Below are 144,179 nucleotides of genomic sequence, written 5' to 3'. Positions count from 1 at the left end.
TATGAAAACAAACAATGAACAAACAAATAATCACCACCCTTACCTCTGAATCTTCTATAGGGACAAGGTGTTGGTATAGGTAATCACATAAAAAAATGTGTAAATATTAAGCTAGATTACCTCATATTGGTATACTGAGTTTTGTTTTATTATTTTTAAATACTGGGAAATTTTCTAAATTCTTTCTGATTTCTACAATGACTCAGTCAGGAGTTTCTTATATTTTTCATATCTTTTCTTGTTGTTGAATCATAGTCTTGCTCCATTGTAATTAGATAAACATTAGGGAATAAGAGCAAACAAAATCCTGAAAGCACACATTTTCTACATCATTATGCATCTTCAAAGTCTCTAGTAAGAATTTCTATGACTTTTTTTCCCCTAATTAGGTCAATTTCTTTAATTTTATCTAATCAAAATATTTATGGTTTGAATATTTTCAAATATGTGAATGTTTTCCTCTGAAGAGTATGAGTGTCGACTGCATGAATAATACAGATTGACTTATTTCGCATTTTTCTGACAAGGTTAAGAAAATGGAAGACTGGCTGGTTGTAAGCTAAGTTAATCTTGTGTCTTAATTTTGTTTCCTTTATTACTTATTGAGAAGTGATTTGAATTAGGAAAACAAGTGAGCAGACAAATAGTTCCTCAAATTTTCATGTGACACCGTGAGAATCCGAACTTCCCAATGTAATTACTACTTTCAACTGTCATATGCTTGTTTTCTTTATTGTGTTATTGGTTGCGACCAGTTCTACTGATTACTCACTATGTGAATATTAAATTAAGGACCTTGAAATAGATTAGAGGGATGATTTCAAACTATAAGTTCCATGAAGGTTTTTGAGGAAAACTTTATCTTCTTGCTTTTGTTGAACGTCAGTGTGCATAAATAACTATACATGAAAGAGGATAGAGCACAGTCTCCTAAATTATTTCCTAAATCCAAAGGAACTTAAACAAAGAAGAGAGTAATTAGATTGTAAGTATTTTCTCTTGATTTTGTTTCATGACTTCACTTGGATTTACAGTGCATTTCCGTCATGGAATGGTTAAACTTAGGACACACACATACACAATTTATACACTTTTTATGGTAAATAGTCTTTTAGAGTTTGGATAAATAAGCCGGTAAAGGCACAAATTTAGAGAATATGTTAATACCATACATATATAAAAATATTATATAGTTCATAAATGAGTACACATATCTATTTATCCATGAAATTTGTATCTTTCAGTGAGATGGCTGAGGAGTCCTATGGTAAAAATCTAGAGATCCAGAAAAGCCAGCGGTATGATTTGGTTTGACAATAAGCACGTAATTCAATCTGAGAATTAGAGAATTCAGTGGAACAGGTCCCCATCTCTCCTGTCTACATTTTATTCCAGCCTCTTTGAGGTGACAGGATTAGTCACGGTGGTACTACAGCATGTGGGTGACCTTGCTATTCTGTTTGTCACTGGCAGCTGCTATGTCACGTTGCAGAATCCAGGTTCAAAATTCTATCCCAGAGTTCTACTCTATGTTAAATTTGGACACCAAGCTTGAGTGGGGGCTCCCTATAGCAAATTATTTAAGTCTGACATATGGTTAATGTATTTGAGAGAATTCCCTAAGAAAACGGATATAAGAGAAAAAAGAAGGGTCAGACAGAATAAAAGATAAGAAAGTTAAAACATACACCTTGCAAAGGACAATGGAGGTTTAATTCCATTAAGATCTCAGAAGAGTACAGAAAACCTTTCTGAATACTTTAGTCAAAGCAACAGATCAGTGACAGCCCAGTGCTACTCATATAAATTTCTCCTCCACGAACTGATCTTAACTGAAAGCAGAGGAAGTTGAGTAGGGAGACTGAGAAGATGATATTGGAATCTCCCTAACCAACAAAGAAGGGTGAGAGATTTCTAGATGTCAGAGAGGCTGTCCTCAGTCTCCCAAAGCTCCTATAAGAAATTGGGTTCTAGAAAGAGGCACGTCCCTGAGAGTCAGAGCTTCCTACACTCTGAGCTCTCCAAGAGTAGCCTACCTTTAACCTTAGCCCACTGAGAAAAGCTATCAGGATTACTTAGGGGTTTGGCTGAATCATGCCCACCTAAACAAGAAAACCACCACTCACAGCCAGAAGGCATTCTTTTCTCTCACACAGTTTTCAAACATGATTACAAACCCCTGGGTCCTTATAAGATAGGTGGCAAAGGAGTATGCACTCTTCCACACTGAAAATTCCACCAATTTTGTTACTTGTAGACTTCTGCCAGTATTTGAAATGGTGACAGTATCTGGAATCCATGCTGTGGAACAATCTATTCCTGTCATACGGTAGCTTTAAAGCAGATTAACTCAAACAGAAAATTCTTAGTGCTCTAGAGGAATATGGCTCAATATATTCACTTCCCTTCTATTTTAATAAAACAAATCAGGTCAAATAAATTGCTTTCTCATCAATGTTAAGCCCCTTTCTCTTTCAAATGCTAGAAAACCAATATTTCCCTGTAGAATCCAATACATTGACTCACAGGCTTTCGTGCTAAGAAATACTTAATAATGTGAATTCTATGGCATTTGAAGTGAACAAATTAAGGTTTCCTTCAGATAGATATCCTAATTGCATAAAAGCAAATTAAACCAATCTTTTCTGTCAGTTCCTGTGAGAACTGGATTCCAGTTGAAAGAGGCTAGTATTCTTTTTCTATCTTAAAACAATTGTTTCTTCCCCCTCTACCTCTTACTCTTCCTTCTACCCATTATACAAAAATTGCTCAAAAATATTGTCTCGCAAGGTCAAAATGAGGAACAGAAGGAGGGAGAACAGGAGCAAGGAAGTCAAGACCGCGAGGGGGGCACCCATTAACTGAGATGGTGGGGCTGATCTATTGGTAGCTCATAAAGGCCAGCTGGACGGGGACTGAAAAAGCATGGGATAAAACCGAACTCTCTGAATATGGTGGACAATGAGAACTGCTGAGAAGCCAAGGACAATTGCACTGGGTTTTGATCCTACTGCATGTACTGGCTTTGTGGGAGCCTAGCCTGTTTGGATGCTCACCTTCCTAGACCTGGATGGAGGGGGGAGGACCTTGGACTTCCCACAGGGCAGGGAACCCTGACTGCTCTTTGGACTGGAGAGGGAGGGGGAAGGGAGTGGGGAGGGGGGAAGGGAGAGGGAAAAGGGAGGCAGGGAGGAGGCGGAATTTTTTTTTTTTAATTTTATTTTTTTTATTGAGAAAAAAAATTTCTGCCTCCTCCCAGCCTCCCACTCCTCCCCCCCTCCCCCCACTCCTCTCCCCGTCCCCCCACTCCTCACCCCCTCCCTCTCAAGTCTGAAGAGCAGTCAGGGTTCCCTGCCCTGTGGAAAGTCCAAAGTCCTCCCCCCTCCGTCCTGGTCTAGGAAGGTGAACCACCAAACTGGCTAGGCTCCCACAAAGCCAGAACATATAGTAGGATCAAAACCCAGTGCCATTGTCCTTGGCTTCTCAGCAGCCCTCATTGTCCGCCATATTCAGAGAGTCCGGTTTTATCCTCTGCTTTTTCAGTCACAGTCCAGCTGGCCTTGGTGAGCTCGCAATAGATCAGCTCCACTGTCTCCGTGGGTGGGTGCACCCCTCTTGTTCCTGACTTCCTTGCTCATCTTCTCCCTCCTTCTGTTCCTCATTGGGACTTTGGGGGCTCAGTCCAGTGCTCCAGTGTGGGTCTCTGTCTCTATCTCCATCCATCGCCAGATGAAGGTTCTATGGTGATATGCAAAATATTCATCAGTATGGCTATAGGATAGGATCATTTCAGGTTCCCTATCTTCAGCTGTGGCAGGAACTAACTGGGGACCTCGCCTTGGGCACCTGGAAGCCCCTCTAGGTCCAAGTCTCTTCCCAACCCTAAGATGGCTCCCTTAATTAAGATATGTGCTTCCCTGCTCCCCTATCCAACCTTCCTTTATCAAAATCATCCCGTTGCCCCAAGTTCTCCCCATCCTACCCTTCTCACTTTTCTCTCCCCATCTCCCCTTATCCCCCTCCCACCCCACCCTTAAGATACCGATTTTTTGCCTGGCAATCTTGTCTACTTCCCCTACCCAGGAGGATAGCTATATGTTTTTCTTTGGGTTCAGCTTCTTATTTAGCTTCTGTAGGATATCAAATTATAGACTCACTGACCTTTATTTATGGCTAGAAACCAATTATGAGTGAGTACATCCCATGATCATTTTTGGGTCTGGGTTACCTCACTCAAGATAGTATTTTCTATTTCCATCCATTTGCATGCAAAATTTGAGAAGTCATTGTTTTTTACCGCTGAGTAGTACTCTAATGTGTATATATTCCACACTTTCTTCATCCATTCTTCCATTGAAGGACATCTAGGTTGTTTCCATTTCTGGCTATTACAAATAATGCTGCTATGAACATAGTTGAACAAATGCCCTTGTCATATGATCGGGCATCTCTTGGGTATATTCCCAAGAGTGGTATTGCTGGGTAGAGGGGTAGGTTGATCCCGAATTTCCTGAGAAACCGAAACACTGCTTTCCAAAGTGGTTGCACAAGTTTGCATTCCCACCAGCAATGGATGAGGGAACCCCTTCCTCCACAACCTTTCCAGCAGAGGCTATCATTGGTGTTTTTGATTTTAGCCAATCTGACAGGTGTAAGATGATATCTCAAAGTTGTTTTGATTTGCATTTCCCTGATTGCTAAGGAGGTTGAGCATGACCTTAAGTGTCTTTTGGCCATTTGAACTTCTTCTGTTGAGAATTCTCTGTTCAGATCAGTGCCCCATTTTTTAATTGGGTTAATTAGCATTTTAAAGTCTAGTTCCTTGATTTCTTTATATATTTTGGAGATCGGACCTTTGTCTGTTGCCGGGTTGGTGAAGATCTTCTCCCAGTCAGTGGGTTGCCTTTTCGTCTTAGTGACAGTGTCCTTTGCTTTACAGAAGCTTTTCAGTATTAGTAGGTCCCATTTATTCAATGTTTCCCTTAATGTCTGTGCTGCTGGGGTTATACATAGGAAGCGATCGCCTGTGCCCATCTGTTGTAGGGTACCTCCCAATTTCTCTTCTATCAGGTTCATTGTGCTCGGACTGATATTGAGGTCTTTGATCCATTTGGACTTGAGTTTTGTGCATGGTGATAGATATGGGTCAATTTTCATTCTTCTACAGGTTGACATCCAGTTGTGCCAGCACCATTTGTTGAAGATGCTTTCTTTCTTCCATTGTATACTTTAGCTCCTTTATCGAAAATGAGGTGTTCATAGGTTTGTGGGTTAAAATCTGGGTCTTCTATACGATTCCATTGGTCGACTTCTCTGTTTTTATGCCAATACCAAGCTGTTTTCAATACTGTAGCTCTGTAATAGAGTTTGAAGTCAGGGATGGTAATGCCTCCAGAAGATCCTTTATTATATAAGACTGTTTTTTGGCCTTCCTGGGTTTTTTGTTTTTCCATATAAAGTTGATTATTGTCCTCTCAAGATCTGTGAAGAAATTTGATGGGACCTTGATGGGGATTGCATTGAATCTATAAATTGCCTTTGGTAGAATTGCCATTTTTACTATGTTGATCCTCCCAATCCAAGAGAAGGGAGATCTTTCCACTTTCTGGTATCCTCTTCAATTTCTTTCTTCAATTCCTTAAAGTTCTTGTCAAATAGATCTTTCACTTCCTTGGTTAGAGTTACCCCAAGGTATTTTATGCTATTTGTGGCTATCGTGAAAAGTGATGCTTCTCTGAGTTCCCTCTCTGCTTCCATATCCTTTGTGTATAGAAAGGCCACTGATTTTTTGGAGTTGATCTTGTATCCTGCCACATTACTAAAGGTGTTGATCAGCTTTAGAAGTTCTTTGGTGGAGTTTTTGGGGTCGCTTATGTACACTATCATATCATCTGCAAATAATGAAAGTTTAACCTCTTCCTTCCCAATTCGAATCCCCTTGATCCCCTTATGTTGTCTTATTGCTATTGCTAAAACTTCAAGCACTATTTTGAAGAGGTATGGAGAGAGTGGACAGCCTTGCCATGTTCCTGATTTTAGTGGGATGGCTTTGAGTTTCCGTTTAGTTTGATGTTAGCTGTTGGTTTGGTGTAAATAGCTTTTATTATATTTAGGTATGACCCTTGTATCCCTAATCTCTCCAAGACTTTTATCATAAAGGGATGTTGAATTTTGTCAAAAGCTTTTTCAGCATCTAATGAAATGATCATAGGTTTTTTTTCTTTCAGTTTATTTATATGCTGGATTACATTGATAGATTTTCATATGTTGAACCATCCCTGCATCTCTGGGTGAAGCCTACTTGATCATAATGGATAATTTTTCTAATGTGTTCTTGGATACGGTTTGCCAGTATTTTGTTGAGTATTTTTTCATCAATGTTCATGAGTGAAATTGGCCTGTAATTCTCTTTCTTGGTTGAGTCTTTGTGTGGTTTGGTATTAGAGTGACTGTAGCTTCATAAAAGGAATTTGGCAATGACTCTTCTGTTTCTATATTGTGAAACACATTAAGGAGTATCGGTATAAGCTCTTCTTGGAAGTTCTGATAGAATTCCGCATTGAAACAATCTGGTCCTGGGCTTTTTTTGGTAGGGAGGTTTTTGATGACAGCTTCTAATTCTTTGCGACTAGCAGGTCTATTTAGATTGTTCACCTGGTCCTGGTTTAACTTTGGTATATGGTATTTATCTAAAAACATGTCCATTTCTTTTACATTTTCCAGTTTTGTGGCATACAGGCTTTTGTAGTAAGATCTAATGATTCTTTGAATTTCCTCTGTGTCTGTGGTTATGTCCCCCTTTTCATTTCTGATCTTATTAATTTGCATATTCTCTCTCTGCCGTTTGATTAGTTTGGATAGGGGTTTATCAATTTTGTTGATTTTCTCTAGGAACCAGCTTTTTGTTTCATTGATTCTTTGGATTGTTTTCTGTGTTTCGATTTTGTTGATTTCTGCCCTCAGTTTGATTATTTCCAATCTTCTACTCCTCCTAGGTGAGTCTGCTTCTTTTTTTTTCTAGAGTTTTCAGGTGGGCTGTTAAGTCTCCAATATGTGCTTTCTCTGTTTTCTTTAAGTGGGCACTTAGTGCTATGAACTTTCCTCTCAGGACTGCTTTCATAGTGTCCCATAAGTTTGAATAGGTTGTTTCTTTATTTTCATTGAATTCAAGGAAGACTTTGATTTCTTTCTTTATTTATTCCTTGATCCAGGTGCAGTTCAGAAGTTGACTGTTCAGTTTCCATGAGTTTGTAGGCTTTCTGGGGGAAGCATTGTTGTTGAATTCTAACTTTAATCCATGGTGGTCTGATAAGATGCAGGAGGTTACGAATATTTTTTTGTAACTGTGTAAGTTAGCTTTGTTACCGAGTATGTGGTCAATTTTCGAGAAGGTTCCATGAGCTGCAGAGAAGAAGGTATATTCTTTCCTATTTGGGTGGTATGTTCTATAGATGTCTGTTAAGTCCATTTGATTCATTACCTCCATTAATTCTCTTATTTCTCTGTTAGGTTTCTGTCTGATTGACCTGTCCATTGGTGAGAGAGGAGTGTTGAAGTCTCCTACTATTAGTGTGTGCCGTTTGATGGCAGCCTTGAGTTTTAGTAATGTTTCTTTTACGTACGTGGGTGCTTTTATATTAGGGGCATAGATATTCAGGATTGAGACTTCATCCTGATGAATTGTTCCTGTTATGAGTATAAAATGTCCCTCTCTATCTTTTCTGATTGATTTAAGTTTTAAGTCAACTTTGTTAGAAATTAGTATGGCCACACCTGCTTGTTTCTTGGGTCCATTTGCTTGATAAGCCTTTTCCCAGCCCTTTACTCTGAGTAGGTGCCTGTCTTGTGGTTGAGGTGTGTTTCTTGTAAACAGCAGAATGTTGGATCCTGTTTCCTTATCCAATCTTTTAGCCTGTGCCTTTTTATAGGTGAGTTGAGTCCATTGACATAAAGTGATATTAATGACCAGTGGTTGTTAACTCCAGTCACTTTTTTATTTTTTTAAAAAATAAAATAAAATAAAAAATTATTGTCTATTAACTATGCCCTTTTCCACCCCACTTCTTTTATTAGACACAGAGCCAGTTGGTTCGTTGCTCATGCCTTAATGAGCAGCATTTAACTCAGCACTCTCTACCCCATGACACGCTGTCTCTCTTCTTTCTTACACACCATGTTCTTACCTTCTGTCCAACAACTGGAGATCTCTGCTCTGTCAATTGCTTCTGTGTCACCTTCCACCTCTGTCACTGGAGTGTCCAGAATTCACTTTTAGGGTCTTTTCTCCACCTTCACTTGCTTCATCGGTGATTACTTGCATTGACACATAACAATTAAATACCACCAAAATGCTAATGACTTGTTATGCTATTTACAATCTGAGCCTCCCACCTGAATGTGAGGCTATAAATCCTATACTTTCCAGATGTTGCCACCTGGGTACATGTTAAGTAACACAAATTAGGTAGAGATAAATAAACATCTTCATTGTAGAAACAAATTAATATACAGTTATGTAGGATACCACAGCCTCCTGAGTATAAGGCATGGCTTCTTTTAAGTTTATTTTCTTTTTTCTCTTCCGTTTCTCTGAATTCTGAGCAGATATTGTAGTGGTGACATTATTGTAGTAGACTGGGGGCATTGAATTTTTGTATAAAAAATCCACTATTTAGTTTACAAAATATTCCAAGGAAAAGAAAACTGGGGTTTAGGGCCTGGGGAATATTGCAGAATTTATCCTTACAGTCATTAAATAAGGGCCAGGATCTGTTATGGGTAATCACACAGCAAGCAAAAATATAAAGAAGCTCTCTTTTCTCATCATTGCACTATGTGAGAGTAGTGGATAGTTAAGGTGGATGGATAGTAAATAAGGAAGGTAAGAATACAGGTAAGTGGTGATAGGGCCTCAGGGAATAATAATACAAGGGTAGATGTGGGTGAAGAGATTATGTGAACAGACAACTAGTAGGCAGCATTGTTTCAGCAAAAGACTAGAAGAAAGAGGAAGGAAGGAGCCCACACTGATTCTAGGCAGTGAGCACAGGCAGGGCGAAGACTGTGAAAGCTTCTTTGTTTGCAAGGCACAGTTTCCACAGTGTCCTCTCAGGTGCTGCCAGCCTTGCTCTGTTCCCCTCTCCTTGACACCTCTTCACTCGTTAGTGCATGCTAAAATAAGAGGTCTTTACAAAAGTACCCAGTGTATTTAGGAGATGATATGATTGTAGGGTGAGTGAAATTATATCATTTACATTCTATAGTCTGTGTTCTTTCTGTATCAAAAGAAATCAATTATTTGTCTTGGTAAGAATGGGGATATGAAATGATAATCCAAGCCATTTTAATGGAAGCATCAATCAAACTCAGTGTGATATTGTTTGTGGGTACACAATGCTGCAGATGAGTCTGGGCACAAACATGCAGGCTCATTTCTACTGCTGAAAGAGAAGCACAGCACAAGATGTTTTCTTGAAGGTAGAACATTTGTCATGCTGTGTTTATGACTACAGAACTGGCACCCAGCTGTGGATTTGGACAGGTTCTTGTTTTCCTTGCTCCTTTCAAGAACAATTTAAATTAACCTAAATCAGAATGTTTCAGTATATTCTTTTTCTCTTGTTACGTGGAGCATGCTATTTTCATCCTATTTATGTCGGACTTGTGTTCTTTGGCAAGTGTCCTTTCAGAGTTTAGGGATCACTGCGCTCACTGCCGTGGAGTATGTGTTGGTTACTTTGGATGGTTTGGAGACTATGGTTGAAAAAAAAAAATAATTACCACATTTGTTTGGTGGAACAAAAAGACTGTAATTGTCTCTCCGAGAAACTCATTTTCTCAGACAAATCATGCATCATAGAAAAGATCGTGCAAGTTTCTTTCCAGGTGGTGTGGTTTGGTATTTCATGCAAAACTGTAGATGAGTTGAACTATGGTCCAGCCAAATAACTTAGGTTGTTGTAACAGAGAATACTTGGAGATATTCTGTCCTATGGAAAATGGGTTAAAACAAAAGAACTGAGTATCTTGTGTGAATCATTCTTTTATTCCTTAAATTTTCAACTTGATTGTTGGAAATTACTTTGGTTAGATCTTTAGTTCCTTACTTATAACAATACAGTATATTATTTCTTAAAGAACATCATGAACACATTGCTATTTAAGTTATTTTTGTATATCTTTTTGAGTTTTGTTAAAAACAACTCTCAAGATGTTCTACTGGTCATTATTAAGATACTTATGAGTTTGGAGTTAAAACCCCAAGTTTTAAAAGAGTTTTACCAAGTTTTTTCTACAGTTTGGTTTCTCAGTATTCTTGAGATTTGTGTTTTCTTTAAGCGAATGGGGACACATGAGTGAATGGCATTCTTATTCTCCAGCAAAAGAAATTTAGCTATTAGAATGCATTTGGCTTAAAAAAACTATTATTAATTTTTCATCTCTAATTGTAGAATTTCTGTGTTGTGATAGAGTGGTTTATATGCATACATGTATTCAAATAACTAAATGAATGCTTATGTCCACACATGTGCACAGTCATTAATGTTTACTGAAGCAAAGTCTACAGTTGAAACTATGAAATTTCACAAAATAGTTGGTTACATATTTATGAAGTTGTCCACTGCTATAAGCAACTGATGGAAGCATGAAACCTATTATTTGGACAAGCAAGATGTAGAAATGCTTAGATATTCATCTGGCATCTTTCTTCATGTTATTACACTTATGATGGATCATTTAGCTTTCCACGTGAAACTGGCAAGCAATGAGCTATATTGGCTAACTTCAACAAATAAAATGGACACATTTATTATATATTATCTTTGTCAGCAATGCTAAAAACAAAACAAAACAGAGCTTTGTTTTCCAAAATATATGCCTCTATTCAGGCAAATAGGTCTGTTTCTTTGTTGTATGTCTTGTCAATTTGAACTTTTGTATAGACATGAGTAGCAGGTAGGGCACCAACATTCATAGATTTAGAGGCACTTGTAGTTCAGTCGCAAGAATACAAGTTTTCTAACCCAGATGCCTCTTTTTTTTCTTATGGAGTAAATTGACAATAGGTGCATGTGTGTTTTCATTCTTGTTTAAAATAGAACTTGATGATTATATTTTAATGAGGCCTAAGCTTCAATGTGTGAACAAGTAATTGCTCATAAACCCTCTTGCAGCCGTATTCATATCAGACTATCCGAGCACTATAACAGCAAAATAAGAACACAATTTTCAACCATTCTTAGTCACTGCATAAATAGAAAGGAAAATGAAATTGCTCATATTACACCTTATAATTATGTCTCTCCTGCTGAGGTATCCCAAAAGGTGCAATTAAAAGATAACTATACAAAAAATAATGGCTTAATTTAATATTAAAATAGACATACAATGATTCTAAGTATTTAGAAAGCAGATTTGTTTCTCAATTTTCCTTCATAGTCACCTACCTGCCCAGTGAATACATAAACTCTTTTTAAGCTAAATTATCATTAATAAAAGGCACTGTCAGATGAAATCACATAGTTTCTGGTCAAATCAAGCATTTAGAGAACTTACAAATTTATGTGGAAATGTGAGAGAATGTGTACATTCTCTCTCTCTCTCTCTCCCTCTCTCTCTCTTTCTTTCCTACTGCTATCTACTTCAAATAATTGCATCCTAGCTTTGGAATATGACAATGAGATAAAATAATAAAATGCACTTAGTTATGCTCCAGACAGAAGTTTTCTATAGCTATTATAATAATTAATGCAATTTTTGGCTTAAAGCAACATTTATTTTGTGGCTTTTTTAATGATTGAAGTTTCAAATGGACTAAAAATATTGACACAGCCATATTCATATTGGAAGGCCTAGCGTCCAGAAGCTTCCTCAATTCATCCCTTGCCTTCAAATCAGCAGTATCATGTTGAATCCTTTACCCATGAGGCATATTTACCACTTTGATGCATTTTAATTTTCTTTTATTTGTTTCTAACAAATATATATATATATATATATATTATTTTATATTTTTATTTCAGGCACTATAACATGAAAAATTTTCCATTCTTCGGTCAAGGGACATTTATGTTGTTTCCATCTTCTGGCTATGACAAACAAGGCTTCTATGAATATAGTTGAGCACATGTCCTTGTGGCAGGATTGAGCATCCTTCGGATATATACCCAAAAGTGGTATTACTGGGTCTTGAGAAAGGTTTTCTAATTTTCTGAGAAATCCCCACACTGACATCCAAAGGGGCTATACCAGCTTGCATTCACACCAGCAATGCAGAGGTGTTCCCTTTACCCCACAACGTCTCCAGCATAAGCTGTCATAAGTATTTTGATCTTGGTCATTCTTACAGATGTAAAATGGAATCTCAGAATTGTTTTGATTTGCATTTCTCTGATGTCTGGGGATGTTGAACATTTCCTTAAGTGTCTTTCAACCATTTTAGATTCTTTGAAAAAAATCAGGTGTTCATAGGTATGTGGATTAATATCTGGGTCTTCAATTCATTTCCGTTGGTCCTCCTCTCTGTTTTAAGCCAATACCAGACCTCCCTCAACTGAAGAATGGATAAGGAAAATGTAGTACATTTATACAATGAAGTACTACACAGAAGAAAAAAATAATAACATCTTTACATTTGCAGGCAAATGGATGGATCTAGAAAACATCATATTGATTGAGGTAACTCAGACCCAGAAAAACAAATACCATATGCACTTACTCATAAGTGGCTTTTAGACATAAAGCAAAGAAAATTCACAATTCACAATCCCAGAGAAACTAGAAAACAATGAGGAACCTAAGAAAAATATACATGAATCTAATCTACATGAGAAGTAGAAAAAGACAAGATCTCCTGAGTAAATTGGGAGCATGGGGACCATAGGAGAGGGTTGAAGGGGAGGGGAGATGAAGAGGGGAGCAGAGAAAAATGTATATAGCTCAATAAAATACCCTGTGTTAATTATACAAATACTTAGCTTCATTCTGGTATTTTTACATATATATATATATATATATATATATATATATATATTAACATAGTAATCCTCTTTCAATTGATGGCTTGATGGCCCTATCTGGTACACCCGGGAGGAGCATGAAAACGCATTCCAAGAACAGTTCCATATTTTTGAAGAAACTGAGGTCATACAATCTGTCTTGTTTTCTTGAAGTTTTCTCACAAGCGCTCACCATCCCCCTTGCTCTTCTTCAGTCTTAGACATGTATACATCACAAGATGTATAGAATTCCTCACAAATCCGTCACCTCCCGCCTTGAGAAATCTCCTTTAGAGCTGTTGATCAGGGAACTCCAAGTGCCGCCTAAAACATTAAAAGTGATTTCAATTGTTAACCTTCCCAAGGTTGATTTTAAGTTCTTACTATTAAAATTACCACACATTTCAGACATAGCATTTGGAAGCTCTGAACTTGATATGTCATAAAAGGCTCTCCCAGAGGTAACCAATAACTCTCTAATTGGATGGAGGGCCCATCCTGCCGAAGAGAAATCACACCTGGTGCTGGAAAGCAAGGCAATTAACAATTGAGTTTGTGAGTCTTAGAGGAGAACCTAACTACTTCCCCATACTAGGCCAGTAAATGTCTAATTGCATTCTAAACTCATCCTTATCTCCATAGATAATTATATCTCTTATCTATTGTCAAAGAAGCTTCTCTATACTACAGGCAAACCCATTACAGAAAACTAAAACAGGTCAAAATCTACGGATCAACTGATTCTATCCCTATATGCCTATTCCAACCGTGATGGATTCTTTTACAACACAATTCCTGCACATAAGGTTTAAAAAAAAATGTCCCAGAAAAAGGGACAGAAAGAATGTATGAACCAGAGGGTGAAGAATTCTGCTCTGAGACTGTATTTTCTATAAATGACAGAGAAGTTTCACCTATGACACCTCAACAGTATGACTTCCTAAATAAGACTTAAACAATGAACCAATACACCTGGTAATATGGGCGGAAGAAACTTCAATGGGGCTCCACCCTTAGACAAGGAGCTACAGGCAGTATTGGAGAGAGGAAATGTGAGTATTTTGCAAGGATGAGCCCCTCTAATTGGTTATCTAATGATGATATATGATTTAAGGACTGAGTACTTGGATATATATATATATATATATGCAACACTAAATGGACTGAACAGGTTGTATTTATTTATTTATGAATATATAGAAAGAGATATATAATCAATATATTTTTATCTATTTCTATATCTATCTTTATATTTAAAATAAAAGGAAAAGACATTTGAGTAGAAAGGAGAGGAGATATGAGATTGGATGGAGGAAATTACTAACTCTCCTTTTTAAAAAAATTTAAAAATATCACTAAAAAGAACATTACCATCCCCTATGGGAATGAGATGAAGAAAGAAGCATAGAAATACTTACAGGACTAAAACTAGTCACTAAATAATATGTGAAGGGAAATTCTAACACTAAGTTTCAGAGCCCAAACAAAATTTGGTTGGGGCAAATATTCAGCTTGCTGGGAAGGAATAATATGGCTGGTCGTAAGATCCAGACCTTGTGAGTAGACTTCCTTCTACTCACAAGATGCAATCAATCTAAAGGGATATGCATTCTGCTATAGGAATATACAAAGAAGAGAGAGTAAGGCCGCACTTGTCACTTGTATGATCTTATATGATATTATATTGAAATTGAATCTCCAAGGTGACAGTGTTAGAAGATGCTGTCCTTGGGAGATGGTTAGCATGCAGATGCAGTGTGTTCCTGAATGAGATTAAACTGTCATCCCTTACAGACACATAAAGAACCCTATATGAAACAGTATCCTACCCAGACACTGAAACCACAGGCACTTTGGTCTGAGATTTCTCACCCTTTAGTACTGAGAAGGCATAAAATATTATTTATAAATTATTCAGCTTAAGGTCTTTTGTTATCACAGGCAGAATAGGCTAAGGCAGTTACTGCTGTTTTTTGGAAGAGAAGTGACTGCTTTAAGCTGTGATGATTTTTGCCTATCAGTAAATATAGGTAAATCATTTACTTGGAATATGATGAAGTATGGAAAAATAATATAAGGAGACTGGAGAATATCATATATTATGAAAAGATCAAAATTTTAAGACAACATGAAAAATTCAGTCTCAATTGGCAGGTAATAAATACATACTAGGATTAGAAACATGTTTAACATTATGGTAAAATGCAAATAAATATTCTTTTTCAGCTGCTTAAAAGAAAAATTCCAGAATTATGAGGCTAAATCTACTGAAATCACTATGTAAACTGTGATAGCAGATATAATTAGTATATAATAAGCTTACCCAAGAGCTCTGTTGATCTTGGAGGCAAAGATGTATTATGTCATTCATTCTTGCATGTCTCATTGTTCACATGCAATATGGTGCTGGTTTATATACATATGAACACATAGAAAAGTACATATAAACACACACATGAGAACATAGGGGGAAGAAGGCTCCACATGAATAAATACTATCCTCAGTTTCTAGATAAATATAATCTGTAAATTACAAAACTGCCCCACCCTTCTATTAAGTATTTAGAAGCAATAGCTCCAGGACAATATGATTCATATGTCTTCAACAGTTGTCCTGGTTCCCACCTTTTTAATAAACTTTATCGCTCTCTGAGTTAAGAACATGAGAGAATGAATGGAAAGGCCAAGATAGGGGATAGACAGAAAGGGAAAGCAAGGAAATAGACATTTTGGCTGAGAGTGTCATTACGGGGCTAGCAAGAAACCTGGCTCTAGGGAAATTCCCAGGAATCCACAAGGATGACCCCAGCTAAGACCTTAAACAGTAAAGGATAGGGTGCCTGAACTGGCTTTCCCCTGTAATCAGATAGATGGCTACCAAAACCGTCATTACAGAACCTTCATCCAGTAACTGATGGAAGCAGATGCAGAGATCCATGGCTAAATACTGGGTCGAGCTCCCAGAGTCCCATCAAAGAGAGGAATGAGCGAGAATATGAGCAAAGAGGTCAAGACCATGATGGGAATCCCCACAGAAACAACTGACCTAAGCTAATGGGAGTTCACTAACCCAGAACAGATAGCAGGGAAACCTGTTTAGGCCCAAATTAGGTCCTTTGTATGTGGATGATAGTTGTGTGTGGCTGGGACAGTCTGTGGTGCCACTGGCAGTAGGACCAGGATTTATCTCTTGTTCTTGAACTAGATTTTTGGAGCCCATTCTCTTTGGAGGAATACCTTACTCAGACTAGATATATGGGGTAGGAACTTTTTTCTGCCTCAAAGTGATGGCAGACTTTATTGACTCTTGATGGGAAGCCTGTGGGGGTGGGGTGGGTGGAAGATGAGGGAGTGAACAAAGGGAGGGAGAGAAAACTGGGATTAGTATGTAAAATGGGAAAAGATTGCTTTTTAAAAAATAAATTAAAATACTTAACATAAACAGAGAACATTGGGAGTCATTATCTAGGAACCCTTCCAGCAATGATTTCACTCTATATGTGGCTGCATTTTTAATTGACTTTTTATTTGTGAGCCATTCGATAATGAAATAAGAAATTACTTTGTAGAGAACAGTGTGTAATTAATATCTGTCTGTAGAGACATGCGAAAATTTTGACTAATAGAGTAATTTCTGCTATGCAGAAAAGAAAATTCAAGCATTGCATCTTATTGTCCGAAGTTTGTTTTTTTTTTTCTTTTCTTTCTTTTTTTTTTTCTAAGACAGGATTACTCTGTGCAACAGCCCTAGCTGTCCTGGAATTAGCTCTTGTAGACCTGGCTGGGTTAAACTCACAGAGATCTGCCGGCCTCTGCCTCAAGAGTGCTGAGATTAAAGGCATGTACCACTACAGCTCACTTCCTCTAAGGGGTCATTAACCAACTTAATGTGTAATAACACACTTGTTTCAGTTTTATACATGTGTACTTGTTGGTAGATTTTCTTTTGAGTCAGTATACACCTTAGAGTTTCTGATAGGTGATTCCGAGTGTATACATAATTGTTGAATTTTGTTTGTCCTAATACCACAACAACATTTTTTTCTTCTTCTCTACAAGAACTGTGACTGTGTTGTAGCACTATCTTCAGCTTTATGGGTGATGTACTACATGACCCTCAGAGGCCATTCATCTGTACTTGAAAGGAATAGGCACCAGAACTCTGAGAGAGAGAGCTGCCAGAACTCATATGACAGTTGTCGTTAAAGTAGAATAACAACAATTATTGAACAATTGTTATGTTCCAATTATTGTTGCTAAAGCACCATATAGTCATTCATTCATTCATTCACTTATACACCTTTTGTTTGATGTAGAAGAAAGAGAAAGCGATCTTGGTAGTATGTATGAGCAGAGCCAAGTTGACATGAATTACATAATAGGCCTCTAGGTGCAGAAACAGGGTATGGAGTAGATAACAAGAACACTTGGGGTTCAACAGTTCAGGGCAGGAAGACTGAGTTTTCTCCATATTGACTATTCAAACACTCCTTTTCCCATGGCCGTTAACCTCTTTTCCCCCCATGATAATAAAATTTCTCCTCAGCAAGAATTTCTTTGTAATTACAAAAGTTAACTAGCAATTGTAGCCAAGGAGAAAGAATTGCCTGTTTAAAGCTTTTCTGAATGGATAGCACCTCTCAGGTACAAGGGGTCAACCGACTCTGATGAGCGACTGTACTGTTCTTATCACCCTTAATTCACACCGAGGCTACCTATTTAGCATGTGTTTGAATTGACTTCAGCATTCTTTAAAGAATTGCCTTTTTACACATGCAGCTATGGGATTTTGAGAAGTGCATTAAACAGGTTTCACCCTCTAAGTGTTGTGACTTTCACACTATCTCATTAAAATAATAGAATTTTAAGAGCCTAAGAAGCCACAAGATCATCATATCAACTTACCTTCATCGTGTTTGAAGAGCTGAAGAAGGTATTTTTTTTTCCTTTTTTTTTTAAAAAAAAAATGATTTTTTTTTATTGAGAAAAGGAGAGAAAAAAACCAACAAGTTTCCACCTCCTCCCAGCCTCCCATTTCCCTCCCCCTCCTCCCACCCTTCTCCCCCTCCTCCCACCCTTCTCCCCCTGCACCCACTCCTCTCCCCCTCCCTCTCTGGTCCAAAGAGCAGTCCGGGTTCCCTGCCCTGTGGTAAGTCCTAGGTCCTCCCCTCTCCGTCCATTCCTAGGAAGGTGAACATCCAAACTGGCTAGGCTCCCACAAAGCCAGCACATTAAGTAGGATCAAAACCCCGTGCCATTGTCCTTGGCGTCTCATCAGCCCTCATTGTTCGCCATGTTCAGAGAGTCCGGTTTTATCCCATGCTTTTTCGGTCACAGTCCAGCTGGCCTTGGTGAGCTCCCAGTAGATCAGCTCCACTGTCTCAGTGGGTGGGTGCACCCCTCGTGGTCCCGACTTCTTTGCTCATGTTCTCCCTCCTTCTGCTCCTCATTGGGACCTTGGGAGCTCCGCCCAGTGCTCCAGTGTGGGTCTCTGTCTCTATCTCCATCCATCACCAGATGAAGGTTCTATGATGATATGCAAGATATTCGTCAGTATTGCTCTAGGATAGGGTCATTTCAGGTTCCCTATCCTCAGCTGCCCAAGGAACTAACTGGGAACCTCAGCTTGGGCACCTGGGAGCCCCTCTAGGGTCAAGTCTCTTGCCCACCCTAAAGTGGCTCCCTTAACTAAGAATTGTGGTTCCGTGCTCTCCTATCCACCCTTCCTTTATCCCAATCCTCCTATTTCCCCAAGCCTCCCCACCTTCCCTTCTACTTTTTCTCTCCCCATCTCCCCTTACCCCCATCCCACCCCACCCACAAGATCCCAATTTACTCCCCGGCAATTTTGTCTACTTCCCTTAGCCAAGAGGATAACTATATGTTTTTCTTTGGGTTCACCTTCTTTCTTAGCTTCTATAGGTTCACCAATTGAAGACTCCGTGACCCTTATTTATGGCTAGAAAACAATTATGAGTGAGTACATCCCATGATCATCTTTTTGGGTCTGGGACACCTCACTCAGGATAGTGTTTTCTATTTCCATCCATTTGCATGGAAAATTCGAGAAGTCATTGTTTTTTACCGCAGCATAGTAATCTAATGTGTATTTATTCCATACTTTCTTCATCCATTCTTCCATTGAAGGGCATCTAGGTTGTTTCCAGGTTCAGGCTATTACAAATAATACTGCTATGAACATAGTTAAACAAATGCTTTTGTCATATGATAGAGCATCTCTTGGGTATATTCCCAGGAGTGGTATTGCTGGGTAGAGGGGTAGGTTGATCCCGAATTTCCTGAGAAATTGAAACACTGACTTCCATAGTGGTTACACAAGATTGCATTCCCACCAGCAATGGATGAGGGTACCCCTTCCTCCACAACCTCTCCAGCAAAGGCTATCCTTGGTGTTTTTGACTTTAGCCATTCTGACAGGTGTAAGATGATATCTCAAAGTTGTTTTGATTTGCATTTCCCTGATTGCTAAGGAGGTTGAGCATGACCTTAAGTGTCTTTTGGCCATTTGAACTTCTTCTGTTGAGAATTCTCTGTTAAGTTCAGTGCCCCATTTTTTAATTGGGTTAATTAGCATTTTACAGTCTAGTTTCTTGAGTTCTCTATATATTTTGGAGATCAGACCTTTGTCTGTTGCGGGGTTGGTGAAGATCTTCTCCCAGTCAGTAGGTTGCCTTTGTGTCTTAGTGACAGTGTCCTTTGATTTACAGAAGCTTCTTAGTTTTAGTAGGTCACATATATTCAATGTTTCCCTTAATGTCTGTGCTGCTGGGGTTATACATAGGAAGCGATCTCCTGTGCCCATCTGTTGTAGGGTATTTCCCACTTTCTCTTCTATCAGGTTCAGTGTGTTCGGGCTGATATTGAGGTCTTTAATCCATTTGGACTTGAGTTTTGTGCATGGTGATAGTTTTGTGCATGGTTTATTTTCATTCTTCTACAAGTTGACATCCAGTTATGCCAGCACCATTTGTTGAAGATGCTTTCTTTCTTCCATTATATACTTTTAACTCCTTTATCGAAAATGAGGTGTTCATAGGTTTGTGGGATAAAATCCGGGTCTTCTCTACTATTCCATTGGTTGACTTCTCTGTTTTTATGCCAGTACCACACTGTTTTCATCACTGTAGCTCTGTAATAGAGTTTGAAGTCAGGGATGGTAATGCCTCCAGAAGATCCTTTATTGTATAGGATTGTTTTGGCAATCCTGGGTTTTTTGTTTTTCCATATAAAGTTGATTATTGTCCTCTCCAGATCTGTGAAGAATTTTGATGGGATCTTGATGGGGATTGCATTGAATCTATAAATTGCCTTTGGTAGAATTGCCATTTTTACTATGTTGATCCTACCAATCCAAGAGCAAGGGAGGTCCATCCATTTTCTGGTATCCTCTTCAATTTCTTTCTTCAATGCCTTAAAGTTCTTGTCAAATAGATCTTTCTCTTCCTTGGTTAGATTTACTCCCAGATATTTTATGCTGTTTGTGGCTATCATGAATGATGAAGCTTCTCTGATTTCCCTCTCTGCTTCCATATCCTTTGTGTATAAGAGGGCGACTGATTTTTGGAGTTGATCTTGTATCTTGCCACATTACTAAAGCTGTTTATCAGCTGTAAAAGTTCTTTGGTGGAGATTTGGGGGTCGCTTATGTACACTATCTTATCATCTGCAAATAACGAAAGTTTAACTTCTTCCTTTCCAATTCGAATCCCCTTGATCCCATTGTATTGTCTTATTGCTATTGCTAGAACTTCATTGAAGAGGTATGGTGAGAGTGGACAGCCTTGTCGTGTTCCTGAGTTAAGCAGGATGGCTTTGAGTTTCTCTCCGTTTAATTTGATGTTAGCTGTCGGCTTGCTGTATATAGCTTTTATTATATTTAGGTATGACCCTTGTATCCCTAATCTCTCCAAGACTTTTAACATAAAGGGATGTTGAATAGTGTCAAATGCTTTTTCAGCATCTAATGAAATGATCATATGGTTTTTTTCTTTCAGTTTATTTATATGCTGGATTACATTGATAGATTTTCGTATGTTCAACCAGCCCTGCATCTCAGGAATGAAGCCTACTTGATCATAATGGATAATTTTTCTAATGTGTTCTTGGATACGGTTTGCCAGTATTTTGTTGAGGATTTTTGCGTCGATATTCATGAGTGAGATTGGCCTGTAATTCTCTTTCCTGGTTGAGTCTTTGTGTGGTTTTGGTATCAGAGTAACTGTAGCTTCATAAAAGGAATTAGGTAATGACCCTTCTGATTCTATATTGTGGAATACATTAAAGAGTATAGGTATTAGGTCTTCTTGGAAGTTCTGGTAGAATTCCGCATTGAAACAATCTGGTCATGGGCTTTTTTTGGTAGGGAGGTTTTTGATAACAGCTTCTAATTCTTCGCGTCTGACAGATCTGTTTAGATTGTTCACCTGGTCCTGGTTTAATTTTGGTAAATGGTATTTATCTAAGAAAGAGTCCATTTATTTTACATTTTCCAGTTTTGTGGCATACAGGCTTTTGTAGTAAGATCTAATGACTCTATGAATTTCCTCTGTGTCTGTGGTTATGTCCCTTTTTTCATTTCTGATCTTATTAATTTGCATGTTCTCTCTCTGTCGTTTGATTAGTTTGGATAGGGGTTTATCAATCTTGTTGATTTTCTCCAGGAACCAGCTTTTTGTTTCATTGATTCTTTGGATTGTTTTCTGTGTTTCTATTTTGTTTATTTCAGCCCTCATTTTGATTATTTCCAGTCTTCTACTCCTCCTAGGTGAGTCTGCTTCTTTTTTTTCTAGAGCTTTCAGGTTGGCTGTTAAGTCTCCAATATGTGCTTTCTCTGTTTTCTTTAAGTGGGCACTTAGTGCTATGAACTTTCCTTTTAGCACTGCTTTCATAGTGTCCCAGAAGTTCGAGTATGTTGTTTCTTTATTTTCATTGAATTCAAGGAAGATTTTAATTTCTTTCTTTATTTCTTCCTTAATCCAGGTATGGTTCAGTAGTTGACTGTTCAGTTTCCATGAGTTTGTAGGCTTTCTGGGGGTAGCATTGTTGTTGAATTCTAACTTTAATCCATGGTGATCTGATAAGACACAGGTGGTTTCTAATATTTTTTTGTAACTGTGTAAGTTAGCTTTGCTACCGAGTATGTGGTCAATTTTCGAGAAGGTTCCATGAGCTGCAGAGAAGAAGGTATATTCTTTCCTCTTTGGTGGAATAATCTATAGATGTCTGTTAAGTCCATTTGCTTCATTACCTCCATTAATTCTCTAATTTCTCTGTTAGGTTTCTGTCTGATTGACCTGTCCATTGGTGAGAGAGGAGTGTTGAAGTCTCCTACTATTAGTGTGTGCCTTTTGATGGCAGCCTTGAGTTTTAGCAATGTTTCTTTTATGTACGTGGGTGCTTTTATATTAGGGGCATAGATATTCAGGATTGAGACTTCTTCCTGATGAATTGTTCCTGTTATGATTATAAAATGTCCCTCTCCATCTCTTCTAATTGATTTAAGTTTGAAGTCAACTTTGTTAGAGCTTAGTATGGCCACACCTGCTTGTTCTTAGGTCCATTTGCTTGATAAGCCTTTTCCCAGCCCTTTACTCTGAGTAGGTGCCTGTCTTGTGGTTGAGGTGTGTTTCTTGTAGACAGCAGAATGTTGGATCCTGTTTTCTTTTCCAATCTTTTAGCCTGTGCCTTTTTATAGGTGAGTTGAGCCCATTGACATTAAGTGATATTAATGACCAGTGGTTGTTAACTCCGGTCACTTTTTTAGTAGTAGGGTTTGTGTGTTTCCCTTCTTTGAGTTGTGCTGGTGAAGGGTCTCTAGATGTCTGAGTTATTGTGGTCATTGTTGGACTCCTTGGTTAGTGTTTTTCCTTCTAATATTTTCTGTAAGGCTGGATTTGTGGCTACGTACTGTTTAAATTTGTTTTTATCCTGGAAAATTTTGCTTTCTCCATTTATAGTGAACGAAAACTTGGCTGGATATAGTAGTCTGGGTTTGCATCCATGGTCTCTTAGTTTTTGGAGTACATCTATCCAGGACCTTCTGGCTTTCATGGTTTCCATAGAGAAGTCAGGTGTAAGTCTGATAGGTTTACCTTTATAAGTAACTTGGCCTTTTCCCTTTGCGGCTCTTAATATTCTTTCTTTATTCTGTATATTTTGTGTTTTGATTATTATATGGTGAGGGGATGTTTTTTTTTTGATCCAGCCTATTTCTCCATGGACATCAAGCATGCATATGGTACTAAGACGTACATGCAAGCAAAACATCTGAACACATATAAAAATAAAAAATGGAGCAATAAGAATCATATTCAAATGTGAACCAGATCATGGAACTACCAGATTTAAATTCCAAAGATCATTGCTGCATTTAAATTAAAATCCAAGCCAGTTATTTTGATCTGTAGATCCCCTGAATGTCTTTGTTCACAGAGCTCTCCATTCTATTCTTTGTTTATTAAGCTGTCTTTAGAAAAGTTGCAAACTAGTTGAAAGGAAGAATTGCCTCAGTATTCAAAGAACTGGCAAAATTTGAAATTGCAGTAAATGCTACAGAGAATTAACAGGGACCACATGAGCATTTTCTTGGGGAAAAAAGAGGAAGAAAATTCTTTAAAAAAAATAGCAAACAAGGATAAGAGGAGTCATCACAGGTTTGAGAAACAGGTGAAGGCCAGAGTGTCACGTGATGAGCAGGAGGTTCCTTGAGTGTGAGGTAGAAATGAGGGCTGGGTAAGACCAGGGTGAGAGTCACAAGACATCAGTGGTTTACTTTTTTGTCAGGACCAAAAAAAGGAGGTCAGGAATGCTTATACTTCAGGCAGAATTGTGAAATCAGATGAATATTTTCACACATCAGTGTGCTTGCCAATGAAGGTTTTGTGAAGGTCAGTCAGGGATGCTATTACCAGTTTGGAGATGAGTTTCAGTGAAGTGAGGTGTATAGAAATGTCTATGATGTCAAAGATGGAATTGTAAATAAAAGGTCACAACACAGAGGAAGGCTATTAAGAGACTGTTCAATGTAAATCTATTATTTATCAGTTAATTTCAGGGACAGTAAACTATTAGACAAGTTGTATACACTCAAGTAATTGGCCAACTCATTGTAAATGGGGAAAATAAATTCTTACCATGCTGAGACTTGAATGCCATCTTTTTTTTTTTTTGAGTGGGAATAATTTCTCTTTTTTTATTGAAAAAAGGAAAAAAAAAACAAGTTTCCGCCTCCTCCCAGCCTCCCATTTCCCTCCCCCTCCTCCCACTCTTGTCCCCCTCCTCCCACCCTTCTCCCCCCCAATCCTCTCCCCCTCCCTCTCCAGTCCAAAGAGCAGTCAGGGTTCCCTGCCCTGTGGAAAGTCCAAGGTCCTCCCCCCTTTGTCCATATTTAGGAAGGTGAACATCCAAACTGGTTAGGCTCCCGCAAAGCCAGCACATTAAGTAGGATCATAACCCCCTGCCATTGTCCTTGGCTTCTCATCAGCCCTCATTGTTCGCCATGTTCAGAGAGTCCGGGTTTATCCCATGCCTTTTCAGTCACAGTCCAGCTGGCCATGGTGAGCTCCCAATTGATCAGCTCCACTGTCTCAGTGGGTGGGTGCACCCCTCGTGGTCCCGACTTCTTTGTTCATGTTCTCCCTCCTTCTGCTCCTCATTGGGACCTTGGGAGCTCAGTCCAGTGCTCCAGTGTGGGTCTCTGTCTCTATCTCTATCCATCACCAGATGAAGGTTCTATGGTGATATGCAAGATATTCCTCAGTATTCCTATAGGATAGGGTCATTTCAGGTTCCCTATCCTCAGCTGCCCAAGGAACTAACTGGGGACATCGCCCTGGGCTCTTGCCAACCCTAAGGTGGCTCCCTTAACAAAGAATTGTGCTTCCGTGCTCCCCTATCCAGCCTTCGTTTATCCCAATCATCCTGTTTCCCTAAGTTCCCCCCATGCTTCCCTTCTCACTTTTCTCTCTCCATCTCCCTTTACCCCCATCCCACCCCACCCCCAAGATCTCAATTTTCTCCCCGGCCATTTTGTCTACTTCCCATAGCCAAGAGGATAACTATATGTTTTTCCTTGGGTTCACCTTCTTTCTTAGCTTCTTTAGGTTCACCAATTGTAGACTCCGTGACCCTTATTTATGGCTAGAAAACAATTATGAGTGAGTACATCCCATGTTCATCTTTTTGGGTCTGGGTTACCTCACTTAGTATAGTGTTTTCATTTTCCATCCATTTGCATGCAAAATTCGAGAAGTCATTGTTTTTTACCGCAGCATAGTAATCTAATGTGTATTTATTCCATACTTTCTTCATCCATTCTTCCATTGAAGGGCATCTAGGTTGTTTCCAGGTTCTTGCTATTACAAATAATACTGCTATGAACATAGTTGAACAAATGCTCTTGTCATATGATAGGGCATCTCCTGGGTATATTCCCAGGTGTGGGATAGCTGGGTCCAGGGGTAGGTTGATCCCGAATTTCCTGAGAAACCAAAACACCGATTTCCAAAGTGGTTGCACAAGATTGCATTCCCACCAGCAATGGATGAGGGTACCCCTTCCTCCACAGCCTCTCCAGCAAAGGCTATCATTGGAGTTTTTTATTTTAGCCATTCTGACCGGTGTAAGATGATATCTCAAAGTTGTTTTGATTTGCATTTCCCTGATTGCTAAGGAGGTTGAGCATGACTTTAAGTGTCTTTTGGCCATTTGAACTTCCTCGGCTGAGAATTCTCTGTTCAGTTCAGTGCCCCATTTTTTAATTGGGTTAATTAGCATTTTCAAGTCTAGTTTCCTCAGTTCTCTATATATTTTGGAGATCAGACCTTTGTCTGTTGCGGGGTTGGTGAAGATCCTCTCCAAGTCAGTAGGTTGCCTTTTTGTCTTAATGACAGTGTCCTTTGCTTTACAGAAGCTTCTCTGTTTTAGTACGTCCCATTTATTCAATGTTTCCCTTAATGTCTGTGCTGCTGGGGTTATACATAGGAAGTGATCTCCTGTGCCCATCTGCTGTAGGGTACTTCCCACTTTCTCTTCTATCAGGTTCAATGTGTTCTGACTGATATTGAGGTCCTTAATCCATTTGGACTTGAGTTTTGTGCATGGTGATAGATATGGGTCTATTTTCATTCTTCTACAGGTTGACATCCAGTTATGCCAGCACCATTTGTTGAAGATGCTTTCTTTCTTCCATTGTATACTTTTGGCTCCTTTATCGAAAATGAGGTATTCATAGGTTTGTGGGTTAAAATTCGGGTCTTATATACGATTCCATTGGTCGACTTCTCTGTTTTTATGCCAGTACCACACTGTTTTCATCACTGTAGTTCTGTAATAGAGTTTGAAGTCAGGGATGGTAATGCCTCCAGAAGATCCTTTATTGTATAGGATTGTTTTGGCTATCCTGGGTCTTTTGTTTTTCCATATAACGTTGATTATTGTCCTCTCCAGATCTGTGAAGAATTTTGATGGGACCTTGATGGGGATTGCATTGAATCTATAAATTGCCTTTTGTAGAATTGCCATTTTTACTATGTTGATCCTCCCTATCCAAGAGCAAGGGAGGTCCTTCCATTTTCTGGTTTCCTCCTCAATTTCTTTCTTCAATGCCTTAAAGTTCTTGTCAAATAGATCTTTCACTTCCTTGGTTAGAGTTACCCCAAGCTATTTTATGCTGTTTGTGGCTATCATGAAAGGTGATGCTTCTCTGATTTCCCTCTCTGTTTTGTTATCCTTAGTGTATAGGAAGGCCACTGATATTTTGGAGTTGATCTTGTATCCTGCCACATTAATAAGGTGTTTATCAGCTGTAAAAGTTCTTTGGTGGAGTTTTGGGGGTCGCTTATGTAGACTATCATATCATCTGTAAATAATGAAAGTTTCACTTCTTCCTTTCCAATTCGAATCCCCTTGATCCCACTGTGTTGTCTTATTGCTATTGCTAGAACTTCAAGCACTATATTGAAGAGGTATGGCGGGAGTGGACAGCCTTGTTGTGTTCCTGCGTTTAGTGGGATGGCTTTGAGTTTCTCTCCGTTTAATTTGATGTTAGCTGTCGGCTTGCTCTATATAGCTTTTATTCTATTTAGGTATGACCCTTGTATCCCTAATCTCTCCAATACTTTTATCACCAAGGGATGTTGAATTTTGTCAAATGCTTTTTCAGCATCTAATGAAATGATCATATGGTTTTTTTCTTTCAGTTTATTTATATGATGGATTACATTGATAGATTTTTGTATGTTGAACCAGCCCTGCCTCTCTGAGATGAAGCCTACTTGATCATAATGGATAATTTTTCTGATGTGTTCTTGGATTCGGTTTGCCAGTATTTTGTTGAGGATTTTTGCGTCGATGTTCATCAGTGAGATTGGCCTGTAATTCTGTTTCTTGGTTGAGTCTTTGTTCAGTTTTGGTATCAGAGTAACTGTAGCTTCATAAAAGGAATTTGGTAATGCCTCTTCTGTTTCTATATTGTGAAATACATTAAGGAGTATAGGTATTAGGTCTTCTTGGAAGTTCTAGTAGAATTCTGCATTGAAACCATCTGGTCCTGGGCTTTTTTTGGTAGGGAGGTTTTTGATAACCGCTTCTAATTCTTTGCGACTAACAGGTCTATTTAGAATGTTCATCTGGTCCTGGTTTAACTTTGGTATATGATATTTATCTAAAAAAATGTCCATTTCCTTTACATTTTCCAGTTTTGTGGCATATAGGCTTTTGTAGTAAGATCTAATGATTCTCTGAATTTCCTCTGTGTCTGTGGTTATGTCCCTCTTTTCATTTCTGATCTTATTAATTGCAAATTCTCTCTCTGCCGTTTGATTAATTTGGATAGGGATTTGTCAATCTTGTTGATTTTCTCCAGGAACCATATTTTTATTTCATTGATTCTTTGGATTGTTTTCTGTGTTTCTATTTTGTTTATTTCAGCCCTCAGTTTGATTATTTCCAGTCTTCTACTCCTCCTAGGTGAGTCTGCTTCTTTTTTTTCTAGAGCTTTCAGGTGGGCTGTGAAGTCTCCAATGTGAGCTTTCTCTGTTTCTTTAAGTGGGCACTTAGTGCTATGAACTTTCCTCTTATGACTGCTTTCATAGTGTCCCATATGTCTGAGTATGTTGTTTCTTTATTTTCATTGAATTCCAGGAAGACTTTAATTTCTTTCTTTATTTCTTCCTTAATCCAGGTATGGTTCAGTAGTTGACTGTTCAGTTTCCATGAATTTGTAGGCTTTCTGGGCGTAGCATTGTTGTTGAATTCTAACTTTAATCCATGGTGATCTGATAAGACACAGGTGGTTTCTAATATTTTTTTGTAACTGTGGATGTTTGCTTTGTTACCATCTATGTGGTCGATTTTCGAGAATGTTCCATGAGCTGCAGAGAAGAAGGTATATTCTTTCCTATTTGGGTGGAATATTCTATAGATGTCTGTTAATTCCATTTGATTCATTACCTCCATTAATTCTCTAATTTCTCTGTTAGGTTTCTGTCTGATTGACCTGTCCATTGGTGAGAGAGGAGTTTTGAAGTGTCCTACTATTAGTGTGTGCGGTTTGATGGCTGCCTTGGGTTTCAGCAATGTTTCTTTTATGTATTTGGGTGCTTTCATATTAGGGGCATAGATGTTCAGGATTGGGACTTCATCCTGCTGAACTGTTCCTATTATGAGTATAAAATGCCCCTCTCCATCTCTTCTGATTGATTTAAGTTTGAAGTCAACTTTGTTAGAGCTTAGTATGGCCACACCTGCTTGTTCTTAGGTCCATTTGCTTGATAAGCCTTTACTCAGCCCTTTACTCTGAGTAGGTGTCTGTCTTTGTGGTTGAGGTGTGTTTCTTGTAAACAGCAGAATGTTGGATCCTGTTTTCTTATCCAATCTCTTAGCCTGTGCCTTTTAATAGGTGAGTTGAAGCCATTGACATTAAGTGATATTAATGACCAGTGGTTGTTAACTCCGGTCACTTTTTTAGTCATAGAGTTTGTGTCTTTCCCTTCTTTGAGTTGTGTTGGTGAAGGGTCTCTAGATGTCTGAGTTATTGTGGTCATTGTTGGACTCCTTGGATAGTGATTTTCCTTCTATTACTTTCTGTAAGGCTGGATTTGTGGGTGAGTATTGTTTAAATTTGTTTTTATCCTGGAAAATTTTGTTTTCTCCATTTATAGTGAACGAAAGCTTGGCTGGATATAGTAGTCTGGGCTTGCATCCATGGTCTCTCAGTTTCTGCAGTACATCTATCCAGGACCTTCTGGCTTTCATGGTTTCCATGGAGAAGTCAGGTGTAAGTCTGATAGGTTTACCTTTATAAGTGACTTGGCCTTTTCCTTTGCAGCTCTTAAAATTCTTTCCTTATTCTGTATGCTTTGTGTTTTGATTATTATATGGCGAGGGGATGGTTTTTTTTTTTTTTGATCCAGCCTCTTCGGTGTTCTCCATGCTTCTTGAACCTTCATAGGTACATCTTTCTTCAGGTTGGGAAAGTTTTCTTCTATAATTTTATTAAGTATATTTTCTGGACCGTTGAGCTGCACTTCTCCTTCTTCTACTCCAATTATTCTTAAGTTTGGTCTTTTTATTGTGTCCCATATTTCCTGAATGTTTTGTGATGAGAGTTTGTTGGACTTGCTGTTTTCTTTGATCAGTGCGTTTATTTTCTCTATGTTATCCTCAGAATCTGAGATTCTTTCTTCTATCTCTTCTATTCTGCTGGTTATGCTTGTTTCTGTAGTCTCTATTCGTTTACCTAGATTTTCCATGTCCAGCCGGCCCTCTGTTTGTGTTTTCTTCTTTGCCTCCATTTCAGTTTTCAAGTCATGAACTGTTTCCTTTATCTGCTTGATTGTTTTCCTTGGTTTCCTAGGGTATCATTCACTGATTTACTCAATTCCTCGAACTTTCTGTTATACTTCTCATCCATTTCTATAACAGCATTTTTTACATGCTGTTTAAGGGTGTCAATCACTTTCATGAAGGCAGTATTTTCTACTTCTTGATTAAGGTGTTCATGTCTTCCTGTTGTGAGGTCGCTGGCTTCTGGTGGTTTCGTGTTGTTTTTCAGATTGTTGGGTGAATTCTTGTATTGGCGTCTGCCCATCTCTTCCTCCCAATACACCCCTATGGATCTTCTTTTACAGGATCAGGTCTTTTTGCCCACTGATGTACCTTCCCAGTGATGTCACTCCCCAGTGATGCTTCTCCTGGTGTCCAGATAGGATCTCCTTGCTTGGTTAGCTTGCAAACAAAGGGCCCACCCTGCTTGCTGCAGGCAGGCTATGGGGACAAAGGAGCTGCCGCCCTCTCTTTGCCCTCCCGATTCGGGTTCGGTCCCAGCACCCAAGCAGGCTGAGCTGGGAGGTGCTATGCTGCCAAAGAAGGGAGGGAGGGAGGGAGACAGGCGGTGGGGGGATCTGGGTGTAAGCTGGATGGGATAGGAAGAGAGAGGAGGTATAGGGCAGTATAGCCCCTGTAGGATGGCCAGGATTTGTAGGCGGGCTGAGGTATGTTCCCAGCTGCTGCAGCACTCACTCACCACAATGATGTTTCACTCGGTGCCCAGATGGAAACTCCATGCTGCTTGGTTAGCTCGTGAACAAAGGGCCCACCCTGCTTGCTGCAGGCAGACTATGGGAACAAAGGAGCGGTATTTTTTTTTAAAGCAGATAAAACCCTTCTTAAATGTTCTAGAATGAAGACTAAAACTCTCAAAACTTCCTTAGGCAATGGAACATATTGTTAGAAATAGCCTCTGTTTTAACAGCTCTTTCTCAAGTTAAGCCACATCTATACCAATGTACCTCCCAAGAACTGGAGAAAGGATGGTAGAAAATAAAGTTAATTTGTATGTCAGAAAGTTATAATGGTGGTATAGAAGAGAGGAAAAAAATCTCTAGAACCAGTAAGAAAATAAACCTGAACATCAGTGATTCCAGGAAATCTCAGCGACTATAAATAAATCAAATTTCTATCCATTGAAAATTGCAGACCATCCAAAACAACATTTGCAAAAGCAACTGGAAAAGAGTTTACTTTAAAATAGATAAGAGGGTGAAATTTCACTTCTTACTGTGATCTGATATCTAGAGAATCATAGAATGACAGGCTCTTGGCATCAAAAAGCCCTGTCTGCCAATGTAGTCACGATGCAGGTGAATAAATTTAAGGCGTGTGTGTGAAACAAAAACATTTTTGTTTTTGAGTTATTTTTCTACCAGTACAGGGCTACAGTGGCTGTTCTTTTAGTAAGCAGGGGGACAAGTCAGCCATATTATGTATGATGACCACAAAAATGGAAAAATCTCGCATTATACCACAGAAGTCTTAGATTGTAGTAGATTGTCAGACTCTGCCAAGAACCTGAGAATGGTGTCATGTTTGTCTGTAGGTTTTACTTCTCTAAGTTATTGCCACAAATGACCAACTTTGTCAGGACTATCGTTACGAGTTTTTGTCATTTCCTAAGGGCAGAACAGAGTCCCCATCAGCCTGAAGGAAATTTAAAAAAAAACAAAAACAATTATTTTACATCTCCACCAATCCACCCCTCCCTCTTCTCCTCCCATCTACTTCTCTTCTCATTCCCACCCTCCCTCAAGTTACCCCGCCTCCAATATTGTTCAGAAAGGGGCAGGCTCCCCATGGGCATCAGTGATGCTTGGCAAATCAAGCTGACGTAAGGACCAAGCCTTTCCCCCTATATTTGGGTTAGGCAAGGCAATTCAGCATGGGAATAGGTTCCCAAGCGTCCACAAAAGCACTAGTGACATCCCTATTCCCATTGCCATGAGTCCCGAAAATAGAACAAGCTACACAACTGTCACATATATGCAGACGTCATAAGTTAGTTTCATGCGATCTCCCTGGTTGTTGATTGACACTCTTGGAGTTCCCATGAGCCAAGTTAGCTGTTTCTGTGGGTTTTCTGAAAATGTTCGTGTGCAATATTTTTTTTATTTGGTTTTTCAAGGCAAGGTTTTCCTGTAGCTTTGAAGGCTGTCCTGGAACGAGCTCTTGTAGACCAGTCTGCCTCTACCTCCCAAGTGCTGGGATAAAAGGCGTGTGCCACCACTGTCCAGTTTAAGAGTGTTTTTGTATGACTTATAAGGCACAGAGAAATCCTATTATATGTCTGCAAGGAGTGATGGCCATGGTAAATGCAAAACAATAACAGCAGCAGCAACAAAAACAACCACAACAGCAACCTTAGCAACAATAATAACAATGAAAAGATAACAGTAAGGAAATATCCAGGAGAGCAGTGGTCAATTATTTTAGATCCCAGAGAATTTGTAGGTCAAGGAAGAAGCTCCACTTACACAAAGTTTTTTCCTGTTCTGATGTTTCTTCACATGTAAGAGTGCTCCAAGTGGTAATTGTAGATTTTTAAGAACACTTTTGTGTGATCTTCTTTTGTCAGAACAAAAACTATATGTATGGGTAGTTTAAAACAGAGGCAAAAGGCGTATGCCAGTAGACCCGTTCTTCCTCCTTCCTCAGCACTCAGCTAATATTAGGAACTCATTGTCTGTCACTCCTCCACATAGTGCCCTACAGGGAAGGTCACCAAAACCCATGCAGCGTCCTGTGGTATTTTGACATTACCTGCATCTGGGTCTGTTTGATTCATTATTAGGAAAATCATATGCCTTCAAATATAAATCACCAAATCCTCAAAAATCAGCTCCACTGCTAATTACGCTGATACTTTTGCCTCCATCTGCTCTTCTCCCTTTGTTTCATTTCTTAATGGGTTTTCACAACTCAAATAGAAGTTGGATAGCATTAATGAAGCTGCCTTGGCCATAGAACACACAGTAGAGTGCTGGTGGAAAGCAGATATTAAAAATGGGACGACTATTACAAATTCAAGTATGTCAATCATAGATTTATCCTTGCATAAAATGTAATCAATAGCTTTAAGGATTTCAATACTTCAGATTTAATCTATGTTAAGCAGAATTCATGTTTTCTGAGCAGATTCCCCCATTAATTCTCTTTTATATATTATTCACGGGGAAGATTTTATAATTGCAATGTTTTGAAATTCTCATTCAACTAAGGCCGCTGAGAAAAATGTTATATTCCTTCTTGAAAGTGCTTGACTTTTACAGTAAAATAAAATCTGCTGTTAAGTCTTTTTGTCTAATTAGGCAATTTGTGCAAAAAAAATGGAAACCATAAAAATGTAATACTGTACACTCTGGAAGCGTGTCCACTGCTGGAGTGCTCTAACAGGGATGTGAACACGCTGGCCTGAGAGGTTACACATCTCTGCTCATTCCAGGTTGCAGATTTTCTTCAGACTTTTTTTTTATTCTAATATCATTGTCAACAATATAGAGAATGCTTTTGAGGCTTCTGTGGACTTCCCATGAACTCTGCTCTAGGGTTTAGCTTTGTGAGGTTCTGGCTACAGGATGAACTCATAAATGCCAAATATCAAAACAGAACAAAGAGGCAAGTACTCAAATGGTCACGCACAGCTCTAGGTCAACTCTGGTATGTATACATGTTGTTTATATGTATACATGTTTAGGGCTGATCACTTGGAAGTGATTTACCCATGAGAAAGATAAATGATTTTCCTTATCTTAGCAGACATTAATTGCTGGCAGTATATTCTTAGAGAATTATATGTATTTCATTTAATCCCTACATGAATATTTGTAAATATCAAATTCAACCTATATTTTATGAATTAGGAAATAAAGCTTCCAGAATAAATAAGGAAAGACAAAGCCACGGCATCATTAAAAGTTGCCATGCCCTCCATATCTTTCTATTCCTCTCCACTGAGAATTAGAGTCACTTTGGAGATAGAACCATATGGAAATTTATTTTCATCAAAATCATATATCATGTTGTCATCACCTAAAAGCAAACACTAGACTAACTTGTCATTTGGCAGATATACCAGTTGTAAAAAAAAAAAATCTCTGATAACTGCCAGGGATTGTGCCACTAAGAAAACTACTTCCTGATCTAACTCTTAAAAATGTGGATTCAAGAAGCATATATAGTGTAAAATGATAATATTAAATGAAAATCTTGACACACACATTTATATGCAATTATGATGAATATATATGTACATACACACATATATATGGTTATAAATATATGCCTATACATACATATTTCTTTAACAAATCTTTTTTATCAATTCTTTGAGAATTTCCTACATGTAGCTTGACCATGGTGATTTCTCTTCCTCCTCCTAAGTTCTCCCAGATCCACTCCATCTCTCTTCCCAAACTTCATGTCCTTTTAAATACTGTTTTTAAATAACTCATTGAGGACAAGTTCTACTTGTATTTTCGTTTTCTACCCATTTATTTCCTTTCACGATTTACATATTGTTAGTTATTGTTTTGTCTCTTTACTGGGATCTCTATGCAACAAATAATAAATGCACTCATTCTCATATTGTCAACAAAGGTATTTTACAGTCAGCTTTTGTTTATGAGTAAAGGTCTTAGGAACTATTTTCAGTACTATTTCTCAATTCGCTGTTCAGGGACTAATTCAATATATGGGAATGGATTTTCTGGTTTATTTTACAACCTTGTACCTTTAATTTTTTCACTTAATAAGTTTTCCTTCTAAATGAAATGTTTTAGGTTCCTAAATCTTAACCTTTTTCAAAGTATCTTTCCTGTAGTTTGTAAAGCCAACAGGCCCATTTGCAAAGGAGCCAATTTGTGCAGACACACTGTAAAGCATCCTACATCCCAGCAAGGCAAGGACCTCATCAAGATCTGTCTCACTATCTCAACATAATTTGGGCTAATTTTTTTTCTGCAACATGCTCATATTTCTTTTTTTTTTTTCAGTAAACAAATGAACAGAGAGATCAAATAGTTCTGGTCTACTTTGAAACCCAGGTGGAAATGGCTGAAGTTCAGACTAAACCAGCAGGATACCTAGCAGCTGAGGTTAGGTTCTGAACCAGAGCATCAAAGAGATGGTGGACAGAAAGAATAGAAATTGCAGAGCTTACAGCAATCAATACAACAATATAGCCTTGGTGAGAAGCAGTGGAAACTCCTGTACAGAAAACTATTGGACAGCTGTGCCTAAGAACAATTTAGCCTTGCTTTTAAGAGCTGAATGCTGGCAGTATCCATCCAATACTTTTTCTTTTAGTCAAGATCTAAGTTAGCAAAGTTTAGTAAAGAATTAAGATTTTTTTCCTAACATTATCCAGTATGTCTTGTCTGGAATAATCTTATCAGTATTCCAAACAACTCCTCCTTCTAAAACATGGTTCTAGGCCTAGAGAGATGGTTCAGCCATTAAAAGCTAGGCTCACAACCAAAAATATACAATGCAGCTTAAGAGGGTTCCACTAAAAAAGCTTTCGCCATTCAGCCACATTCTATTATTATGACTTCTAATGCAATGGCCCTGTTTCTCGTGTACCAATATGCTTATATTTTGTATGATTTTGTACTGCTAGCATAATGATCTCTCAATGTGGAAGAATGAAAATTCTCATTAACTTCATAATTGATGAAGGTGAAGCGTCAGATGGGAAAAGGGAAATAAAGAAATCCCATGCTAGCTCCAAATAGGGGAAAATAACGTGTTGTTTATTAAAGGGGAATTCACAGATCACAGTGGGTAACAGGAACAAAATCCACCATCCAGGTGTGGTGAGCGGGGAGCAAGAGAAAGAGAGCAGTCAAACCCACATGATTTTTGGTACCCTAGACTATGCCCAACTTGGACCAGTCTCTCAAAGGCCATTGAATGAAGGAGGTTCCACATTATCTTCCCCTTTTGGCTAAATAAGAGATTTCCAAATCAAATACAAAACTGTATTCAATAAGAACAGATATCAAGTATAAAAATTAGAATTGCAACAAGAATAAACAGTATTAAGCAAGAAACATATGCTAAATGTTTTAATAATTATTTTATCCAAAAAAGTCTAAGTCTTGTATTATGACTAAGTCATAAGTGGAAAGAAACTACGACTATTTAGTCTTTAGCCCCATCAAAAGCCTGAGAAGGGCAATAATATTACTTGAGTAGGCAGGAAGTGCAATCAGGCAGCTTTCAAAATGTGGAGTAGATAACAGAGACAACTGCCTACCTGGGCAATCACCCAAAGTCTCATTTGCAATGTTGGATCAAGCAACTTTGGCTAAGGCTTAGAATAACTGACAGACCATTTTTAGAGGCAGGAAAGAATTTAAAACCTTCTTACCCTGTCCTGGCAAGGTTAGACACTCTCTTTTATTATATCCAGCTTGTCAAGTCCAGACACCATGTATTTTGTCAGTGGTCGAGGCATGGGTAGTTCCTTGTCCAAAGGCCAGTTTTGCCAAGAAGAAAACAAGCTCCAAGTGAAGTGTCTTTGGTGCTCAACATTCTCTTGGTAATAGATCGATGCTGCCAGGAGCAATCATGTCTCACAACACAGAACCCTAAGCTAATTAAATGTCATATTTTACAGTTACCTCAGTTGGTAGAGCATGAGACTCTTAATCTCAGGGTCATTTGTTCAAGCCCCATGTTGGGCACCAGAGGAACGGGAACACATCAAATGGGAGGGAACAAGAATAAAGAAATCCCATACTATCCCAAAATAGGGAATAATAAGGGTTATTTTTTTAAAGGGGTACTCAGAGATCACAATGGGGAACAGGAACAGAATCCAACATCCAGGTGTGGTGAGTGGGGAACAAGAGAGAGAGCTGGTTGACCCATGTGCACTTTGATACCCAAGGCCACACCCAATCTGGTCCAACATCTCAAAGGCCATTGGCTGAAGGAGGTTCCCCATCAGACAAACAACGTTTTCTCTTAAAATGCCCAGGTGGCATTTGAGATAAAATATAAGGATCATATTTTTATCTCATTTGCTCACATTCATATTTTTATACTTTCATGATTAAGAATTGTATTTTGAATAGATGCGATGGAAAAGAAAAGATAATTTGTCAATAGTAACAGCATTCATGTAAATTCTTCGAATTTTAGTTTTTAAATATCTTAGTAATTTGATGGTATAGTTGAGTATAAAAAAGTGAATCAAGACATTTTAAAAATGTCTAATGATGTGTAATTTGATTTTCCCTTTCTATTTCCTTTAGACAAACTCAAAATAACAGAAAATTGAAACTATAATTAAAGTAATTGAAGCATTTCTTTATATTATGATTCAATTGGTCAAGGTTTAGCTTATAAACTTGGGTACTATTTTCTTTTAGATTATTTAACAATTACTTTTTCCTCAAGGAAAGCATGATAAAAAGAACAACAAACAATTGCTTTATCACAGATAGTACTAAACATAAAGTCTGTTCTTTCTTGAGATTTGTTTATAAAACAAAAGTTATATAAAAGTAATAGTGCAGTACAACAGAAATAAAGAATTCAAGCCAAAGAAATGGATATGCAAATCCATATCCACAATATTAAATACTTGTCTCTGAGCTTTCTTGAAATTATCACAACAGGGAAAAGATTTCTTATATGGGATGCAACTTTGGAAAATAAAAATTAAACAGATCATTAGAGAAACATAAGATTTCTCTATAGCAAAAATAATTTTTAAATGTTATCTTTACCCTGTTGAAAATTAAATATTTTCAAACTTTTTAATAGAATTACTTCCCACTATCTTTCTTTAATAAAGAATTAGGTACATATAAAAGATATATTTATTTGTTCCATATTGAATAAAGTAGTCTTAAATTTACACATAGATACATGTGTGTTATATAAGTCAATGTATTTGGATGAGATAAATTTTCTTATTATAACATTTTAGGTGCATAAATCCCTATAATGGCTTAAGAAAAGTCTCAGAATAAACTGACCAACTATTGTTCAGGAGTTTTCTATATATTTTTAGTGATTTCTTCTTGTAGATCAATTTCTAAAAGTTGATTCTTACTTAAATCTTCATTATGTTTTGCTCTGATGAATAGCTGAATGCACTATTTTTCTTTAAACCTAAATGAGTACCATCAACCTATATTTATATAAAATTTGTTATTATGAGATTGTTACTTTTCATGGTGTTGATAATAGCAAAAGAATTTATAAAAAGTATTTTACATATATATTACTATTTTGAGAAGTTGAAAAATATTCATATAATGAAATTTTATGTTTATTAATATTAGCATATGAGAATGATTATATGGAAAAATGACAATTGATAAAGGAAATTTGTTATAATTTCCAATGAAATGTCATTTATATAAATATATGTCTGTGAAAATGCACTTATTGTATTTATTAAATGATGTGGGATTCCCTTCTGTATGCTGTGAATACCATTGGTTAATAAAGAAATTGTGTTGATCCTGCACAGGGAACAAAGGTAGGCAGGGAAAACTAAACTGAATCCTGGGAGAAAGTAGGCAGAGTCAGGTAGAGCCATGCAGCCGCCACTGGAGACAGACGCGGGTAAACCGTGACCTCTTGGTGATGCACAGATTAATGTGTTTGGGTTAAATTAATATGAAAGAGTTAGCCAATAAGAAGCTAGAGCTAATTTAGAGTTATTTAATTAATACAGTTTCTGTGTGATTATTTCAGGGCTAAGCAGCTGGTAACCAACAAGCGGCTCTCTCCCCAAATAATTAAATAATAGCTATTAATGTATTATTATTTATTAAAAATTAGATATCCCAAAATGTTAATGAAGCTGTTGCTGAGTAAAAGGATTTTGAGTAACACTACCTTTCTTCATTTTTATGTTCTGAAGAAAAAATATTTTCTTTCTATAACAATAGAATGCTTTTATATAATCAATGAAATTTCATCGAGCCATAAAGAATGAAATTATAGAGATTGATAATATTAAGTAAAGCCTAATTAATAAAGCTCAGAAATAAATATTCCATATGTTAATTCAGGTCTATCTGAGTGCATGCATTCTGAAAATCATATATATATATATATATATATATGTACATATATATTCACACAAATGCACACCATACATTCACATGCATATATAAAGTAGAAATAAAGCAATCTGGGAAAGGAATTGAATGAGGTAGGAGGCAGGGGGCACTACAAAGTGGTGGCTACTAGGCATGCACGAACGTAAAGTACTTAAATGAAAATGTCTTTAGATATAACATTTATAATTAATTTTCAAGAATGTCATACATGTAGGCAATATGTTTTGGTCATATCCATCCCATTTTCCATTCCAACTTCCCCCCAGAACCCTTTCCCCTACCTGCCCTACAACATATCCCCCTCTAAGCTTTATGTGCCCTCCCCCTGACTAAGTCTGGTTAGTGCTGTCCATATGTGTGTGGAAGTGGGCATCCTCTGGAACATGGACAAAGAAGATTTTTTTACTTATAATCCAAGGAGCAAATTGACTTTGGCAAGTGCTGTGTTTATGATATTTGCAGAATATGGATGTCATATAAGAGAGATAATCTATTTCTCTTGAGAAACCACGAATCATTTTATTTTTTTCAGAGTGAGGAGGAGGGTGGAAAAGGAGTACAGCTAGGGTGAGGGGAGGAGATGAAAGGAGTCTGAGACCAAAGTGGCATAAGCTACAACACGAGCCATTTTGTGACTAAAATGAAGTTTTCACATTACTAAAATCCTTCAAGAGCTTGTACTTCTGCTGGAAGTGGTGACAAGATTAAGATCCTGCATCTGATGAAAAGGAAGATTAAAGACGGCCACAGATGAAACTGAAGCCATGTAGGAGTTCAGAAGCACAGAATAGAAGAGGCACATGGAGCTTGCCAATTGTGAAGAATCTCCAGCAGATCAGAATCTTGCAGTTAGTGGGGAAGTCACCCTCCTCTGTCCTCAATGTTGGGGAGGTGTCAGCTATCAATGACCTGCATTTTGGAATCAGTGTGAACTTGACTGCTTACAGGTTGAGAAACTGGTTGTTTCTGGTGGGTTTTGCAGAAGTTTGTAAAGACATCAATCTGGCATATGGTTCAACAAAGAGGAGAGAACCCATACTTCCATGGGTACACCATCCCCCCAGCTGAGGATCTAAATGGAAGAGAAAGGCAGGAGAAGGGAGAAGGAAAAAGGTTCCATTCTTCCCACCCCTCTGGACTAGAAACATTTTATTCTGCTGCTTCGTTTGTATTCAGTGTTATTCAGTATGCTCTCCCTGGGGTTTGCTAAAACCATAGACCCTGGCCTACATGAAGAAATTCTTGCACACCACACCAGTTGAAGGACGGTGTAAATATGCCTAGAAAAACCTTGATTATATGAATTTGTTATGGTTTGGGGAATACTGATAAACCAGGGGATATGCCAGTAGTTTGGGAGCAGATTGCTATGTATAAGAGCTGTTATTAAACAGGCTCCTATGAGTGACAAAACCCATGAAGTTTTCCCATGAAGGAGTAGACAAATAAATATTGTACATCAGCATGTATAATTATTTCTTTAAAAATGAGTTTTCTGGTGATAAAAGATGAATATCTCTGTTTGATATACAGAACTCCAAAATTATTCCTGTTGTGCTCTGAAAGGTGATTAATCCCTTGGCAAATGGATGCTCTCATGGTTTTGATGAACATTTTTAGAGCATTTATGAGAAAGTACAAAAATTCATATGTAGTGCTAAGACAAAACTTAGAGAGAAAGCGTTTCAACGAATATATTATTGAACACTAATCTCCTTGAATTCTGAACTCATGGTTGTAGCCAGCCTCAGATCACAGATTAATTTTAAATACCTACATCATGTGGACTTGTATAGATCATTTTTCTTGTCATTATCCCATATATAATCACAACTATGGATATAACATACATTATACATTACATACATTATACTATGCCTTTTGAGTAATCTGAAACAAAAAGAAGATGTTAGTTAGTAACATGCAAATGTGTCATTTTTTTCAGGGACTTGAATATCCATGGGTTATTTATGCAGTGGAAGGTGGAGAACCTGGAACTAATCACCAGCAGATATCATGGGATGAAGGTACTGCTAAAATGTTCTAAGGTCGTCATCTCTCAAATGTATAGATAGATAGATAGATAGATAGATAGATAGATAGATAGATAGATATCCTTGATATAAAGTTTTAAGGGACTATCTAAGAATTAGATATAATTATAAGTTTAGCAGCACAGTCAATCATAGATTTGGGAGTAACTCAGTGGACCCCACCACATCCTTCTGAACATTTGGATACTGGTATATCCTAGGGGAGGGCATTCAGAACCTTCAGTGATTTACCCATTGTTGGGTCCATTCTGTTCTAAACCCACATACACAGAAGGTACTGGTTAAACTCAAAGGGTCACAAAAGCAAAAATAAAGGACATGAGAGTGAGAAAAGTGTATAGGGTAGAAGAAAGATAAAGAGAGTAGGAGGTTAGAGTAATAAGACTGTATTATATATGTGCACTAAATTGTCAAATACAAAAGTTTAATAAAGATTATAACGTATCTGACTCTTTCTGTTCAGGAAACCAGACCGTGATGTCACCGCAATCAGTAACATCAACATCAGACACAGGGTTATCTATATTCTCATCCATCCTTTTCACAGACAGGAAAACCTCTGCATATTTGTTCAGTTAAATGTTTCTAGCAAATGACACATGCACTTAACCTCATAGTTAGGGAAGCTAGCTGAAGATCAGAGTAAGGGAAGCAACAGTGAATCAAAGAGGTATCCACAGATTCCGCATGGGAATTTATTGAACATCTTTGATTTTTCTTCCTAAGTAAAGACTAAAGTCTCTTTTGCTTGGACCAAATATGTCAGTATGTCCTGCTATATCTCACTATTGAACATTTGTAGTGTGAGGGGACTGTTTATTGATCTGGAATGCAAGGAAGACCATTATGGGCAGTAAATCTCTCAAAGAAGAGAGAAAACAACAGGAAACGTCTATACACAAACCCTTTGGGATCTTCAGGGAAAGTCGGATCATCCCTGGGTTAGAAAGATAAAGCAGAATCTGAACCAAGAAAGGGGACTTGTGTAACACTTGGCATATCTTTCACCTAACGTTCAAGCAGAGAATTAATAAAAAGTATTTGCAAGGAGCTATAACTGTTTTGCTCATTGGAGAATGTAATGAGGGAGAAAATTGAGTTCTCAAGACTGATAGGGAAAAAAGACTTAGGGAGCAAGCTGCCTTTGTTAGAAAAATGCTTTGTTGATTCCTTGGGAGGAGTCTTGCTGTGGCATGAGGATGACCTGGCATTAGACCTCAGAAATGGCAGGATCCAGTGGAGGTCCAGCACAAGAAAGAAGTGTTCCATGACCCTAGTCACAACTCCCAAATCTGTGTGACGTTAAGTTTGCAAAAATCTTGGTACATTCTCTCTGTCTCTCTCTCTGTCTCTCTCTCTCTGTCTCTCTGTCTCTCTCTCTCTGTCTCTCTGTCTCTCTCTCTGTCTCTCTCTCTGTCTCTCTCTCTGTGTATGTGTGTGCACCTGCGCGCACTGCTCATCAGCAATAAGCTTTTCATAAAGGTTAGTAAAAGATAAAAATAAAATGTTCATGAAACAAAAATAAGATGGTGCCTGAGGACAACTATGAAAATACATACTTTAAAATATACTGTATGAAATTCTGAAAAAAACTATTTTAAAATATAGTTCTGAAAAAAATTTTAAAGACTTTAAAACATGGTCTATCTTAACATAGATGTATCATTTTAGATTTTAATATAATCAAATATTGGGGATTTCAGGTTTGAAGAGATGGCTCTGTGGCTTAAGGTTGCATGTTGCTCTCACAGAGGACCCAAATTTGTTCCATCACCTAAGTCAGGCAGCTACAATTGCCTATAGCTCCAGTTTCATGGATTTGACACCATATTCTTGACTATAAGGCAACTATGCTCACATGTACTTACTCATACACAGACACACACATATCCATAATTTAAAATTAAAACTAAATATTTTCAAAATTGTAATTTAAAAGAATCCACATCCAATACATTAAGAAAATCCCATATTCTTTCTGGTTACAGATGTAACTAAAGTAACAGGGTATAATACACATTGGGAAAATCTAGAGTAAAAAGAAACTGTTTAAAAGTATCAAAGCATTTAATTGTCCCTATTTTATTCCCTAGAAGGCTGCTGCCAGATAATGAATCCACCACATGCTTCCTGGGCACCTACTACGCCAGCACTGTACTAGGTGATACAGATACAGCTGTGGACAGAGACAATGGCAGTGAAGGTATTTTCAAGTTACAGATACTTACATATTAGCATAATTCAAATCATCAGTCCTTAAGTTGTGTACCTCAGGAAACAGAGGAGGAAATTGTGAGCACCCTCAACACTGACTTTTGACTTTTATATTCTGACATCTACTGACTCTTAGAAGTGGGCAGACACCACAAGTTCAAAGTACAGCTTTCAAAAACTGTCCTTTTGCATGCAAAATTCAAGAAGTCCTTGTTTTTTACTGCTGAGTAGTACTCTAATATGTATATATTCCATACTTTCTTCATCCATTCTTCCATTGAAGGGCCTCTAGGTTGTTTCCAGGTTCTGGCTTTTACAAACAATACAAACAACGCTGCTATGGACATAGTAGAGCATATACTTTTGTTGTATGATAAGGCCTCTCTTATCTTGCAAATGGATGGAAATAGAAAACACTATCCTGAGTGAGGTAAGCCAGACCCAAAAAGGGGAACATGGGATGTACTCACTCATATTTGGTTTCTAGCCATAAACAAAGGACATTGAGCCTATAATTAGTGATCCTAGAGAAGCTAAATAAGGAGAACCCAAAGAAAAACATATAGGCATCCTCCTGAATATTAACCTTCATCAGGTGATGAAAGGAGACAGAGACAGAGACCCACATTGGAGCACCAGACAGAAATCTCAAGGTCCAAATCAGGAGCAGAAGGAGAGAGAGCATCAGCAAGGAACTCAGGACCGCGAGGGGTGCACCCACACACTGAGACAATGGGGATGTTCTATTGGGAACTCACCAAGGCCAGCTGGCCTGGGTCTGAAAAAGCCTGGGATAAAACCAGGCTTGCTGAACATAGCGGACAATGAGGACTACTGAGAACTCAAGAACAATGGCAATGGGTTTTTGATCCTACTGCACGTACTGGCTTTGTGGGAGCCTAGGCAGTTTGGATGCTCACCTTACTAGACCTGGATGGAGGCGGGGCGGGGGGGGGGGGGTTCCTTGGACTTCCCACAGGGCAGGGAACCCTGATTGCTCTTTGGGCTGACGAGGGAGGGGAACTAGATTGGGGGAGGGGGAGGGAAATGGGTGGCGGTGGCGGGGAAGAGACAGAAATCTTCAATAAATAAATGAATTTAAAAAAATTAAATTAAAAAAAAACTGTCCTTACTCCAGATGTTAGATGTAAGTGGGAACTCTAGGAATTTTAGTCTGTCTGGGGCTGTTGTCTAGTAGTTTCCTCTAATATTAAAACTTTCCACTTCGGATGGGAACATCTTAATATACAATGTTTAAAGGGAAGTAAAACACAATATCCCAAGTGGTTATGAAATAATGTAGAGAAGCTTGCTAATCTTTTCCCAAGAACCTGAAAGCCAACAGATCCTACACCAGCTCAGGTGGCAACTTGGTCTCCTGGGAGATAAGCATGTAGGACATAAAATATTGAAGTTTTGCTTCATTTCTGAAGTATGAATTCACTTGATTTTTGCAAAGTATCTATCACTACTTAAATTTGTTCTTCCACCTTAGAATCTTTTGACTTCAAGGTTGGTTATGCTTTTATGGATTATTTACCAGTGACTTCTAACTCATGGATTGCAGAGTTTATGTACAGGGTTTAAAAAAGACAACAGTATTAATCCTATAAGGCTGGGAGGGGAGGGCAGATTAGCACAACGCAGTCTCCACTATCTAACGATGGTGGTGTTCTCAGCTGTGTATTCCTTTATTCCTTAAGTACCCTTGTGTGTGCTCTGATCTTCTGGTCAGTTTCCTTATGGATTAGCATATATTATCTGGGGATCAAATGATTCACTTGAAAGATTATAAAAGCTGAGATGTTTTTATGAGCTGTTTCTTAGTCATTGGATAACATTATCTTGCATTCTCCCACTTCCAATCTTATTTCATCTTCTCCCCTATGGAGCTGTTTTAATGAAGAAATCATTGTCTACTTATGTGCTTTGTTTCGCATTCATTGGACAGTGAATGGTACCGAGCAGATACAAGTATGGTTAATATGATAGCTGAAGTCTAGTGATCCATATTTTTGCTTTACCATGGGAAAAGTACCAAATGAATAAATATGATCCAATAAGTACATTTCCTCAGCATAAATCATAGAAAGAATCTAACTAAAACTATTTTGAGTGCACACTGCTAACAATTGTATTCACATCAAAGAGTATGCAAGTTTATTCTTAGCCATAACTTACAATGAGTTTTTGTTAAAGTAATTAATCTCAGGAAGATTCTGCTAGCTTTGGGGAAATTTTATTTCACTGTATGATTTCATGGAACTCTTTGGGACCTTGTGTCAGAGAAAGTAAGAAAACTTAGTTTGAGGAATATACAGAAGCTAGATACAAGTCAGTATCTAGATACAAGTCAGCAAAGCTCTGTTTGGTCTTTGGGCATTCTTGCCATTGGTGTTCCAGTAACGGATTCTAAGGAGAGTCGTAAGAAATTGCAACTTCCACAATCAGTGCCTAAAACCTGATTATTTTTAAAATGAGGGGACTGTTTGGAAATGTTGGAAGGAGTATTTGGTTCACTTGATATGCTTTTTAGCTGAAGTTCATGTTGGGCAGGTGGAATGCTTCTGCAAAGTGCTTTAGAAGCAATCTATTGCTACTCAACTCACCTGTCAACTGATTGTCTTTCTTTCCTCTGGGCCAGTATTTCCTTCTCTTTCCAAATCTTCTGAAAGAAAAGAAAACTAAAGAAGAGAGGACAATGCAAAGAAACTAGGTACATCACTACTATTTTATCTATCTTTCCGTCTTATATACAGTTAAACAAAATGTCCTTATTTTGCTATAAATGGGAAAATATAAACAGACCCACTACAGTGGGTTAGACTGACATATCTCATCAATCACAGAGTCAAATAATGCCCTGCAGATATTGGAATACTTATTATATTATATATAAAGGTGATGAAGTCTGTCACCTTTGTATACTACGCAAATCCTGGAAACTGCATAATAAGTACAGATGAAATAAACAAAAATTAAATGTACAGAATTAATCCAGGAGTAATTATATATAGGTAGATTAATCCATTAATCTAATACATTAAAAATTAAAGTCAGTGAACCATAAGGAAACCCAAGGATTTAAATAACCACTGATTTTATTAATAATACCTTGTCAAATGAGATCTACTGAATAAGATACAGTTTCCGTTCATAATAGGAGCCAGCCTAGCTTTGCCACAGGAAGTATTTTAGATCACTTTCACTTAAAAACATACACACCGTTAGGTGAAGTATCTGCCTTTTTCTTTTCTTATTTCTCTTTTTATCCCCTTATTTTTATGTTTCCCTCCACTTACATCAGTAATTTCTGAGATGTTATTGAATAAGTGACATTAGCACTTACCTAATGCTTAGAATTAAAGTACGTCTCAAAAATATTTGTTTCAGGATCAGAAACTGATGTTTTGATCTTTATCTCTGTGACAGTATCTTTCTAATTCCCGTTTCTGATTTTAATAATGGTAGGTCACTGTTGACAAAACCTCAATTAATAAATCATTGACGACAGAATTCTGAGATGAGGGTCACACACTTATTGTCGTAGTGACTGAGTAGGTAATAACCCTTTCTGATGTTCATTACTGTATTTACTGATAGACTTCTGATTCCTTACAACAGATACTATACTTTTTAAAAAATTTTGTTATTTAATTTTTGATGCACAGTAGTATTTTTGTGGTAGGGAATTTATTTTTTAATTATTTAATTTCCTCTTTTCTTCTTCCTTTCCCCTCTTCTACCCCTTCCTTCTCTTTCTCCCCCCACCTTCCCTCTGCTTTGATTTTTTCCATCATCACTGTCAGTTTTCTTCTTTCTTTTCCTCTCTGCCACCTTAACTTTCTACCTCATCTTTCTTTCCCATCCTTTCTTGCTCATGGTGTCTCTCTGTCTCTCTATAATTATTTGATGAATGTACCAGTCATTACCATCTTGTAGATTGATACTATCTGAGAAGCTGCTCATGCTGGAGATTTGAGACTTTCCTGGGACTAAACCTCAGAGCCAGTTCATGTGTGCCCATCCCTAAGCAGACACTGCTGTTCTCCACCCTCAAGCACTACTAAAAGCTCATGGCTGCTCCCTCCAGTACAAATTGTGAGCACATCCAAACTGCTACCTAAAGTGACACTGGATGTACTCAGCATCCTATCATCTGCTCAGTGCAGTCTCCTTTCACTTCAAGTGCCTGATTGTGGTTCATTGACTCGGCAGGAAGATTTAGCAATTTGTTGCAATGATGATCTGCTTTTAGGCATGCATGGGGGCAGCTCACAATATTTGCCATTGAGTTTTAATCAATGTCGTGGGGAAAAAAATGTTGAACATCTCATATGAAATTGCTGTGATCATCTTTGATAACTACCAGAAAGAGTATAAAATTGCAGAAAATTGTTTTAAAAATATAGTTAAAATGATTTAGCGTTAGTGGCAACCTCACTTTCAACTCTGGCTGTTTCATCATTTACTTAATGTAATCTATGATTTTATCTATTAGCTTAAATTTCTCTTTCAATTTTCTTACTTATGTCAAGATTGCCTGAGAGCCCGGCATCTGGCTTTCATGAAACAACATTTACTCAGCCCTTCTTCCCAGCACCTGGCTATCTGCATACCCAGGTTTGCAGCTCCAAATGGTGATAAATGCTTACTCAAGACAGCCGTTCTGTGCAGTTATTTTATAAGCATTTGGTTTCCATTAAATTAAAAATATTTCAAAATCTTATGCTAGCATTTTAACTAATCATGGATATTTGATTTCTAATAATCATTAAGCTCACAACTTCAAATTTACATAATAATAATTATATCCATAGATTTGTGTTGTTCCCAGCCTTGGGCAGAGAAGCTCCTTATTGCCGTGAGTAGTGGTTAATGCAGAGACTCATAACTGTTCAAAGCTGAGAATAAGGCACTATGTGTGTTCAGTCATAAGTGGAACATCTAGACTAACCTTTGGCCCACAAGGCTTAGGGGAACATGATGGAAGATTAGTCAGAAAGATGGTAAGAGGCAAAGGATGGGGAAAATGATGCTAAATAATGCTGTGTCCTTTGGGCTTAATATGGCTGTTGCACACATGAACTCATAAGAGCTTCAGTACCTGCATAAAACTTGTACAAGATAAGTCAGTTAAAATTTCCAGCACAGAGGGTAGGGGCTCTGGAGGCCCTTAGCTGAAAAGCTATGAAAGTTGTTATCTACTGTGCTTAGGGATAGGCACATGTTTTTAGGAGTGTGACTACTGGTAGATTCTCCAGGCCTCAGTGAATGATTCCTACTCATATACGCATGGACAGAACTACTCAGACTCAGGGAATTTGTAAAATTAAAATGGTTTTAAAAGGAGGACATGAAATTTGAAGTGAGATGAGACAAAGGTCTTGGAGGAAGCTGGATGAATAGAGTTAGGACTAGATATGATCACGATACATTGTATATATGCGTGCAAATTTTAAGGAATAAAAACCAACTGAAAAAATCTTAAGTATCAAAAACCCATTCAAAATCATACAAAAATCTAATGGGGCTAGAAAGCAGTTAAGAGCACTTGCTACTTTTCCAGAGTTTGACTTCGAGCCCCACACAGCAGCTTGTAACCACCTATAAGTCTAGTTCTAGAGGCTCTGATACCATCCCCTAGGCTCTGTAAGCACCAGACACGCATGTGATGCACAAAATACATACATCAAACACCTATCAATGAAAAATTTTATATAAGACTTCAAAAAATTCTATTCCTGTTAAATTCTACTCTATGTTAAAGAGGCTTGCTGCCAAAACTGACAACAGGAGTTGGATCTCCAAACTCCGTATGATGGAAAGATTCCAAAACAACTTCCAAAACAGTGTTCTCTCATCTCCTCAGGCATGGCATGATAGACACCTATTACCCTTTCCCAGTAAACAAAATAAACAAACAAATGCAGAAACTCAATTTTACTTATCATTTAGCACCAAGACAGTGATTTCAATCATCAAATTTTATTTTCCTCATTGAGTGTGGGGTTGTGATGCTTTATTGAATTCATTTCTTCTTGATCCATTTTGGTTGATTCTTTTTTCAGGATATAAGTAAGTTTGGGGACCCACTGCAGAACTACAGCCATGCAGAGGACAGAAAATAAATAATTACACACAAATTGTATTCTTTTAAACATTGCCTGGGCCATTAGTTCTAGCTTCTTATTGGTTAATTCTCACATCTTGATTAACCCATTTCTAATAATTGGTGTAGCACTGCGAAGTGGTAGCTTACCAGGAAGGATTCTAGCCTACATCCTCCTGGGGTCGGAGAATCATGGCAACTGACTGACTCGACTTCTTTCCTTCAGCATTATGTCTGTCTACTCTGCCTACCTAATTTTCTGTCCTATCAAAGGCCATGGCAGTTTCTTTATTAACCAATAGACAGATGACCCTCCTCCATCAGTTCTTCACTTTTTAAGTCAGTCAAAGACACTAGAGAAATAAATAATACATACATGGTCTGTAGACAAAGAAAGTGTTCTAGAAAATAGAAAGGTATACCAATGATGTATCTCCCAGGAGAAATCTGATATTGTAAGAATTAGTTTTAGTTTCTTTTTTTTTTTTGGTAAAGCTTTTTCTTTTTTTCTAATAATTTTTTATTACTTTATAAATAATACCAACACCCTCCCCCCTCCATCCAGGCTTAGGAAGGTATGCATCCACATAGAATAGGATCCCAAAAAGCCAGTACATACAGTAGAGACAAATTCCAGTGCCATTATCATTGGCTTCTCAGTCTGCCTCAATTATGAGCCACATTCAGAGGGTCCAGTTTGATCCCATGCTCATTCAGTCCCAATCCAGCTGGATTTGGTGAGCTCCCATTAGTTCAGGCACACTGTCTCAGTGGGTGGACCAACCCCTCGTGGTCCTGACTTCGTTGTTCATATCCTCCCTCCTTCTGCTCTTCAACTGGACCTTGGGAGCTCAGTCCAATGCTCCCATGTGGGTATCTCTCTCTATCTCCATCCGTCACCAGATGAAGTTTCTATGGTGATATTCAAGATAGTCATCAGTCTGACTACGGGGCAAGGCCAGTTCAGGCGCCCTTTTAATGTGTATGTTGTGTGTATATGTGTGAGTGTAGGCCACTTGTGTGCAAGAAGAGGACTCCGGATGCCCTAGAGCTGAAGCCATTGATTGTGAGCTTCTCATTATGAGTTGAGCATATGCTTTTGACAGCTCAGCCATCTCTCTGGCTAATGGGAGAACTTTAAAAACGGCAAGATCCTTCTAAATCATGGCAATGTTTTTCATGATAAGAGTATAGGAAACATTCCCTAACAAGCCATTGAAATCTACCAGAATAGTATCAACTTATTCAATCATCATATTGGAACAAAAGGCAGTATTTTCATACTTCCTAAACTGCCCAAATATGGCCCATTGCTCTCACGCTTATTCTCACTTCAAAGATTAGCAGTTAAATGGAAATAAAATGAAGTTTTTCAGGATTTCAGTAGTGATTAGTAAAACATTAGGCTTCTAAAATTTAAGAAATCGATACTTCTTATAACACAAGTATATTCAGACAAACTGATATGTAAAATCCCCATATGTAAATGTACTCATCTTTTTTTTATTTAATTGCCAAGTATGTATTGAGTTGTTCTCATGCACAGATCAATGTGCCAAGTAAACAAGGAGTTTAATAAGTGCCCAGTGCCACTTAGTCTCAATTTTTGCCTCTTGCACACAACTAGTATTTTAATCCAATTGATGTCAGCATTTGCAATTTATTGAAAAAAATTTCATTCACACTACACTGTTTGCTATTCTCCAAACCAGAAAGCATCATGTATGTTGTTTTTGGAGAATGTCTCATAAAGTTTATTTAGCACTAGACTGTCAGAAGTGAGGATAGAATCTAGATATTTTATTAGTTTGGCTGGCTGCGTCCTGATCCTCTCTTTTGCAGGAACAGGCACAAACCTTTGATACAATGAAAGCTGGCCAAAGGTGACTACAGATTGTCCTGTGAGATGAAAAACATGTGTGGGATGCTAATGTCATAATTTCCTAACATTTTTAGATTTCTTCCACCAAACTTGTTTAGATTACTTCTAGGTCAAACCCAAGTAGAACCAATTCTTAAAATAATCTTTCTCATTTTGTGTCTCTTTAATCCTCTTTATCTATGTTTATACATTCATAATTCCAGAACTAATATTCACTTCAATGGTCAATCTGAGTAACTTGATAAGAAAAAATAATCCCTTATCCACTGTCACTGTTGAAGAAATTTACATATTTCCCGTTAAACTCCTTACTATATTTTCATCTGTTTCCGTCCAAACATTGAAATATGAGGTTAAGTTTCCTGATAGTCAGAGCTATCAGAAGTTCCCTCCACCCCATTGAACACACTATTTAAAGCATGGCACAATCACACAGAATGTGGATGACTTGACTCTTAATAGGTTGGCCAGCATCTAGTTTGCACCCTTTTAATCTAGTTTGGATAATATGTTGGAAAGAAATTGTTGGCCCCACTCCAATATATGGGGCAGTTTTAGATTGACATTGTTATAAATTTTGAATGAAGATTTTCTTTTTATCTTTACATTGTGAAGACCTCTTTCGATATCTATTCATGTCAATAAATCAGATTTTACTTGTCAAAAGGCATCTATCTCAGGACAGGGTGAATACTATCATGAAACTCCAAAAGAACATAAAAATCCAGAACCTCTTAGAAAGTAGAACTTAGGAAGAAAACAGTAGGAGTTTGTCCATGAAAAGATACATTGGAACTGTGCAAACAAGTTGATGTGAACTCAAGATAAAAAGATGCAGTTTCTAAATTCTGCACTTGGTATAATAGCTCAACATGGAAAAGAATCTTTTCTACTGCTTCTCTTTATCATTAAATACATTTGCAATTAGTTCTTCCCTAGAATAAAATAAAAAAGACTTTTGCAATTTTAACACTTTAAATTATTTAAAAATATTCTAAATAATAAGTTATTTTTACTTTGCAAAAGTACATCTAGACGAGAGATCCTCTTTCAGTTGAAACACTTAGACATTTTAATATGAAAAACTAGAGTTGGAAATATATATTCCATGCAGGAGATTTTGCACCTGCAGGGGAGAATAATTTCTCAAGTAAAGTATGATTTATGGAGCAGAGTAATTGAAAGTAACAATTTAAAAGTTTTTGAAAAAGTGGTGTGTGTCTTAGAGGACCATTGCAAACACAAAATCTTGCAGAAGTTTCTGTATCTTCTGCTACTCAGGAAAGGTTGCTTTGTTCATAGTAGAGTAGGGACCTCTTCGATATTTAGCAACTATTTTTTCTGCCACCCATTCTGTCTCATCAACAAAATTTGCCATGCTCCTCTATATCTTCCTGTAAGAGCTATCCTGCTCAGTTTTCCTTCTAAGGCTTGTGTACCATGTAGCAATGCATGCAGTCCCACTGTCTACTCATCAGCTTGACTACATAGGGAAGGCCCCTGCTAACAAGCTTCACATTTGGGGACATTTGCTAGTGTAAAGCTACTAGACTCTGTGTTATTTTTTCAAAGAGATAATTCTGGGTTTAAAAGCACTGATTGATTTTCTTCGTTGACCACTTGTACTGTTCGTCTATTACAGAAATGAAACAAAACCACGTGCAGAGTTTTACAGAGATGCCTTTCTTCTTTTGTTTTTCTTTTCTTGCTATCACCTATCAACTTGGACTTGAGGAAGACAAAGCCAATGGTTAATGGATAGAGGAAGTGGGGGTTGATTGTTTTCACTTGAAAAATGATGTGTCCCTCTGTGGGTGGAAGGCTGATCTTCTGACTTGGTGACTGATGACCGGAAGTATGAGGTCTCCTCAGGAAGCACCGAGGTGGAGGCAGTCTGTGGGGATATTTTATTTTGGGTGGTCTGATTAAAGGTCTAGCCATGTATTTAAGGGCAGCTGTGACAAATGAGACAGTTGCTAGCCAACCAGCCTATTCATCCCCCTCCCAGATCATGATGAACTCCAAATCTCTTGGAGAAGTCTTCCCGATCCTCTTCTGAAAACTACCTACCTCATGATAAATGATTCAAATATAGCAAATGCCTAAGTATGCAGAAGCAATAGTAGTAGCTCTCCTAATCTCCTTCTTAGGGCTCAGTCCTCACAGGTGTTTTACTAGCAGCATAGTGCTTTATCCAGCATTGAAGTTCACTCTGTTGGCGCTCATACTGGGCTCTGAATATAAGGTGTAGACTGAACCATCTCATATCTCCATGCTGGGTGTCTTGGAGTTTAGTGAGGGGTAATGGCCTAATTTTTCTTTATAGCTTTATTCTATATGGCTTTTAATATTTTTATGTGAAATGTAGACAATGTGACCTTTTGCCTTGGCTCTTTTGAAAATAATGTGGTGTTTGAATGGGTGTCCATTTTGGTTCAGAGTATATGAGAACTTGCTCATAGAGCCACTTCTCTATTTGCTATCACATAAATTCTAATAGAGGTAAAATAGTTGAAAGAAACTATTAGAAAGCTTTAAATACACACTTTATATATTTGTAGAAATTAAAGGACACCAAGAAAAAAATACCTATCACCTTTTCATAAGTAATATGAGTATTTTGTATACATAATGAGACCCTATTTGAGAAAAGTGACTTTCCCTTTTTGAAACCTCCCCTGTAGATCTCAGGTGGAATTTGGTAGCAGTCTTGGCTTTAGGGTTGGTGGAAGCTGTCGGTCTTCTATGTTGAGTGATGAATTAAAAGTTCGCCCACTTTTCCAACTAATGTTAAAGTTGGACACAGAGCCTTCAAGCAAATGGCTAATACAAGGGACTAACGATCACCTGAGATAATTTGTTTCTCCATTCACAGCATAGGATCATTCCATCCCGAGACCACACTGTTCTACTCAGCTAAGGTCAAATTGTCTGTAGGTCTTTAGTATAAATGTGACATTTTTAGATGCTCTATTGTAGTCTGACTTCTTGGTAAATGTTTTTATTTGTGATTTTTTTATAAGTACCAATGAAAGAAGACATAATAGCACACTATTAAGAGTTACCATGGACCCATTTTCCCAAGCATTGATTGTCACTCATGTTTAGCTCCTAATAATCTCTTGCTTCCTTTGGAGACTGAATTGTGTTTTACATTGACAAAAGTAATTAGTTTAAAATGCAAGTTCTCAGAGAAATGAAACAGCATCCATTTTCTCACTACTGTAAAAGATATATAAAACAAGAAAAAAGGAGAGCAGTGTGACAGACAATTTAAAATGAAATTAAGTGAGAACCAGAAGGAATATGAATGTTTAGCTCAGATTGGAAGCCAGGTCAGTGAGCAGCCTAAGTACTAGGGTTGTCAGCTTGAATAAAGGACATTCAGTTCAAATGAAGTTCTTGTAACCAATAAATTAAATCTTAATATAACTAAGCCCTTTATTCCTTGGCACACACTTGTTCTCTAAAAACGTGTGTCCTCTACTTTTCCTATCTGTCTCAGTCTCTGTATGTTCTTATCTCTGTGTATATTTCTCCATCTCTGTTTAATCTCTGCCTTCTCCCTGCCTCTACTTCTCTGTCCTCAGTGTGTGTTTTCTTTTGTCTTTGTCTCTCTGTGTTTCGCTCCTCTCTGCCTCTCCTCTGTGTCTCTCTGCTGTTTTCTGTCTGTCTTTCTCTCGGTGTCTCTCTCACCTCTGTGTCTCTGTGTATGTCTCTCTCTACATTTCTCTGTTCGTGTCTCTCTCTGCCATGTCTTTTTGTTTCACTGTTGCCCTTTCTGTTTCTCTGTGTGTGTGTCTCTGTGTATGTGTGTCTTTGTGTGTGCATCTCTCCATGTGTCTTTTTCCGGGTGTTGTCTCTCTGTAGGGGAATGTGGTACAGAAGTGGTGTTGCGATTTCCTGACTTCTAGGGAAGCCAAGCTACCTAGAGCCACAATAGGGCAGCTCTAGAGACTGGGGCTGCAATAGGACAGCTCAGCCCTAGAGGAAAAAGTGTCCTGACTATTGGGAAACCAGGCTACCTAAAGCTGGGATATGGTGAGGGATGGTCTCCCCACCAGATATAGGGATCCTGCTCAGATTAGAGAGCTGCCATACCTGAGCTCTGCTCTGTTCCCTTATGGGAGCATCCTAGCAGAGCTTTCTGCTTCTTCTCTGGCCCAAGATGTGTCTTCTGCTAACACTGTTCTAAAGGAAATGCCTCTGCAGAAATGTAGTAATCTCCTCTGGCTCTGGTGAAAAGTTATTACTCCCCCACTGCTGGCCTTGCTTAGTCCCTCTAAATGAGCATCCTAGCAAGCAAGGTTCTTCTATTCTGCCTCACCTTGCTGAAGCCCCTTAGGGAGCATCTCAGCAAGGTTTTTCAGCTCAGTCCCCTAAGGGACATCCCAGCCAGGTTCTTCTGCTCTGAACCTGTGAATGAAGGTCATCACCCAAGACTTTTTTGATAAAGAGATTTACTTAGGACGGAGGAATCCAGAAGAGCGGCTGCCTCTGCCAGTGAGGGATTAAAGGCAGTTCTTTTTTTTTTTAAAGATTTATTTATTTATTATTATTATTATGTGTACAATATTCTCAGTATTCTGTCTGCATGTATGCCTGCAGCCAGAAGAGGGCGCCAGATATCATTACAGATGGTTGTGAGCCACCATGTGGTTGCTGGGAATCGAACTCAGGACCTTTGGAAGAGCAGGCAGTGCTCTTAACCGCTGAGCCATCTCTCCAGCCCCTAAAGGCAGTTCTTAACTGAAGTGCTGGGGAGGCTTATATAAGGCTTCTTAGGGGACGGAATTTTCAAGGGAGAGGGGGGAATTGGTTAGTTTTTCCCTGCTCAGGGATTAGTCAGTTCAGCTGGTCAGGGGCAGAGATGGCTCTCACTTCATGGCCAAAGTGTGTTTCTTTCCCTGGTCCTTTTTAGCTTTTTGACTCTAATCTTAGGAGCAGGGCATACTTCTCTCAGTGACTCTGAGTCTAGGGACAAAGTGTGTTTCTTTGACATTACTTTCAGAGCCAGGGCACATGTCTTTAGTCCTGGGGTCAGGGATAAAGTTGTTTCTTTCCTTAGCTCAGGCCTCAAATACAGGGTTCTCAAATACAGGGTTGTTTCTTTGACTCTGGGTTCAAAGTCAGGATGCTCAGTGTGTTTCTTGTTCTAGTTGTCCCTTTTACCCTACACTGTATGTGTGTGTGTGTGTGTGTCTATATGTTTCTCTCTATGCATGTCTCTCTGTGTGTGTCTGTACATGTCTCTCTGTGTGTCTCCCTGTGTGCATGTCTCTCTGTGCTTGTCTCTGTGTGGGTTTGTCTTTGTGTGTATGTGTGTGTATTTCTCTCTCTCTCTCTCTCTCTCTCTCTCTCTCTCTCTCTCCCTCACTGTGTCTTCTCTCCCGTCTCTTTCTATTGTGTCTATCTCTCAGTGTCTGTGTCTCTCTTTCTGTCTCTCTCTCCCCTGACACACAATTATCAAGCCTTTTGAATATTTACAACTGTCATATAGAGTAGTATACAACTGAGTCTAGGTTACAGAAAGGGGACAGGGACTATTTATAGATAGGTGATGATGGTACCTACTTTTGTTGTCTCTTCTGCATGCCTTTTGATAGCTTTGGCGGTGAATCTTAACTTTGGGCTCCGGAGTGTGAACTGTCAATATTTTTATGTTATAGTATTTGATTTAAAATTTGGAGTGTTATAATTCCAACTAATATAAACATATAATAAATAAACAGTAACCACTTGATATTCATTGTTTTACTAAGTGTTTTAGTTTTTTCTCCCAATATGAGAACTACAAGGTAACTCGACCTGTGGCTTTAAGTCAAATACAAACTGGCCATTTTAGACTGCAGCTATGAGTCTATGCTTGCTTGCTTTGATGCAAGATACTAATGCTCAAGTAAATAGGAAGTGAGGACTTTGTTTATTTGTTTGTTTTTGTTTTCTGAGTTTGCGTGTACATGCAGGTGTGCTATGTGACCTGGTGAGAATTTTGGTCTTAACTGTTGCAAGCAGTGTACCTTTGTTCTTATTTTTCTCCATTCAATTATAAATGACACACCCAAATATTGCTGTTTATTTTATATTCAAAAGTAACTAGTCATCTTGTGCTATTATTCTCTATGTCTAGTGTCTCTATTAAGAGCAGATCACCCACTGGATCTCATTTTAATTACTAGCATTGTGTATGTGTTTCTCATCTTTGCATGTTAGTATGACGTAAGGATTGCACCTTCCATTGTGATAATTTATTTCTGCCTTCACTTTGAGAATCGTATTTCCCAGACACTGTTGCCAGAGGATTAACACTTTTTGTAAGCATTTAGTTAAATACTTAAGCTTGGCTGCTTGCTGAAGAGACCGCATAGTCTGACAATGTGTTATGCACAGATAATGTGTTTTTAATTGTGATTGTATTTATTGAAGGCAAAGGAAGTATTAAATGTGTTCTCATGGCTGAATAACTGCAAATTGAGGGAGACTTTTCCAAATCTTCTCTTTACACACTACTTTACTTTTCTTGTTCTTCCGCTGTCTCTCTCTGACTTTTAGATTCCTTCCTTTCCGTCTAGCCCAGCAGTTCTTAATTTTCCTGATGCTGTGACCCTTTAATATAATTCCTCATACTGTGATGACCCCAACCATAAAATTATTTTGTTGCTATTTAATAACAGTAGTTTTGCTACTATTATGAACCGTACTGAGAGATGTGCAGGTTGTCTGCTATGTGACACCCAAAGGGATTTCAAGCCACGAACTGAGAACTGTTGCTCTGGCCCCTAATGTGAGTCAACAATTACAAACTTCTTCATTTTTAACTCTTAGGTGCCTACCATCTTAATTTGCTTCTTCTCATTTATGTGAGGTGACCTTTAGCCCCAAGCCGTCAAAGCTACTAGAAAGTGTCAAATGTATAACCAGAAAGACTTGCCATGCTGGAGTTGCACCTACAGAAAGGCTGTTTCCTGTACTTGCTGAGTGTGACAATTGTATACACAGAGCAAAGCATGAATGGTATATCTGTGCATGCTAGGATGGCTTATGAACCATGTCCAGGCCATACGAGCATGGAGTTTGAGACAGGACAATGAAATACCACCGTAATCCAAGCACTTGGGAGAAGAAGATGTGCCTATCAGGAACGCAGAATCATTCTTTGTGACATAGTGAGTTAGAGGCCAACTTGGGAACACATCAGACCTGGTCATAGAAAGCAAAAAGTAAACAAGGAATACAAAACAAACAAAATTTAACCAAAGGAATCCATGTTCCCTTGGAATTAATGAATCTTTGTAGTTCCGTCTCTTCTTCAAGTTTCATTTCTTTGTGTACAGTATGCTACTAATTTACTCAAACTAAGTGAAGAATATAATAAGAATAGGGTTTGGAGGTTAGCTGGTGAGAGAAAATGTGTCTGTATGGACAAGGCAGTAGATTAGATTACTGGAATTAAATTTTTAAAACTAAATTTCAATTCAAAATAATATGGCAGATTCTTCCACTAAAAGACTCTATCAACTTGCAAGTTTGTGCCCTCAGCAGCAATGGCAGCAACTGACACTTCTTTCTGAAAATAATCACTTTCAATTATCATACACCTATGGAATGGAGGAAGTAAATGTTTGACCACTGCATGTATTGGACAAGAGATTAATATTGTGAATAAATAAAGAGTGACAGCAAGATGGCACAGCTGGTCAAAAAAAAATTTTTTTTCCCGAAAGTATAATGCCTTCAGTTGGATATATGGAGCTTTTGGTAGAAATAGAAACTGAGAACATATTTGCAATGGTGATCCTTTGGCCTCCACAGGCATGCATATACCTGCATACATCATACATACATGTACCAAAACATAAAAAATAATAAACAATATCTACTCCTAAGTATAATTCTAAAAACTAAAATAGTAAATATGAATTGTCAAACCAATGTGATGGGGAAATCATCACAATACCATACTCCTGAATAAAGGGCTATAGGTAATTAGTGGCTGCTAATATTATGATATCCTGGACAGCTTAGTTAAATAGTTGCCTAAAGCTATCAGGCTGGCGAGTATTTGCCAGTTTGACACAAATCTAGATCAGTGGTTCTCAAGCCCTGGCTTATGACCCATTTAGGGTTTGAAAGACCCCCAAAACATAAATATTTACATTATAATTCATAGCATATAGAAATTACATGTTTGAAGTAGCAGTGAAAATAATTTTATGGTTGGGGGTCACCATCACATGAAAAACTCTATTAAAGGGTCCCCACATTATGAAGGTTGAGAACCACCTCTCTAGAGTCACATGAGAAAAAGGAAACTCAATGCAAACGTTACCCCAATCATATTGGCCTGTTTCAATGTCTGTGGAGGATTGCCCAGACTGATGATTGATATTGGAGGCCCTGTCCACTGTCGGTGGTACTATCTCTAGTTAGATGAGTTTAAGAGTCAGGGAACAAGTCAGTAATCATCTTTCTTTCATGCTCTATGCTTCAGTTCCTGCTTTAAGGTTTCTGTTCTGAGTTTTTTTCCCCTGAATGATGAATTCAAACCTCACAGTATAAGTCAAATCTATCCCCACTTTTCTGAGTGATGGTGTGTTTTTTGTTCCTTTTCTACTGCTGTGGGAAAACACCATGACCAAAAGCAACTGGGGGAGGAAACATTTTCTTTGGCTTACATCTGTTGAACCACAGTCCATTGAGGGAAAGGCAGAAATTTAAATCATTCACAAACCTGGGTGCACAAACTGAGGCAGAGACCATGGAAGAGTGTTGCTTACTAGCTTGGTCCTCGTGTCTTGCTCAGCCTGCTTCCTTACAAGACCGTTTGCCCAGGTCTAGTACCACCCACAATGTACTGGGCCATCTTATTACTCACTAATTAAGAAAATGTCTTACAGCAGTTTCTATACGTGGATTTACTGAGGCATTTTCTCAATTGTGTTTCCCTTCTCTCTGATGATTGTAGGTTATGCCAAATTGACATAATACTACCCATCACATGGTGTCTATCACAGCAAGAGAAAACAAACAAGAACAGCTTTCTAATTGGTAATCCTGAGAAACAGAGTCAAGACTTGAACTCAGGTCTCTTAACTTTAGATTTTGTGTTACTTTCTACCGTGCAGTGCTTGACACTACCATGTGAAACACTGAGACCTCACGTTTTGATGTTCAACCTAAAGCTCAGACGACCTCATTACATTCCAGATATTTTACTGAAGAGAATTGATCAAATTAGACAAATCCCTACCATCCAACTCCTTCTGTATGCTCCATTCTGCTCCACTTAGAAATGAGGTACTAGATTTACCATCCCCCCAAACTCTACCTGATTACTGAATCCTGGGGCAGCATAGATACTGGGGGATTCTACCACCTTCCTTCTTATTTCTAGATTCTTCTATTTCTATTGTATAAAAATGAAAAGGGATTCTGTACTCTACTCCCTTTTCTTTAAGAGAATGTCCATCTGTAAAAAGAAATTACAACTAATTTATTATATTTTCAATCTGGCTGCTATTTAAATTATAAATGCTTACTTTAACTTTAATTTATTAAAATATGCTGTGAGTGGTCTGGAGATGTTCAGGGAGACCAGTTAATATGCCCTGACATCAACAGTCAGGGAAGGTTATGCTTCTTTGAGTGACCAGATGTTTAAGTCATTTAGGGCTTATTTTAAAGTTCAAAAATAAACTTATTGCAATATAGGGACATTAACACTTTGCTCAGATAAAGGGTAAAGTAAGACAGCAAAGGGTAATTATATGAACAAATACTTTTTATGGTCTATTAGCAGTTCTGGACTTGATTTAGTAGTGATTCGTATTATCTTATAAATGGAGCATTATTTTTAAAACAGTAGACTATAAAATTATGTATTTTATAACCTGTAAAGTAAAGTTATAAAAAGAGTTTAAGGTGTTTTAAAATGGAGACTGGAGAGACACATCACAAGCTCAGTGAATTCAGAAATAAGACGAACAGGGAGCGAGTGGGTAAGGGAAATTAAGCTCTTTTAAGTACAGAGTGGGAAGCATCCAAAAGACTGATATTCAAGTTGACCCCAAATAATAAGTGATATCAAGTAAATTGGGATAGAGAGATGGAGATTTCATAATCTGTCTCGATAGGAACAGAATGACAATTAGGGTTTATTGGCTCAAGAATATCCAGCCAGACACAAAAAGGAAAATGCATTGTGTATTAATGTACTAAGTAGGACCTTAAGAACATAAAAGTTTGGGCAAGACATGAGAAGCTGTATAAGGAAATAGCAACATTATGCTACCTAGATAATGAAGTCACAACCCAGTAGTTTCGCTCGCTGACAGAGGGGTGGTACTGAAAAAGCAACTTCTTCTGTCACGGGGATACTTGAGGACTCTTAGACTAGAATGGACATCATCTGCCCTCGGCTGTGATCACATTTTTTTGGTGAAAGTTGACATTCAGACTGCTTCCAAAAACTGAAGAGAATGGGTTAGTTATTGCCAACACTGTGGTGATTGATTCTGATTGCCAGCTTGATGGGGATCAATTACGAGACAGGTTTCTCAGGACCTTTGTTGGGATTTCTCTTGTTCAGACAATTGGAAGCAGGAAGGTCCACCTAAATGTAGGGAGAATTTTCTGGTGGTCCCTCAGATAAAAAGGAGACTGTCCATTCTCCTGTCCTCAAAATTTTTTAACAAATCTTCATACTAAGTATCTTTTCTATTGAAAATTCCTCTTGGAAATGATTTCATAGATAGAGCCCTATTTTTTAAAATTCAGCCCAAATTAGTCTTACATTTTCCATTTTATTTTATGCCTTCACATATGCCTGTGCACCAAGTGCATGCCTGTTACCCACAGAGACCAGAAAACAGTGTCAGGTCTCTTGGGACTAGAGTTCCACGTGATTGTGGGGTGACAGGAGGGTACTAGACATTAAACCTGGGACCTTGGACGAATAGCTAGCACTCACACCTCCATTGAGCCATTCTTTATACCCTTGCATTATTTTACTGATTTTATAAAGTGTGTGTGTGTGTATGTGTATATCTGTGTATGTGTGTGTGTGTGTACACATGTGTACAGGTGCCACAGTTGAGTACAAGATGAGACTGAACTATAATGTAAGGTCTTGTTTTACATGTACCAGAAAGAATCCTTAAATTCACAAGTTGATGGATGTGAAGACGCGGCAATTACAATATGTGAAATTCAGAGGGCAACTTTCGTTAGCTGGTTCTCTCCTCTCATTGTGGGTTCTTTGATCAAATACAGGTCTTCAGGCATGGCTAGAGAGTAGTTTTACCCATTGAGCCATCTACAAGCTCTATTTTATTGACTTTTAAAGGGAATGTCATTAATTTTATGCCACATCCATGGTGCTCATGGATGGATGGTGATGGTAGAAACTAAGGAGTATTGAGACTATCATGCACCCCAAATCTTTTGGTCGTGAGACTGAGAGAGCCAGTGACATTGGTTATATATTAGTCCAGGTGCTGTGTCCTTTGCTAAAATAATTCCCCTAATATTTTTCATACAACCTTGTGCTTTTTGTGTGCCAATTAGGACCTTAGGCTCTTTAAAGAAATTACAGAAATTAGAGCAGTTTCCGTTACTAACACTGTTGATATCCAATGCTATCCATGAATTATAAAACAAAGGGAGATAATTACACCCAAATGACTAATCAGAATTATGAAGAAACTGGTATTGTTATCAAATATTAAAAATTCCCCACACATATTTATAATTCTGAGTAAAGAATTAGGCCAAACCTGATTTACTGAAAAGTAAAACAGTCTTTCCCTGCCTCTTTCTAGACAGTAATAATAAAAATAATGAAACTAATTTAAATATTATGAGACTACAGTGTTTACACACATTTTCACAACATAATCTATTCTTTCCAGTATAATTTCTTTGAGGTTATAAAAGAATGACATAATTTTTCCTTTCCTTTCCTCCTTCCAAACTCTCCCATATACTGTACTTTCTTTCTCTCTTTCATATTTGTGGCCTCTTTTCTTTTTCATTAACTGTTGTTACAATTTTTTTTATCACAAATGTGATACTGTTAGAGAAAGGATCAAGACATCGATATCTTATTTGAAAAATAAAAAGGTATTTAGTATTAGAAAGGAAGCATCGTTGGTTTCCGTGCTCATGAGGGGTCTGGCTGAGCTTCCATTTTATAATTATGCCAGTTTTACAGACTGCAGAGCATCACTTCAGCTGAAACAAGCCCTGTTCAGACGGCGGTACGCCCACCTGCACCCTGAAGCCTTCAGAGGCACCATCACGTCGCAGGCACCATCTCGTAGTCCTTCCGTTCCAACACAGTTGTTCTCATTTCCAGCTGTCTTTGAGATCCAATTAAAATCTTCTGGGCTGCAGTTTCCACCCTTGTGCCATTGGCTTTGCTTGTCACCCCGAGTGTTTAATTATGCTATGTACTGCTTATAAAAAAATGGTGTCAACCACATTCTTCTTTATATTCTAAGAACTTCAAAGACAGGTCCAACTTGCCTCCTTTTTTCTTTCTGTTGCTTACTTCTCTGCAGCTTTCTACAACCTGTCTGGAATCTGACCATGGCTTCTGAGGACTTGCTTTGAGAGAAGCTCCCAGCAAGCATTTTGTAGGTCCAGCCAACCTCCCTGTGATGGCGTTTAAATGAAAAACTGCTTTTCTTTTCTTTTTTTTTTTTTGGAGAGAAGGGTAGGTAAGGTAACAGTAAAGACAGAAAAGAATTCAAGCAAAGAGAAAGAATGGGGTGCTTCAGAAAGTCCAAGGAAAACTTATCGGGGCTGTTTCTTAGTATCAGTCGCTGGGAAAATTACCCTTTCCCTGTGTGGTCTTTTTTTTTTTTTTTTTTTTTTTTGGACCCCTATAAAGGCCTCAGGTAGGCGTTCTCCAGTGTCCTTCCAAGGATATCCAGAAAGGACTGGAAATTCTCTCCTTATAGATTTTGTCTTCCTCAGATTGAAAACCACTTCCTTCACTGTGTTATATGAATCTGAGTTCCACATTATTTTCTCCCCCTAAGAAATTTGGGTAACTTAAAAGTTCCATCCACGCAATCAGTTTCCTATTTTAATTTATAGAGCACTATCATATTTTTAATCTTAATGAAGAAATGACACATGGCAGTCTAATATTAAGTTAAAATAAATGAGGGCTGGGGTTCAGATGGGAGGGGAGATAGAGAGGACCTGAGAGGAGTTGGGAGAGGAAAGACTATCAGAATACATTGTATGAAAATAATTTTTCTGATGTGGGATTCCCTTTTGTATGCTGTGAATATATTTTATTACTATTAGTTAATAAAGAAACTGCTTTAGAATATGGCAGGGCAGAATAAAGCCAGGCAGGAACTCTGAACAGAGATATATAGAGCTAATAAGCAGAGTAAAAGAGATGCCATGTAGCTGCTGAAGAAGGTAGATGACATGTAGCTGTCAAAGAAGCAAGAGATTAAAAAAAAACACTAATCCCATGGTAAAATATAAAATAATAGAAATGGATTAATTTAAGATAAGAGCTAGCTAGAAAAACATCTGAGACACTGGCCACACAGTATTGGAATTAATATAGTTTCTGTGTGATTATTTGGGACTAGGCAGCTGAGAAACAAACAAGCTGTCTCCACTTAAAAATGGTGCCAACATAGGGCACTTACATTCACATAAAACCTGAAAGTGCTTGGGAAGCAATTATAGACACAAAAGAAGAGAGTTAATCATGGCTTCTTCGTAGAAGCATTTTTTCCAGGGGGTTCTGTTTGCTAGAAACAAAGAGAGGCATTATTCTTGTCAGAGAAGACTTCCTGACTCAGCATTAGCAGCAAAAACTTCATGGCTCCTTTAAGAGCCAGCTTCCTGGTTCGTGCAGGTGTGGTTACAAAGCAATTAAATGGGGTCTGTGGGCAGAGTGTTACAAATTGCTTAATGATTGCATAGACCTGCTGCATCCCAGAAGCTGGTGTGGTGAGCATGACTGGCAGAGTTGGTGAACAGTGAACATGCTTCCACCATGTAGGACTGGGCAGAGCTAATAGACAGGGTCCCAGTAGTTCTGCCCATGCCCACTAAGCATTTAAAAAAAGGCGCTCCTGGTTAGAAAAAAATTACAAATATGAAATAAAGACAGACTCAGATGGGAAAGATTTCTAAACAGGTCATAGTATTGGATAAATGTACATGGGCTTATGAGACAGAAAGTCATAAATTAAAGGAATAAAGATAATACATATTAAAAATAAAAGAGTAAAGAAAATATGTCCCATAAAGATGGACTATACATAAAGAGTCTAGGTTATATATATTATTTTGTTTTCTTGAATTCTCTGACTGCAGAGAGACATTTAATTCTGGGGGCTGCTAAACCAACACATAAATTTAAAGTTATCTTGCCTACAAAATCTGAGTTTAAGGATATGTGGCTTTGGAAATGAGGTTTTACTTTTGTTTCCACAAAGGATGGGAGCATGTGGATTCCTTCCAGGCTAATGTGGTTTGATGGAATAAGACCCTGAAAAGGTCTCTATAAACCCTAAAAATACTTTGCCCACCAAATAACAGGAAGCAATTTAGAGAAAACTATAACCAAATTCTGAAAATAATTGTTTATAAATGTTTGTTTTCATTTAAAAGGGGTTAGGTATAAACGGTTAAATGGTGACAATCAATCTCTTTCTAAAATGGGGGAGTGTGATATAGAGGTGAATATTTTGCATTGATAATGGATCTTGGTCTACTAATACAAATTCAAGGGTTGATTTTGTTATACTGTATATATGTGTTTTTGCTCTTGTTTAAGGTATTATATTTGTGAAGTTCATCTAAAATGTAATGAATAATTAAAAATTGTAGATTAATAGATAGTCATCTGTAATAATCAAATTTTAATTATGTTAGTGAGGTTTTCTAGATGTACAGAGATATATTTCAGATGGATAGGTACTCCAACTCTTTCAAAGACCTACAGAATATGGCATTTAAAATATTTTAAGAACTTAGACTTTTCTCAATAGTGAGACATGTCTGCTTCTGGCAGCACCAATTGCTTCAGAGAGGTTGATGGGCATTGAAGAAACTCATTATGGAATTTGCCTTCAATGTGACAAGACTAGCCATTTAGGCAAGAAACTGCTCTTGCCTGGATTGTTTGATAGTATGCTGTATAAACTTGACATGCAAGACCCAAGGAAAAATTGTATGCTGAACGTGCCTAAAGAAGGCAAGATAATCTTTTAGTGTTTCTGCTTCAAGAAAGAGTCTGACAAACATTCTGCAGGACACAGAAAAGAGCAAGTGACAAACTGTCAATAGAGGCAAAACAATCTTTCAAATTTTCTACTTCATGGAAAAGTCTGCCAGATACCATTATGGGTCTGTAGGCTGAAGATGGAGGTCCCAATGTTACAGAAGAAATTTGGGTGACTGTCCAGGCTAAAGGATGTCTCTGTCAATTCTAGGACTTTGGAAGTTGCATACAGTGCACTTCCTGTTTACTTCAGTAATATTCTGTCCTTCCATGTTCTTTGAAGAGTTGAAGACTGGTAGTTATGGTTTTCCTTTGTTATGATAAAGGATAAATTAGATATAAAACTTCAGACTCACAAAGATAGGATAGATGTTAGAATATTTTCCTCAAATTGCCAAATGTGAATGGACTAAATAATTTAATTATAATTCTTGTTTGATAAGTGTTTTGTTTATCTGATTTTACTATGTTAAAGTTAAAACTTGCCTTTTTATTTAGACAGAAAAGGGGAGACAATGTGAGATTGTGTTCTGTACACTGTGAATGTGTGAATTGACTAATGGTCAATAAAAATGCTACTTTGTCCTTTGACAAGACAGAATAAAGCCAGGCAAGAAATCTGGACATATATATATATATATATATATATATATATATATATATATATGAGAGAGAGAGAGAGTAGGCAGAGTAAAAGAAATGCCATGTAGCTGCCAAAGGAGGTAGATTTCATGTAGCTTCACAAGAAGCAGGAGATAACAAACCATAAGCCTCATGGTAAAGTAAAAAATAATAGAAATGGGCAATTTACTAGCTAGACATATGCTTGAGACATCGGCCAAATAGCTTTGTAATTAATATAGTTTCTATGTGATTATTTGGGTCTGGGTAGCTGGGAAATGTTGTTCAAGCAGTCTCTGCTTACAATTTTCTATTTAAAAAAGTAGCTAAAGAGAAAAGAAGAGAGTTTCAAAAGCAAAAGAAAATTGATAGAAACTCCATTTCTGCAATTTCATGGGCATCAAATGTGTGAAAGATAGGTAAGTTTGAAAACAAGTAATTTTGTCCTATCCATGTTTCTCCACCTTGGTTCCTTATCCTTTTAGACAAATTAAGCAGTTTACATAGAATTATTCTGTTCTCCATGTTATATGAATAAGTGTTATAGGCCAGATATTTTCCATATAAAACTTGCAGCCAGTACCAATACAGGCTCACTACTCAGATCTGAATATTTTGAGAAAAGACCCACATTTTGTATAAACTTTCCTGGCATCATGCTTATATGGTACATAAGTGAATGAATTTTATATGGAGAAGGAATAAAAAAATACATCTGACTGTTGACTTCTATCTGTCGTGATATTTCATTTGTATTTCAGTAAATAAAATTTGCCTGATGATCAGAGAGTAAAACAGTCAATCTTACAGACAAGGCAGTGGTGACATAGACCTTGAATCCCATTAGGTACATTCATTTACCATAGAACAGTAGTGGTGCACGCCTTTAATCCCAGTCCTACAGGGAAATATAAGATGGAAAGAGACAGCTCTCAGACACAGTTTTATTCTGAGATTCCTGGAGGCAGGATCACCATTTTGGACTGAGGTAGAGGTAAGAGTCAGTGGCTGGCTTTTTTTGCTTTTCTGACCTTCTTGTTGAACCCCAATATCTGTCTCTGTGTTTTTATTAATCATGCTATATCTATCCCCCACATGTATGAACACCCACACAAACATGTACATATTCCACACACAACTTTGATATAATCCTGAAGACATGTTGGTCAGATAGTATAGCCGAATTGGTGGTATTCAGGTGCATGGAACCATCCTGTCTCAAAAACTAATGTGAAAAGATATAAAAGAAAACATAAGCCTCTGGCTTCCCCACACAAACACACACATGCAAACGCACATATGCATATACCCACATGGACCCATGCACGTATACACATGCACATACACACTAAATATAATTTGAGTACTAAGATAAAAATAGTTGCCTAAGATGACTATGGCCAAGATGGACTTCTCCTTCAAGTAATTTATCACCCCATCCTTAGAGCACATACCATTTCAACATATCAAAAACTAGCTTAATTAACTTCTAATTCAAAATGTTTAACATATAATGATTGGCAAATACATTATTTCTTATAGCTCTCTCCATATACTCCCTATTTTCTGCTTTCCTTCCTTCTTTTACATCTTCCATTCTTCTTTTATTTTATTCTTAACTTTCCCAGATTACCACTTCTCCCATTTGATTACTCCATCAGTTTACTGGGATCTATGATGTGCCAGTTCTCTGAGAAATACTTGAAATCTCTGATCATTATTTTATTCAGAGTAATCAATGTATGCTCTTTCTGTTCTACCATTGTATTTTTAGAATGTGATAGTTATTTTGTGACTTAAGAAAAGAAACAAATAATGTCATTAATTTCAGCAATTTTTTTTAAGACTATGAAGCAGGAAAGATATTTTTGTAATTAACAAAGGAAATGCTTTCCATGAAGGCTAGTTAAATTGAATGCCCCTGGGGAGGTTCTTGATGGATGGCTCACACTGCATTTCAGCCTCTTGCTTTATTCCCTAAAACTATTCCAGTATGTAGTTCTTATAGTTTTTAACTCAGGGAACCCAGCTGAACTCTAAGCGTCACATTTATGTCTACAGTTCAAAAATAAATACAATAATATACATTGTATTTTTGATATCTGACTTTTTGTTGAAAAAGAAACTGCAAAGAAATGGTTTTATGTTTTATATAACTTGCTTGAAATCTGCAAATAAATGAATCAATTTCAGCATTGTATTACCTTCATAAAGCAAAGTTTAGCATCGAAGTCATCCTACTTTCAAAGGTGACTTGAAGAGAACCCAACCCCATACATAATTATAATCCTCTTACAGTCTCTATTCTCCTAAGTTTTGTACCTAAGTTTCAAAATCCAGAACAATAATTCCAATATTACCAGTGTGCGTGGACATATTTCTTCTGATTTTTTCTTCACTCTTCTCATTTATAGAGACTTCAAATTTCAAAAAACTCAATTGGATAAATTATTATTTTTTTAAATTCCACTTAAACTCATAGAGAAAATGTATTCCTTATTATTCTCATTGTTGTGCAAGACACTGTATAACATCAACTTGCTGAATGATAGATTTACTTGGGTACATGCTTTGATATATAGGCCATTACTAGAGGGAAGACAAAATGGCAGGAGCATGTGGATATAGATATTATAATTGGTATAAGATTGGGGGTTGGGAGGAAATTATGTAGGCTCAGGGATCTCTTTAAAAAAAAGGGTAGTTTGGATGGGATAATAGGTTAGTGTGAGCTTACTCATACTAATAATAATAGTGAGTAATAGAGTGAATACTTGTGAGCTATTATTTATAGGCATTTTTCATTGGTATAGATTATTCTATATTAATATACAAACTTAAATTATATTGAATATGTTCCTATTTTTATCCACAATATTAGTATACCTAGACAAAGTTATTTTGTTATATTGTATGCATGCTTCTACCTCTGTCTAAAACATTTTTGTATATTGATACAATGTTAGGATATATTTATCATATTGCAATATACATTTATACCTCTGATTAAGATACTTATACATTTTGAGGACATTGTCCTCATTTGTTACATAGTTGTTTAAAGATTTTTTAACATTCTAATATGAAGTCTTAGCCTTTAATTTATATAGGTATTAAGAATTATAGGTCAATAGTCATCTACGCTTGTCATACCTATAGTTAGACTAATCATGTTCTTTAGATAAATAGAGATTATATACTACATAGACAGGTAATCTTCAACCTCTTGAAAGAGCTGTAGAATATGGCATTTAAATAACTTAGGACTCTGTTGAACTGAGACATGATTGCTTCTGTTCCAATTTATTGCCAAGAAAATGTTGAGTAATGATGATACTCCACTTGGAGCTTGCTTTCTTCTTGGCAAAACTGGCCTTTGGACAAAGAACTGACCAGGCATCGACCATGACAAAATGGGTGATTGCTGAATAGGACAAACAGAATACAAGAAAAAAGACTGTCAAATCTTGCCAAGATAGGGTAAGACAGTTTTGAAATTTTTTCTGCCTCTGAAAATGGTCTGTCAGTTATTGTAGACCTTAGCCAAAGTTGGTTGCTCCAACATTGTAAATTAGACTTTGGGAGATTGCTTGGGTTGCCTGTTGTCTCTGTCATTTGTTACACATTTTGGAAGTTGCTTGATTGCACTTCCTGCTTACTCAAGTAATATTATTTCTCTTCTTGGATCGTCGATGGGATTGAAGACTAGATAGTAATAGTTACTTTCCTCTCATGACTTGACCAAGTTATATATAATACAAGACTTAAATTCCTTAGGATAGGATAATTACTGAAACATTTATCATGTTTCTTGCTTGATATTGTTTATGCTGGTTGTAATTCTAATTTTTATAACTGATATTTGTTTTTATTATATATCATTTTGTATTAGGCTTAGAATTCTCTTTTTAAACAAAAGGGGGAGGTGGTGTAGGAAATTCTACAACCAGTAGCCTTTAAGTTACCTGCCCACTTGGGTGTGGCCTCTTACATTATAAATACTGATGTAAGCACATGTTCCCTCTCATTCAGTTCCTGTTCCCTATTCATGCAGATGATTGTGATCTCTGATTCTATCCCTAAAAAATTAACTCTTGATTATACTCATTTCTGAGCTAGTGTGGTATTACTTTTTAGTGTTCATCTTCATACATTAATATGTTTTACTATTAAATCATTTTTATTAATTTCTTAATTTATTTATTTTTCTGTGTTTCCCCCTGCCTTCTCTTCTCTCTTTCTACCCTCCGTCATGGTCCCCATGCTCCCAATTTATTCAGGAGATCTTGTCTTTTGCTACTTCCAATGTAGATTAGATCCATGTATATCTCTCTTAGGGTCTTCATTATTATCTAGGTTCTCTGGGATTGTGAATTGTAGGCTGTTTTTCTTTGCTTTATGTCTAAAGGCCACTTATGAGTGAGTACATATGATGTTTGTCTTTCTGGGTCTGAGTTAACTCACTCAGTATGATGTTTTCTAGACTTATCCATATGCCTGGAAATCTCAAGATGTCATTATTTTTTTCTGCTGTGTAGTACTCCATTATGTAAATGTACAACATTTTCCTTATCCATTCTTTAATAGAGGGACATTTAGGTTGTTTCCATGTTCCAGCTATGACAAACAATGCTGCTATGAACATAGTTGAACACATGTCATCTTTTAATGCAAAAATACATTTAGTTTATTTTTAGAGACCCCAAAGATATAAGAGTTTAAAAATTGTTATAATAGAAGTTCAGAATCCTTTCTGAGAATCAGGTAATTTCTTACCTGTAAAATCCTAATTTTTAAAAAGTTCAAATTACAACTTCCAGTAAATAATCTCACAGAATAAATATTCCAAACCAAAGGAGATTAATTGGAGCATAGTAAAGAGGGAATAGTCAAAGAAATACTGAAATCTATTATCATAAATGTCAATTCATATAATTCCATGTTAGGCACATTGGCTCCTGATGGAATCATCTGGTTTCCTACAGTACTGGGTAACCTATATAACCTCTATTTATGCTTTCTCAGGAAACTTATACTTACTCTTGGAAAAGTTCCACTCTGTACCACTCTGTACTGTAGGCTTTTCTCAGTAGATGTCTCTCAGCCCTGGCAGCCCCACTTCAACTTAGGCTTTACCTTCACAGCTTCACACAATGTCTTCTAGGGGATTTTTATTTTTTTTTTTTACAGGAAATCTAACTCTAACATGTATTTCCTGGCCACACTGTCTTCTGGCATCTTGGTGCAAATCTACATGAATCCCTTGCTCTTTTATTTTATATCATATGGATGAGGCTTTTAAGTTCTGCTACTATCTTGAGATACAGGCTGACCCCTTTCTAGTACACCTATAAAGATCTCCATGTACGTTGCCAGCAAACTTCTCTAGGCGATTGTTTTCTAGCACAGAATACCTCGAGCAGAATTTTGAGTTCAATTTCTGTCCTTTCAAATAAATTCGCTTTTTTGGTAAGTTGGAGGTTTTCAATGATTTTGCCCTCAAGTCACCTTTATTTTTTTCTACTGAAAAATGTGAAGTTTCTTGTTAATTTTTCTAATCGTTTTAACAATCACAGTTCCTTTCTCTTTTACCTCTTTGTCAGCAACTTTAGACCAGTGCCTGCTGATGTTTTGCTAAAATTGCATAGTTTACATATTTTCCTATTCCATGTGTTGCTCCTTTTTAATGCAAATTTGAATAAGAACAGCAATTTGCAATAATCTTATACCCCAAACCTATTATATCATAGAGTTTTATCCACTACTTCCCACATGTCAGGGAACCCTGATTGCTCTTTGAACTGATGAGGGAGGGGGACTTGATCGGGGGAGGGGGAGGGTAATGGGAGGCGGTGGCGGGGAGGAGGCAGAAATTTTTAATAAATAAATAAATAAATTTTAAAAAAAATAAAAAAAGATATTAGTCCATTGGTTTTTATTTGGTTTTATTCCAGAAGTCTCAGAATACAAATAGAATGAAGTCATAGTAGTTGCCAGAATTTACCACAAATGGACCTTTCCAGTTCTTTTTAGAATTCTTATTTCCTTTTGAGATCTCTGGAAACTGACTTTCAGCAGTTGCATTTTCCTATCCATTATGAATTTCCAATTTCCTACCAGATAGTCCATTAGGCTCTGTTAATAACATTCTAAACCATCTATTGCTTATAGCTCCAAACTTTCCTCCACTCCTCCAGTAAATTAGCTTAACAATTTTACAAGCTACAATCAGGTTTTTGACAGCTAAAACCCCACTTCTAGTACAAATTTTCTCTATCCAATTTTTTTCTTCTTGTTATAAATGAAACTTGAGGAAAATGGACTTGTTTTGAGTCGTGGCTTCAGACAATTCATCTCAGTGAAAGAAGCATGATGCAGTCAGTGAACGACATTGTGTTCATAGTTAGGAAGCAGAGAGAGATGAAGAATGATACTCTATCACTTTCTTTTTTCCTTCAGTCTACATGCCATGCACATGGAACATTCCTACCAACATTTCTACCTCTGTTAAGTATTCTCTTAGAAATAATCATATTCTTGTTACCATAGGCATGTGTAAATTCTGTCAAGAGGACAATCGAAATTAACTGTTACAGGAAGTTAGAATACCACATGTATAGACATAGATTAAGTTTGATGCATTTAAATACCTTTTCCAGTCACTTAAAATAATTCTTTCTTATCTATATTGTAAATCCATTTACTATTCATTGAAATGACTTCAGTGGAGCAGGGTGACTAAAATAATTTTATAGCAGCAATTTCATAAAAGTTAGTGAAAATATGATGTATTATGAAGTACACGTAACTCCAGCATCTTCTGCATGTGAACAGGCCAACACTCCCCATTGCCTAATTTTACAGTTTTCAATAGATGATTCTCTCCCAAAACACATCACCTCATTCAGCCATATAGGACCAGTACCTGCAATAATAAAATTTATCTGTATTAGTAAGTGTGGCTAAGTGTTCATGACTGATTAGGGTAACATATTGCTTATTCTTTACATGGAAGTATTAGGAATATACAAGTGGCTTTCCTGCCTCAGAAAAACTTCATACTTTACAAGCTTGGAAACTAATAGACTGCAAAATAATAATAGTTATAAAAGTTTCTGCACAATCTTGTGAAAGCCCAGATGATAGGGAAATTGATTGTTTTCCTAAGGATAAATTTGGGTTTTTGTAGTTGTTATTGTTGTTGATCTAAAAATAAGAAAGCAGTAGAACAATAGATCTATGTAGCAACATGATGATTGAAAGGGTTTTCAATGCTAGAATTTTCGTACATCCCTGGCAGCATAAGGACTACATGGCAGCAATTTCATTTCTTTCTCAGCTTCTACCTACTAGTATGTTTCACTGGGCAGTGCCCACTTTACCAAATAGTTCAATTAAACTACCATTATTGATTTAGTAAAGCATTTGGAAAACCATCCTATCAGGAAACCCTGGACTGGAAATAATGTTGATTTTAAAAACAAGCAAATAAGAAAATGGTGAGGTTAAAACACATTTATTTGCTCTGACGTCATTCACAGGCTCGTTATAGTGGAGAAGAATTGCTAAATAGTAGACTACCTAAAAATATTTAATTTAATAAATAAGCAGACTAAAGTTTCACAAACAAACAATCATTTTTGGAAAGAAAGTTGGGTTATAAAAAGACAAATTAAAAATAAATGCTAGGAATTTTTTCTGATATTCTCTGAAGATTCTATCTTCAGTTTCTCACTGTAAAAATTCTATTCATTTGGTCCAGATCTTAGCAGTGCAACTTTTGTCATACAGGGAAAGGGAAATGAGAGTGAGTAGAATCCCATTGGTTGTACCAATTTCAGTTTAAAAAAGGAAAGAAATGACCCAGCTAATGTGCTGATTTGTGGGCACACATGGTTTTAGAAACTATAACTAAGCAGTTCCTGAGTGCTAGAATCCCGAGGTTGTGGTACTGATAACAGAAATGCAGGATTATTCTTCCAGGAATTCATATGCGACAGGACTCACTCATGGTTCATTTCATCATCCACTAATAAAAAAATTAAATTTCAATTTTGTTCCAATTTTCTACTGACAAAACAGAAAATCGTGCAGAAGTAGAGACTTTGCCCAAAGTCACACCAAATCCCTGTGTTATGACTGCCTAGAGCTAATCATTATTCCTATGTATTTCTTAGATTTAACCCTACCAGGAATCCGATCTGAGTACAAAGAATCCAAATCCATCTTCACTTGGAATTACTATTACCTGGGGCTTATAGTCTGGGTAAATAAAAACAGTTGCTGTCACCAATGTGGTAGCAGAATTTACATTTGCATCCATAACTTCTGTTTATTGTTCTAGACCTCATAGTGAGGACAGAGCCTCATGATAAAATATAAGGTCCCTTCAGTGACTGTCTCTTTTGCTGGGCAGAAAAAACTCAGAGACCATGGGAACATTTGGAGTGCTTGAAGGTGATCACCTAGGTATTTCTCCATCTAATTCTGTTTACTCCTAACCTTTAAAATAAAGGCAATACTTTCATTTCATAGATAAATAAACAGATGCAGACTTTACAAAGCTATTTCAAAATAGCAGAGAGCAAAGCCAAGCAAAACTATGGGGACACCGAACCCAGTAATATTTACTTGTCAAACAGAAGCTAAATAGAGGTAAAGAAATAATTTGTAAATATTTGCTTTATTTGTGTGTATATATTCAGAACTATTGAGTCTAAGGGAAAATTTCATTTAATACATATTTTTCAGGTTATTCCAAATTCTTTTATGCCTTTAAAAATTAATGTGAAGGTAGCATGAAATTCATAAAATTTTATCTTTATACAAACCTAAAAGATTAAAAAGTATATTTGTTTTTGTTTCTTTCGTTATCAACAATTATTCAAGGAATTCTGCTGTTGTTGCCGTCACAGTTGGGTGTTTGTCTGTAATATATTCTTTGCACACATTGGGAAAATATGTGAACTGTGAGGAATGTAGTAGCTATGCCTTCCAACCAAACTGTTATTCCGTTGACCTAGCTACAGTTATCCATCATTTATCTTTCTATAAATCTGTCTCCTATCTACTTACTTATCATCTCTCTACCACACCTATGTATGCATCTATTGATGATTTATTTCCCTTGAAATTTGATAGCTGTTTGAGAAAGCAAAGAGCATGCTTTTGTGTTTCTAAAACCAAGCAGGAATGAAAGTGTCATCAATGGTTTCTGGAGTTTCATGATCCTGGTTTATAGTGCTGGGTGGTTCTATTTCCTTTAACCTTGAAAAGGGAACAATATTAGCACTTTTTGAGTGACAAGTATGTTTAATCTTCAGATCAATACCATTTTAGAGGGAAGATGATCATCATATTTCACATATTAACTGATACATGGTGAGGTGATGAGATTTTCAGTCAGTTGTTCAGCAGATGGACTTGTTAGCCAAAAGATCCCTGTTTACTCAAAGTATATGAATATATTTTAATTTTATCTAGTTGTAGCTGGATGATATCAATTCATATCACTTTTACACTTGTAGCTTTGAAGTGTGTTGTACAAACATTTTGCTTTGGGGAAAAACAATGTTTTGAATTGAAACTGAAACACGTTTGATAACACACAATAGAATGGAAAACGTTGGCCCTGAGATTCAGAGTCTTGTTTTGTGGTTCTGAAAGGCTGTATATTTTCCATAATTTTGTCTTAAATTGAGTCTAAGAGCAGGGCTAGCATGATTCTGAGATTCCATTTGATGTTGGTATTCTATGATATTAAGCTTCTAAATGAGGAAGTTATTTAGGGCAAAAAAATCTCATTGACAAAAAATTTAGAAGGATTCTGTCTAGTAGAAAAAGTAAACTATGGGTGCTGGATTATGATATTAACTTACCAAGAAATCCTTTGTTGCCTGGTGACTGAAAGTTTGGGCAAGTTTTGTCATCTATACTAGCCATATTTGCATTATGGAAAAGAGTTTGGGCTATTGTATATGTTTCGCAAAGGCTCCTTCCTGTGATCCTCAAAATGAGATCATACAGTAAGGTAAATGACGGCAATGCACACACTTGGTCCTGTCTTTGCTACTATAACTAGTAAAACAGGCTCCGTGATCTCTTCCATAACACCCCAAATTCAAATATTTGCATTTTAAAATATTTACAAAATATGTATGTGTGCAGGTGGATAGGAAGCAGGTATGTGCATATTTGGGTGCAGGTGTGTGTATATGTGAGCATATGTATGCATGTGTGTGGAGGTAAGAGGTCAACCCAAGTATCCTTGATTACTCTTCATCTTATGTTTTAAGACAGGGTCTCACACCAAATCTGAAGCTCATTGGTTCAGCAAAACTGGGATGGCCAATGGGATCTGGAGATCTGCTCATCTCTATCCCTCCCAGTACCAGCCTGACATAAGCCTGCTGCCACTACATGGACTTTTATTTGGGTGCTGGACTATGGATTCAGGCTCTTATGGTTACTGGGCAAATACTTTATCAAAAGTGCCATATTGCCAGCCATCACATTTCCAAATCTTTAACAAAGATGTTAGAATTTTAATAACTGAGTTACATCACCTTAATCTTTGGGATTATTTTTATAACCATTCAGTGCAATATAGGTCAAAGATGTAGAGTTAAGAGTTAAATTTGGGTTGCTACCTCTCTCCTTTTGCATTTTTTTTTGAAATATTTCACTGGAAAACTAAGTATTAAAAGTGGTAGCAGTTAATATAAAACAAAGATTGGTCAGCTAAGAATGAGCAAGAGACAGTGATATGATTTTCATTTGTTTCTGTTCTAAAGTTTAGAGCTCAACATGCTTAAGTTAGGAGAAAGTAAACATACTTTTGTTTCAGTTCTCACTTTCATGAGTGGAAGCCTGGAAAAACACCATTGTCTGGTAAAGTTCATCTTTGTTTGCTACAGAGTGATGCAGGAAAGAAGATGGGAGAGCATGGACAGAGAACAGGGTTCTCCCTCCTACAACAACAAAGGCCAGATGATTCCATTCATGCCGGAAACTTACCAGTTTCTACTACTCAGGAAAAAAAAAAAAAACATTCTACTTTATGCAGACAACATATGCAGATGAAAGAACCTACTTAAAGGAGCATGCTTTAAGCTTTATTCCAATAAATCATTTTGCTTGCAGCTGTAAAACTAATTGTTCTTAAAGCTAACGAGGATTATCTCTGGTAAGTCAGGTTTGCTATTTTGAAACTTGAACGAAAAAGGAAAAAAAAGGAAATATGTGTTGGAAGAAACTGTGTCCAGAAAAGTACATTCTCTCTGAAATGGGGGAATTGTACAAAGTGGATGAATTATAATTTTTCTTCTTTTATTTAAATTTTGGTGGTCGTAGATGATATAAAATTAACTGGATTCTTGTTTTCCCAAGCAATTAGTAAATAGTTAAAACTCACAAGCACGCTTGTCTTTTGCTACCTGTTATTCATTCTTATATCTAGGCTTTCTTTTTTGTCTTTAGTCTGCAATCAGAATTGTCTTTTCCCCATCTCCTGGGTAGAACTATAAGTAAATGTGGAGAGGTATTAGAACAAAGTTCTAAATTTCTTACAAAAATAGTTGTTCACGGGAAACTCTGTCTCATATAATATTCCATGATGTAGACCATGACACCTATATTTCAAAATGTTTTCATTTTTTATTCAGAACAATCCATCTTGGTTTTGTTTTTCTCTGTTTCCACACTCATCTTGCTTCATTGTTTAAATTATCTACCCCTTCTTCAGTGGGCTGGTTGTGAGTTCTTGTCAGACTGCTTTTCCCACAGGGGAAAACTGCACGCATATTTCTGACTCACAGAGTAGCTCTGGCGTCCCTGTGTGGTATCGTTCTACATAATTCTGGCTCTTCTTTCAAGCAGAATGCCAAAGGGACTTCTCATTGTTGAGTGTGAACTGCTTGTGAGCACACACCTCTGAGTACTAGGCAGTGCTGGGAAGGGGCTTCTACCGGGTGCTTTCCACACGCTAGTTCCTTAAATATTCTAAACAGGTATGTGACAGCATGTTTCTCATTTTATTGAAATGCTGAGATAAAAGTACCAGTACCAAGGCGTCAATGTATATCTTCTGATTTCTAAAGCTTCTGGTTTTTCTAATTTGCTTCATAAAGTGCTCAGAAATGTGTATGAAATAGCAATGTGCGTGTCCATTGTATGGATTTATTGGAAGAATTTTTGAGACAGTGTTCAGATTTACTATATACCATACACGCACAGCCACATTAAGTTAGACCTATTAAAAAGAACTCTGTTATATCAAAAATAAAACACTTAAGAGATTTATTAGTGAATAGCTGCATAAATAATTTCACTTTGATGTGAGAGTCACCGTTGTATGTTGTGACTATCATTGGTTAATAAAGGAACTGCTTTGGGCCTATAGCAGAGCTATAGGGGAATGGAGCTACATGGGAAGAAATAAATTAAATACTGGGAGAAAAGAAGACAGAGACAGGGAGAAGCCATGGAGCCACCTCCGGAAACAGATGTGCTGAAACTTTGCTGGTAGACGATGACCTTGTGGTGATGCACCAATTAATAAAGATGGGTTAAATTATGATGTAAGAATTAGCCAATAAGAAGCTAGAACTAATGGGCCAAACAGTGATTTAATTAATACAGTATCTGTGTGATTATTTTAGGACTAGCAGCCTCCTCATTACATCACTTGACGCAAATTCCTATCATTTTACTCTCTGCTGAAAGAGAAAGCATTTTCAGGCCGTGAGCTCTGATGTATATTTCCTGGGAATGAATACAAACTTGGAAAAACCATGTGATGATTAAACCACATTGTTAACTGGACTGGATTTAGAATCTTCTAGATGGTGAAGTATGCCTCTCAAGATGCCTAGGGAGGGCATCTCCAGAATATTTGACTTGTGACGCTAGTTCTTACAGTTAACACAATCTCAGGATCATACCCGTTCCCAGTGCTATTTCCCTCTAGGTTGTAAGGATCTATTGAAAACCTTCTTGAAATACATAGCAAGTCTTCAAGCTCAGAGAAATAAGGTGCAGAACCACATTGCACTTTACTGAAGCTCCTTAGTTCTCCTGAATTAAAATTACTCTATTTATGTCACTTTGATGTGATGTTCTTTCTGTAATAGATGAAATGTTCGTCTGAAGATATGAGAGATGAATTAACTGCATGGGTCTCAGTGAAACAAGTATTACTATAGATTTGGCATTTTCTTTTGCAATGAAGATAGCGATTAAGAATACACGTTCTCTACATGTTATTATTCTAAACCTTAAGTAGGGTCTGCTTACCAAGAAAAAAAGCATTGAGGCAGAAATGGCATATTCTGTTAAACCCAGAGATGCTGACTTCATAAGTGATCAAGTCTTTGAATATATTTTATTTATAAATATGTTTTAAATATTTATTTAAAAACATATTTGTATTCTATTTTTTAAATCAAGCAGATACTTAGTTTTTTCTATAGCATATGGACACTCACATTGCCATTTCAGTTCTTTTAGCTCTTCTTTTAGAAAAAATTAACCACTGATCGAAAGTATTTTATTCTAAAAAAGTAAATTTATTGAAGTCATGTGTGTTCACTGCTAGGAAAAATTAAAAACACGAAAAACTAAAAAAAAAAGTAAATTTAAGGGTAGAAGGATGCTTAATCTCTACACATATCATTGTTGCTCTTTTCATTTCTTCTATTTATTTGAGAGGATCTTGATAGGTAGGCTAGGCTGTCTTTGACTTCATATACTCTTGCCTTTCCATCTCTAGTGCTTTGTGTATAGGTGTGAGATTTCATACTAAATAAAATCACAACTAAAAGGGAGAATAAAAATCTTGAAGGTGTGACAGGGATAAAAAGTTTGTAACCATGTAAATCCATGATATTATGGGAAATATAGGTATTTTACATTTCCTTTGTGTTTTCAATTCACATTTTATGGCACAAATTAAATAATAGACAACCAGGAACTTAATGTTTGACACAAACTGTACACACCAGGAATCTGTTATCTTACATGTGGTTTCTTCACCAGATTAAAGCATGCATTTGAAAACACAGAATCTGGAGTCTCTGCTCAAATCCATCTCTTATTGCCTATTATGGGAATTAATTTAAGAAAAGGATGTAATCATGACCCATTGTCAATACTATTAATGTGCTCAGCATATCAGGTTCATAGTTATCACTAAATTGTGGTATCATGTCATAAGTCATATCTCTAATGGGAATATTAAACATCTAATCTTATTCCAGTATTGAGTTATGATAATTTTCCAATATTGAAATATATATGAGATGACATATTAATTTATCTTTATAATTTTACATAAATTCCTTCTCTATTTTTTTCTGATTGACTACATGCATCAGGAATAATAAAGTTATAAATTTACAAAAGCTAGAACTTCAATACAGAGAAACTTATTCGAAGGCTGGAATATCTAGAAAACATAGATGAAAATGAAAGTGTATACATGTTTCCTTGATCTCTTTGTTATCCAGAATCAAAACATTTGTAGATGTTTAAGATGTTTAATTACATATTAGACTTATTATAAGACACAAATTTAGAAACACCAATTTACAATGAAATATTTATGGATGTACATTTAAGGATATTTTCCAGTGTAAATTCTCTCCTAGCTCTTTAATGTAGTCATAGAACTGGTTGCTGCCATCTAGGTGAGATATATTAGCATATATATAGCCAAAGAAGTATCTCATGTTTTACAAGCCAAATGAGGGGGATGACAAACTTTACTTCTGTGGCATTCGAACAGAGGTTGGGGCCCTCCTCTAAATCCACCATGGATAGTTTATAAGTCAACACAAATGATGAACAAACATCTCCAGAATCAGTTGTGCAAACTCAGCCACCAATGATGTACTACATTCTGTCAATAACTCACACATACTTATCCCTCTCCATCTTCCTGACCAATGATATTATTTGCTTTGCCAACTAACTAGCAAGCTTAGATAAAATCTAGATGTTAGGTTGTCAGGAACACGATATATATATACATATATATCATGTATATACATGTATATGCATCCATATTCTTATATACATATACATACATAATATGTATATATATGCATATTTTCTAAAGGCATTTACTTTCCCTCAAAACCTTTGTGCAGAATTCTTTTCTTTTGGCTTACATGCTTCTGTACCTACTTGGTTTCCAAATGGTAAACAAACAAGCAAACAAACAATCCTGCCTACTTTGGAGAATTTGGACACAGGGTGAATGGAGTTGGAAGAGAAAGGTAGATGGTGATGTACATTCAGTCCTCGTGTTTGAAATTCTCCAAGGAATGTTTTAAAAAGCCAACTTCAGGTTTTAAAGAAACAACCTGATTTTTGGTTACCTTGTCCAAAGTGAGCTCTCTTGTGCACGGCTTGCACACCTTGGTATCCTAGACTCCTGCAGACAACTTGTCCAGCACGTATATCCCAGCGGTCATCACAGATTGTGCCCCAGCGGCCTTGGTGGAAGACTTCCACTCTGCCCTCGTGAGGTCCAGTGCCATCAACCAGTCGAACATTCTTAAGAGTAGCTGTAACATAGGCGGCAAAGACTGATTATATGCATATTGCTCCACTAATTTTTTTAAGGTAATTGGAGGTGAACCCTGGCACTTTTATTTATTTTTAATAAAGTGTTTTGATACATTTCTTCAGTAAACTAAACTATTGGAATAATGATTAAACTTTTTCGCCACCTATTGGCAAAAGAGTTTAACTGCAAGCGTTGCTTCCCATAAAGCTGAATTGAAGTAACATTTAAATATATTAGAAGACTTCAAATTTCTCCAGTGACCTTGATGCATGCCAGTTTATTGCAGCTTTATAAATTTCTCATAATTTTCACATATTTGTAAAATGTGCCACAGAGTGTGTCATTATTTTCCTAATTCATTTATGTTTAATCCATAACTCTAAACAGTTTAGAGGATCAAAAAAGTAGATTGTCGCCGGGCGGTGGTGGCGCACGCCTTTAATCCCAGCACTCGGGAGGCAGAGGCAGGTGGATCTCTGTGAGTTCGAGGCCAGCCTGGTCTACAAGAGCTAGTTCCAGGACAGGCTCCAAAACCACAGAGAAACTCTGTCTCGAAAAACCAAAAAAAAAAAAAAAAAAAAAAAAGTAGATTGTCAAACTGTTTATCTTATTCAGAGAAAAGGAAGTAGTTATATTTAGAAATATCAAGAGAATCCCATGTATTATGACTGCATAGATTTTTTCCCCTCTAAATGTTTAAAATTTCCCATCCCTCTAGGGAGCAGGTGCCAGTTTCTTCAGTGGTGTAGCCTCTGGTAAGCTGGCCATGTACCAGTAAATGATCTCCCACATATGCCCAGTCAAGGAATCCTAAATAAACCCAGGGAGTTTCACAAACACAGAAACAGACAGGAGAGTAGGAGAGGATTTGGCTGGGAGAGTAGGTGTCGAGTGGAGGGAATTGGGGGTGTGAAACATTCCACATTCATTATATACATAAACTGTCAAATAACAAAACAATACTTATTAAAATTAAAAATGTTTATGCTGACAATATCATCATTTCTATAATCATAACAGCCAATGAGTAAGTCTATTTAAATTCAATTTAATATTTCATGTATACATTATATTTGATTTAGACAGAGTGTATATATAAAAAATGTAAAGTAATATTTAAATGTATCCTTTCAATTAAAGGTCTGATTCATACTAAATTATAAAACAAACTGGGGAGTGCTGGATAGACAACTCAGTGATTAGAGCCCTTGCTTTTGTTTTAAGAGTACCAGTGAGCAATCCCTACCATCCACACAGTGACTCACACCCTTTATCACTGCAGTTGCAAGGGATTTCTTTCTAGCATCTATGGGAACAAAGCAGCTGCATGTTACACAGACAAACATGCATGCAAGACTCATAAAATAAAAATAGCAAATAGTTCTCAACTGTCCAAGTATAATTTTGGTGGTTTTGGTTTTTAGAGTTTATTATTTTTAAGAACTATTCAGGGGCATTTTCTCCTGATTCAAGTAAATTTTGTTGAAATAGTAATAGAACAATATTTAAAGGAAGTTGAAGCTTTCATATAATGACTAACTCAGTGAGCCACACAGGAGCATCATAGGTGGTGTGGCATGTAGAAAGACATTATTATAACTATGTTCTTTATTCTACAGAATGCATGGAATCATTCCAAAACACAAATCTATTTTTCACTCAAGCAAAAACTAAAAAATTTTAAAATATAAGTAGCCTGCTATGACAAAATCCAAACTCTCAACTACTGAGAAAAATCTATGAGTGACCTAATCATTTATTAATCATTTAAATCAAGTGCCTAAGAAAATAAGAAATTTTTTTAAGAAAGATTTCATAAAGATTTCTATATTAATAGTGTCATATTTTTCTCAGAAGTGTTATGCCTGGATGTTCATATATATATTTCATTCAGGGATAAACTGACATACTCAAACATTTAATTATGTATGCTTGGCTGTCCCCAAACTTGTGTATAGAAGCATTCTTAATATCTTCTTTCTCTACAGGTACCATTGATGCACCTTGTTTGTCCTGGGGCAGTGGTTCTTAATTCTTGGTATGCAGCAAAATCCTAAACTTCTGGCCCGAATTTAGTATGACCAAAGTGGAACCTCATATTTTCCATGTGCAACAAGTTCCCTGGTGGTGTTGATGTTGCTGGCCCAGCACTCACATTTTGAGATGCCCAAACCAGAGGATGATATTGTACACTTAAGAAAGGAGGCATGTTATATATATTAGAAAGAGCCCTTAGTGGGACATCTATTTCACCCACTCCAAGGCTCAGGGGACATCACAGAAAATCAGATGACAGGGATGTAAGAGGATGAGAATGGGAATGAGTTTTATAAAATGCTGTCTTCTAAATATGGTATGGCCAAAGCAATTATGAGCACACAGCAGAGACTGGTGCAGATGTACACACACACACGCACGCACACACACACACACACACACACACACACACACACACAAAAACACACACACACACGGAAATGGAAAGGGTCTACTTGGGTAGCATAAAAAAGTGAGAAGAAATGGAAGGACCGAAGAGAGGATAATGGTGTAGAAAGACTATGACATCAATGAATTGTATGCATGTAAGTAGTTGTCAAAGATTTAAAAAACTAAATTTAAAAGAAAAGAAAAAGCTCTAATAGTGAAATAATTCATTGTTTTCAAGGAGAATGACTGTAATATGCCAATGCAAGCCTATCATCTGGATGTTTTCAATTATATACTAATTATTGACACGTGACCATCTCTGCTAACCCTTTGTCACTTCTGAGATAGGAAAGAGGCTCAGTGTAGAAATCATATCTCACATCCATTCAGTTTCTCTCAATCAGCTGCTTGTTAAATTGAAGTGGGAGACATAAAAAATTCAAGGCTTGCCTTTGTTCTATGTGTGAGCTCAAGGCCAGGCCAGGCAACTTAATGAGATCCTGTCTTGAATTGAAAACCACAAAGCAAGGCTAAAGATGTACATCAGTAGTGCGGTGTTTCCCTCCAATAGGAATGCCTAGGTGTAGTCGCTAATACCACTAGGGGCAGCTGGCATGACAGACCAAAGTTTGTAGGCACTATCCATGGCATTTCATACCCAAAATATTGACTGTAATATTTGTCTGGAAGGCTGAAGGTCAGAGGTCCTCCTGAACTTAGCTAGCTTATAGTTACATGAATAAAACCAACACAAATATCTTTCTAACATACTAGGATGTTTAGCAAGGCAGATACCTTCCCCTGGGATTTTTGATATATATATATTTGCAATATATGTATTGGCTTTTCTCTGCGGTTGTCTCAACTCCAGAAGGTTGCTTATCTCTAGTTGCATGGTGAAGCTGTGCTAACACCCTCTTCCAGTAGTTTTCTTACTGACACTTTCAAACTATGCAGACAAGCCTTCCAACAACATGGAGTAGGCTAGAAACCTTTCTGTGGATTAAAGAGACTGGCCAATAAGCAAGGTCATGTGATAAACATGGTGTGTTTAGAGAGAGGGTGGGAAGCCATTTCCTTGTCAAAGGCAGAGTTTCTGAGTTGACAAAATTCATGTTTTTTCCATAAAAATATTTTAATAACCATGCTACATGTGCTCAGTACTGTTTGTAATTAGATAATTATTCTTATATTCTTTTTCTTTTCTATGTTTACATAGTATAACCATACTGATAAACTCAGGAGGCACTCTGGATTTGGGATCTGCTTTGGACAATGTGAGTGGACATTGCCACACGTGCTAAACTCTGTGGGCCCCTAATTTTCAGCTGTTAGAAGAGAAAATATGATGTATATTAGCAAAATACATGTAACTAAACAAAATCCACTGCATCAGACATATTTCTGGTTTCTGGGAAGAATTTTACTTAAGCAACTATCCTTTCTTTAAAGTTGATATGATTTTTAGGTTTAAAATAAATAATGAATTCCTTAAAATTATGTGCAAGCACAGAGTTTTATTTATTTAAGATTTAAAGTTTTTATTTTATGGTTAAATCAGCAGAAATAGCACATGATCTGTCTGTATTAAAACCTCAGGACCACGAGGGGTGCACCCACACACTAAGACAATGGGGATGTTCTATTGGGATCTCACCAAGGCCAGCTGGCCTAGGTCTGAAAAAGCATGGGATAAATCCGGACTAGCTGAACATAGTGGACAATGAGGAATACTGAGAATTCAAGAACAATTGCAATGGGTTTTTGATCCTACTTGCACGTACTGGCTTTGTGGGAGCCTAGGCAGTTTGAATGCTCACCTTACGAGACCTGGATAGAGGTGGGCAGTCCTTGGGCTTCCCACAGGTCAGGGAACCCTGATTGCTCTTCGAGCAGATGAGGGGGGGGGACTTAATCGGGGGAGGGGAGGGAAATGGGAAGCGGTTGTGGGGACGAGGCAGAAATCCTTAATAAATAAATAAATTTAAAAAATAAAAAAAAACCTTTATATTTATGTGCGTGGATATTCATATTCACCATTTTCTCATGTAACATTTGTTCTTGTCAAACAGGGGCTAGAAGTCAACTCTGACGAGCTGCTGTAGGGATTCAAGACCTGCTGAATAGGTTTACATAAGAGTTTAGATAGCCATTTCTATAATTTACTGAATAATTTTCTACTACTTTCTGGAGCTCTTTTAAACCATTGAGGAATATTTATGGCCTACGGGTAATTCTCACCTGCTGTCTGATCTTCAGGTAAAATTTGTTTGGATGTATGTACAACTATTCATTTGTGGCTGCCTTCAGTCTCTAACAATGTTAGTGAAGAGTACAGCCATTACAGAGAATAAAAAGAAAATGCTTGTTACCTGGTCACAGAGCCAGTTTGGATTCTTGAGTAGCTACAAATACAATTCTGTAGAATGATAGCAGGTTCCAGTAGGAATATATCTTCCCAATAACTAAGACTCAAAGAGTAACTAAAGTTGTCATTTAATGTCTGATCACTATCTCCTTTGATCCATTGAAAAATTATCTTCCATTTCTTTGTCTTCTCCTCTTCATCCTCTTCTTTTTCTCCTCTTCTTCCCCTTCTCCTCCTCCTTGCTCTCCTCTTCCTCTTCCTTCTTCTCCACCTCCTTGTCCTTCTCCTCCTTCTCCTCTCCCTTCTCCCTTCTTCATCAGTCTTGTGACTCTCCAGTGTTCCAAACAAGCCTCTATATTTTTTGTATCTGGGTCCTCATCTTAAATATTCTTTGTTTCCCTCTCTAACTTCCCTCTCAATTCTCCACCATGTATTTCAGGTGTGCACGGGTTATCTTTCCCCCATGTGATTTATACCTTTGCTATCTTTCCAGCACACAGTAGAATACAGGTGGTACCCTAAAGCTCGTATGACAAACAGCTACCATATGTGTTGATAAATAATGAGATTTCCCGGAATGAAGGACTTCAGAAGATGACGTAATTGAATTGTTAAAAATCTTAGGAAAAGAAACAATAGAAAAATGGACTGTATTGTTTACCAAGGTCTCTAGATTAAGCAGTTTGGTATGTATACTAAAAGTAAGGTAACGTCATGAAAAGAAGATTGATTTAATTTACATTGTTTTGAGTCTTGTTAAGGGAGTAACTGACAGTGTTGCCTTCTGTGAGCTTGGCATTAGCAGGGCAGGGGGCTGGTGGGAGCCACTGCTCTGCAGATATATATATATATATATATATATATATATATATATATATATTCTAATAGCTATGTCTCTTCATCCCGGAGTGAGGACTTGTTGCTTATCTGCTGACTCGTGGTAGACAGAAATCTTTTGACTGAATGTCCACTTAGCCACCTTAAACACAGGGAGATTTGAATCTGCAAGACAAGGTCACTGTTCCTTCATGGGAAAACTGCAGATGATGACAACCAAAATCAGGAAATTACTGGTTTAATGAATTAATTAATTAACAATGAGACACTGTTATTGCTGCCTTTGAAAACAGCCAAAATTTGCTGTTATGTATGTTAATACTCTATAAGGTTAAGTACTTAAGGGAGGACTATGGTTGTGATATATTTTATATCTCTATGTCTATACATAAAATAAAAATCATTATTATACAAATATTCCATCTATATTTCTATAAGACACCAAAAGAAAAGTACGTAATAAACCAGATAGTATAAAAATATTTGCTAATCTATTCAAATGAGCTACCTCTAATTATAATAAAGGTTAATAATTTCAGTAATTTATTTTTATTTATTAAGGTTAATAATTTCAGTAATTTATTTTTATTTATTAAGGGATAATTTCAAAGGTTGAGCAAAAAAGAATTATGTTAACTATTCAGAATAGAGAAATGTTTATCATAATTTTACTATTTTATGTCTTAGTCAATGTTCTATTGCTGTGAAGAGACAACATGACCATAACAACACTTATAAAGGAAAACGTTTTGCTTTCAGATTCAGAGGTTTAGTCCGTTATTGTCGTGGCAGGAAGCACGATGATATTCAGGCAGCCATGGTGCTGCAGAGGCAGCTGATAGTTCTATATTTTGGTAGGCAGCAGGAAAGAAGAAAGACTGGTCCCTGAGCATTGGAAACCCCAAAGCCCCCCTCCCCCCCAAGAGACACATTTCCTCCAAGGAGGCCACAACTAATCCTTGTCAAGTAGCACGACTCTCTAATGATCAAGCACTCAAATATGTGAGTCTATGGGGGTCATTCCTATTCAAACCACCAAATTATGTATTTTAGAAACATTAAATATAATGGTTCAACTAAACACCTAGGAAATAGAGAAAAGCATGACAACATACTGCTATATATTAGGTGACAAATTAAAATTAACATATGATTACACTTACTTAAAAATTTTTTCTCGATCACAACACAGGAAGTTCCCTATAGCATTATGGCATATCATGATAAAACTTACAAAGTTAAAGATAAAGACCTAGCTGAAAATGAGAGATTATAATCCATTTATGATGTATAACAAACAAAACAATGCAATCTATTGTTTATATGTATAAGTATACAAGTAAAAACAAATACTATGATAAAGGTTTACCCTAAGCAGACTGGAAGGTGGTTACAGTAAGGCCTTGACAGCGCTCAGATGAAATACGTAGTTAATATGGTAAATATTGACATCTTACAAGTCCAAATGGTAGAGCATCTGTGGCCACTTAGCAGTAATTTTCTGTAAATAGTCTTTTGTTACATTTGAAATATATTTAACTTAAAGAAGTTAACGCATTCACAGCAATGCTGACAGAGCCACAGCAGATCCTAAACATTTATTTAGGGTGAATAATGATGAATAATAAAAGATGAAAGAGCTTCGTGCACAAATCTTTCATTAAAGTTACAAATGGCCGGGGAGGAACTAGTCATTACTAACAGTTCTCAACCTACAGTGGTTTGACTTAATGGTTGTTAACAACACAGGGCTACAAAAGCAACACATGCTCAACAGGAACTGAACTTGGAGGTTTGACCACTGAGTTGGCTTTCTCTCTCGTGGCCCTGACACGCAATCTTGTACCCTCTAGAAATGCAGAATAGCAGAAGCAGAAGACAGCACCCAGCCAGGCTTGAGTTCAGAGTAAAGGAAGGACTAAGATCACAGTGTCTTGTGTTGCTGAATTTAGAGGATTGGGAGCTTAGGTATCCTTTGTTTTATTGATTTATATTTTCAGTTTATGGTGAGCATACCCAGAGAAACAATTCTGTTAGATGCCTAAGCAGAGTTTTTACATGTCCTCCAATGAAGAGTGAGATGTGGACTGATTGTTGGAATGAACTTTGGAGACAACCTGGAACCGAAAGTATTTTTCCAATGGTTGTCATAACAAATGACTGGGGCTGTGTAGCTTAAAATAAAAATTCACAGTTTAGGAGTTCATAAGACTAAAATAAAGGAGCTTATGGAAACACCTTTTTTTTCAAGGTTCTGAGGAATCTGTGCTTGCTTCTTCCCAGCCCCTGGTGTCTCTTACCAATCTTGGTGGCTTTAGATGCAGTTACAGTATTTTAGATCTTCTTCTCTGGGTGTGTTCCTATCTTCATACGTGTGCTCACTGAACGAAGGGTCACCTTAATCCAGTGTGAACTAATTTTGTTTTAAATATATATATTTAGAATATATATATATATATATATATATATTCTAATTCAGGTCACTTACTGAGATTTTCAGTGGATGTGACTGCATTTTTGAAATTCTATGAAACACAGAGATGGCCGAAATTTGAATAAGAAAGAAAAACATTATTTTTACCAAAGTATTGTTGATTAGAGGAGCTTTTAACCTTTAAAATGATGTTGATGCTCAATTCTATTTCTTTTTTATTGTTTTTATTGAGCTATATATTTTCTCCATTCTTCCTCTTTCTCCCCTGCTCAATTCTATTTCAGTATTAAAAACCAAATTGTTGAACATTTGAAGTCTACAAAGTAAGCTGCACAGTAATAGTTTCATTTGTGCTGGAAAAGAGTAAGTTCTCAAAATCAATCACGGTTTTAAACTACACACGTTAGCAAACATTACAATAAATACTGAGAAGGTATTTTTTAAAAATAAATTATAATAAACTTAGATACTATTGGAAAAACAATTTTGAGTAACTTATTTCAATATAGAAAGAATTTTAAAGGCTACTATTCCTATATTTAAATTGTGAATACTAAAAATTTGAATCATGGAGGTTTAAAGATACTTTTGCTAAGAGAGTGGTAAATACTTAAAATGAAAAAGTACCTAGATACTTAAATTCCGGTGAAATATATTTCTGTAGATGTGTGAGAGCTAATTTGTTAGAATATTTGCTGTATTAGAACTATCTGGTACCATTTCTTAGTGAATCTTAATTTGTAAAGCTATTTAAAAGGAGGAATTTAAAAATTCTACACAGTGGAATTTACCTATTTGGGGGCTGTTTAATTTGTTTAACTATTTGCTTATCATTTCAGACCTTGGGACCCCCAAATCATCAGGTCCAAATTTAAGAATTTGAACAAGGCTCCTTTAGGATTTCAAAAATATGGTGTAGGGCACTGTATATGCTGATTTATAAATTTGTACATTTCAGACATTTTGATGAAATTCTTATGTCCTTCTTCATACAGAATAAACATTTTATCATTTGTCTCTTGGGATTGGGGTTGCAAATGTTATAACATGTAAAACAAGTTATCCAAATATGTGAGCTACAATAGAAATAGCACAATGAAAGTTAACCATAATTTATTTTGAGAATTAGTCTGTAAAATTGTAGGTTATAAGGGGATTTAAAATGTAAAGCTTAGGGAGAAAAAAACTGTTCCCAATCTGGTCCATTAAAGTTTAATCTGCTTAGTTATTGGAATTCTGATTTACTACAGTGTTTCCCAAATTATATGAGAGAAAAGTGACTTCCCATAAATATTTCCGCTAACTGTAGTCAAACTGACTTAATGGAACTGGTAGAAGTCAATTGTGTGTGTGTGTGTGTGTGTGTGTGTGTCTTCATTATATTGGTTTCTAACAAGAGCAGTCATAATCCATGGGTCACTGCTGTTCTTTAAAGTATTTAGAGACAGAGTACTTGAAACCTCAAAATATCAACAGAGAAGCCAGTCTCCTTATTCAGAATATAGATGCCTCCATTTGTTTGACCAGTCAAACTTTGACTGTAAAAATATGAATTAATGTAGATTGGCTTGTTTTGTTTAGACAAGAAAAAAAACAGAAAAATAGACCTAGTGAATAGTGGATCTCAATAAACATACTCTAAGTTAGATGAAAGTATCAAATACATTCAGAATATCCCAAGTATGGGTTCAGAGGTAGGTGAGTTTCTAGTCCCTACTGTGACACTGGCCTTATAATATGGAAAAGCAGTTCTGATATTTGCATTTTTATTTATTATTGCAATGATCTCCCATGGAATTGTGATGAGGCCTAACTTAAATCACAATGTATTATAAGGATGTTCGAGGAGAAAAGCTGGTTTAAGAGTCATTATAATGTTGTCTTTGAGCTGAATGTCAACTAAGGCAGGTTTCAAATTGCTTAGACCAACCACACCTATAGTAGGTTTTACAGAGTTTTTTTTTTTTAAGTTTCTTAAATATTTATGGGGAAACCACAGTGACAGATTTCTTTTGAGGATTGAGTGGAGGAGAGAAAGTATTAGAGGTGTATTGAAGAATGCCAAGCCCAGTGGAAGATTTTTTCCTTTCTTTCTTTCTTTCTTTCTTTCCTTCTTTCTTTCTTTCTTTCTTTTTTTCTTTTTGGGTTTTGATACAGGTTTTTTCTGTAGCTTTGGAGCCTGTCCTGGAACTAATTCTTGTAGACCAGGTTAGCCTTAAACTCACAGAGTTCCAACTGCCTCTGTCTCCTGAATGCTAGGATTAAAGCCTGGCGTCACCACAACCCAGCCATAACTTTGCTTCATAAAAGTGCTGATACCTGGCTGAATGTTTAGCAAAAGGCGATGGCAGCAGCAATGCATTACAAAATCAGTGTTTAGTCACCTCGCCTTTCCAAAACCATGGGCAGCTTTTATGAAGCGTGCGACCCAGCTCATGTTACAAAACCCATGAACAGGATCCCCTATGTCAAGTCTGCTGCATACCAGTAACAGAAACCCCAGAGGTTATTCGTATATTTCCCCCAAGCTACAAGTAACTTATAGACCAGTGGCTCCTAGGATGCAGTGTGGTTCCTTGATTATTTCTCATTTCCACTGTGAAAGAATTGAGCTGCTAAAACAGCCGTCCAATGAGCAATCAGGAAGATTGTTCCTAAATGTTATTGAACCACACAGTGAGGGCTGTTCCCTGTTCTTGTACCCTTGAGATTCTGAAAAGGAAATCATGTCTTCCTAATTACTAGGCATTTAAAACATTGTTAGGGAATGAGTACACCCATCCCTAAACACAGTATCCAAGAGTAAGTTCAGCCCCCAAGCAGAGATGAATCAGAGGATTTTTTTTTAAGGGAAAACAGTAGCAAGATGTAAAAATAATATGGCTCAATGTGAAGCTATTTGCAACAGAGGTGAGAAATATGAAATCTGAGAGCCTTGCAGAGAGACTGAGTCCAGATGATTTAACTTGAGCTCGCTCCTGTATTACACTTGGTTATGATGCCAGTTTGTCACAAAGTAGAGTTGCCTGAGAAGGAGCCTTACCTGCAGTAGCATCTTGATTGCTTTGATTAACGTGAGAAGACTCACACTGGATATGGACAGTACCTTCTGAAACCAGCATGGATAAAAAAATGTGGCAGAAGGAAGTTCATCTTACCATTTGCTCTCTTAGCCTCCATCTTGCTGGAATTAGTCTGCCTTGTTGCTGCTTCTTTCACTGATGGCAGGACCATTGTTTCCCAGCTGCTGTCCTGGACTAGGACCTTGGAACTTTCTAGGCTTCTAGTGCCAGATCATGACTAGGAGGCACCCAGTCTTATAGAATGAGCAACTACTAGCTTATCAGTTGATCAACTTATCTGCCTTTTCCCTAGGGAAAGACAGTCCTAAAAGCTGAGACACTCAGCCTCAGAATAGCAGGTTCGCAGATCATTGAAGCAATTCTTTGTGTGTTACTATTTTAAAACCTACGTGTGTGTGTGTGTGTGTGTGTGTGTGTGTGTGTGTGTGTAGGAAGGATACACACATACATATACATATGTTTGTATATCCATCCCATTAGTTTTGCTTCATTAGAGAAGCCTAATGCACCCTATATCCTGCTATTTATGAAGTAAAATCCATTTTGTAGAATTCCTATGTGAGGCAATACATTCATTTCTTTAATGAGAAAGTTTATTACATCTTGTCACTTTTCATTTAAGGTTTTCAGGGGATTTTTGGTTTTGTTTGTTTTTCTGCACAGTTACTATGCACAGCCTTGGCTGCAGGGCATTTTTGGTTTTGTTTGTTTTTCTAAACACTGTTTCTATGCTGGGCCCTGGTTGTCCTGGAACTAGCTCTACAGACCAAGTTGGCCTCGAATTCACAAAGATCCTTCTGCCTCTGCCTTCGCCATTTCAGTTTTTTGTTTGTTCTTTAAAACAAAGCCTCCTACTCTATGTCCTAAGCTCACCTCAAATTTGCAATCTTCCTGCTCCAACCTCCCAAATGCTGAAACGATGTGGTGGTTCCAGCGTTCTCATCCCTCTTAACTGCTCTCACAAACATATTGGTGGCAATTATTCGAGGAGGAACATACGGGATTGCCAAGGTCATTCTATTTGACAGGAACCTTTTAAAAATTGGTTATTGTATATTCAGGTAATATTTCCTGGGTAGTAGTTTTCATTTATGAAGTGGCATGATATTAAATAACATCGCTGAAATTTAAATTTTAAAAATTAGTAAAATACAAGTGAAATTGCTCTTGTAAGTTTTAGCATCAATATGACTTAAATTTTACTGGCATATTAGGTCTCCCCTAAGGATAAACTGATAGAAACCAACAGAAAGACTCTCTTCCTAGTTTTGTATAAAGACAGATATAAAATATAAGACCCATAGACATAGTGTCAATACCAATTCACTCTTCTGTTATTGTTGAAGAGCAGGGTCAAATTTTTATATCTTCTGTTAGGACTACAGTATGTTCTTCCTATGTACGTAAGTTCCAGGGTGACTGTCTTTAGAACTATGGCCTTTACAGAGGAATTTGTGCCTAAAGACTTGATAAAAGCAGAGTCCTAGTTCGGTAGGGTTGGTGCTTTAGGAGGGGAATATCATATGATCCTCAGAGGTCAGACTGGCTTTGTGGCCATCAGCAAGCCAGGCAGAGAAGTCTCCTGAGAAACCAACCCTGCGGGCACTTCAGTCTTCAACTTCTAATCTCAATAAGATTCTGACAGTGCAAGAGCAGTAACGTGTTTTACTTTTCCCCTTTTCACTTATGTTTTGTGTTTGAGTATTCAGAGTTAAGAGAGCAAATAAAAGGGAAGCTTGAAAGAACAAGCTTTTCTTTCATTTTTAGGTGGGAAATAAGGGTATCCTGTCTGCTATACTGTGATTTGAACACATCAAAAACTTCTTTAAAAGGTTTGTTTTTAGCTGGGCATAGTATAAAATACCTTTAATCCTAGCACTCAGGAAGCTGAGACAGAAGGATCACTATATTGAGGTTAGACTGGACTGTTTAGTGAGTCTTATCTCAAAAGGACATTAAGTGGATTATTATATTTTCTTACTAAAGGGTTTGGGATATTGGTTAACATTGTCAATCTGAGAGAAACTAGAATCACTGGGGAGACAAACCTTTGGGAATGTCTGAAGGAGAGTTTATAGAGTGCATTCAATGAGACAGGAAGACCAACCATAACTGTGGGAGACACCTACAGAAGTTTCAGGGTTCCCAGAGTGAGTAGAAAGAAGGAAAGTAAGGTCAGCACCAGTCTGTAACTAACTCTCTCTGCTTCCTAACTATGAACAAAGCATGGGCAGCTTTCTCATGTTCCTAACTCCAGAATTTACATGCCATTATGTTTTATGACACCCTCAAACTGTGAGCCAAAGTAAACCCTTCTTCCTATAAGGTGCTCCTGTCAGAGCAATGAGGAAATTAATTAACAGATAATCCAACTCAGTGGCATAGCATTTACATTACTGTACAAAGCTCCACATTGCTTTAAGCTAAAAAATGTCTGATTTTAAAATTTCAAAATATTCATTAAGGATCTATTGGGCTTCTTAGCAAATATTAATAAAATTTATTCAACTGGTTACTTTCTGTGACTAGAAATCCATGTTCTTTCGATGCACAAATTGAATTCCTGTGGGTGTTAGTGTGGTTCTCAGAAATAGAGGGAGGGATCATTGTGGAAGAAGAGGTCTAAAGAGTGTAAGAGTTAGCAGTGTCAATGACTATGAGGAAGCAATGTCTCCTGGATATAGGAGGACAGCTGCACATAAGTCACAGTGGTTGTGACAGCATGCACAAGACTGGTTCATGCTCAAGTCAGACCTAATCATGGCATGATAAGGAGGGACCGGGTGAGAAATCACACCCCTAGCTAAGGAGCTATTAGTGATTGATAGCAACTGGAAGACAGGGAGTCAATTTCTCCTGGTAAGTTGACGATACTCCAGTGGTTACATCCATGAATATATAGGTGACACTAATGGTCTTGATATATTTTTTAAGACACAAAGTAGTGGTTTGTACAGAAGCAGGGTTAGATCTTGGAAGGGTTGGGAGAAGGATGGTAAATATGATCCAAACACATCGTATAAAATTATCAAAGGACTAATAAAATACTAAAAATTAATATTAGAAAAATAAATGTGGCTATGATAGGAGAGAGTTTCATTTAGATGATAGTTTATAAGAGAACATTTAATTATTTTGCTGGAGACTAATGAATCATGCTATAAACCTTATGGAGTTTTATGAAAATATTGTGCATAGAAAACTGAATATTTGTGTTATATTACACTTGTCAGCATTCCAAGGAAGTGAGAATTCAAAATTATTCAAAAAATAATTAAAAATATCAATAGGAAACAGTCATTTTACTACACAATTCACAGTGGAGCATTTAAAATTGCCCTGCAACATTCCAGGAATTCACATATTTTTCTCCGAAGTGTATTAATCAGGGTGTGCATATTTAAAGGAGGCATAAAATTAGAATAACTTCAGTATTCTAAGGAATGGTGACGAGGACCCAGCTCGAGTATTGCAGTGGTCCCCTTGCACATGTCCTGTGCTGTCAAGCTAGCTGTTGTTCTAGGGAATTGAACTTGAGATTCAGTTCCTAACTGTAACTCACTTCCAGACAAGACAGCAGGAGAAGACCAAATAATAAGCTGCAAGTCCTTACTTATAAGGCACTTTAGGGGAACGAGTAGATGATCCTGTGTTCCTATAAAGCAGAATTTTCCACTGTAACACAGAAGACAGTATTTTATGGCTAGAGATGGGTGCAGGGAGATTCTTGGTTCCTCTGAGGTTATAGAAGGATGGGTAGCATCCATGCTAGGCCTCTTTTCTCTTTCTGAACCCATGTCCATACTGGTTGAACTTCAAATCTGCTGGTACAAATCCTGGAAAGAATTATAGTGACTTTTCCTTTCTAGTTGGATCTAATGAAGTTCCGGCTGTGAGAGTCGTTGGGGAGACGTACTGAACAGAACAAGCTAACTACTTGTCCATTGCTGATTTAAATCTCTGGTTCCATTTACAAGACATATTAATAGTATTATTAAGGACCATACATATTGTGTTAGGGGAATGTTGTTTGCTTTTATTAACAACTAGGAGGATCATTTGAAGCTATTGACAAAACGCAACTGTCATAAAACTAGGTAGCACTTGTTTAATTTAAGGAGCGCTATTCCTGCTCTGGTGTAATGTGCCTTGTTTTGATGGCCATAACTAGTGCTCCTGTGGAAAGTACACTCTGGAACTTCAGGAAAAGAAAACACTTTAAGTGCAAGGAGGCATCAAAGCAGCCAATGATACCAGAAAATGTGAACACTGAGTCCGTTACTGAAATAAAGGTAGACTATTAGCAGGTAGCTTTCCCCAAGGTGCAAGTAAGTAACTCTCATTAGTGATAATGGAAGTCTTGAGAGCACTTCCAGGAAGACGATGTGTCTGAGTAATAGACTTGAGGGAGAGAAAGCAGGCAACATGTGCAGTAGTTATGTTGGTGGAAACATAAACAAAGATGACTCAATAGTATACTTTTGGAATTTGACCTACTCTATAGATTTTTATCTCAATTATAAGGCTCATTCTGTAAAATGGAATTGCTAATTGCAAATATCCTCTCTCTTCTTCTACTTCCAAACCCTCTGTATGAAATATCTGTAATATTAGCATGCATAGAATATTTGACTAGTGTGGAAACATTTCACAGAGTCATGAGGATTTGGAAACTGGTTGGCCTATGTTTGAATTTGCCCTATTTTCTTTTATTAGCAGTTAACATTAGATTCAAGTTCATGAAACACTGATACTAATAGCAGTTACCCCAATGGCTCTTTTAGTATTAGGTATGAAAATGCATCAGAAGTACCCTGTACACAGCAAGCATCCTTGAATGTTCATTATCATAGTTAGTGATGGGAGAAGGAAGCTTTAACTTAAGTCAACTAAATGTTTTGAGACAGACCAGAAGTTTATTGACGATTGAGTTGAGTTATCAGTACAAATCATAGCAAATGCATTTTTTCACAACATTGTAGGAATTTCAGAATAAGATTCCAAAGATTAACATTGTATCTCTCCTTTTGATGATGTGCAGAGCTTGCTGACACAGCACAGATTAGCATCAGAACCGTTTAAGATGGTGCTTCCCAGTGTTTGCTTATATGGTTCCCTTGCTTGACAAAAAACACTCTTTCTAGTCAACAAGGCATCGAAACACGTCATTTGTCACTTTTCATCATACATGATAAAAGTTGGGATAATTGATGCCTTTGAACAGGGCATTTGGAATCTGTTTTTATCCAAAGAGAAAGACAGAGCTGTCTTCGTTAATTTGGGAAGTTCAGGTTAATATTACACACTTCAGCATCCATGCTTAGTTTGGAAGATAGATGCCTTGAAAACCGAATTCCTACAATTTGCCTGCACACCTGGGACCAGGGTTATTCTGTATGAAGCCAAAATTGGCCACAGCAATGCTTTCTGGCACAAGAAAATAGTCGCACACACACACACACACACACACACACACACACACTCAACAGCCCAGCCAATTAAGTCACATGCCCAAATCCAATTATTTCCCTAGATGTTTGCATAGAATTACTAGTCAGTTAGTACTGTAGACTACGACAATCACTGGCTAATTCCTTTTTCTTTTCCTTTATGACCAGATTTGATCATATCTTGGTAGCATGCAGACACAGACCTACTGACAGAACCTACTACCAGTGACAATATCAATTTTTTCTACCATTTTCAGAACTTTTTCAACGAATGTCCTGGGCTCAGGTTTCATTCTATGAAGCCCAGACTCTTGCTTTATTAGTTTGACATTTTGTTATGACCTCTGTCAACAGATACGGCCTCTGGTTTAGCTGCTTCTCTTACTTGCAACTAATACTCTTCTGCTGTGCTAAGACAAATTCACTGATTTATGATCTGGGCACACTTGCACTGATCATCCATCTAACATAAAAATATTGTCTTATTCTCTAACATCTCTCTTTTTGCCCAAAACATATATATGGCTCCTGGCATTTCGATTTTTTTATGTCCTAATATGATTAGAGATTTAATATGTCTGCATAAAAATGGCAAAGAATAGCTGTTATGTTCAGAAGGATTGCTACGAACCATTCCTTCGACTTTAAAGGTCATTATGATTTTACAGAACATCTTCACACATGTAATTTGGTCCCCACAACAACCCTGTGAGGTAGGAAGGGACATCATTTGGCAGAGCAAAAAATGGAAAAACTGAGATACATATAGGTATACAAATAGAAATGTGCTTCTATCTTAATGCTGTGGACCTTAGGGTTTAGTGTTAAAACATGAAGAAGAAAATAGAAAACCCTGGGAAATATTCTTTGTTGGCCCACAAAGAGGAATCAACATGAAAGCTTCATGGGATCTTATGTCTTTATTATTTTTGCATTTTCTTTTCTTTTCTTCTCCTGTTTTGCATTTTTTCTATAAAATATCTCATGTCTATTGTAATATTTATTTTCTAGTATATACACTTCAAACATAAAATTCAAGTAAATATAAAGAGCTTTCTAGAATAAAATCTTTGATTTTCTTTTTATGATCAAATATTTTTGTTGAAATGAATAGGCAATTCATGAAGTTAGGTTTGGTTCTCATTCAAACATATTGAAGAAATTATCAAATTATGCTTTATCTCTCTCTACTCCATAATAAGAAGGTAGCATTGTGAAATAAGCAATAAAAATAAGGTTATTTCTAATATAAAAGACACGAGTATCTATCTCCTTTCAATGTCTATTTCGCCCTATTAGTTTCCTAGGTTAGTCTTCTGTGGTTTGTTTATAACTGGTATATTTATATCTATACATTTAGAAAAACATATTTATTGTTATTTCTGACTTCACAACACACACATTGAACATATGCTAAATGAATGAGTGAAAGAATGGATGGACAGATTTTTTTTATTCTATTCCTATTGCTATTTGGGAACAATGTCTTGATATTAAAGAACCCATATTTAATCAATATCCATGAAGTTTCTCCTAGAGCCCAATGGGTTAAATTGGATTCCACAAGATTAGGTGAGTGAGCAGCGGGAGGGCTGAAGGAGGCAGGAACATCCCAGTAGACAGCATATGAGTGCATCTAAGTGAAGGGTGTCAAGGGATGGTGGTTATTACAGCAGAGGGCATGATGGTATACATATGGAATTGGGAGCCTGCGCAGCACCCAGAGTCAGGAGAAGAGGTTGTGAAGAGACCAGGCAATGACATGACACAGGAGCCAAAGTCATTTGAAGGAGCTGCAGAAAGATCCCGGAAGTCAGTTGTTCTGATGGCTTGTCCAGAGGTGAAAGGCCTTTTAAGGAGATGATAGTGGAGCATTCTGCTCAGCCCACCTGATCTTAAAAGGGTCCTGCCCCAATGTAATCAGGTGCATAGGTAAAAAAGGAAATCAGGATTATTTTCTTATATTTCAAAAATACCTGAATTATTAAAATATACATTGAATTAATTCAATATAATATTTAAGATCATGATTAAAATGTGCAGATCTGAGTAATTTCATTCAGAATAATCTATAGAATCATTGTGGAGGCATTTGCAAGACCTCTTTGTAAAATGCATATAACCTTGAACTATTGATTATATTTCTGGTAAATCCTATATTTCACAACATTCTCACAAAACATCATAGGAAATGGTGAATAGAACATTGATTATTAAAGCCAAACCAAAGCAAGCAAAAATTATTGACCATTTAAGAGTAGGGAAATAAATGACTACATTGGGGTAATTGTGATATCTCTGTAATTTTTTGTAGTATTTTGAAAAAAATATCTAGTCACTGAGAGAAAAGAGGCCGAAGCACTTGTGATTGCATATTAAACACAGAAAACCAGGACCTTTTACATTAGATACATATGCATATTATTGTTTCTTCTTTTGGGGTGTTGTGGAATTGCTTTCCATTCTCTCTGGGGGGACATGGCGAAGAATCAAGAGGCTGTTTACACTCATTCCCTCCTCAAAGAGCTCTTACTGCTTCCTCAGAGAAAGTACTCAAACTCCCAAATAGTCATCCAAATTTGTAATGCAAATTTCTAGACATAGCTGAAAAATTATTACAAGTATTTAGAAGCTGCCAGAACCAAAAAGCGGAGTGGCTTTACAATCTATAGATTAAAAGTAGAAAAGTTCCTTAGGTGCCACACTCAATTACGGTCAATGTTTCAAAGCTCTGACAAAGCCTCAGGGAAAGGAGATCAGATCAAGATACTTAAAGTGTGAGAAAATAAAGACATAGACAAAGATACGCAGAAACTTAAGAACTAGAGGCTGATAAGAGATCATCTGAAACTAGAAGGGATGAAAGAGAAAGGAGATAAAGGGCCATTAAAAAGCAATCAGCAGAGAAGTGGCCACCTGAAAGGAAACAAGGACAAGGGAATGCGGTTATGTTGCCTTAATATGCTAAGAGCAGTGGGGAAAGCACCCAAGTACTGAGGATTCCATCACTCCTATGTGTTGTTCAGCTTTGAAAGCATCATAGTTGAATTGGACTGCAATGGTTCATAACAGTCATAACCCCATGCTGTCTAATTGTGCCATCTGTACAATGTATTAGGCTAGAGTAAATTTTTGTGACAACAAGGAAATACTGATTCTATGTTTTTGAAAAAAAAAATGATCCCAGCTAAAACCAGCAAGGTTTTGTTAATAAAAACTTTATCATGATCTGTCTAAAACAGAGCTCTGAACAAGGAAGGCATGGCTGTGGCTCATACCAGACATGCATCTCACATGTAGACCCTTTTTGTAAGACAGGTTGGCACTCTGATTTCAATAACCCAAGTGGGGTATCCAATTCTCTTCACAATTATTACGTTAATGTATATTCATCCTATACACATAACAAAATTACTTAGAGCCAGGATACTATTGCCATCTCAGTTGATACTTAATTTTTAAAATCTGATACTCAGGTCTTTTGCATTTCAATGAAAAGTTTGCATTATAATGGAGCTTCCTGATGTGAAATCTATTCCTTTGAAGGTTGGAAAGTCTTGGATATATAATGTGACATTTTCAAGGTTTTAGTAAAAACAAAATAAAACAAAAGCTCTAGCTGCCTGGGAATTGCTCTGTTAAAGTCTTCAGCTTGCCCACGTGTCTATATACAAGCTTTTCATGGGCTCACTTAGTGTGTAAGGGGACTATGATTGTTTCTATTCAAAAGCTTGATTTCTCTTCAGTGGGTAAAAATTGACTTGAAAATTGGACAATTTTCTGTGTGATTTTTTCTTTAGAAAATAGTGCTAATCAAAAAAGAAGAAGAAAAACAGAATACAAATGCATAATGAGTTTGAAAGAGTTGTGTAATCTAATCTATTTGTTTTATTCTAATTAGCATGTTTTATTTGGAAAAAAACTGTGGCTGGCTTCTCCAGAAACTCTGCAGATAATTCTAAATCTCTCAATGTTTGTTTTAAGCCTACACTACTAATATCAAATTCTAACTTTATTTTAAAAAGAAACTGACATAGAAAACAAGAAGTCATGAACTTACTTGATATGCCTCCACTCCCCTTTTCTCCCTTTTGGCCTTTAGGTCCAGGATATCCTTAGGGGGAAAAACAGCAAAAGAGAAAAGAATTAGTTCAACAGAAAATGCTGATATCTTACTCTGCTTCTCGACTACCTCTTTCTTTTTCTCTTTATTCTCTTTCATTTGGGAGTGCTGGAGATTGTACTCAAGGCCAGTGTATACTAAACCCATGCTATACCACTAAGGCACGGTTTCAAACTCCACAGAACTTGTTTTAAATGGAAATAGGACACCACAAAATAAGACACCAATTTATAACAACTTATAGTTAGTCAAATATAATAACCATTCCATGCTGATAATGATGGCAGCCACTTTTGAAACCCCATTATAATTTTAGTATTATAACATCTACAATTATTTACAAGGGTGTGATATGTCCCCTTTTCACAAAACAGGCAAAACAGAAATGTAGTATAATTTTGCATGTTCGTTTTCATTTTCCTCTCTATCTGACCTTGCCTTTTCCCTCCTCCAACAGCTCAACATCTTCTAACTCATCCCATATCTTTACTATTTCCCATTACAAATTTATTTTATGTCTCCTTATTTATTCCTTTGCAACAGAACATCCGAAAGACTGGATTGTATAAGTCCAGGGACATAATGGAATTCTTATGACTCCATTCCTAAATGTTAATTGGTTCCTTAATTCTGTAGACTAATCACATTTGGCTACAAGAATACCCATCTATTTACATAGGGATGTAGCCCAAGTGTTACATAAGGGTCAGTGATTCAAACTTAGAAGTGAATATGGAAACATTCATCATGGGTCAGACCCCAACATTTTAATTTTTAAAGAATACTCCTCCTTAATAAAGAGTGTTACCACATTTTCAGATTGTTCCAGAAGAAAAATAAAAGATCTAAAAATGTAAATGGGAGAAAAGTAACATTTATGATGGGCATTTATGGTTCATCGTTTCTATTCTTCCCAGAGAAAGAGCCACAATATAAAACTCAGTTTCAACATTTCAGCTTGAATTTCATGCTTTGGAAGGAAAAATAGTTGTGCAACTGCTGCCACTGTTTCTATACAGTGATGTCGATACAGTAAAGCTACAGTTTCTATACAGTGTAACACCAGCATTACACAGAAGAGGATCCCAAGAATACCCTGTGATCTGCCTAACTACCATGGCCCCTTCTCTAGACACCTGGCAACCAGAGATGTATTTCCTGACTCCACAACTTTGCCTTTTCCAGAAGAGCACACAGTTGGAATCTTCAAGTTTAGTATTTTCAGATCAGATTCTTTCAGTTGGCAATTTGCATTTAAGATTTTTCCATATCATTTTGTGGCTTATTGTCTGTTTCTCTTTGTTGCCAATTATGATTCTGCTTTCTGCCTTCTTCACAACTTGTTTATCCATTCATGTACTGAAGTGTGGTAGAGGTTGGGTGAAGAGTTCATAGAGTTTAGGAGGATCACAACTTATCTTGCAACTAAGAATCTATTCTGTAACACTATAGAAATGGAATGCTGGGCACGAGCCAGCCCCCCCAGCACCCCTCCCCAACCCTGACCTGCTGTATGCTAGGACCAGTGCTCAAGAACAGTTTTAAGCTCCTACACTAAGGCTACCCACCCAGAGCAGTGAGTGCCTGCCTACCGGGCAGGCCTCAGGGTCCCCTGTAAGGGAGCCCGGGCACCTTCAGCTCCGGCGCCAGGCTTCGGGTGCGCACCTGGATACCCCCCCCCTTGCTCCATTCATCCATTTGGCCCTGGATCATTGGGCTACCGGCGGCCCTATTTAGTTGCTGAGGAATCCCATCTGGACGGGTGAGTGTGTGCTATCCAGGGGCAGACTGTCCCGAAAGAGAGCACAAACCCCCCTCCCCCAGCTCCTTTTGTAGGGCTGTCTTTCTCTCTCACGATCCAGCCCCCCAGCACCCCTCCCCAACCCTGCCCTGCTGTATGCTAGGACCAGTGCTCAAGAACAGTTTTAAGCTCCTACACTAAGGCTACCCACCCAGAGTGGTGAGTTCCTGCCTACTGGGCAGGCCTCAGGTTCCCCTGTTAGGGAGCCTGGGCACCTTCACCTCCTGCACTCTTCTGGATACCGCCCCCCCCCCTTGCTCCATTCATCCTTTTGGCACTGGAGCATTGGGGTACCGGCGGCCCTATTTAGTTGCTGAGGAATCCCATCAGGACGGGAACGGTCCATGCTTCTACACTGAAGAGATATACCCAGAAAGTCAATCACAGCAAAGACTGGACCAAGACACCAGGCATCTCCTGGCTCCATTAGAAGGAAGAGATGGGAAGGCACCAATGCAAGAATTCCTCTGACAACCTGAAAGGCAACATGACACCACCAGAATCCAGGGATCCCGAAATAAGTAGAATTGTATACCCTACTCGAGAAGAAATAGAAGATATCGACTCAAAAGTGAACTATATGAAAATGATAGAGGACCTTAAACAGGAGGTGAAAAACTGCCATAAACAATTAGAGATTACAAACAAAAAGGTAGAGGAAATGAATAAATCGCTCATAGACAGGCAAGAAAACCAAGAGAAACAAGAAAAAGCAATCAAACAGGTTAGGGAAGCGGTTCAAGACTTGAAGAATGAAATGGAAGCAACGAAGAAAGCACAAACCGAGGGAAGAATGGAGATGGAAAATCTGGGTAGACGAACAGGAACGACAGAGACAAGTACTAACAACAGATTACAAGAGATAGAAGAAAGAATGTCAGACACTGAAGATACCATAGAGAAAATAAACACACTGATCAAAGAAAACAGCAAAACCAACAAATTCTCATCACAAAACATTCAGGAAATCTGGGACACAATAAAAAGACCAAACCTAAGAATAATTGGAGTAGAAGAAGGAGAAGAAGGGCAGCTCAACGGTCCAGAAAATATACTTAATAAAATTATAGAAGAAAACTTTCCCAACCTGAAGAAAGAGATACCTATGAAGGTTCAAGAAGCATACAGAACACCAAATAGGCTGGATCAAAAAAAAAAAAAAACCATCCCCTCACCATATAATAATCAAAACACAAAATATACAGAATAAAGAAAGAATATTAAGAGCCGCAAAGGAAAAAGGCCAAGTTACTTATGAAGGTAAACATATCAGACTTACACCTGACTTCTCTATGGAAACCATGAAAGCAGGTCCTGGATAGATGTACTGCAAAAACTAAGAGATCATGGATGCAAACCCAGACTACTATATCCAGCCAAGCTTTCGATCACTATAAATGGAGAAAACAAAATTTTCCAGGATAAAAACAAATTTAAACAATGCATAGCCACAAATCCAGCCTTCCAGAAAATAATAGAAGAAAAATCACTAACCAAGGAGTCCAACAATGCCCACAATAACTCAGTCATCTAGAGACATTTCACCAGCGCAACTCAAAGAAGGGAAACACACAAACCCTACTACTAAAAAAGTGACCGGAGTTAACAACCACTGGTCATTAATATCACTTAATGTCAATGGGCTCAACTCACCTATAAAAAGGCACAGGCTAAGAGATTGGATACGAAAACAGGATCCAACATTCTGCTGTTTACAAGAAACACACCTCAACCACAAAGACAGGCACCTACTCAGAGTAAAGGGCTGGGAAAAAGCTTATCAAGCAAATGGACCTAAGAAACAAGCAGGTGTGGCCATACTAATTTCTAAAAAGTTGACTTCAAACTTAAATCAATCAGAAGAGATGGAGAGGGACATTTTATACTCATAACAGGTACAATTCATCAGGATGAAGTCTCAATCCTGAATATCTACGCCCCTAATATAAAAGCGCCCACGTATGTAAAAGAAACATTACTAAAACTCAAGGCTGCCATCAAACCACATACACTAATAGTAGGAGACTTCAACACTCCTCTCTCACCAATGGACAGGTCAATCAAACAGAAACCTAATAGAGAAATTAGAGAATTAATGGAGGTAATGTAGCAAATGGACTTAACAGACATCTATAGATTATTCCACCCAAATAGGAGAGAATATACCTTCTTCTCTGCAGCTCATGGAACCTTCTCAAAAATTGACCACATACTCGGTAGCAAAGCTAATTTACACAGTTACAAAAAAATATTAGTAACCACTTGTGTCTTATCAGATCACCATGGATTAAAGTTAGAATTCAACAACAATGCTACCCCCAGAAAGCCTACAAACTCATGGAAACTGAACAGTTAACTACCATACCTGGATTAAGGAAGAAATAAAGAAAGAAATTAAAGTCTTCCTTGAATTCAATGAAAATAAAGAAACAACATACTCGAACTTCTGGGACACTATGAAAGCAGTCCTAAGAGGAAAGTTCATCGCACTAAGTGCCCACTTAAAGAAAACAGAGAAAGCACATATTGGAGACTTAACAGCCCACCTGAAAGCTCTAGAAAAAAAAGAAGCAGACTCACCTAGGAGGAGTAGAAGACTGGAAATAATCAAACTGAGGGCTGAAATCAACAAAATAGAAACACAAAAAGCAATCCCAAGAATCAATGAAACAAAAAGCTGGTTCCTGGAGAAAATCAACAAGATTGATAAACCCCTATCCAAACTAATCAAACGGCAGAGAGAGAGTACGCAAATTAATAAGATCAGAAATGAAAAGAGGGACATAACCACAGACACAGAGGAAATTCTGAGAATCATTAGATCTTATTACAAAAGCCTGTATAACACAAAACTGGAAAATGTAAAAGAAATGGACACTTTTTTAGATAAATACCATATACCAAAATTACACCAGGACCAGGTGTACAATCTAAACAGACCTGTTGGTCGCGAAGGATTAGAAGCTGTTATCAAAAACCTCCCTACCAAAAAAAGCCCAGGACCAGATGGTTTCAATGCGGAATTCTACCAGAACTTCCAAGAAGACCTAATACCTATACTCCTTAATGTATTCCACAATATAGAAACAGAAGGGTCATTATCTAATTCCTTTTATGAAGCTACAGTTACTCTGATACCAAAACCACACAAAGACTCAACCAGGAAAGAGAATTACAGGCCAATCTCACTCATGAACATCGACGCAAAAATCCTCAACAAAATACTGGCAAACCGAATCCAAGAACACATCTGAAAAATTATCCATTATGATCAAGTAGGCTTCATTCCTGAGATGCAGGGCTGGTTCAACATACGAAAATCTATCAATGTAATCCAGCATATAAATAAACTGAAAGAAAAAAACCATATGATCATTTCATTAGATGCTGAAAAAGCATTCGACAAAATTCAACATCCATTTATGTTAAAAGTCTTGGAGAGATTAGGGATACAAGGGTCATACCTAAATATAATAAAAGCTATATACAGCAAACCGACAGCTAACATCAAATTAAACGGAGAGAAACTCAAAGCCATCCCGCTTAACTCAGGAACACGACAAGGCTGTCCACTCTCACCATACCTCTTCAATATAGTACTTGAAGTTCTAGCAATAGCAATAAGACAACATAATGGGATCAAGGGGATTCGAATTGGAAAGGAAGAAGTTAAACTTTCGTTATTCGCAGATGATATGATAGTGTACTTAAGCAACCCCCTAATCTCCACCAAAGAACTTTTACAGCTGTAAAACAGCTTTAGTAATGTGGCAGGATACAAGATCAACTCCAAAAAATCAGTCGCCCTCTTATACACAAAGGATAGGGAAGCAGAGAGTGAAATCAGAGAAGCTTCACCATTCACGATAGCCACAAACAGCATAAAATATCTTCGGGTAAATCTAAACAAGGAAGTGAAAGATCTATTTGACGAGAACTTTAAGGCATTGAAGAAAGAAATTGAAGAGGATACCAAAAAATGGATGGATCTCCCTTGCTCTTGGATTGGGAGGATCAACATAGTAAAAATGGCAATTCTACCTAAGGCAGTTTATAGATTCAATGCAATCCCCATCAAGATCCCATCAAAATTCTTCACAGATCTGGAGAGGACAATAATCAACTTTATATGGAAAAACAAAAAACCCAGGATAGCCAAAACAATCCTATACAATAAAGGATCTTCTGGAGGCATTACCATCCCTGACTTCAAACTCTATTACAGAGCTACAGTAATGAAAACAGTGTGGTACTGGCATAAAAACAGAGAAGTCGACCAATGGAATCGTATAGAAGACCCGGATTTTAACCCACAAACCTATGAACACCTCATTTTTGATAAAGGAGCTAAAAGTATACAATGGAAGAAAGAAAGCATCTTCAACAAATGGTGCTGGCACAACTGGATATCAACCTGTAGAGGAATGAAAATAGACCCACATCTTTCACCGTGCACAAAACTCAAGTCCAAATGGATTAAAGACCTCAATATCAGCCCGAACACACTGAACCTGATAGAAGAGAAAGTGGGAAATACCCTACAACAGATGGGCACAGGAGATCGCTTCCCATGTATAACCCCAGAAGCACAGACATTAAGGGCAACATTGAATAAATGGGACCTACTAAAACTGAGAAGCTTCTGCAAAGCAAAGGACACTGTCACTAAGACACAAAGGCAACCTACTGACTGGGAGAAGATCTTCACCAACCCCGCAACAGACAAAGGTCTGATCTCCAAAATATATAGAGAACTCAAGAAACTAGACTTTAAAATGCTAATTAACCCAATTAAAAAATGGGGCACTGAACTGAACAGAGAATTCTCAACAGAAGAAGTTCAAATGGCCAAAAGACACTTAAGGTCGTGCTCAACTTTCTTAGCAATCAGGGAAATGCAAATCAAAACAACTTTGAGATATCATCTTACACCTGTCAGAATGGCTAAAGCCAAAAACACCAAGTATAGCCTTTGCTGGAGAGGCTGTGGAGGAAGGGGTACCCTCATCCATTGCTGGTGGGAATGCAACATTGTGCAACCACTGTGGAAGTCAGTGTTTCGGTTTCTCAGGAAATTCAAGATCAACCTACTCCTGGACCCAGCAATACCACTCTTGGGAATATACCCAAGAGATGCCCTATCATATGACAAAAGCATTTGTTCAACTATGTTCATAGCAGTATTATTTGTAATAGCCAGAACCTGGAAACAGCCTAGATGCCCTTCAATGGAAGAATGGATGAAGAAAGTATGGAATATCTACACATTAGAGTACTACTCAGCGGTAAAAAACAATGACTTCTCCAATTTTGCATGCAAATGGATGGAAATAGAAAACACTATCCTGAGTGAGGTATCCCAGACCCAAAAAGATGAACATGGGATGTACTCACTCATAATTGGTTTCTAGCCATAAATAAGGGTCACGGAGTCTACAATAGGTGAATCTAAAGAAGCTAAGTAAGAAGGGGAACCCAAGGAAAAACATATAGTTATCCTCTTGGCTAAGGGAAGTAGACAAAATTACCGGGGAGAAAATTGGAATCTTGGGGGTGGGGTGGGATGTGGGTAAGGGGAGATGGGGAGAGAAAAGTTAGAAGGGAAGGAGGGGGGCCTTGGGGAAACAGGAGGATTGGGATAAAGGAAGGTTGGACAGGGGAGCACGGAACCACAATTCTTAGTTAAGGGAGCCACTGTAGGGTTGGCAAGAGACTTGAACCTAGAGTGGCTCCCAGGAGCCCAAGGCAATGTCCCCAGTTAGTTCCTTGGGCAGCTGAGGATAGGGAACCTGAAATGACCCTATCCTATATTAATACTGACGAATATCTTGCATATCATCATAGAACCTTCATCGGGTGATGGATGGAGATAGAGACAGAGACCCACACTGGAGCACTGGACTGAGCTCCCAAGGTCCCAATGAGGTGCAGAAGGAGGGAGAACATGAGCAAAGAAGTCGGGACCACGAGGGGTGCACCCACCCACTGAGACAGTGGAGCTGATCTATTGGGAGCTCACCAAGGCCAGCTGGACTGTGACTGAAAAAGCATGGGATAAAACTGGACTCTCTGAACATGGCGAACAATGAGGGCTGATGAGACGCAAAGGACAATGGCAAGAGGTTTTGATCCTGCTTAATGTGCTGGCTTGGTGGGAGCCTAGCCAGTGGATGTTCACCTTCCTAGATATGGACGGAGTGGGGAGGACCTAGGACTTACCACAGGGAAGAAAACCCTGACTGCTCTTTGGACTGGAGAGGGAGGGGGAAAGGAGTGGGGGGAGGGCGAGAAGGTGGGAGGAGGGGGAGAAGGGTGGGAGGAGGAAGAGGGAAATGGGAGGCTGGGAGGAACTGGAAACTTATTTTTTTTTATTCCTTTTCTCAATAAAAAAAAAAGAAAAAAAAAAGAAATGGAATGCTGTTCACTTCATACAATATGGAACCATAACGCACTCAATGACTCTTGCTAATAATTATAAACTTCTACTGGCTCAATACTTGCATCAAATATTTCCTCAATGTATTTAATGAGAGGTGTATGAAAAATGAATGCCTTCCTTGACATTTTCCTATAAACCTATAAGTGCTAAAATCTATTAAAACTATCTTAACAATATGGACTGTATTCCCTTGGTATTATTATCATTTAAATAGGAAATAATCTTATTCCTTACTGATGTTGTTGTACAAAGAACACAATCCAATATTAGTCTATTAATATAATTAGTTGTAATAACAATTGTTTTCTGTGCAAAAGAGACATTACTGAGCAATATTGATTATTATGCACTAATATGTAAGATAAATCCATTAATTTTGTTATGAATATTATTTTTCAACTGGGACTTACCAAGATTTAGCCAATTGTGGTCAAAAGGCTCTTTATACTGTTCACTTCTTTTTCTTGGTAGTCTTTTGACTCTGCTTACTGTATGGTAGATAACTTTCTTCACAGTGTGCTGCTATGGGGTAAAATGAATAGATGTGTGTGTGTGTGTGTGTGTGTGTGTGTGTGAATTTGTATATATGATCTGTGTACACAACTATTTTATTTTGGGGCATAGGAATTTTACTCTCATGAGTAAAAACTATTTCAATTTATTTTAGACTATAAATTTAACTATTTGAGTACTGCTATTCTATAAGTACAGGTTTTTATGCAAGCATTTTAGAAACACTACCAACGATCCAGTGTTTATTTTCATATTCTATGATAACAACCATAGCTTTACAATACCTGACCTCCCCGCTTTTCCAGGTGACCCTGGGTATCCTCTATTTCCAGGGAAGCCAGCTGGACCCCGATCACCTTTAAGGCCTGGAGCACCTGTATGGTTAATAAGGAAAACAAAAATGCCTAGCAATTAATTTTCAAACATATTTGAGCACCCAATAAACGAAGTAAGTGAATCTCTGAGGAGAGTATGACATTTTCCAACCATCCACACATTCAATTGAAAGATAATGTAATAAATGACATAAATTTGTTGCAATGAGCATGTTACGGTCAATGAAAAGCACATTGTCAGTCAACTAAAAGCACTACATTTTCCATTTTAGCTAGAAAGCTACTATCATCTGTCTATAACTTGTATAAAAAATTTTTGAAGCTTAACATTTTAATATACTTATATGATAGATTTTATTCATGATTTTTAACTTGGTGTATTTTTTCCCATGTAATTTTGACTAGTCAAAATATTTATAGAAAAAAAGAATGCTTATTTAATCTAAAGAGAAAAACTAAAAACAAATCCAAGGTATTTAGGTAAATTGATTAGTCATCCTTTCTAATTGTGTTTAAATCATTCAGTCTATTTTATTTGCAAACATTATGAAGGAAATTTGTTTGCAAAGGATGGAATTTGAATGCATGGCAATAACATTGTTTTTATTGTTAGTTACAGAATTATTTTTTGAGCAAAGAAAGTTCATTTTCTCTCTCCTTTTCTATGTCTTCCATAATCTCCTTGCAAAACATTGCTTTCAAGATTATGACATCCTTAGAGGAAAATAATTAAGCACAATTTTGTGACTCATTAATGTTTCTATATAACTGGAAAAATCATAGCATGCAAATTAATCCAATGTGAAGGTGATTTTCTTATTCTCCTTCACATATAGGTTTATGTGAACAATATATTGCATGTGGTCTCTATGAATGCCCTCAGACTCATAAGAAAGCTCTTGTAGTAACTGTTGCTAAATAATTAAATAATGTACAAAATCAATAATTAGTGCATGGGCTAGAGAGATGACCCAGTAGTTAAAAGCACTGGCTGCTCTTCCAGAGGACACATGTTTGATTCCTGGAACCCATATGGCAACTAACAATTATCTGTAACTCAAGTTCTCTTTTTTTTTTGTTTTTTTTTTTTTTTTTTGGTTTTTTCGAGACAGGGTTTCTCTGTGGTTTTGGAGCAGAGCAGATACCCTTTTCACATCTCAGAAGATACCAGGCATTTACACAGTGCACAGACATATGTGCAACCAAAACATACACATAAAATAATAAAATACTTTAAAATAAACTAACACTCACCATTTAATTTGCCATGTTATTAGGATGCTAGAATGCATTATATTTTCCAACACATGAGATGATTTACAAACACTCACACACAGCTACACCACAGAAAAGATTAAATGGATATTCATCCCTAATTACAAACATGGATACACATCATTCAACCTCATGGTATATGATTAAGTGATTACAGTATGTCCTTACCATTTAAACCCGGAATGCCAGGTGGACCACTTACTCCAGTGAGCCCTCGGTCTCCCTTTTCTCCTCGGGGTCCAGGAGGTCCTTTAAGAAACACAGTATTGACTATAATTATAAAGCATGAGTAAGATTATCATTTATCAAGATAGTTATATGGAAATCCAAATATTTCTATTTGCTGTACATTAATTTAAAATGAATAACGCTGACCTTTCTAAATGGCTAAGTACTCTGATGTTGAGAACTGTAATGGCCTCATCTGAGAAAAATGTCATATCCTCAAATTAAATCACAAAAATACTGTTGTGAGGTTAGTATTTTGCTAGGTTATAATAAAGTGGTAAGAGAGAAAAGGTCATTGTGATAACACAAAATAACATAAATATTGTACATATTAAAACTTAGGTTTGTAATACTCTTGATGGAGATAAATATGCATATGTATATGAATGTGTGTATATGTATGTATGAGTGTGTGGGTGAATGTATGTACATGTCACAACAATTAAAGGAATAGAAGCCATAAATTTGAAAGATAGAAAGTAGGGTACATGGGAAGGGTTGGGTGGAAAAAAATGGAATGGGGGAAATTAATGGAGTATATTTTAACTTTAAAACCTAAAAATCTGCAAAATGAGTGTTGATAAAGTTAGATGATTCCTTTTCTAGGTAGAATGAGTAAACTGTAGACCATGTAGACCAATTACAAGGCTGATACAACACACAAAACTGGAAAATGGTGGAAGTACAATAATTACCTAATACAAACATTCTCCACCCAAAATGCCAGATTAGTGATCTCACAGGCATTACAGAGAGATGAAGAATGAAGTTAAGGGCAACCAAAACCCACAGGAATAATTTCTCCAAAATGCACTGGGACGTCTTATTATCATTTTGCACCACTTACAGTTTTAAACAATTTCCAAACAAAATATTTAAAATTACAAACAAAACCAGATGGCTAGGTGGAATTCAATTATAGAATACCAACACAGCCTGTCCAGGGCCCTAGGCTTTACTCCTAGAACTGAGTGTAAGAAAATGGTATGTGTGTAAGCATGACTGTTATTTTCTTGTGTTTATTTCCTAAGAGAGAATACAGAGCAAATATCACACAGTATTTTTCTTTTATTAGTTATAGTAACTAATTCTGCAGTCATTCAAAATACATACAACAGAGAAAAAATACTGGGCCTCTTCATAAGACAGATGGGCATCTATGGATACTTGGTATTCAGAGGCCAAGTTCCCATGAATTATTATCCTCACAAAATAACCCAAATAATTATGAATGTAAAAATGTGTATGGAGTAAGACAGTGAAAAATCAAGAGCAAACAAAGAAAATGACACCAAGATCATACCATTGATTTTTGATAAATGAACTTCCAAAGCATTATTTTATGAAGAAGGAAGATAACCCAGAAGAGGTGGATGGAATAGTTTTTTAAATAAATAATTAGCTAGCTCGTGGACAAGTCTTAATAAATTATTTTAATATAAAGTAAGATGAGCAAAATAGACTAAACTCTGGTTTATGAAAGTCCATAGCATAGAAATGAACTGTAATCTCATACAGAGGGCACAAGGGAGTGTGTCACGAGTCAAAGCACTTTCAGTTCCCTATACAACTCAGTTTTCTTTAAGATGCTGACTAGCTTTAACGTATATTACATTTCAATTGCAATCAAGACATATGGAATATATCATAAAGTTTCCAAAACCTCTTTGGTAACTTTGATGAAAAGATAAATTCAATAAAAATAATTCACATCAACTATAGAAAAACAAAATAAGAAAATGAGAGAGACATAAATCAAGTTGGAAAAAGAAAAAAAATACACCCCCCCCCCCGAAACAGATGCGGGGAAAAGAAGTTGTCAGGTCTTCAAATTCAAGAATTTTTACAGGAGATAAAGTATAAGCACACAGACCAGAAAGTTAGAACTATAGAAAAATATTCATAAAGTGAAAATAACTAAAATCTATTATGTGGGCATAAATGACTTATGTTTGCTAAAAGATGAGTAAGAGTCATTGGCACAGTAGAAGACACTGATATATCTAAGATTATCTTTAAGAATTCAAGAGGTGTTTCTAAATGACAGTATAGTTAGAAAAGAAGGAAAGAGATTTTTTTGGTGCTTTTATTGTTCTCTCTCTTTGATTTTTTTGAGACAGGCTCTCACTGTGAACCTTAGTCTGGCTTCAAACTTGTGGCCTCCTGCCCCAGCCTTCCCAGTGATGACTCACCACATCTGGTTTTGCATTTCTCTTTAAGAAATTCTAGTGTGTGGGTGACATTACCACACCTGCCCTCATATTAACTGTTCTTCTGTGCATAGTAACTGCATAGTAACTGTCTGTAGTAACTGCATCCTCAAAAATCATTTCCTTTAGAAGACAGGATTTCAAATACCAAAGGTCTGCATTTAAGGATATATTTTAATGTCTCATTTTTGAGACAAGATGTCTCACCTTGAATTAAGGTGATATTTTTCAATGTCTGTGAGTGTTCCCAGTCCTTCAGTCTGAGGTCATTAGTGATGTTATTCAAAACTTTCATTTCCTGTTTTACTTCCTGTTCCACATGTTCTTGTTCTTCTTTCACAGACTGGATTTCTGCTGATGCTTTGCGCACACGTTCCTCTAACTTATTGATGTCCTAAAACACACAATGAGCATTGCAACCTTTGTTACATGCAATTAGGAAATACATAAGTGAACAGAGTTTGGAAATTTGAATGTTGTAAAATCACATAACATTGGGCAAGTGCTATAAGATAAGAATAAGGAAATGAGTATTCAAAATGGCAGCTCTCTGGCTGAATAGCATCTCTTCTTTAAACTAAATGGTTCACTAAGATCCCTAGTCAAAACAAACAAAATCCGTTGCCTATACATCTAAGAATGCTTCTACTCCCAAATAAACAAATGTCAAATATTGAGAATTAAAAATAGCACTTATCATAGGGGTTTTAATTTATTCAAAGTGAAATTTCTTCACAGTTCATTTGGGGTTAAACATTCTTATTTTATGATATTGTTTCATAGCAATAACTGAAGTTTAATGTGATTCTCAGTGATAATGACAGTAAGAACAGAGTTTCATATTTAGTAAGATGTCCAAGTTGCATTTTCATAACATTTTACTCTCAATTTTTATTTTTACTCTTCTCTTGATAATTTTGTATTTTCATCAGTTATAAATAGACGATCTGTAGATGCATACATACATGTACATATACTCAGTGTGTACAGCTCTTTTCTTCTTCATATTTCTTTGAGATATTATCTCATGTACCACTTGGCCTTAAATGTGTTATTTAATTAACTTCAACTCCTGATTCTCTTCTTCTACCTTTTCAGTGCGGAGATTTCAGACATTTACTAGCTATCATACACATATTCAAATGGTGGCTGACCAAGGAACGTGCCAAACAGGACATAGAAAGCACAGGAGCAAATAAGGCTTCAACCCCACACATAGAACTATAGGTGACTGAAAAAATGGGAGCAGGAGCAATGGCCCTCCCCAAGGAAGAGCACACCAATTGGTTGTCCAGAGCCAAATGGTAAGTCTGAAAATATACATGCAGGTAGCATTATACAGAATGAATAGGTTATATTTAGGAACACACACGTACATACATATGCACATATGAATAAAATAACAATTTCTGAAAAAGGGGGTCATGGATTTGAATGAGTTGGGAAATGTATAGGTTCTTGGAAGGAGGGAAGTAAGGGAGTTTTGTAATTAAATTATGATCTCAAAAATAAAATTACAAGAGTCTTTGCTGCTGTAATACTGTTATGTCTGCTTGCTTCTTTTGCAGTGCTGGGCTGAGACAGGGCCCTATGTCTGTTTTGTTATCATTCTTTCACTGAGCGATAATTTATTATCTGGAAAATAGCTTCATCAGGAGTGTGCTTTTGTTGTTGAATCTCAGTTTTTGAGATTGTAATTTAACTGCAATGTCTTCCCCCTCTTTCCTCTCCTGAAGCCCTCCCTGTAAGAGCTCAAATAGGAATAGAAAACAACGCATATTGAATCTTATGGTGATTGTAAGTATACACTGTTATCCTATTAAGAACTCATGGTTAAATATATTTATGTTTTTAAAGTTTAATTTTAGTTACCAGTGCAAAAAAACTTAAGTGTATCTTCTAGAAACAGCAAAATAAATTATCTAAAAATTCTGCTTCATAAGGTATCTATGTAAATAACATGCATATTACTTTGATGTAAAGATAATTAAGTTATTCATAGACTTCACAATACATGTATTTACCTTCCTAGACATGCTCAGGTAATCTAAATCTTATAAGTGGTGTAGTCTAACAAGATAATAAGTGGTATTTATAATATAAAAACAACTTCATATCCTAGATCCATTGGAAAATAATATTCTCTTTTTCTGGGGGTCTGGAAAAGGCCCCAGTTACACCTTTAAAGATCTCTTATTAGATTGTCAGAGGTGTCTACATCAGTAGGTGAAGTAGAAAACTTTTGTTCCTCCTGCTTTCTGAATTGCCTAAGAAAACAGAATCTATATGAATTTTGTTCTAGAATGAACTACGCCATTGTATTCTGAAATGCTTACCTCCTGTTGCTTCACGATAGACTCATTGACTTTGCGGTTCAGTGTTTCTGTATGGAGCTGGACATCAAGCAGTGTGGTATTGAGACTCAGCAAAGATTTGGAAATTTCATCTAGTGAGTTCCCATGTTCCTGGACTGATGAGATCAAGGAACTTAACTGTAGCAGAACATCATTAAGTCTTTGGTCGGTTGCCATACTAAAATTCTGGAAGCGTTCTGTGTCCATGAGGTTGTCTTTTAAGTCTGAAATGCTTTGGATTCTCTCCTCCAAGTCCTTCATGTGTTCCATGATGGCTGGAAATCTCATTTCAGCTTTCCTGGTGTCTTCTTCTCCAATCAGACTTTGAGAAGTATCACTTGTGTTAATTGAACCAACAAAGCAATTCTTCATTCCCCTATTGATAAGCTGAGCTGAATATTTAAACAAAAACAAATCAAATCATAGCATATATCATTTTGTGCTCATCACTACTTTCTATGTCTCTGCACTACATTCCATTACAGTATGTTGAATGCTATCCTAAATCAAGAATGTATTTTTGAAACATAAAGCAAAGAAAACCAGCGTCCAAATCACAGTCTCGGAGAACTTAAATAACAATGAGGACCCTAAGAGAGACATACATAGATCTAATCTACATGGGAAGTAGAAAAAGAAAAGATCTCCTGAGTAAATTGGGAGCATGGGGACCTTGGGAGGTACTTAAAGTACTCTCACTTTCAACAGTGGCTGAGATGGAGTAGACTAAGTATGTAAAACTTATCACTGGCAGCTGATAGCCATGGCAATTCTATTCCATTGAAAAGTGGATTATACATAAAAGAATGTCTTATCAGAATTCTTGCAGCCTTTACTCTCATAGAAAGAAATGTCTGCTAATTGATTATTATTTATATTAACAATAAGTGTTACTGTGTTTTTTATTTAAAAGCACTTTATATTTCTGTGTGAAATTAGCTTATTGATTATAATACTATATCAATGGTATTTTGATATGGTCTACAACAGGAAACACAATTATTGCATGTCAGTCATTCTGAATTTCTTAATCAATAAATTAGACATACAACCCAGTTCATGCACCCTCTCCTCCACTGCCCAGGGTCCTAGCTGAGGTCATCCCCGTGGACTTCCGAGATTCCCTCCAGAGCCAAGCCTCATGCCAACCCCAAAATAACTCCCTCAATTGAGATATCTCCTTCCCTGTTTCCATATCTGTCCTTCCTCCATCTCAATCATCCCACTCCCCCAAGCTCTCCCCAAACCCTCCCCTTTTCCCTTGTCTCTCATCCTCTCCCCTTCCCCCCAGTCCACCCCCACCCCTATGCCCTCAACTTTTGACTGGCGATCTTGTCTGCTTCAAATTTCCAGGAGGATCTACATATGGATTTTTTGGGGTTCACCTTATTACTTAGCTTCTTTAGGATCATGAACTATAGGCTCAATGTCCTTTGTTTATGGCTAGAATCTACTACTGAGTGAGTACTTACTAGATTCATATTTTTGGGTCTCGGTTATCTCACTCAGGTTAGTGTTTTCTTTTTCCATCCATTTACATGAAAAATTCAAACCTGAACTGGCCTTATCCCGTAGTCAGACTAATGACCCTCTTGAATATCATCATAGAACCTTCATCTGGCGATGGATGGAAAAAGAGACAGAGACCCACGTCGGAGCACTAGATTGAGCTCTCAAAATCCAGTTGAAGAGCAGAAGGAGGGAGGATATGACCAAGGAAGTCAGGACCATGAGGGGTTGGTCCACCCACTGAGAGAGTGTGCCTGAGCTAATGGGAGCTCACCAAATCCAGCTGGACTAAGACTGAATGACCATGGGATCAAAAAGGAGCCTCTGAATGTGGCTGACAATTAGGGCAGACTGAGAAGCCAATGATAATGGCACTGGGACTTGTCTCTACTGCATGTACTGGCTTTTGGGGATCCTATTCTATTTGGATGCATACCTTCCTAGCCTGGATGGAGAGGGGAGAGCCTTGGACTTCCCAAAGGGCAGGGGACCTTGTCCTCTCTCAGGATTGGAGGGGGAGGGGAGAGGGTGTGTGGAGTTTGGGATGGAAGTGGGAGGGGGGCAGGAAGTGAAAATTTTGATTGCTATTATTTATAAAATAAAAAATTAGACATAAAGTATGTTTGCTTGCTACAGATAATCGTATTTATTTAAATTCAAACTGAGAAGCAAATTTTTATGTAAAACTTAATCAATTTAATGCTTTACTTATAGAGCACCTCTGGTGTGAACTATCAATTGTGAACTGGCAATAAAAGTGTATGCCTCATCAAGAAAACTTTTCTTTGGAACGGACAGAGATAACTACACAAAACCACTATCAATAAAAATCCATTGGAAAGCTTGGTCCCAAGCAATGAATCTACAAAATGCTCTACACTTAAGATTCAAGGAACATCACAGAAGAGGGCACATGAAGACTGAAAGAGCCAGAAGATCATGGACTTCTGTGAAACTGTGTCTCCTAGTAACATCAGAAGATGCAGCTGCAAAGTCTCACCCACATGGCTGTCCAAATGGGAGCCGAACAAAGAGGACACTAAGCAAGCACATTAAATAAATAAATAAATAAATAAATAAATAAATAAATAAAATTTAGCACTAAATATTATTCCCTGAAAATATAGCAAGATAAAGAATGTCACAAAGACAATATTAGTGAACATAACAAACTGCATAGGGAACACCCCACAAGTCACAACTTTGCACAAAAATACTACAGGCCACTGGTAAAGCTAGGATGAGGAGAAGTGCCCCTGCCCAAGGAAGAACACAACAATTAGTTGCCCATTACCAAATGGTCAGACTTAGAAACACAATTCTAAGTAGCACATGGACTCAATAGGTTATGTTCGGGAATACACATGTATATACGAATGCATGTATGTAAGAAAGAACAATTGATAAAAAGGAAGTCGTAAGTTTGGAAGAAGCTCAGGGATGGGTATGTGGGAAGGTTTGGAGGTAGGAGAGGGAAGGGAGAAGTGTTGCTATTAAAACACAGTCCCAAAATTAAACAAAATAAACTGACTGGGAAGGCATTTTGTCCCTAACAATAATAAACTTAAATCAACAATCACTGTTTCAAAATTGTCCCATGGTGAACATTGCTTCATTTAGTGAGCAGTTACGACACAAAATTTTTGAGTGGTATATACTGGATTAACATTTAAGACTGTGTTTATGAGCAGCGACATTGGACTAGTTACTAGTGTTCAAGCTTTCATTTTACCATCTGTGCAAATAGAATGTTAGTACTACTATCAACAACAAATAAGTATATAAAAAGTGTATAGATCATTTCCTAATATTAATAAGCATTTGATGCTTCAGGATTAAAGTATCATCTTTATCTACATCCTTAACATCGATGAATTCCATTACAATGATATATTAACTATGTATAGTATAAATATGTTACTTAAGTAAAAGTAATCAATTAATAAATTATACTAAATATATTAGTATGTTGTATAATATAAAAACATTCCTGTAGGGAGTAGTGTCTGTAAACACAGCAGTTTGCACTTTATTTTATAAAACCTATGTTTTATTTGCTTCATCATAGAACTTTGCTTTGAAAACAAGATTTATTTCACATAATAAAAAAGTATTTTTTTCTCAGCATAGAAAGAGGAGGTCGGATGTTGTTAAAAGTTGCATCAACTATGATTTTAATTTGACAACAGAGACATGAGTTGATAATAAAGGCTTTGTTTATTTATTTTAAAAACATAGTTTTTCTTGTCTCCTCAATAATAAATAAAACTAACTTCAGCTTTACTTTATTTAAAAATAGTTCACTTGAGTGCTGGATCAAGGAGCTTTATGGTACTTGTCAGGCATGCATGTGAACCTTAGAATCTAGACTACAGCAATATCTAACTGTGGTGGTCTTAATGAGACTGGGTTCCAAACACTCATATATTTAATGTTTTGATTCCACAGTTGGTTTTACTGCTTAGGAAGGATTAAAGAGTGATCCTGTAGAAGAAGAACATCTATAGGAGGCATGACTTGAAGTTTCTAAAGACTTGGGCTATTCTAGTTAGCTCTTTCTTGCTCATGGTTGTATCTCAAGCTGCGAGCTCTCAGAGCCGCGCCTGCCTCCTTCCTCCCATGCTCTTTGCCAGGATTGTTATGGACTCTAATCCTTACAGTTACAGTAGCTGTAAGGTTCAAATTAATGGTTTTTTTATAAGTTGCCTTGCTCATGGTGTCTTATCGCATCAATAGAAAAGTTAGACACTAACTAAGCAAGTTAAATAGGTATGAAAAAATGTAAAGTAGGGATTACCTCCTTATAATACAAATATATAAAGAACTCCACAAGGACATGGCCAAAGGACATACCAACATGGACAGGAAAGAGCTCATGAGGCCACAACCTTACCCAAAGAACTTTAGGCAACAGAAAAAGCTGGGAGTAGGAGAGGTGGTCCTCCCCAGGGAAGAACACACCAATAGAAGGTACAGTGTCAATCAACCAATGCTGAAACCATCCATACAAGTAATAGTATGCAGAGTAAGCAGGTTATATTTTAGGACTATATATATATATATATATGTACGTATACACATATGCAAGCAATAACAATAGTGAAAACAGGGCATTAATTTTAGAAGAGTAGGGAGGACATGAGAGGGTTTGAAGAAAGGTAAGGTAAGGTAGAAATGTTAAATGTAAAATTATGTTATAATCTCAGAAATAAAATCAAAAGAGAACATGAGAGTTCTTACACTCTAAAGTGTATTTCTTTTCGCTTGTTTCTGGAGAGATGGCGTTATGTAGCATGTCTATTTTACGCAAAAGAATTCAAACTTTTACTCATCTGCAAATACCTAGGGAGCTGGTGATATTTGATTATCCAGATCAGATTTACTCTCTCATGTTAGCAATACCTTTGTCTATCTAAAATTTATATTCTTTAAAACATAAAGCAGCAATTTATGCACATTCATTCTAGAACAGATCTTTTTGCTCTGCTCCGGTTGTATGCTGTTATTTTCCGCCAGGAATGCGTTACATTCTTTAAGAAAGCCATTACATATAGTAGGCCATGAAGAGAACAAACAACTTTTCACTCTTGTGATACTTCAAATTTGAATAGCTTTATGTCCATCATTCTGCTTCAACTATTAATTCATGTGTTACACCAGTGCTTTCGACTTTCTACGTTTGTAAATTACTGATATCATGTCTGTCTATGCAACATATTTTAACTTTTCTTTGAAAGATATTATGATCTGGTACTAAAAGTTACAAGGTCACTAATTTACCTATTATTGGAACATGATAATCACAATGAGTTCTGCTTAAAATTCTGGTGAATTTGGTACTGGTATTAATTTACAAGATTAGACTATCCTATTCCTTATATGTGTTAACAGGTTCCTACTGTAATTTTAAGAAACAGAAAATCACAAATCAATTAATATATATTCCAGAACAAATGTTTGAATTGGTAATATTTGTTAATGACTCAAAAACTTTGAACTTGATTACAGGCATGGATAATTTTTAGGCTTCTGTTTTCTTGGGTCAGGGCCTATCAGAGCCCTCAGTCCTTGAGGTAGGCTTTGTAGACTGCGCTTTGTACAATGAGATGGAGTTTGCTCAAATTCTACCTGGTGTAAATTTGAGGACACCAGACAAGCGCATGTCATTCAGCTTTGTATTCACACTTCAGATAAGCATATCCACATGGACAACATGGAAATAATTTTACTCGTGTGGAATCTACATTACTAGAAACTTCAGTTCTCTTCATTCCATAGCTGCCATTTGCTTGCTGTTTGCTTTGGTTGTTATATTTGATGTTTGTTTTCTCTGCTTTTTATGGCTAAAACAGGAGCTGCTTTTTTGTTGCTTTTTTTTTTTTTGGCTTGTTTGCTTATGGGCTTTTTGTAGGAATATTCTTTTGGCTAACATTATGACAATTCTATTTCCATGTTATTTTTCCCTGGACAATCATGTTTTATTATAATAACCAAATTACAACGGGAGCCAGTAGACAAGAGAGGTTAGGACACAAAAGTCAGAGATGGGAGCACATTATCCATTAACGGGGAGTTTCAGTTTCCCAGGGCGAATTATGAAAGTAATTATAGTGTCTGCTGAAAGGGTAATTGTAAAGACGTATTAAAATAACATGCTGAAAGTTTAGAGTCCAATGCTTGGGCATAGTAAATGATGTAAAATGATTAAATGATAGCTGCTTTTACAATTGCTGTTGATTTCCTTAGCTTTTCTTTCTGAGGAGAATTTTGAATCTGTTTTGAGATACTCTCTCAAAAGTTTCCTTTTGCATTTAGAGTATTTTCTTAGCAAGATTAGAAGGCAGATTCACATGAACTTTTCCTAAGCCTTTCTCTTGATGGTACATATAGCAAATATGTGTGTGGGTGTCATGAGAAAAGAACAACGACAAGACCAGTGAATTTGAAAATCAGCTGTCTGGGGAGGTAGCTCAGTTGATAGACTGCCTTCCTGGTAAGCAGGTCACCCTGATTCCAGCACCAAATGAACTGAATGTTTTGATGCTGTAATCTCTGTACTCAGAGGTAGAGGCAGGAAAATCTTTGCTCAGGGTCATTCTTAGGTACATAGCAAGTTAAAAGAGCCAGCCTGGGATAAAGAATGTATTCAGGAAAAAATATTATTTGAAAATGTTATCCCCATATAAGCAAACTTCTTAGAGAAATACATGCCTAGAGAACACCACAGGGAACCCAAGTCACAAATCCTATTTTAAAAAATCCCAGTGGGGGCTGGAGAGATGGCTCAGAGGTTAAGAGCCTGCTCTTCCAAAGGTCCTGAGTTCAATTCCCAGCAACCACATGGTGGCTCACAACCATCTGTAATGTGGTCTGGTGCCCTCTTCTGGCCTGAAGACAGAATATTGTATACATAATAAATAAATAAATATTTTAAAAAATCCCAATGGATGTTGCTGTGTAATTGTTAAAAACTGCTTAAATAATGGAACATTAAATACATTAATTAGATATTGTCATGTGGTGTAGGAGTTCCTTCTGTTTGTTTGTTGCTTTCATTGGTTCGTGAATAAAGAAACTACCTTGGCCTAGTTGATAGGGCAGAACTTAGGTAGGTGGGGAAGACAGAATTGAATACTGGGAGGAAGAAAGGTGGAGTAGGAGAAAGACCATGGATCCTCCACCTGAGACAGATACTGGTTATTATCTTTGTCGGTAAGCCACTGCCATGTGGCAATATACAGATTAATAGAAATGGGTTACTCTGTGACGTAAGAGTTAGTCAATAAGAAGTTAGAACTAATGGGCCAAGCAGTGTTTTAATTAACACAGTTTCTGTGTGGTTTTTTCGGGTATAAGCTAGCCAGGCAGCCAGGACAAACAAGCAGGCTATTTCCTCTGCAACAGTCATGTTTTTAAAATGTGATATTTCCATCTGATTTTTGCATTTGATGTATAAAATTTCTGAAAAGCAGGCAGTCATGTTTTTCTGGGATAGACATTGTTAGGGTAAATGATCATACTTGCTTTCACATTGACACATACCTCAGAAACAGAATATTAGATTCTCTAAACATACTTTAGAAGACACTGGAGACACACAAAAGAACCATGGTTGACTTCATTCTCTTTTAGGGGTCATTTCTATTATGCAGTAATTGGAATTTCAGGAGTGCTTCAATCCAACACTAGAAGTGTTATGAACTATTGAGTATATTCTACTTTTGAAATAGTCTAAACTGCACTTTCTTTTTAAAAAATTACAGAAAGTTTAATATAAAAATTCAATTACATTTATATGTAACAGTAATGAGCAATAGCAGTGTAAAATTCAAATTCATTAGATTTACAAAAGCAAGAAGAGAATCTAATCTCAGTCATGTCTACCAGTACATGTACATGATATATGTAAAACTCTGATAGAAGCTAACTACACTCTAAACAAGTGAAGCTGCACCCGATACAGTATTTTATGATTACTTAAAATTATAGACATGCATATCTGCACATACAGTCACGCGCACTTTAAATGAAATTTTGCAACTTGGGGTGAAAATGCTTCCCCCTGCTCGTATTGAACAGTACTCTAAACCTAGCCTAGAGGACATACAAGAGCCACATTCCTACTACAATCAAAGTTCTAACTGCCTTCTAAATAATTATCTATGCCCATGGATGAGTGTAACTCCCACAGCTCATCACCGCTCTTCAGAGAAGTGCCCCTCAGTAGACTGAAATCATTACAGAAATCCACAACTTGCCAAAATGGCCAGAACAACTGCCTGGTATACCTATCCCAAATTGATACACCTATAATACAACCTGTGCATCCAAGGTTCAGCGAGCATCACAGAAGAGGGAACAGAAAGTCTGTGAGAGGAAGAGAACCAGGTTGTTTACCGACAGACAATGTATTATATGTATGACATGGATTGGCACTCATGAAATGTTAACACTGTGATCACCTGAACAAGACCTGAAAAATAACACCACCAATCGACTTTTAAGTATAGATGGAGGAAATCTCACAAGGCCCTAAACCTGAATACATGGCTTTCGGGGAAGACTAAGTCATCTGTAGAAAGGAGTGCCCTCATATGTTATCCAATCCCAAGAACTCAGATATACACATATCTATATCACAGTAACAAAGAATAATAGATAATGGTTTTGAGAAGAATTTGGAGACAAGGGAGGAGAAAGAGAGAGCGGAACAGATGTAAACTGATCTCTCTTCATGTCAATATTTTTATTTTACCCTTTTATATTTCATTCATAAAATTAAAAGAACCTTCTACTTACATTATGGAATCTATTTTAATTGCATCTGCTGAAATCGAGGAATGCTTTGCATATGAAGTTTCTTTATGAATCCATCATACAAAACTGTTATAGTTCTGCTTTCACAATAAGCACACGAATAAAGTTTCAAGATTCTAGGATACTGTACCTGCTACTATCCCAATGAGTGGGATGAGAACTGCGAACACAAGAAGGTAGAGAGCAACTAGGGCAGTTTTGAAGGACTTCAGCTTCTCCTGAGGGGAAGAGCCATTTTTAGGATCTAAAACAGAGCAAAAGAAAACAGAGCAAAACCCCAAACTATTATTAAAAAACAAAAAATAAAACAAAACAAAAAAAAACTTAATTAAAGTCTTGGTAACTGGTGCTGGGAATAAGGTTTAACAGATGAAGAGCTTGTTGTACAAGTAAGAGATCATGACTGTATATGATCTCCTATTTGTACATCTCACATGGTTGAACTATATCACATGATTGAACTATAACACACAATTATTTTAAATGGGAAAAAAGTGAGTCACATTTTGACAAAAGTTCAGAATGCATCAATAAAGCCCATTCTCTGGATCTATGAGAATGTCATACCTATACTTATCTCTTTGACATACTTTCACATAGGACAGGAATTTTTATAAAGGGATATGGATTGCAGTGGACTATGCTGATACTGAGGGAAAATGGTAAATTGTTTCCATATTTATTGTGTAGGGAGTATTTATGTGTGTTCATGTATTGTGTGACTACCTGTGTACAGCTGGATTTCTGTGGAAGCTCATGGTCAGTGTTTAGATGTCCTCCTCTATTGTTCTTCACTCTTCCCTTTTGAGAGAGGGTCTCTCATGGAACCTATATTTTCTTGGTTTCACTATACTGGTGATCAGGGAGCTTCGGGGATCTGCCTGTATTTGTCTTCCCAGTGCTGTGTTCAGAAGAGTGCTCTGCCACCCTCTGCTTTCTACACAGGTTCTGAAGATCCAAATTCAAGTCTCTCTGCTTGCACAGCCAGCGCTTGACTGAATAAGCCACTTCCTAAGCATCTTCCTAAGAGGGTTCTGTATAGCCCAGACTAGCACCACAGTCACTCTGCAGCAGAAAATAGCCTTTAACTCACGATTTCCCTGCCTCTACCTCCTAAGTTCGGGAATTATAGATGTGCACCACTTTGTTCACCTCTGTTCAATTCCATTTTGTGAAACATGGAAAGGGAAAGAAATGAACATTTAAAAAGGTACAGTCAAGAAAAAAAAGTAAAGAATGGAAATGAAAAGAACAACCCATTATAAAAGCAAGTTGAAACTGTATTTCAGGCTGACTAAATGGGAATCACATTTGTGCACCTTGTGTGCGTCTGAAGCATAAGGAGGTCAGGGGTCAGTTCATCTGGAACTGGATTCGCAATGGTTATGAGATGCCACGTGCATGCTAGGCACCAAAGCCAGGTCCTTTGAATAAGCAAGTGCTCTTAGACATGGAACAATCACTGTCCCTTCCACTTTATTTTTGAGAGAAGTTCTCTCACTGAACCTGGAAATTACAGATTTAATTAGATGGACTGCCCCAGAAGCCACAGGAATTTTCCTGTTACTGCCTCTCCCACACAGGAATTACAGGTGTCAACTGCCACATGTGATTTGAATTTGCATTTGTAAACTCATGAGTTTTGCATGCTGTTTCCTTTACCTGAAACCTCTCTGTAATGCTTCTCTTTTCACCCATATCCTCAGATATGGGCATCAAGGATTAGTAGATGGATAAAACTTTCTGTTCTGTCACCTCAAGCCTGATCAGAAGCTGGTGAGCTTTGCTTCTTTTGTGTTCCTGTCCCAATCTGATTCATCAGTTGTAAGTGGAACTTTTATCCTCCCTAAAAGATATGCAGAAGTACTAGCTCTAAATAACTATGAAGACGAGTTTAATGAACTAGGGTCACTGCAGATGTAGCCAAGTGTAAATGATGTCTTGTGGTGTGATAACTATTCTGATGACTGGATCTTTACAAGAAGAGAAAAGAACATACACAGGAAAACGAACTCTCAGAAGCAAGAAGCAGAAGTGCAATGATGCACCTAAAAGCCGGGACTACCAAGAATTGCCAGAAACCACTAGAAAGAGACATGGCCTTTAAATGACCTTTGTTCATTTGGATACCTTGATTTAAGACTTCTGGGACAGAGAACTGTGACAAAACAAACAAACAAATCTGAACTGATTTAAGCCACTCAACCCAGGACCTGTGCCACTGTCATTTTCTACTTACTGGGAGGAAGCAATGTTGTCATTGAGCGAGCATCAAACTTCACAGATTCTGAGTAGCTATCAGCATCCTCTGGTTCATCAGGGAAGAGCCTCTGTTGCTCTATGATCTATTAAACACACACAGAATACACGAATCCCATATGAAATTGTTGAGGTTTCTCATGGTGTTTTAAGTTATTTATAATTAATATTTAATTTTAGCAAGCAAAAGTATAATTAAATACACATGCCACATAGTCTTTCTCTTGACTTTTCACTGAAGTATTAAAAAATCAAATTTATAGGGCTGTGTGGATAGTAGCCAATAAAGTGCCTGCTGATCAAGCATGAATACCTGAATTTGGATGCCTATCATCCCCCAAAAAGCTAGACATGGTACAGTCCTAGTGATCCGATCTGGAGACAGGAGGATCTCCAGCACTATGATGACCAGTCTGTGTAACCTGCTGATGAATCTCAGAGAGAGTAAGGGATCCTGTCACAAAATAGATGGTGCAAAGAAGTAGGAGACAATATCCAGTGTTGACCTTTGATTTCCACATACAGGTACACACACGTACAGGCTCACATGTTTAGCTTCACTACCTCCAGACATGCACTGACATGCACACAACACGCACTCACACATAAGTTCCAAACACATGAAAAACAGACGGAAGAGGTCCGATTCTTGAGGACTCGCTGTGCTGTTCTCTGTGGAAAGGCATCTGTGTTTACAGGCATGTGGTCTTTGCATGTGAAGAGGAGTAGACTTACTTTTCTAAGGACAAAAAGATTCAACTGGCAGAAAAATAACTAGCTAAAGAGAAACAAATGATTTCCCCTAGAACAAATAGCCTCGTGTTTTGGGACAAATATTTCCTGTGACTTTCTGGACTGATTCGTTACACACAGCTTAGTGAGCCAGACTTCCTTGCCAGGGCATCTGCTTATCTGTTTAGAAAGATAAAGTCAAGTAATTAGATTTAAATGCACAGGAAAAGGTAACTTTTCTTTCTTTCCCTTCTAACTGGCGCTCTCTCCCTCATCTCCTTCCTCTTGTTCTCCTTCTCTTTTCTTTCTCTCTCCTCTTTCTCCCCAACTCTTCTCTATTTCTTTATATGTTTACATTACACAACGTAAGTCTGCTCTTGTATCATTTTAATTCAATCACTATTCTACTGAGCAATATATACCTTTATTTCTAGTGGCAGTAGTCAGTTATCAAAGCCCTGAATGTTTTAATATGGAGCTAAATGGGCCACCATGACAGACTTCCTGATATGTGAGTGGAGAGGGTCAATAATTTGCAAGTCATAGTGAGAGGAGCAAAAGTCTGGCCTGGGATTGGACATTGAGGTGACACTTATGACAGCATTGCACTGCACATTCAAAAGATAGCAAAAAGAATCCTGAAAGTTTTCACTAAAAGGAAATATTTAACATACAAATTACAACATAGTACTCACTAAGATGTACACTTTTATATTTACATTTATAAATTTAATTGTGACCAAGATTAGCTCAGTGGTGAAACACTTACCAAGCACGTAACAGGTCTCATTCTTACTTCCAATTATACAAAATATCTTAATTGGGTTTTCTATTGCTGCAATAAAACACCATGACCAAAAGAAAGTTGGAGAGGAAAGGGTTTATTTGGTTTATACTTTCATATTGCTGTTCATTTGCCAAAGAAAGTCAAGACAGAAGCTCAGACAGGGCAGGAACTTCGAGACAAGAACAGATACAGAGGCCAGGTGGTAAAGAATTGGGTGGAAAAGTGTTTGCACACTGTTACTGGAATCATTTTGTTACTCGCTGTCACTGGTTCTTCTCCAAATGAGTAAAGAAGGCTCTAGCAAGCCTCTTGAGATATCCTGAATTCATTTTCCCCTCAATGCAACGGAAACATTGCAGGCCATTCACTCTATTGTCTATGGAGGAATGTTTATGAACAAAGATGAAGACACATGTCCCTGAAACAAACTTCTAGAATGTAAGCTAGCAGATCCGTGTCCAGTTTTGTTCAACATTGTATTGCCAGAGCTTAAGGCAACCTGGAACTTCGAATATCCTTTATAAGTGTTGAGTGGATAACTGTGTTAGACTTTCTAAGACTTAATCTCATGTATTTGTCTTTGCTTGCCAAGTGAGGTGGACATTTAGAAAACCAGGGAACTGCAGGGATGAGTTCTTTGGCAAACGGAAATTCTTCACAATTTTTGTTTGTGATCCAGATTCTGTGGGGTTTTTACTTTAATTCTAGGGTCCCCCAGTACCATCCTTGACCCTGTACTAATGTAACAGTCTCCACAAGAACTTAGTATTTCAATTCTCTTTTTATTTTTTAGTATTCATTCTCTTATAGGAAATATCTTGTCACGCCTTGAAAATTCATATCCAAATTGACAATCTTAGGCAGGCTTATCTTCTAGTTTAGGCAGCCTGAGCTTGCATCAAAACCAAGGTGTATATTTCCTAGCTTTGTCTCAGCCTCTCCACAAGCTAGAACACTAATATGAGGAAGATGAAGCCAGACTGAAATGCTTTGGATAAAATTGTACTAGAGTAATTTTCCTTTTTATGTATATATATTTTGCTGTCTTTTGGATCCAGAAGTAGACTTGCCTCTTAGGGCTTAGGAACACAAACTGCCTCTGTCCTGGTCCTTGTCTGCAATCCTTTGATTCTTGTGAGTCACAACAGGCCACTGGTTTCATCCACATCCTACTGACATTTGCAGGGACATGTTACTAGCTTTAGGCCAGGGTGATGTAGGTATGGGAGATTAGTTTGGTAGGATGTTTATCTAAGCTAGGTTTTAACCTCTAACCATCAATAATAGTTTTTAAATCACCAAATCTCGGATTCTCTTGCAGTGTTATTCCCAGCTGCTGAAGTTTCTTGTAGGAGATATAGGAACAATGTCTATTCCCTCCTTTTAGATCCTAGTGATAAATGACAGTATGATTCCAGAACATCACAGTTCACACTGGGAAACTGAAGTAATAAGGGTGGCGGGGCTGCGTCCCCAACACCCCAGCCGCCTGCTCGGCTAGCTTATGCCCGAAAAAATTACACGGAAACTGTATTCATTTAATCACTGCTTGGCCCATTCTCTTCTAGGCTAATTCTCACATATTAATTTAGCCCATTTCTAATCATCTGTGTGTAGCACCCCAAGGTGCGCTTACCGGGGAGATTCTAGCCTATGTCCATCCTGGGTCGGAGCTTCATGCTGGGAGCGGGGCATGGCATCTTTCTCAGGCGTCTGCTCCCGAGAGGACAGCAGTCGAGTCTGAGCTCACTTCCTCTTCCTCCCAGCGTTCTGTTCTGTTTACTCCTCCCACCTATCCTCTAACCAATAAAATGGGCCAGGGCAGTTCCTTTATTAGCCAATGACCTTCCTCCATCAGGAAACAATGAGTTTACTGGGCTTACTTAAAGTGCATGACTGATGGGTTTTTATAGAAACATGGCGGACTTTAGTGCAGCTCCTCTGGCAAGTCTATGGATAATTTCTTTCACGTCTTTGCATAGATGAAGCCTCCTTTCCATACTAATTATGAGCCTACATGTAGCCCTCAGACCATTCCTGAGTTCATAACTCTACTTGTATAGCCACATGCAAATAGCTCGAAGAGTGGCCAGATACTCTGGTAACTGTCCAGTGAGCCTTCCCTCTCCCTCATTCACACTTTGACGAGAGGATGTCAAACCGTCCACAGGCTCAGTGGTGACAGACGCTAACAGGTAGGCGCAGATGATCTCAAAGATGGTAGCAGTGTGGCTGGGAAGCTAGCAACTTCTAACACTCCCAATCCTCATCTGTGTATTTTTTCAAACACAGTATTTTCCTCGACACCCACAGTTCTATGAGGATTATGAACATCGACTCTGAACGTAGATGTAGCCATTTCATCACTGTGGGCAACATCTGCTCTCAGCAATCTACTGCTGGGATGCCTTTAATAAACATTCGTATTCGTGACAAAAACATCTTCATGAACAACTGCAGCAATAAAAATTCCTCACATGTTGTGCGATATCTATCAATTTACTCCCTATAGTTTTAGCCCTTTAAAGTATGTTGGAGGGAAGAGAAACAGGCATATAGAGACAGCTTCATTTGAAAAAAAAAAAAACTGAGAAACAAAGTTGCAAACAAGCTTGATTAGTGGACAAGTAAGCAAAAACGATCCTGTACTTTCAGATACAGACAAACCTTTGGTTATTTTCTGTATGATTTTGCTTTGAGACAGTGTGTTACGAGGTCAGCCTGTCTAACCTTAACACACACTCTTCCTCAGACACCTAAACGCTGTGATTACAGGTGTGCTATTATGCCTTCCCCCATACCTGCACAGTGAGTGTGCCAGACCCAGCTCTTGTCCTTTTGTCTCTCCCTATTTGCTCCCCTGATGACCTCAGTGCTTGCATTTCAGATGCAAGGATCTGTGTTTGATCCCCAGAGCCATAAAATGAAGATAAAGATAAAGCAAAACAAAATGAAAACTTACATACATAAATAAAAAAAAAATATTTTCCAGAATGAGTGGGCTTCCTAGATCGGCTTGTACCTCAAGGAAAGTTCATATTTCTTTAATGCGAAATTTAAAATTTTTGCTTTTTTTCCCCTGGAAAATGTTTCTGGCTTGCTTGAAGTTAGTTCCCTAACGCAAAAGGTATCACCAGTGCATCCCATCTCGTCCCAAAGGAATTTATTATTAAATTTATTGAATTATTTCAACTTTCTTCTGATTATAACTATGAAAATTTTGTAAATGTTAGAGCACATACCCAGGTCGAGTCCTTCCTTGTCAGCATTGTCATGCGATGCTAAATGCACTTTCCAAACACCAAACAACTTCACATCCAATGGCTTTTCCCGCCACACCCAGCTGCACTGATAAAGGATGGGGGAATTCTTTGAGCTTGTACAATCTACGCACAGAGTGTTCTCATGAGAAGCAAAACACTTCTCTACCATGTCAGCTTTTTATAAAGGGTCAAAAGTTCATGGAAGTAGCAACAGGAAAGCCATAGGAAAGAACTCTGTGGTTCACACGAACCACAGTCTTCATTTTTGCTTTCCAGTTTATCACTAAAACAATGAGGGCCATGGAAGCCTGAGGCAGAAGTCAACTTCTACCATCCTGTCATTTTTATACAGTAAAATGCCATCAGTCGTCACAGGTAACTTTAGTCTTTGAACACATGTCTGGATTTACACAGTGAGCACTGTAGTGTGCATACTGATGGGTGTAACACATTCCCCTTAAAAATCATGTTTTCCTCCTTCTTTGATTTTCTTTTTTAAATTTAAAATAATGAACTACATGATATTTAACCAAACATGAGAATGTATAGATAGTTTCTTATACCACCCCTCCTTTTCTGGAGCACATGATTTTTCTAATATATACTTTGATGTCATAGCTATTGTGGTCAGTTAGATTTATTCTTTTGATATTCTTTTGTTGAACCGCTAGACTAAGTGAAAACTACTGCGAATTTCCTGGTATCTACTATTGTTTGGAAAGATGGTAGAATACCATATATGTTTGAGCAGTATGTAAATGAGGAGATTATAAATTGAATTCATCACCATAGACTTGCTCAGATATTAACAAGAGTGGTGATATTTTTAAGACATCTTTGTTTTCATGTTTATAACTATTGTAGAAGAGATATTTTCACTCAATCATTTCTTAATTACTGTACCCCTTAGGTATTGTCTGTTCATATCCATTGCTTGAACAATACAGGGACACTTTCTTAAACCCATATGTAACTAAGTAAGGGATTAGTGTATGTCATCTATTTACTATTTGTTTTTGTTGCTGTTGTTATCGTGCTAGCACTGGACTTGCGAACAAATGTGTGCTCATCAAAGGGTGTCACAGGTGAACTATACCCCCAACACTCTCTTACTTTTAATTTTGAGACAGGATCTCACTAAATTGCTCAGGCTGGCCTTGAACTCACACTGTAGCTCAAGCATGCCTAGAGCTTGATGTCTGACTGCCTTGGCATTCTAAGTAACTAGATCACAGACTTGTGACCATGCTTACTGCCACTCTCTTTTCATATTTACTATACATCATTTTTTCTAAGACAAATCTCTACATATATTTGCTGTGATCTTCTTACAAGCAAAATTTTTAACATTGGGGCAAATTGCTTCAGTGTCATTGACCTTAATCTTTTAAAATAATAACCTTGTTTTTATAAATAAGTAGTTGACAATTTGCATCTTTTTTTTTTTTTTTTTTTTTTGGTTTTTCGAGACAGGGTTTCTCTGTGGTTTTGGAGCCTGTCCTGGAACTAGCTCTTGTAGACCAGGCTGGTCTCAAACTCACAGAGATCTGCCTGCCTCTGCCTCCCAAAATTTAAAATCAGTATATTTGGGCAAGCATTGTTTCCATGCTGAAGAGATGAGTGTATAAAAATTTCTGTTAGCAACTGAACCATATATGTGCCTGATGGTCATGATAATTATCCTTTGAAATAGAAAGAGCATCAACATTTGAATCTAATAGCAGAAAGTGACTAAAAACATGTGATGAAGATACATTTTATAAAATTCTCAAAAAATAAAAACAGAAAGATAAAAAATAAAGCATTAACAAGCATGCTAAATGGAAAATGCCATATTTTAGGTAAGTGATATTTAAGAAATCAAGCACATATTTTAACAATTTTGAATTATAAAAATATATTTTTATAATATTATATATATGTAAAGGAATACTACAAAGGCAAAAATCATTTTAAGCTTGCCTGGTATGCAGAATAATATGCCAATATATGACTCAGCATTGCTTTACAATTCTATATTACCATATTAGACTTACTTATTTCACCTTCAAGGCAGCTCTGTGAACTATAGAATCAGATCTTCTCTATTTTGCACCTTAGGACCGTAACACCTAAATGGTGTAGGTACTTACTCAGTGTTATATAGTTGGAAGTGAAGTGGTGGACTTGAAAACAAGCAGATAGTGTACTTATACAATGTGAGCTCTCAGCTACTACCCTAAACATTCATCATTTCAGCTCGGTGACTATTCTGCCCCAGTTCCACATGGCCAGTGATAACACCAGCCCACTTTTATGCTGTGTCTTACTCATCAATCAATATCACTCTAAATTGTAACATCTCCATGAATTTATTTCTTATAGTTCTTTCTCCTTTTAAAGTAAGAGCCCCTCCTCTTCATACAGTAGTTACCTATATCAATTTTATTCTATGTAGTATGCTCATGTCATATTAATTGTATTTTATTCTTTGTATCCCTTCCCCATATGCAATTCAAAAACTATCTACAGAAGAGACTCAGACGATATCACTCTATGAACAAGTCAAGATTAATACAATCATCTGGTTAAAACCACACATGTCACATGAAGAGAAAGGAACAAACTAATTTATTAAAATACTTTGAATAAAGCCAACATTTTAGCAAAACACACAGAGTTACTTGCTAAGATGACTATAAAGTAGTTTGTTTCAGGCATATTTATTGTGTTTTCATTAATGAAAACCTTGGCAGGAATTTTTACTATTATCTTACCTGTTGAACAACAAAACCAAACTATTAGTGATAGAAGAAGAGTTCTGCTAGAAATTATTGATCAGCACTCTCTCTTTCTTTTACCATCTCTCTTTCTCTCTCCCCTCACATACTCACATGTATGCAGACTAAACTCACACCATCAATAGAAGTAATTTCGGAAAAAATAAATTAAAATATACCTCTTTTGTCATTGCTGGAAAAGAAGACCGCAGTGATTTATCTGCTTCCCTCTCTTTACAATTGAAACCTAAAATTTTTATCACATAGTATTTCAGCATCTGGCCCACAAGGAAAGGAAATGACACAGTTGTGTGTTGAAAATCTTTCTTTGAAATGTGTTTCAATAGCCGTCTCATCCATGCACAAGTTTGCAAAATCTAAATTTGTCAGATAACTCATTCCCCTTTCCTCACAGGATATTGTAAAAAGAAAAGGGGAAGTTAAAGCAAAGGAAAAGCAAGAATTTTGGAGCAGAGTTCAAAATTAACCCCATGCCAGTCACCCTGGTGCAGAAGTTATGTATGACCTCTCCCGCAGCCGTTATTTCCCACCGCATCTTCTTGCAGTCATACAGTGCTGAGAGAAAAAACCCTGTTTGTTTGTTTTTTCTCTTTGCCATTCTTTCCCCCCGGTCTTTTTAGAAAAGAGTAAAGTAAAAGCATAAAACAAAACATAAGGAAAGTCATTGGCACTTAACAATGGAAAGCAACAGCGCTGCTGCTCACTCCAGCTCTCTCTGTAGTGGTGGTAGCAGTATCGCTTTCTTTATTATCTATGAGCATATCGGACTAAAGCAAGCTGAAGCATCAGCTTAATGGGAGGGAAAACCCTTCACCTTTCTAACACGTGGTCAGAAGTTTGTACGTTCTGTTTTGTTCATTCACTCACATTCCACAAATTCAAATATGACACAATTAAAAATTCAATATTGCATTTTTAAGCTTTTCTAGTTATTATTTCTGAACGGAGACACATAGATTATGTTCCACAAGCAATGGTTGGTGCTCCAAACAGAAGGAATCTTACTTTTCTTTTTAAAATAAAATTTTCTTCTTTCATACACTACATCTCTGCAGCAGCCTCCCACCCTCCGCACTTGCCAGCACCCCCCAGCACCCCCCAGTGCCTATATCCCCTCCATATCTACTGTTCGTCCCTTCCCTTTCCTAAAAGAGGAGGCCTCTTGGGGTTATCAACTGAATATGACATAACAAGTTACATTACGACTAGGCATATACCTTCATATCAAGTCTGGGTGAGGCAATCCATAGAAGGCAAAGGGTCCCAAAAGAAGGTGAAAAGTCAGAGATACCCAGCTCCCACTCTTAGGCGTCCCACAAAGCACCAAGCCAACAACTGTAATATATGATGAGTATCTAGCCTAGGTCCATGTGGGCTCCCCAAGCTGCCATTTCTAACTCTGTGAGCCCCTATGAGCCCTGCTTAGTTGATTCAGTACACCATCGCCATGAGAGGCTCCTGGCAGCTGATAGAGCACTTGCTGAAACCCAGAGTCAAACATTAAACAGAGAGAGATTTCAAATTGGAGATTTCCATAGAGTTCCTCCCCTTGGAGCTTGAAACCTCAGGGAAAAGGGGGAGGAATAATTGTAGGAATCATATTTCTTAATCCACAATGGATCAAATCAGTAAGCCCAAAGGTACCTGCAATCAGTTGACAATGTGTGGTAGAAACAAGACAAAAGCATTTGAGAAAACACGAATGACAGTGTAATAGTCCTAGTGTTTATGATATCAGTATGGCGAACCCATTCTAAAGGTAATTAATAATATACTAAGAGTGGGCAGGTGGTAGAGCATTTGTGTAGCATTAGCCAAGTTGCCTTGGCTCAATCCCTAGCATCACATCTTTTTTAATTAAAAGAAAAATAGCAAAAAAAATATTTAAATGGGGGCATATAACTTCTAGCCATGATGTTTTAAACAAAAAAGTAGAATTATAAATCCACCCACACTGAACTAGCCCCAAGGCTATTGGGCTATTTCATAGCCACACGGCAGAAGTTTCTCATAAAAGTTGAAAGAAAGAGGAACCGTGAATGGACACAAGATCTCATTCATTTTCCTTTATTATTATTTGTGAATAAATACAATTATAGGGCATGGGGCCTGCGATATCAGGAGTATAAGAATCACATCCTACCCAGGCATAGCAATGCAGGCCTTTGAACCTAGCATTCAGGAGACCAAGTAAGGGGATATGGAGTTTGAGGTCCCCTAGGCATCTAATGAGATCTCATCTCAGGAAGAAAAAAAAAAGATTTTCTATATTGTCAAATGGAGATAACCGGTTAATATTATAAGATCTTTAACATCACACTCAAGGAGTCACCAATTATGACACTGACTTTCCGACTTTCTTTTTTTGAGAACTTTAGACTAGAGCCAGTTGCATGTCTAACCTCTCTGCAACAGCGTGATATATTTAGTTGTACTTCACAATGCTAACCACTTCCCGTCTTCATTGTTTCCTCATTTTCTGGCTAATCTAATTGTTCATGTAAAAAAAAATCCTATTTCTTCTACCTACAAAAATATTAATTATCCACACATTTTGTTTGCATATAAATATGCTTATCTATAATTCTATAATGTGTTGTATTATCTATTAGGTATTGTATAATGTGGTACTATCTCTAACTCTTTACCAGGAAATCAGGGAGAAAAGACTAAACCCAGATCAAGGGCTAATTGAAATTGGGGAAGAATGAGGAATGTCTAAGGACCTGGAGCTTTATTGTCTTATTTACTTACAGTCTCTCTGCCAGGCCTGGTTAGGAAAGTGTGGTGGGCCAAAGAGAAGATTCAGAGGATAAGGGTGCTTGCTCCCACACTTGACCACCTAAGTTTGACTCCCAGGATCCACATGGTGAAAGGAGAGAACTGATTCTTTCAAACTGCCCTCTGACCTCCACATGTGTACTGTGAAGTGTCATCTTACCCATCTCCTCAAAACTTAAATGTTCTTTAGAAAGGAAGTATGACTTTAAGACATACTTAAGTAAAATTTCATTGTCCTTGAACTGTGAGTTACCGCAATTGGTAGTCTAATATACTGATTTTAGACTGTGTCAAAATACATTTTTTCTTAATCGTGGGTTAGCGTGTGTACCATAGAAGGGTGTGTGCAGTCCTCATCAGAAGCATTGCATGGAAAAATCGATCACAAACTTAGGCATATTTTAGGGCTTTTGGGTGGTCACCTATTATCAGTCTCGTGACGCATGGATGGATCAAGTCACTTTATCTCTTCTATCTTTAAACATGTATCTACAGTGAAGACTGCCGAAGATTTGCCTAGCATTCAGTAAAAGTTCATCATCAATTGGGGAACTGGACTGGAAAAGCTGAGTTGAATGCTTTAGGGTTCATTGCATCAAAAGCTTAACTGAAGACCTAACATTTTATATTCTCTAAGAGTTACTTATATGTTTAAATTTGCAACTGGTCATTAGTTGTAAGAAATAAAATATGACATACAGAGTCTGGAGACAAGGCTTAGGAATTAGCAGAATATACTGCTTTTCCAGCGGATCCAAGTTTAATTCTAAGCACCCATGTCAAGTGGCACACAGCCGTGTGCAATTTCAGATCATGGCATCTAACGCTTTCTTCTGCATTCACAGATACTGCACTCACATGCACAAATCCACACATGCACACACACACACACAGAGTCTCACACACACATATAATAAAAATAATAATAAATGTATGTTTTGACATAAGTATGTGATTTTTCTACTAATATTTGTGTGTTCTGAAATCAAGCAAATGAGTTCTGACTTACATACAGAGTTTGAAAATGCCGGAGTGGGTATATATATATATATATATATATATATATTAAAGTGAATATTATGACTACATAAAACTATCAAAACAATGCAAAATGTTGGCAAATACAGAGAAGCTGAGCAGAAATTGGTTTACCTCAGGCAGAATCCACCAGAGGCTCAAACTTGTAGGAATATAACATAGAAACTGTTTTTTAAAAAAGAAACCATGGGCTCCTCACTTGAGCCCCAAAGCCCACATTTTGCATTTGTTTCCTCTAGATGTTTTACTGTGAGATTTTACAAAGTTCTGTTTCAGACCAGAGAAGGAACACAAATCTGAATTTATATTGGCTTCCAGGAGCAGTACCAATCATAACTACATTTATGACAAAGAACAAATACCCACAGAACTGTCACAGGACAGATCACACCTCACATTCTGGCAAGCATCATCAAAGGCACATATCAAATGCAAAACACTCTACTGGAGTAGGAGTAATCATCTTAGGGAAACCAGTGGTCTAGCTTCAGGAACCAAGCACATCTAAGAGCCAACTTTCTGAGTTAGAGAAGAGATGAGGATCATCTACTCCCTACCTTGACCAGGACCCCTTTTCCAAAGACAAACTTGGGACCACTGGATTCTTTTGTTTTTTCTTATTGGGATCCATTGGGTGCATATGTCTCTGAATTAAAATATTCTATTATTTGCCCCTTTAGTTGATAGATTATTAGGGTGGTGTGATGGTTAATCTTCACTGTCAACTTAAAATGCATCTGAGATGCCTGTGAGAGTGTTTCCAGAGAGATTTCAGTAAGAAGGGAGGAGCCATTCTGACTGCTGTGAGCCACCATTTGATGAGCCAGATTGGGCTTCAGGGCTGACTCAAAAGGATGCCTGCTAGCTGCTAGCAGTTCTCTCTTTCTTAGCGCCTAAATTCTCAATGTAATCAGATGTTGCATGCTCCCATTGCCACATCTTCATCCTCATGTGGTTTCTTCTTAAACCACAGCACAAATGAAACCTTCCTTGCTTTTGACCAGCTATTTTATCACATAAATAACAAACATCACCAATACAAAGAGTAACTAACTTTGGGTTTCTGGTGAATCCTAGCCGGTTGATGCTGATGGACTCAGCATTTGTATTATAACAAGTACACTTAAATATTAATTTTGAAAAATAACAGAAAGCTAAAATAAGCAAAATGAAGTAGTCTAGAACTTGTGGCTCTTTGGAGCTCCCAAACATTCATGGTTTTACCTAAAAACAAACAAACAAAAAAACAAAACCATGACTGTGTGCATGAGGGGTTCTCAGGAGAGATGGCTCAGTGGTTAAGAGCATGGGCTATCGCCAGGGTCAATTTTCAGTTTCTTTATGGTTGCTTTACTACCCTCTGAAACTCCAGTTTCAGTGGCTCCAACATCCTCTTCTGGCCTCTTCAAGATCAGAATTACAACTGGTTCATAGACACACATGTGTGTTTTTGTATACATATGCATCTCTAAATGTAATCTACCAAGCCTATGTAATATCATTTGTATGTACATATTTTTATGTATATTAGTTTTTAAATGGAAGTATATAGGGAAAGTCAAAACCAAAAGAAAAGGCAAATCGAGAGTATACTAGAGGGGGTTTTTGCTTCTGAAGGTTTTTTCTGTAGGGAACATTAAGCAAAGACCAACACGTCACTAAAGCAACCTCACATAAGTGTATGTATGCTAAACAACGCAGGCCACAGAGTTCTTCAACAATTAAGGAAGTATAAAATAAGCATTTACAAAAGAATAGTGGCATATTTCCTTGCAAGGTCAGCTATCTACAGCAACCAACATCCCGGTTCCCCCTTTCCTTAAGATTACACTTTACTAAAAAGAACCAGAAATGTAAGAAAAAAATGTGGATATGAATCTATTTGGGGGTACTATTTTAGATGTATGAATACACATTGTACTGAATTTAGGCAAGTATGATTTCAGAATCCTAAGGAGGGCAGGATTCAGCTTAAGTACGTTTAAGAGCTGTGAAAAAGTCCACTAAGTAAAAATCTAAGAAACAGCAAGCAAATGCATGCCCAGAAATGCTGAAATTTTGAGATGTCAACCTAGGGATTTCACAAACAGACATCTGTAGGGATGGATCTAAGGACCAGAGTTGGATACCCAGCACTAGCTTTAAGGCTGATCACAACAGTGCAAGCCTTCAACTCACATGCTAAAAACCAGAGGCAGATGAGTCCCTGGGGCTCACCGTGCAGCCAGTCTAGCCCACTGGGATAAATTGGTGAGATTACCTGTCCTCCAAACATAATAGCAGCAACAAAATATGGAGGGTGATTAAGGAAGATACTGATACAGACCTCAAGTTTCCATAAAGATGTACACTCATACGTGTGCACGCATGTGAACATACATAGCCAGTCATAAGCACACACAAACACACACATACACACATACACACACACAGAGATAGACAGAGAGACAGAGATAGAGACAGAAACAGAGAGACAGAGAAAGAATGGGCAAGCTATATCCGGGATGAGTGGATGGGAGTGAATTAGAAACTATTTATTTTATAAACATTACATGCCTTCCATTTTATTTGTCTCTATTTTAAAATTAGAAAATTTGACAACAAGTTCATGTATTATCTAGGGTTGCCTGGTCGATAACAGAACATGCTATCAGAATGTATGTTCTTTGAAGTTTTCCCCAGTGAATCACCAGGGTCCCTTAGACCGTCCATAATCACACACAATGGCATATTCTATGCATCTTCTCTCACCTTAATTTCTCCAGACATTATTGCTCATTATTCTTAGTAGGATCTTGAAAGCTGCATTCCTTTTCTTGTGCTTGGATCGGCCTACAGTTGAACAATAAAGGTTGGCTTTTCATGTTCCTCGCATCTCTTAGCATGATTCACTAGCAAATTTAAAAGAGGACTCCTGGGAAGGGGATGAGAATCGAAGAACCTCTTGCATGGCACCCAAGCCCCTGAACTAACAATACCAAACCTCTGCTTGACTTCCAGCTGACTAAGGCTCTGCTTCTGGGAAAATATTGTGCTCTTCTGACTTTTTCCCTAGGAAACTAAGGTACGTCATCCAGGTTCTTTTTTTTCTAGCTCACACCTGATAGTAGACCATGGTATTTCTTTCGTCTTTTCTTTTTTCTTTTCCTACAGTATTTGCTAAAAGCAACATAAAATTTTGAGTC

At 37.3% G+C, this 144,179-nt stretch overlaps 1 protein-coding gene across 2 annotated transcripts; it reads right to left on the bottom strand.

The window, feature by feature from the left end:
• Positions 1 to 73,001: 73,001 nt before the first annotated feature.
• Msr1 (macrophage scavenger receptor 1) lies at positions 73,002 to 137,374 on the bottom strand. Of its 2 annotated transcripts, XM_041644416.1 has the most exons (10): positions 137,334 to 137,374; positions 129,594 to 129,699; positions 127,485 to 127,598; positions 118,511 to 118,920; positions 116,382 to 116,568; positions 113,905 to 113,985; positions 112,411 to 112,500; positions 103,311 to 103,364; positions 82,461 to 82,649; positions 73,002 to 74,008 (listed from the first exon to the last, which is right to left on the bottom strand). In XM_041644416.1, the coding sequence occupies exons 1-10, from the start codon at positions 137,343 to 137,345 to the stop codon at positions 73,875 to 73,877; spliced, it is 1,377 nt and encodes a 458-aa protein (XP_041500350.1). In that variant the 5' UTR covers positions 137,346 to 137,374; the 3' UTR covers positions 73,002 to 73,874. The 2 variants fall into 2 exon arrangements, with proteins under 2 accessions (XP_041500350.1, XP_041500351.1); XM_041644417.1 differs by lacking the exons at positions 73,002 to 74,008; positions 82,461 to 82,649 and adding an exon at positions 98,712 to 101,156.
• Positions 137,375 to 144,179: the final 6,805 nt, after the last annotated feature.

This window comes from Microtus oregoni, unplaced genomic scaffold (genome assembly GCF_018167655.1).
Source record: "Microtus oregoni isolate MIOR12 unplaced genomic scaffold, Mior012 000096F_ref0000112, whole genome shotgun sequence".
Taxonomy (NCBI): Eukaryota; Metazoa; Chordata; class Mammalia; order Rodentia; family Cricetidae; genus Microtus; species Microtus oregoni.
The sequence above is the reverse complement of the archived record's forward strand: the minus strand, read 5'-3'. Positions and strand labels throughout refer to the sequence as shown.

Coding starts and splice junctions, on each gene's coding strand:
- Msr1 (XM_041644416.1), bottom strand. Junction 113,986..116,381: donor AAATATCACCTTAATTCAAG/GTGAGACATCTT, acceptor TGTTTCTTAAAG/GACCTCCTGGACCCCGAGGA. Junction 74,009..82,460: donor GAGAGCTCACTTTGGACAAG/GTAACCAAAAAT, acceptor TTATTATTGCAG/GTACTGGTCCTATATGGCTG.